At 38.6% G+C, this 144,179-nt stretch overlaps 1 protein-coding gene and 1 non-coding gene across 3 annotated transcripts; one reads left to right on the top strand and one right to left on the bottom strand.

Annotated features, from left to right (window-relative positions):
* Window positions 1–26,849: 26,849 nt before the first annotated feature.
* Window positions 26,850–99,618, top strand: Ino80d (INO80 complex subunit D). 2 transcript variants are annotated; one of them, XM_026394570.2, is made up of 14 exons: window positions 26,850–27,015; window positions 33,492–33,594; window positions 44,656–44,706; window positions 46,063–46,155; window positions 46,260–46,506; window positions 51,773–52,515; window positions 59,282–59,390; window positions 73,113–73,337; window positions 78,295–78,404; window positions 79,825–79,958; window positions 85,846–86,063; window positions 87,211–87,368; window positions 88,417–89,526; window positions 94,893–99,618. In XM_026394570.2, the coding sequence occupies exons 5-14, from the start codon at window positions 46,289–46,291 to the stop codon at window positions 94,904–94,906; spliced, it is 3,039 nt and encodes a 1,012-aa protein (XP_026250355.1). In that variant the 5' UTR covers window positions 26,850–27,015; window positions 33,492–33,594; window positions 44,656–44,706; window positions 46,063–46,155; window positions 46,260–46,288; the 3' UTR covers window positions 94,907–99,618. The 2 variants fall into 2 exon arrangements, with proteins under 2 accessions (XP_026250355.1, XP_026250354.1); XM_026394569.2 differs by lacking the exon at window positions 94,893–99,618 and having other exon boundaries at window positions 88,417–91,472.
* On the bottom strand, window positions 42,870–42,942 carry Trnaa-ggc (transfer RNA alanine (anticodon GGC)). The gene has a single exon. It is a non-coding gene; the product is annotated as a tRNA-Ala (tRNA).
* Window positions 99,619–144,179: the final 44,561 nt, after the last annotated feature.

Here is a 144,179-nt window from a genome sequence, read left to right as displayed (position 1 = left end):
CAGACCCCGTGAGAACTCAACGGGAACTCCACAAAGTAGCAGGCGCCCTATTGCCAGACAGTAAAGGTCTATATACAATTGAATACACAGCTTAATATAACCATCATCATCTCAGTGGCTCGCTGTCATGACCTCTCAACCACTCCCTTTTGGCAAAATGCCATGCGTCATCCTGACTCTCGGCTGTGGCCCTCAATAAGTAGGTCAACAGCTTTTTCATAATTTTTCATCCTCAACCAGGCATGATGGTGCATGCCTGTAATCCCAGCCACTCTGGAGGCTGAGCAGGAGGATTTGGAGTTCAAAGCCAGCTTCAGCAGTGAGACCCTGTCTCTAAATAAAATACAAAATAGGGCTGGGGATATGGCTTGGTGGTTACCTCTGGGTTTAATCCCCAGTACGAGGGGAAAAAAAAATTGTACTTTGTTTGAAATTCCCTGTTGCATGAAATTGTACAAATTCTTGCCAAAAGTATTTGAATTTAATATATATTTCCTTTACCTCTTTGTTTTCAGTCCCTTAGAACTGTGCTGATCTCCAGGGGACATACTCCCTTTTGTATTTTATACTGTATTCTTCAGTGAATGTGTGTAGACTTTATGGGGTTGTTGGTAAGAAGGTCTGAAATGAAAAAGGCATTATATATATGGTAAAGTCCATTTGGGAACCTTGGATTACCATCTAGGCATGTGTTAAATAACTTTTCTGGGTTAAGTGTCACTCAATAAAATTAATTGCTTTTTACAGCATGAAAATCTTCCATGGGTACATATTAGTCCTATAATGCTAAATATTAATGTTATTGTGAGCATAAACATTGAAGATGCTTGCTAGGGAAAAAAAAAAGGGTAAGAGAGCCTGTATAGAAAAAAAATATTAGGGACAATAACTTGGCTGATAGAATCATGACATGAGGCAGTTACCAATTAGAACATCTGGGCTGGGGATGTGGCTCAAGCGGTAGCGCGCTCGCCTGGCATGCGTGCAGCCCGGGTTCGATCCTCAGCACCACATACCAACAAAGATGTTGTGTCTGCCGAGAACTAAAAAATAAATATTAAAAATTCTCTCTCTCTCTCTCTCTCTCTCTCTCTCTCTCTCTCTCTCTCTCTCTCCCCCCCCCCCTTCTCTCACTCTCTCTTTAAAAAAAAAAAAATAGAACATCTACAAAGGCTTAGGGCTAATTCCCCTTAGGTGAAAAAGCCAATATGAACAGACCCTGAAGTTTACAAACGGGATGAATCCAGAGGTGCTCTACCACTGAGATATAACCTCAACATTTTTTTGTTTCAGTTTTAAATAGGGTCTTGTTAAGTTGCCAAGTTGGACTTGAACTTGCAAGTTCTTACCTCATCCCCCCTCCCAAGTCTCTGGAATTACAAGCACGTGCCACCATACCAGGCTGAGAATATCATACTTCTTGACAACAACCAGTACATAATCATTTATTATTGGTTGTTGCTAACTTACTGTATAACATTTCTTGTGAGATCAGATCTTACTCAACTTTGGTAAAGTTACTTAAAAAAAAAAAATATTTTTTTTTGGTTGGGGATTGAACCCAGCCAGAGGTAATTTACCACTGTGCTATGTCCCCAGCCCTTTTTATTTTTAATTTTGAGACAGCATCTTGCCAATTGCTTAATACCTCTCTAACTTTCTTAGGCTGGCCTTGAACCTTCGATCCTCTTGATTTAGCCTCTCAGGTTGCTGGGATTATAGATATGCACCACTGTACCCAGCTGGTTCAAAAAACTGGAAGACTGTTTCTTATCTGTAAGATGAGAATAAAATTTGTAATCATTGTACTATTTCCAACCTCATAGGGTTATTATAGGATTAAATCAGATAAAAATCATAGCCTATTTCCTGAGATAGCAAATCTCAGTGGACAATCATAGGAAAATGTATATTCAAAATGTTGCTGACAGTAAGGAGGTTGCAGTGACCAGCCATGGAAATTCTATATCCTAAAATTAAAAGTCCTCATTTTAATCAAATCAAATGAAAAATTCAATTCCATAGATTGAGGTAAAACCATCCTTTAGATAACCTCCAGCTCATACTTTCCTAAATACATTGCTTTCTTAGGCTCAGGGGAATTTAATGAATTGTCCAAGGTCAACCTAATCAATAAAATGCTACTATTACAGACTACCAAGATTGTGCAAGTAAATTTATTATGTAGAACTCTGTATTTTGATGGGATTTTTAACTAGTTATAGATTTACTGTGTCTGTTGTATTCTTTAACCTTTAGAAGAGATTTGCTTCTTAGAGCAAAAACATAACAGTGCCATCAGAAGAGGAAATACCAGTGATAGAAGGGGTACTTAAAGAGGGTTAGATGTGTATAAATGGGGTCTAGTGGATTCTTTTGCCAACATGAATCATTAGCTAATATAAACAGCTTATTTTTACCAAAATTACCTCATCACTAGTCAAGCTACCAAAGAGAGAACTGTCAAAGGTAGTGGTACCAATGTGCTTTTTAAAGGTTAACTTCAGGGTTTGACTGTGTTCCTTTTCGTAGGATGACCTTGCCCCATTATTCTAAATCAGAAGCATATACTTTCGAGGATTTTCTGGGATAGTATTGAAATCTAAAAGGGACAGTAAGTAGGGTGCATTCCTATAATCCCACCTACTCAGGAGGCAGGAGGATTGCAAGTTCAAGGCCACACTGGACAATTTAGCCAGACCCTGTCTCAAAAAATAAAATGAGGGGCTGGGGATGTGGCTCAAGCGGTAGCACGCTCGTCTGGCATGCGTGCGGCCCGGGTTGGATCCTCAGCACCACATACAAAGATGTTGTGCCCGCTGAAAATTTAAAAATAAATATTAAAAAATTCTCTCTCTCTCCCACTCTCTCTTTAAAAAATAAATAAATAAATAAATAAACAAACAAACAAACAAATAAATAAATAAAATGAGGTGGAGCTATAGTTCAGTAAAGTATGGCTTAATTTCAATCTCTTTTCCCTGTCAAGAAGAATAAAAGCTGGGGCTGGAGATGTGGCTCAAGCAGTAAGGCTCTTGCCTGGCATGGGCAGGGTGCTGGGTTCGATCCTCAGCATCACATAAAATAAAATAAAGATGTTGTGTCCACCGAAAACTGAAAAATAAATATTAAAAAATATTCTCTCTCTCTCTTTAAAAATAAAAAAGAAGAAGAAGAGGGCTGGAGATGTGGCTCAAGCGGTAGCGCGCTCGCCTGGCATGCGTGCGGCCCGGGTTCGATCCTCAGCACCACATACCAACAAAGATGTTGTGTCCGCCGAGAACTAAAAATAATATTTAAAAAAAAAAAAAAAAGAAGAAGAAGAATAAAAGCCACAGCTGGGGATATAGCTCAGTTGGTAGAGTGCTTGCCTTGCATGCACAAGGCCCTGAGTTCAATCCCCAGCACCACAAAAAAAAAAAAAAAGAAAGAAAGAAAGAAAAAGAGGAAAGCCAAAAAAAACCTGCTGGGTGCCATGGCACATGCCTCTAATCTCAGTGGTTCAGGATGCTGAATCAGGAGGATCGAAAGTTCAAAGCCAGCCTCAGCAAATTAGTGAAGCCCTAAACAACTTAGTGAGAACCTGTCTAAAAAAAAAAAAAAAAAAAAAAAAAAAAGTATTGAGAAAAGCCAAAAAATAAAAAAAATACGTGTCTTTGTTCTTTTAGTACTAGAAGTAGGGTTGGGGTTAGGGTTAGTGGGTTAGTGCTCAATGGAAAAGCACTTGCCTAGCATGCTTGAGGTTCTAAGTTCAATATCCAGGACTGAGAAAAAAAAATATGGGAAGTATATCATTACATGGATAAAGTTAAATAATAATAGAATAAGTGCATTCCTGTAGCTTCCCAAATGACAATACACATAAAGTGGAATCATTTGTTTACTTACCAAGAACTAAAGAGTCACACATCTTCATGAAATGGGGCTTGTTTTTTTTTTTTTTTTTAATCTGCAAGCCCAGAGGGAATGGACAAGGGGAAAGCATATCCCTGGGCACCATGTTCCCTTGGGAAATTGGGGTTACTCCTCAGTAACTTACACATGTCCTCTGTGACCTATACCTTCTATATCCTTCTCTTTCCTAGCCAATTGTATGTATCCATCTCTTTCAAATCTTTTGTTCTGTAAGAGATGGGATGGGCTTCTTAATTGCTTTCAAACACCTATGTCTCTAGTGGTTTGCCTCTAATGTTCTTACCTAGTATTTTCCTCTCACATCATTCCCAATCATACATGAAGTGTTTTCTACAGGTTCAAGTCTGTCATTATCTCATGTATTATAAAAATGATTAAACATCTTTCCAAAATTTACTTTTTCTGCACATGTCCCTCATTTGGACATGGCTGTCAAAACACATTGCACTTTGATAAAACTGGAATGATTCTCATCCAAAAATAGAATAGGACAAATATCTTGCAGTGATTTCAGAAATATATCTAATCATTTTGTTGTTGTTGTTTTGTTTTGTTTTTCTTTTTTTTTTTTCTTTTTTTTTTTTTTGGCACCAGGGATTGAATCCAGAGGTGCTTACCCACTGAGCCACATCCCCAGCCCTTTTTATATTTTATATAGAGACAGGTTCTTGCTGAATTGCTTAGGGACTGCTAAGTTGCTGAGGCTGGCTTTGAACTCGTGATCCCCCTGCCTCAGCCTTCTGAGATGCTGGGATCACAGGGATGTGCCACCATACCCTGCCTAATATATTTGGTTTTTGAGAATCCATATTTTATTCCACTGTGAAGTTTTTGATTGGAGTCATTTCTTCAAGTTTGTGTTTTCATCCAATAAGCACTGTACAAGAGAAGCAATTTTCAAAGAAAATGAAAAGTGCCCTAAAAGAGGGAAGAAACCTTTCTGCTAAATGAAATAGCAAAGAGGCCATTAGGAACTTTTATGCAACCTGCTATTAACCTTAACAGCTTTACAATTAAGACTACTAGGTAAGGACTATACCTACTCAGTGTTGTACCTTGGGGAGTATCCAACATGGTTTTAAATGTAAACATTCTGATGTTAACTCTAATTATTGTGCCCAATCCCATTGTTGAATAGAACAAGTGAACAAGTAAACTGACTTCTGGGGATAACAGGTGAATTTTCCCAGGCCCAAAGATATTAATTGAGGCACTGAACAAGAAATTTTACTAAATAGCTCTTTGGTCCAGGAATAAGTCATTCCTTTCTCCTTCTGAGCATTTTCCTCCCAGAATGGAGTTGTTTACCAGTTTACCATGGTAAATCTGTTTACCCTCTGATTCAGCATGGTCACACACAATAAATGGTTAAGAAGTTACTGTTTCTGCAAGTCTCTGATGCAGTATAACATGTACATATTATTGACCAAAAAGATGATAGATGCCGAAGTCTGGCTGGGCACAATTCAGGAGCCACTTATCAAGCAGAAACGAACTTTATTTTTAGAACACTCACACCACACCACAGGAGCTCTTCAGGAATTCCCTCAGAGCCCAACTGCCACCACTGGCTTCCCACAAGCCTCTCAAAGCCCCCCCCCCCACTCCTCCTGCTCTTGAGGCCGATTGGCTGGGTCATGTGGGCGGAGCCAAAAGAGTCCCCCAATGAGCAGCTCTGTGGTCTTAAAGGGCGGGGAAACAGCCCAATGAGCATCACCACAGAGGAGCCAATCAGCTAGCAGCTGGAAGTTTACTGGGGCCCCTTTGGCTGTGGTTCATAGATATTAATTTCCTATCTTTCCCATAAGGACCATAGTTTCTTTCCCTAATCCTTTTTCTCCCCTGTTGCTGGTTACCTTTTTCTCCTCTCCAATTGGTAAGTTCTTTAATCAATTAGAATATCTTTAATTACTGAGATTTGATTAGTAATCAGCTATATTCTTAAATTCTATTAACTGTATCATGCCTTGTATTTTCTTCTGGCAAAACAACCATATTTATTAACTAGTTCATCATATTAATTCTGGGGATTTATGTCAACTTGGTAACCACTCTGATTCCTATATAGCTTTTTACTCCATTATTGACCAGTAACTTTTATTATGCTGTATAATTTATTGGTTGTTTGGGATTTTTTTTTTTTTTTGAGAGAGAGAGAGAGAGAGAGAGAGAGAGGGAATTTTCATATTTATTTTTTAGTTTTCGGCAGACAAACATCTTTGTTTGTATGTGGTGCTGAGGATCCAACACGGGCCGCACGCATGCCAGGCGAGAGCGCTACCACTTGAGCCACATCCCCAGCCCTGTCTTCTATTTCTTTAAATATGGATGGATGACACAAATTTATCAAAATAACTTTCAAGTAATTAGGAATTCAAAGAAATTGGTCATTTATGCTGATGAGCTTACTTTCAAATTATAAACATTTTGAATATATTTTATTTATTATTATTATTATTATTATTATTGGTGTCAAATCATTTTATTGAGAAGGTTGGAGATAAAAGAGTGCAGAAGCGCTGAAATTAATGATTAAATCCGACGTCCTCCGCAAGGCCAAACCCTGCGGCCGCCAAAAAGCTTGAATATACTTTAGATTATGCTTTTTTTCTCTTTGGTGGTCCTTGAGCATGCTAGACAAGCACTCTACCGCTGGCCTACATCCCCAGTCCTCAAAGACATACAAATGTAGATGTAAACTGAAATAATTTTCATCCAACCTATTTATATGATTTTTTTAAAAGTAGGTATGGGAAGCATCTATGAACTTCAGCATGAAACTATTCTAGTCTTGAGTATTCTATGAATGAAACATTTAACAAAGGAAGTTACTGGAAATTTCATTAAATATTTCTTTAATTAGGTATACCTGCTATAATAAAACAACATTATACATTTAAAAAAAAAGAAACATTTAAGCCTTAAATATAGAAGTAAAGCAAACATGAAAACTGTTCTGATTAAGTATGAATAGAATATATATTTAAGAATCTACTACTAAGTAGTCAAATTTATTTACTCAAGGGTTTCCTAAGAAATGGATAATACCTAAATTGATAGCACAATTCTCTACAATTACGGGATAGTGCTTGCCCATGGCAAAATAGACACTAGAATATAGTTCTTCCCTATTTTTTTTTTTTTCTTCTTCTGGTTCTAGGGATTTTTTTTTAAGTTTCTTTTTTCTTTTTTTTTTTTTAGAGAGAGAGCGAGAGAGAATTTTTTAATATTTATTTTTTAGTTTTCGGCGGACACAACATCTTTGTTTGTATGTGGTGCTGAGGACCAAACCTGGGCCACACGCATGCCAGGCGAGCGCACTACCACTTGAGCCACATCCCCAGCCCTGGTTCTAGGGATTGACTAGGGGTGCCTAACACTGAACTATATCCCCAGCTCTTTTAATTTTTTATTTTGAGACAGAGTCTCACTAAGTTACTTAGGGCCTCACCAAGTTGCTTAGGCTGGCCTCAAACTTGGAATCCTCCTACATCCACCTCCCAAGTCACTGGAATTATAGGTGTGTGCTATCACCTGAGGCTTCTCCCTTTTTCCGAAAACTGCTAGGCACTGTATTCTACCTGGGTCATGCCATCAAATTAAAGAAAGATGATTTCAATAGCAATGATAATAAACTGAAGTCTACAATGTCCTAGGCTCTAGTTATGTTCATGTATATTCAATTAGACTTTGATGTAAACCTAAATCTTTGCAGCATTTAGTCTGTTTTTCAAATTTTCATTCATGTGTCAGAGTCCATTGAGATTATAGTTTCTCAGCTATATTCCAAAGTTGGGAAAAATGATTAAACTATGAGCAAGATTTGAAGCAATCATTACATCTAACACTTACTGGGTTGCAACACTATGTGATGATATATACATTGATTTGTGTATTAAGGGAGAAAGCTATGGAATCAATGCCCCAGATTTAAATTCTGGCTTTACCACCTACCAGCTATATTTCTATTACTATTATCTATGAAATGGGAATGTTAGTGCTATAACACTTACCTTAGAGAGGGTTTGGAAGACTAAATAACATGTGCAAAGCATTGGGTAGAAGCAAGTGCTTAGTAAGTTTTAGTTGTTGCTTTCATTATACTAAACATTAAAAAATTGGGGCTGGGGTTGTGGCTCAGTGGTAGCGTGCTTGCCCAGCATGTGTGAGGCATCCTCAGCATTACATAAAAATAAATAAACAAAGGTACTGTGTCTATATACAACTAAAAATATTTAAAAAAACATTAAAAAATTCTCTAGCAATTTCATCTTTATCAAGGAAGAATGAATGTGGATACCAAGAATTATGACTTAGTATGCAACCAATCTACACAGTTCAATAGTAGAAAAGAAAGTATTATATAACTTTTTGCACACAATACTTTCTACCAAACATTTTACTTCTGGCCATTTAAAAATAATAAGAATGGGAAACCCTTTACTTCCCACACAGAAAATATGTAAATTCTTAGATACTTGCAAATGACTTATTCAATAAATATTTATTCATTGAATAAATGAATAAATAAATAAATGCATAGTTATAGCCAAGACTACAAAGAGAATTTGTTTATTTATATATTATTTAGAGAGGTTAAGTTGGCCTCGAACTCCTGGACTCAAGTGATTCTCCTACCTCAGCCTCCAAAGGCTTAGGATGGCTCTGACAATATAATTTTCAACCAACAATGTATGAATTATATAAACTGAGCATTTTAGAGAGCATGTAATCATAATCATTGCTTTTACAACTGGATAAAAATCATCTGTGCAATTGGTGACTACAGATTACTCAACAGGAGTTCTTCATTGTTTCTGGAGGACAAATCAAAATCAGTGTCTTACCAATGGAGGATTAATAACATTTGCTTTTATGAAGGATTTAGACAAATGTGCAACTATAATTAAAAAAAATAACTCACTAGGCTAAGAAGAAAAATTTAAAAAGGGTCATTACTAAAGGACTGTTTTTCTTTGGCCTGATTTATGAGAACTAATTGTCCCAATAGACCAAGATATGTTCATGTGGAAGGCAGAAAAATGGCTCCTAAAGATGTTATGTCTTAATCCCCTGAACTTGATGTTCTACATGGCAAGGGGGATTTTGTAGATATGAGTAAATTAAGGATCTTTGAATAGGGAGATGAGCCTGGATTATCCAGCTGGGCTGTAAATAATCAGAAGGATCCTTATAAATCGAAGCAGGAAGATCAGAGTCAAATGGAGATTGGAAGATTCTATACTGCTGGCTTTGAAGATGGAGAAAAGGACCATAAGCCAAAGAATATGGGTAACTTCTAGAAGCTGGAAAAAACCAAGGGCAGGAGGACTGCAAGTTCAAGATCAGCCTCAGCAACTTAAAGCAAGACTCTGTCTCAAAAAATAAAAAGGCTGGTAATATAGTACAAAAAAAAAAAAAAAGAAAGAAAAAGTGTAATGTGCCTTGAGATTCTTAGCTGAAATACCAAGCTATGTTGCTTACTCTTTGCATTTTAATAATTCTATTTTCCTTAATTTTGGAAGAGTGAGTATGCTTCAAAAGACAATGTGTTGGGCATGGTGGCACATACCTGTAATTTGACAATTCAGGAGGCTGAGGCAGGCAGATCACAGGTTCAAGGTCAGCCTACTAATTTAGTGAGACCCGTAAGGAACATAATAAGACCCTATCTCAAAATAAAAAATAAAAAGGTCTGGAGACTTAGTTCAGTGGTAAAATCATTTGGAACTGGGTTCAATCCCCAGTACCAAATATCCCCTACCCCCCAAAAAAACCCCTAAAACAAAACTCCTAGCATGCTTCAACACTATAATGATTTTGAAACAATAATATGTATTTTAATGAGAATAGTTGTATTAATGGATGCAATCCAGAAATTAAATATGGACAAGTTAGTATATTGTGGAAGCTTTTTGCTTTTGTTGTGTTGACATCTGCATTTATTTCAAAATAAGAAGTTAGTACATATGGTATAATAATTTTGTCTCTGTCCCTGTTTCCTGATATAAGCTCCTAAAACCCTTAAAATTCCCTGAATGTTGAGCTGATATGGGTATCATTTGTTCTAATATTTGGTCTTTGTCCTCTCATAGTTCCTGACATAGAGCTCCTAAATCCCTTGAAATATCCTGAGTGGTGGGAGCATCTTTTTTCCTAATGAAGCAACTCTTCACAGGTCCCTAGAAGCTTCAGGGTGGAGACTGGTCACCAGAAAGACTAAGTCTGGATTAGAAACTAAAACTATAAATTGCAGATCCCCAATCTCCAGGGAGAGGAAGGGGGCTGGAAATTGAGTTAAAAATCAATCATTTATATTGACTAAACTATCAAAAAAAAACTTCCGTTGGGGTTCGGAGAGCTTTCAGGGTAGGGTGGTAGGAGGGTGGTGTGTCCACAGAGGGCATGGAAGCTTTGTGTCCCACATTCCCAAGCCCTCCACCAATGCTTTGCTCTGTTTTTCTTATTTAGCTGTTCCTGTCATAACCCTTGTAGTAAACTAGTGAATGTAAGTAAAAAGTTCTCTTGAGTTCTGTGCACTATTTTAGCAAATTGTCAAACTGGAAGTTGTGAGAACATATCCTGGCTTTGTAATCAAGTCAGACAGAAATATGGGTAACCAGGGGACCTTATACTTGTGACTGGCCTCTTAAGTGAAAGCAGTCTTGTGGGGCTGAGCCCTTAAACCCACAGTCTGATGGTGACTCTGGATGGTTAATGTCAGAATTGGACTGAATTGTAGGACACTCAGTATGTCCAGGGAGTTGGGAGAATTGGTTAATGTGAGAAAAAACACTCCACACCGTTTAGTATCAGAAATTATTGTTATCATCTTTTAATTTTTAATTTATTTGTATTTTTTGGTACTGAGAATTGAACCCAGGGGCACTTTACTACTGTGCTTTATCCCCAGTCTATTTTATTTATTTAAGGTACCAAGGATTGAACTCAGGGGCACTCGACCACTAAGTCACATCCCCAGCCCAATTTTGTATTTTATTAGAGACAGGGTCTCACTGAGTTGATTAGTGCCTCATCATTGCTGAGGCTGGCTTTGAACTCTCAGTTCTCCTGTTTCAGCCTCCCCATCTGCTGGGATTATAGGCATGTGTCATCATGCCCGGCCCCAGACAGGGTCTCGATAAATTCCTTAGGGCCTTGCTAAGTTACTGAGGCCAGCCCCAAACTTGTGATTCTCCTACCTCAGTCTCCCCAGTCACTGAGATTACAGGTATGTGCTATCACACCTGGCTATTTTTGTTATTATTAATTATTATTATTTGTGATGTGGTGATTGAACTCAGGGGCACTTTACCACTGAGCTATATCCCCAGCCCCTTTTATATTTTATTTATTTATTTTAGTTGTAGATGTACACAATACTTTTATTTATTTTTATGTGGTGCTAAGGATTGAACCCAGTGCCTCACACATGCCAGGCAAGCACTCTACTAATGAGCTACAAACCCAGTCCCTTCTATTTTATTTTGACACACGGTCTTGCTGTGTTGAGTGTTGAGTCACTGGGATTATAGGTGTATGCCATCTCACCAGGCAGTGTCAGAAGTTTTGTGAGGAAAAGCAGCTCAGCATGTAAAACCATAAATACATAAAATCCTTTCACAGTGCTTAAATGAATTAACGTTTTTTAAGTTTTGTGAATTTAAAAGGAGAAGCAAAAAGAACCCAGTGAAAATCATATTATTACAACAGTTTGATTCAGAGAAAACAGAAAACTTTCTCCATTTATTTATTTGCAGCTTGAACACTACCACTGATCTCCCCCTTTTTTTTTTTTAATATTTATTTTTTAGTTTTCAGCGGACACAACATCTTTGTTTGTATGTGGTGCTGAGGATCAAACCCTGGCCGCACGCATGCCAGGCGAGCGCGCTACCGCTTGAGCCACATCCCCAGGCCCTGATCTACAGCTCTTTTATTTTTTATTTTGACAAAGTATAGCTACATTCCCCAGGCTGATCTTGAACTTGAGATCCTCCTGCCTTAACCTCTCAAGTAGCTGGGATTACAGGACTGCATCACCACCCTGGGCTAGAAACTCCCTTTTAATGGGGGGGGGGGGGAGACAAATGGTTTGCACAGAGTATTTACATGGGCTTTCTAAGAATGTTATTGTGAGTCTGTATTTCCCCACAATTTAATTTAATTTACTTAATTATTTTTAAGATGGGGTCTCACTGTTTTCCAGGCTATTCTTGAATTCCTGGACTACGTGCATGTGCCATCATGCCTGGCTCTGCAATTTTTTCTTTAGATACATTTCAGATAGAGACACATGATATAGGGACTGAATGATAATTTATGCCATCATTAATGACTACTACATGAAGTACAAAGAGTTTACTATGATAAAATTTAATTAACATAATTCTTTTTTTGTTCCTCAATAGAGACAAAATGGTTACCATCTAGTCCAAGTTTAGCCTAATGGTCTCCTGAGGTTGATGTTAACATCATTCTGGACAGGGCAACAGGAAGCATCTGTGTATCCTACCATGAATGGAGATGATTCATTCTTTCCCCATTCAAGTATAAATTCTATTGGTATTAAATTACCTAATTGCTATTTATATATTTAAATGTTTAGACATACTGTAATAACTTCTCAGTAAACTTAAATGATTTAAACCATGGAAATACTTAATTATTCCCAATTGGTCAACATCGATTCTTTTTTTTTCCTCCATGGTTTAAAGGATACTTACTTGTCATATGAAAGCTATTCTTACAAAATCTTTTGTTCTCATGTTCCACAACCATCTATGGTGACAGCAAAACTCAGGGAACAATGTCAGTCAATTAACAGTTCCCAAAGAGCAGATGGCATAAATGATCATGCCCTACAAAATGGAGAAGGGGAATACACAAAAGATATTTGCTCAAAGATGCTAAAGTTTCCATACAAAAGGCTATAATGGTAACCATTTTTAAATCTCTTGTATATTTGCAGGTGATTCTCTTACATCCTATCTTTTATTTTTGACCTGAGAGAGACTCATGTAAAAATAACTTAAGAGGGGCTGGGATTGTGGCTCAGTGGTAGAGCGCTCGCCTTGCACATGGGAGACCCTGGGTTTGATCCTCAGCACCACATAAAAATATATGAATAAAATAAAGGTATTGTGTCCAACTACAGCTAAAAAATAAATATTTAAAAAATAACTTAAGAGTATGTATTTATGTAAGGTATTTTTAGCAATGAGGAGTATACAAATAAATATGCTAACAGAAAAGTAGAATACTTAACACTGCTTTCAGATTTTTAAACTGTACTATAAAATGACCAATTGGAAAATAATGTTTAAACGTTACTAAAATGATTAGAATTGCACACATATTTTGTTAGCCATTATGGCCTTTTATTTATTTACACATCATATAGGAACCTTGTATATGCCAGGTAAGTCTTTTGCCACTGAGCTATAGATGAACTTTTTTAGTGAAATTAATAAAGTCTACACTTACTCTCTCAGAGATCCTCTCATTTAACCTATCTTAAAAAAGGGATTATACTTCTTAAGAATTCAAAATCTCAAATACTCATTAATTAAAAAAAATTTCTGATGCATACTTTGTGCTCAACCTGTAAAACCATAAATACATAAAATCCTGTTTCTGATGCTAAGTGAATAAAATAGACAAAAACAAAAGTTCTAGCCCTCCTGGAACATCTATATCTTTAAGAAGTATTTTTTTGAGTGGTACTGGGGATTGAACCCAGGGATGCTCTACCACTGAGCTACAAGTTGCTCAGTTGGCCTGGAACTTGCAATCCTCTAGCCTCAGCTTTCCAAGTCACTGGGATTATAGGTATGCACCACAGCACCCAGTAGAAGCTTGTATTTTTAAAGCAGGTCATGAGACTAGGGTTGTAGCTCAGTGGTAGGGCATATGGTTGGCATGTGTGAGGCCCCTGGGTTTAATCTCTGGCACCAAAATAACAACAAATAAATAAATATAAAATTAGGATCTATATAAGAATAAAACAACCCTAAAACAATAATTGTTTCCTTTCTTGTCTGACTTCATCCATGTGAGGGCAGGAGCTGTATTTTTTACCAATATCCTACTACTTGTACACTGTAGATGATTTATAGGTACTTCTTGAATATTTGAACAGCAGAAAATCCTTAAAGTAAGTAAAAATAATGGTTCTTTGTTGCATGTTATATCTGTTTGAACTTTTCTGCTTGGCTTTCAAAGTTCTCTTTTTTTAATATTTATTTTTTAGGTGTAGTTGGACACAATGCCTTTATTTATTTATTTTTATGTGGTGCTGAGGATCGAATCCAGGGCCTCGCATGTGCTAGGTGAGTGCTCTACTGATGAGGCACAACCTCAGCCCCTCAAAATCCTCTTAACTGGGCCCTACCCTACTTTGTCTACTACATTTCCCAGTACACACCTATTCCATTGTGGAGAAGACCTGCTCACTCCTGCTTGGGATCATGCCATTTCCTCTATCCAACATCAATAAAAATTCTATTTTAACAAACTGATCTCTGGTCTTCCATGTATCTGGACTGTGTTAGGGATTTTGGGATATCTGATTTAATACAGGAGTGAATGAGGCCCAGAGTTCTGGGAGCACCCCACTGCACTCAGTTCCTGAATTGGACCTAAAGCCCAGTTTAGTAGCGCCTAGCCTTCTCCAGCAGTCCAAGGAGCCCTGCTCTCCTCACCCTCGCTGTGGCCAGAAACCCTTGCTTATTTTTGTTTACTCTTCCTGGTTCTTCTCTTTGCAACTAGATTATAAATTCCCTGAGCACAACTGTGTAGTACCCAATAAATATTTCACCACTGAAGACTGCATGCACTGGGCCTATAATCTCAGTGGCAGGATTAGGAGTTCAAAGCCAGCCTCAGCAAAGCCATAAACATCTCAGTGATACCCTTGTTTAAATAAAATACAAAAAAGGGCAAGGGTTATGCTTCAGTGGTTAAGTGGCCCTGAGTTCAATCTCCAGTACCAAAAAAAAAAACCCCCAAACCAAAAAAACGCATGGTTTGATTTGAGCCTTTCATTTATTTATTTATTTAGATACTGTGGATTTAATCCAGGTACACTGTGCCACTAAGTCATTTTAAAAATTTTAAATATTACCAGTCATTTTTTATTTTGAAATAGTTCTCCCAAAGTTGTTCAGACTGGCCTCAAACTTGTGATCCTCCTGCCTTAGCCTCCAGGGTCCCTGGGATAACAGGTGTACACCACCAAGTCAACTGTTAAAAAGTTAACCTTTGAGTCCTTCAGTAGTGAGGCTAGTGCAACATGGCTGTGGCATGTTGGAACATGAAGGGCCTGGTAGCAGTAATAACTGGAGTAGCCTCCAGTCTTGGTCTGGTCATTGCAGAATGACTGCTGTGCTTCTGGACATGCTTGACACAGGTGGTGAGGCCCAGACCAAGAAGTTAGGAAAGAGACGCATGTGTGCCCCAATCGATGTGATCTCTAAGAAGGATGTGCAGTCAGCCCTGACTCTAGCAAAAGAGAAGTTTGGCTGTGTGGATGTGGCTGTCCACTGTGCAGGTATTTCAATGGCCATTATTAAGACATACAACTTAAAGAAGGCCCATTCCTTGGAGGAGTTCCAGTAGGTTTTCAATGTGAAGCTTATGGGTACCTTCAATGATCCACCTGGTTGCTGGTGAGATGAGCGAGAATGAACCAGACCAGGGAGATCAATGTGGGGTTATCATCAACACTGCCAACGTGGCTGCCTTTGAGGGCCAGGCAGGACAAGCTGCATATTTTGCTTCCAAAGGGGGCATAGTTGGCATGACATTGCCCATTGCTTGGGATCGGGCTCCAATAGGCATCTGGGTTATGGCCATTGCTCCAGGTTGGGTCTGTTTGGTACCCCATTGCTGACTAGGCTTCCAGAGAAGGTGTCCAACTTCCTGGCCAGTCAGGTACCCTTTCCCAGCCAACTGGGTGACCCTGCCGAGTACGCTCACCTGGTCCAGACCATAATCAAGAACTCATTCCTCAAAGGAGAGGTCATCTGGATGGATGGGGCTGTGCATGCAGCTTTGAAGGGTGACAGCAGGGAAAACGAAGGCTCCTGTGCCTCACCTCCCCCTGGGGTACTACTAACTTTAACTACCAGTCACCCTTTGTGCCTAATAAACTATTTCATTATAAAAATTTTTTATTTTATTTATTTATTTTTGCCTTACAGATTTATTTATTTTTATTATTAGTTGTTCATAACATTACAAAGCTCTTGACATATCATATTTCATACATTTGATTCAAGTGGGTTATGAATTCCCATTTTTACCCCGTATACAGATTGCAGAATCACATTGGTTACACATCCACATTTTTACATACTGCCATACTAGTGTCTGTTGTATTCTGCTGCCTTTCTTATCCTCGATTATCCCCCCATATTATAAAAATTTTTTAAAAAAATTAACCTTTGAAACAAATTCCATCTTTGACAATTTAAAAAATAAGCTCTATATGGTCAGAATTTGCTATGTGAAAACTCTTTTAAAAGAAATACTTCTCTTGAGATTCAAAAGTTGTCTTTCACTTATAGGTAAACAATTTAATGTTCAGTTGGTCTACGTCCTTCACTGACTTTAATCACAACCCCCTTCAGTTTCTTTTTTCATGCACAGAAGTCCTAGTATTTCCAGATTTTCTTTCATTCTTTTGACCACATATCTTCTCTGGCTCCTTTGTGTCTTTGAGGTAGAGTGACCTAAATTGCATAGACAAGCTTTATTTTGATGAGCTACCCTAGCCAGGGTCACATATTCTAGCCTGCTAATTTCCCACAGACATGTTTAGCTTGGCTAGTAGTTGTTAAAAAATAAAGAAGAAAAAAATTTAAATTTTATTTTGGTACGAGGACTTAACCCAGGAGTGCTTTCCTACTGAGCCACATTCCTCGGCCCTATTTATTATTATTATTATTATTTTGAGACAGGGTCTTCCTAAGTTGCTGGTGCTGACCGGAACTTGCAATCCTCCTGTCTTAGCTTCCTCAGTCACTGGAATTATAGGCACATATCACTGCACCCAGCTAAGAAACAATATTTTTAACCCAGTGGTCTCAAGTTCTTCTCAGGTTCTACCATTCCTTTAGACTTACACCAGGCCAGTTTCCTAGACTGTAAAGTCAAGGAGCCCAGAGACTGCCTGTTTTGTTCACTATTAAATACTGAAGCTGCTACAAATTTCATCCTTATGTAGAAGCAGCTTTTCAACTTTTTGTCCCAACCCTGAATGAAAATATACCTGGGCCTGATGGTGCACATTTTTTATGCCAGCAACTCAAGAAACAGGCAGGAGGGTCACAAGTTCAAGGGTTGTCTGAAAATAAAAAATAAAAAGGGCTGGGCATATGGCTCAGATAAGCACCCCTGGGTTCCACCTCAGTATCTGTGTATACACAAAGGCACATATTCTGTTTTAACACTTCAATTACAATGACTTTGGATATTTTCTATCATTCTCCTTTTCTTTCTTGTGGAGGTATGTGTATGTGGTACAAGAGATTGAACCCAGGGCACTCTACCACCATGCTACATACCCAGCCTTTTTTATGTTGAGATAGGGTCTGGCTAAGTTGCCCAGGATGGCCTCAAACTTTTGATCTTTCTGCTTCAACCTCCAGAGTAGTTGGAATTACAGTGATGCACCACTATATCAGACTCTCCCAACTTGTCTTTTTTTTTTTTTTTTTTTTTATACCAGGGATTGAACCCAAGGGTGCTTAACCACTGAGCCATATCCCCAGCCCTTTTTTATATTTTTATTTAGAGATAGGGTCTTGCTGAGTTGCTAAGTGCCTGGCTAACTTGTTGAGGCTGGCTTTGAACTCGTGATCCTCCTACCTCAGCCTCCAGAGTTGTTAGGATTACAGGCATTCACCCCTGAGCTGGCTATCATTCTTCTTCATAATCTGCTAAGCTGATGCTTAAATTCCCACATTTTCTAACATCTATGGCAGAAATAAGGTAAGATCTCTTGCCACAGTATTACCTAGTACCCCTGAATAAGAACCTTGTTTGTTTGGTTGGTTACAGCCAGGTGCTAGGGAAACGCCTAGCAGTGTCTGGTACCTGGAAGAATGAACAAATGCTTGTAGTTTTGTGTTGACTGAGTCTGTTGTTATGTGAAAATAAAAGTTTAATTACATATATCCATATATTTTTAATTTCTATTTTTTTTAAGTGCTGGGAAACACTCAGAGCCTGGACTTCATGCATGCTAGGCAAGTACCTGAATTACTTCCCCAGCCCTCAATCATATTTAAAATTATTCTTAAAAACTAAACTTTAATTTACCGAAGAGCATTAACTTTAAGCAAAAGGAAAAAATCACACAAGTAGTAAATATGTAATAGGATTCTAATTAACTATATAATTCCTTTTAAATACCTTAGAAACTGATCCAAGACCCAGGTGAGGCAGTGGATGCCTGCAATCCCATTACCTGGGAGGCTGAGGCAGAAGGATCACAAGTTTGAGGCCAGACTCGGAAATTAACTGAGACTCAGTCTCAAAATAAAAAAATAAAAAGGGCTGGGGATGATGTAGTTCAGTGGTAGAGCACTCCAGGAGTTCAATTTCAAGTACTTAAAAATTTTTTTTGATTTTACAGTTAGCTACCCGACTTTTCTCAGTTTTCCAATTAAAATCTACTTTGATCTACTTTCTATGAATTCAGTGGAGAGAAAATAAATAGAAATGGACAGTTATGGAGCAGCTGTCATGAATGAGCTAGTATATCATATAGGGTCCTATAAATCACCTTATTCAAACAGTCTGTATTAAGAATGAGGGCATTGAGGTTTGAGAGGCCAGGGAGCCTGCCCCAGTTTTCAAGTAAATATTAGCCCTGGGATTCACATGGTTTCTGATTTACACCTCACACTAATACTGAATGTGCATTTTAAAACAATAAATGAATAGCTGCCCTATAACACAACTGAAAATATTAGACAAGTGTCAAACTTTTACTGTTCCCTTTGTGGTACCACTTTTTAAAGAAGATATTTCATAATTCTTTTGCCTTATTGTCAGATGTCTTTAAATTTCAATACTGAAGATATTGAGATTTAAATGCATTTCTCTGTATAGAATGGTTAATGAAAGGAGTTAAATGGTCATAATATTCTTCTTTTGCGTATTCTGTATGTACTTCCTGTACCCCTTATATTTTCAGACTTTGAATCTGAAGGGCACCAAAATCACAGCTAAACTTAAATTTTTTGTTGCAGACTATAAATTATCTGGGTATTTGAAAAATACATGGAAAAAAATCAGTAAACAGTTTCTGTTTCAATGCATATATTTGGTATGCTAGAATCTTAGTTATCTCCCTTCATCTTTCCTTCTGTTGAATTTGGCTTATGACCATGGTAAGTCCACTGTCTAGGTAATGTTTAAAAACAAAACAAAACAAAAACAAAAGGATACCTCCTGACCTTGAGCAGTACTAACTGTAGGTGTTTGCTGGCAAACAACCAAAAAGAGCAGCTGCTCTTTCCTTAGTACTTGGCTGTGTGCTGGAGACCCTGCCTAGTGCCTTATATCCATTATGCCATCTAGTCCTATTATCTCCATTTTTACCAATCAGGAAAGTGAGAGGTTAAGAAGCTTACAAAGAGTCACACAGCACAAAAATGCTGGAACTATATTTCTAAACTTGATGACCTTGACCTCAGAGATTAAGCTCTTAACCACCACAGCCCCTTACCTATGTGGAAAACAGAAACAAAAACAAACCAATAAAAAAAAAAATCTGAAAAACAATGTAGGACACTAAAGTAAGAATAAGGTCATTGTATACTTGGGATCGCATCAGAAGGCTTCAGGGACAAGGTTTTAAGCAAAGCTTCAAAGCAGAATGGAATTTGAGTTGGCAGAGCCGAGAACAGAGAACATCAAAACAAGAAAAGAAGCATCAAAACAAAAGTGGCCATGGCTTCCTGTATGAGGCAAAAAGAACACCACCTAATAGAGGGATCAGGTTGAGTAGTTTCTTTTCTTTTTTTGGTACCAGGGATAGAGCCCAGGGGAGCATAATCACTGAGCCACATTCAACTCCCTTTCCCCTTTTAAAATTTTATTTTGAAAGCTGGGCAGGGTGGTGCACACCTATAATCTCAGTGGCTCCGGAGGCTGAGACTGGAGAATCTCTTCAAAGCCAGCCTCAGCAAAAGCAAGGCACTAAGCAACTCAGTGAGACCCTGTCTCTAAATAAAATACAAAATAGGGCTGGGCATGTGGCTCTTTTTTTTTTTTTTTTTTTTTTTAATTTTGAGAGACTGTTGCTTACAGGCTCCCTAATTTGCTGAGGCTGGTTTTGAACCCATGATCCTCCTGCCTCAGCCTCCAGTGCTGCTGGGATTATAGGTATGTGCTACCACACCCAGCTAGGTTGAGTAGTTTCTAGTGGAATCTTATCTGCTGTCATCACCACATTTCTTTCTCTTTCTGGTTTTAAGAATGAAACAGGGGTTGGGGTTGTGGCTCAGTGGTAGAGTGCTTGCCTGGCATGTGTGAGTCACTGGGTTTGATTCTTAACACCATTTATTTTATAAATAAAATAAAGGTGCATCAGCAACTAAGATTATATATATTTTAAACAAAATGCAAATACCAATGTTATACGGCACCCAGTTATGCAAAAACCAGAAATTCCAATGTATACAAAAGTAAACAGTAAGATTTTCAATTACTACCACTGCCTTTAAAAACTTTATGTCTTTGATTATCTTCCCTGGGTTTAAATCAAGCTATTTGGACTATGTTGATAGTTACTTCTTATTTTATTGTAATGAGGAGTAACTTACTTCCCCATTCTTACTAGTGAGTTCTGGTTGTCTTTAAGGACATGGGAAAGATGTTACAGCACAGGAAGTTCAAAGTTATTAGTGGGCTTTGATCCAGAAAATCACTGTAAATTAGTTGTTTGGAACCTGGAATTTATTTTCCCATGGAAATAGTGGTTATATTCCCAGAGGGTCCACAAAAGCTTACTTAGCTAAGAATGCAGTAGAAATGAACACTGTCACCTTTGTGCTAACCTCTGCCTATTATCCTGAAGTCTCTATGGATTTCTCTCCTTATTACAATGTTTAACCACCACTTTGGGAACAGCTTTTTTCATTACAAATTATAGAAAATGTTGACTGTCACTTGTAATTCTATCCAAATCCAATCTTTAATCATTCTTTGGGGGTGTTTCTTTTTACCACCCAATACTTAAAACAGAGTTATTTTCCTTTTTTCTAATATCAAGGAGTCAGTATAATGGCCAAAGAGTGCCTATAGCCTAGGCTATAGTGTCACGTTCTCTGCTATAGCTTGATAAGCACTGCCATCAGAGGCCTAGAAGATATATTCTTGACTTTGTGGAGTTTTAAAATAAACAACCTCCCTAACACTCTTCCCAGCTTTCTTGGCTTTTGACATGTAATCATACGATAGTTTCTAGGTCTTATTCATCCTGAGTTTGGTGGTATAATTTAAGAGACTACCTGAATAACGTTCATGCACATTTTGATTATAGTTGAATTGTTACTACAGAAATTTCATTCTCAAATAATCTAAAGCTATGATCTAAATGACTGCCAAATATATAACTTATCTCAGGAATACTTTCTTTCATGTTATAATAACCACAATAAAACAAAAATAGTCTTTGTTTTAGATGGAAACATTACCAAGAAATGTTTCCAAAACAGAAATGCTTTAAAAAAAATTGTGTATGGCCACAATAATAGTGTGGCATTGCAAATTTTTAGGCCATGTACACATCCCACTACTACCTCCTTACTTCTGGGGTATTGCCATGTTGCCCAGACTGGAGTGCAGTGGCTACTCACAGGCATAAGCCCACTAGTGCCCAGCACATGCTAACCTACTGGTGTCCCTGTTCCTAGGAGGTTACCATATTAATGCTGAACCTAGTAAGGACACCCAATTGGCTTTGGTATAGCACATTAAATCCTTGAACTTCTGGGCTCAAGCGACCCTCAACTTCCCCAGTAGCCACCACACCCAGATCCTTGGAATTTTACTTTCCAGGAATTCTTGGTATTATTTTAAAGTCTGCCTGTGCTGGAAAAAAACCCACCTTTAACATTAGGGAAGATTCTTATCATCACAACTACCCTCCAAAAAAACCAACCAAATTTACCTAACATGTCATCAGTTGTGTTTTTTTTTTTTTTTTAAACCATGTGATTCTGTCAGCAAACATTTGCCAACAAAATCATGGCTTTATTGTGTAAAGACAAATTCTACTATATTAACCGTGCATACATCTTTTGCTTTAAATCCTCACAATCTATGAATGAAACCTTTTAAGGATATAAGTGGTATTTTTCTTAATAACTTCACTGTAACAGCCATGATATGGTGGTCAATTTTTATAAAACTAAAATCATTAATATAGAAGGTAGATTGATTAGATTCTGATAGAAAAATATTAAGGTAAAACAGCCCACACCTGTACTAGCTAATCTCAGCAACTGGGAAGATTGGGGCAGGAGGATAGCAAGTTCCAGGCCAGACTCAGCAATTTAGCAAAACCTTGTCTTAAAAATAAAAATGGCTAGCATGGTAGAGCACACCTGTGTTCAATATCCAGTTTAAAAACAAAAACTGGGGCTGGTACTGTGGCTCAGTGGTAGAGTGCTTGCCTAGAATGGGTGGAACCTGGGTTCGGTCCTCAGCACCACATAAAAATAAAGGCATTGTGTTGTGTCCATCTACACCTAAAAAAATAAATATTAAAAAAAAATAAAAACAAAAACTAAGGCAAGTGTAGTCCTATTTCAACTAAAGACCAAACAGCTACTTATGAAATCAAGGCATGATAGAATAAATTAGCTAGTGCTTTACACCAACTAATACATTTTCAGGATCTGGAAGAAATTTTTTCTTAATAATGATGCATTTCTTTTTGACAATAGGTATTGAACCCAGGAGTGCTTTACCACTGAGCTACATACATCCCCAGTTCATTTGCTATTATTATTATTATTTAAATTTTAAGACAGGATCTTGCTAAATTGCCCATGCTGGCTTAGAACTTGCCCTGCCTCAGCCTCCGGAGTTGCTGGGATTATAGGTGTGGTATATGCTACTGCACCTGGCTCACAGTGCATTTCACTGACAAATATTAACCTTTTTGCATTCTTCAAAACAATTGATAGGTTTAGGCACTACACTTCAGAAAGGTGAAATAAGCTACTAGTTAACTAATGAATGAAAGAGGGCTCCAGTAGCAGGTGACTAAAATTGTTTTTGGCAAAGCACAGTGGTCAGGAACCTAGGATTTCTAGACCCATGGCATTTTAGTAGGCACCTTGGAAACTACAGGGCAGAACCTAGAATTTTATTGAGCTAAGAAATTTCACACTCTGACAAATTAGACAACTATCCTGTTTAAAAAAAAAAAATAAAAGGAAAAAAACAGCATAAAACTTTTTGGAGCTCCTGTGGGAATTAAATGATAATACATACATAAAGGTATCTAGCAGGGTTGGAATTGTAGCTCAGTTGAAGTAGAGTGCTCACCTAGCACAGAGCTTGATCCTCAGCACCACATAAAAATAAATAAATAAAATTAAGGTATCGTGTCCATCTACAATTAAAACTACTTTTTAAAAAAGTACCTAGCAAAGTTACCAATGTGAGTCAGCAGGGTGGTGACAGGCAGGTATTTGACTAATTCAAGCTACTAAGGAGGTTGAAGTGGGAGGATCACTTGAGCCCAGGGGTTGGCAACAGAGCAAGACCCCTTTTCAAAAGTTAGCCAAAATTGAGTAGTGAGAATTTTGCTGGAGGAAAAAAAGGTGCTCCTAAATTATGACAGCATTTTTTTTAAGCACTTTTGCTTCTAAGAATTGAGGGTGCCTGAAATGAGTTAACAACGGAAACAAGTGACCAAAATTCACTAATATTGCAAATTCAGTGGGATTCTTCTTAGTTGAGCAGCAATCCCCCAAATTTTGGCTAGTTGGCTAGGATGATGAAAAAATAGTTTATACCCATGTACAAGTCAACCTTTATAAAGAGAAAGCACTGAAATCCTGTGATTATACAAGTACAGTATTAGCCTGATAGACATCATGCAAGCACATGTCTCTTGGGTGACAAAAGGGATTGCATAAAAAGATACAGCCAGCTTAAGGCAAACAAATACATCTGAATTTCTTGAAACACTGAAAACATCATCTATAAAGTTATATCATATATAAGGAAAAACAAGCTTTTAGCAAACATAGTTTTCAAGTTCACTAGAGGTCTAAGTAAAGGGAAATAGTTTCCTTGCAATGACCACTGTGTTTATCTCCAAATGTTAAAAACAAATAAGTAAAGCAAAGTTCACAACTGAGGCTTCAAAGATGTTAAGAACCAGTTAAGTTGGCAGTGACTATGGAGGCAGAGGCAGGAGGACCTAAAGTTCCAAACCAGTCTCAGCAATTTAGCAAGGCCCTGTCTCAAAATAAAAAATAAAAAGGGCTGGGGATGTGGCTCAGTGGTAAAGCACCCTGGTTTCAATCCCCGGTACAATGAACAACTAAATAAATAAATAAACCAGTTAATTTTACTTTTTTTTTCCCTATTAAAGAGGGAGGCAAAAACCACAAAAGTAATTCAGAATATTCAGGTATTATATTCAAATTTAGATGATAAAGATGGGGTTCAGCAAGGCAGAGTGAATACCTGATATGTGCATTAACTGAACTCACCTTAAAGTTATAACAATTTCTGAATTCGGGAGCTTAAAAAATACACATTTTTATATGGAGTCATAAGTTACTTACTACTGATCCAAGGCACTAATACTACAAATTCATCCCATGAGGTTAGCCAACATGTGTCAGAAAAAATATCTTTTAGTACAAAACTCCATTCCTCATTCCTTGTAGAACATACATAAAGACAGTCTGGTCATTTTTCTACCATTCTTCTCTCTCTCCACAAAAATGGAAAAAATCTCCAGTAAGAGTTCTCTTGGAACAGATGCAAATAGGCAATGCCCTTCTATCACTTTTGCACTACCTCAATATTGTTTATTTTTGATCTTATTTACCTACCATGCTTTGTTCATTAAAAAACAAAAACAAAAACAAAACTTCATGACATTCCTTGTAATGTATGAAAACTCATTCATACAGACCCGCAACACAGTGAAAGTTCTGAACTAACATTTCAACTTTAACAAAAATAAACAGATTTCTCAATTCTGTGATACAGGATGCAGACAGCAACACATGTAATACAAAGACCTAAACTTTAAGGACTCTAGATAGATAAAAACGAAATGACCACCTATCATTCTTAATAATTTTCCTTAAGAAACCTAAAGCTGTGTTTAAAAATCTATTTCCAGGTTTACAGTATTCCTCCTTCATGGGCAGACCACAACAGAATTAGGATTATTTCCAGAAACATGGTCAGTTATACACTGGGGTTAGATTTAAACCTCCAGTGATGTCTGCTTTTATTTGCACTGTAAAAAATAAATATTATGCCTTTCTGGACAGTCAATAGGTTTTATTTACATTGCTTTGCGAGGAGGAGACAAAAGACATCTCTTTACAATTGTCTTACAGCAATCTCAGTTTAGAGTACGTGACACAGACATATGTGTATGTATATATATGAAAACACAAACATTTATATATAGAGTAACAAAAATAAATAGACAAAATAACTATGAAGTCTCTTTAAGTACATACAGATTTATAAACTGTCCACCAGACACAGAACTTAAACCTGTAATGGACAAAAATCATTACTGACTTAAAAAAATACGACTTTCACTAACATAGAAAAAAATTAAGATAGAAAAGAGAAAACAATAATCACCGGAAAACCTGTGGTTGTAAAGATTTCTTCCCATCAGAAGATGCAGAAACATTTTCCCCCCTGGAGCAAATGCACACGTTTCTCATGAACCCTCAGTTTCTTCCCTGCTTTCTCCCCCAGGCGCTGGTGTCGACGGCCGGTGTGGACTTTTTTCCAGAGGTGAGAAGTAGAAATGTGTACTTTATCGGGGAGCGAGTGCACTTTTCCCCCTGGCCCCCCTTTGCTCTGCCTCCAAGATGGTAGGAAAGTTGTCGTTTCGGAGGGCAGAGGAGCCACTCTGGTGTTATGTCCTCGCAGTGCCTGTAGTGGTGCTGTAGGAGGCTGCTGCCTCTTCTTGTGCAGCCCCGGCAGCCCTGCCTTCTTGGCTGGAGAGTATATTCAGGGATTTCCCCTTAATAATCACCGACCCTGGGAGCACTTTTTACTTTCCAAAATAAAAATATGATCCTCACCCCTCTTGCTTGACAGGGAAAGGCTCTCACTGAAGCCCAGGGGGGAGCAGTAGCAGCGGCAGCCGAGCTTCCTAGTCCATTGCCAGCGCCTCTCACTCTGATCTGTCAGCCCAGCCGAGGGAAAAGGGGGGAAGGAGGAAAAAAAAAAAAAAAAAAAAAAAAAAAAGCAGCTGAAAGGTAAGCAGAGGCGGCCCCAGGCCCGGCCCACATCCCCGGGCTCCCGTAGGGCGGCGGGCTGGGCCGCGCAGGCAGGGCGGGCGGCGAGCGCGCTTACGTGAGGCCGGGGATTTGCCGGCCCACGCCAGGCCCGGGGCGGAGAATGAAAGGGTGAGTGGGGCCGGCGCTGGGGTGGCGGGGGCCGGGGGCCTACGGGCCTCGGGGTCGCCCGCCGGCGGCGACCGAAGGCTGGCGGACGGGCGGGCGGGGGTCTGGCCGGGGCGGGAGCCGGCCGGGTGGCGAGGCCTGTGCGGGCCGGGGTGGGGGTGTGCGGCGGGAGGGGGGGGGAGCCGGGTAGGCCTCGGGCCGGCGGGCCCCGCGGCGGCCGCGCCCTGCCCCCGCACCCCGGGCCTGCACGCGCCCCCTCAGGTCCCCCGGGGCCTCCAGGCGGGACGGCGGCGCTGCGGGGCGAAATCCGGCGCCGGCCCGAGGCTCTCCCGCGGGGCGGCAGGCCCGGACTGACTGGACAGGGGCTTCAGGGGCGTCAAGGCCTAGGAGTGGAGCATGGGCGCCGGCCCCCCTTCCCCCTGGGTGTCTCACAGACGCCCCCCGGATTCCGGTAACAGTTGAATTTATTTATCCCCCTCCTTCGCGCTCCGGGCGGCAGGCCGGGGCGGGGCGGGCGGCCTGGCGGGCGTGGGGTGGGGTGGAGGGGCGGTGAGAAGTCAGGTGCAGCCGCGGCCCGGAAAGTTTCCTTTTAGGCCCGAATTGGGGTCTGCCCTCTCTTCGGGGAGCCCTGGACCTACCGCCCGGGACCCCCGGGGGCGTGGGGAGAGCACTCGGCTATTTTGAAACTCTTTGCCAGTTCCTGTCCATTGAAGGTACTCCGCCCCTGCACCCCTGGCCCGCGCCCCACCCCACTCCCAGCGAGCCCCGTCGGGCTGCAAACTCCAGCCTGTTCCCCAAGAGCCCTTAGGCTGGGGGAAAGGCCTTCTCTTCCGGTTTGGAAAAGTTTTCAAGGGATTTTTCTTAGCGTTATTAGTTAGTGACCGTGTTTTTTTTAGGGGTGGGAAGGGAGGGAGATTCAGGTGGTGTTTCTTCAGGACAGTCTCTGCCCATCTCCGTATTTAGCCCTTACCCCCCGAACTGGGTTTATTATCAGGTTTACCACCCTTTTCCTTCGTCCCGGACTCCTTTGGGTCCAAAATCCCCTTTTCTGGTCAGCTCCGGCAGAGGGAAATGTGGGGAGCAGCGAGACAGGCAGCGTGAGGGGCAGGACCAGGCAGGATTTCTGGAGCAGCCCCCAGATGCAGGAGCAGCCCTCCTATTTGGTCACTGTCCGGTAAACCAACCCCGGAATGGAACCAAGGGTCCCTGGTTCTCAGGACGCTTGGAAGCTTTCAAGACTGCGAGCAGGAGGGGGAGGTGGGCAGGGCAGCTCCTGAAACAAGGTCTTCCTACAGTTTAAGATCAGTAGTTTATTGATTCTGATAACTGATTAATTTATGCACTATTCTTATATGGCACTCTGGAATCGGAGAAATGGAAGTTTTAAGGAAAACTTGTTACTGCCACATCCTAGAAGGGTCTGTGGAAGAGCCCTCTGGAGTTTTTATTGTTGTTATTTTTTGTTTTTGTTTTTGTTTTTCTGTTTAAACGGATTCAATTTAGTTCTGTTTTGGAGTCGTGAGTTTCTGAGAGGTTTTTATTTTTGTTTTTTGAATGTAGTAAACTGAAGTTTCCAATTCTAGATTTCCCACTTTTCAGGGATAGGAAGTTTCCTGTGGCTACTCTTAACCTCCTTCTGGTTGTTCTTTAGAGTTGATGTTGAAATGTTAATGGTTCCTGACACCCTCCTCCCCAGCCCCCAGTGTGGGCACGTTTGGAAACGTTATTTTTCCTTTCTGTTTGTCTCCCCCCCCCGCCCCCTCCCCCCACTTTTTTTTTTTTTTTTTTTTTGGTGAGCTTGGGGCAGTGTGTTTTTTTGTGTGTGTCTTGCTTGGCAGCAGGTTGGAGACCTCTAGCAGAGGTATTCCACGTTCTGACCACTCAAACCCTACCAACAGTAAAAAGTAATTTGGAGAGCAATGGATATAACCCATGACTTGCTCAGAGCTGACTTCTGTCAGGCACCTGAGACTCCTTGTGATTCTTACCAAGTCTGTCTTTTCCTTTTGTCTGCCTGAAGTAAAACTCATTCTCCACAATGATAGATAACCAACCATTTAGCATTGTGCTTAAGAAAGTCTTGATATTGAAGACTGTATAGGTTTCATACCAAAATGTAAATTAGAATTAATGGTTGTTTTAACTCTGTTGATCAGTTGAAATTTCTTATTAACTTGGACATTTTCATATAAATGTGTACCAAAAATCATTACTTTTATTATAGTTTGACTTTATTTTTAAAGCATACTGGTGGGGGGAAAAATCCTTCTGTGAATTCCTTTTCCCAGAACATTTTTAAAGTTTGAAAGAAATTCTCTTGTTGCCTCACAATTTGATGTTTTTTCATATTCCTAAGCTTTCAAAAACTGTTTGTACAAATACCAAAACTTTGGTACTTTTTCCCACTTGTCCCAAATGCATATTAATTCCCTAATCTAATCACCTCATGGGCTACTTTATTCCTGTAGGAATGGTAGGTTTGACATTTTTAAAAGTTACATTTTATTTGAAATTAATACAGACTTTCAGGGCAAATATTGGATTAGCTTTAAATTGCAAAGGGAATATACCTTTTCACTGTTAAATGTTTTGTTTTAAAAATTGGTGTTTAATTTATAAGTATGAAGTAATCAAATTTTCTTTCCTCAGATTTTATAAACCCATTGTCTATTCCATCCCAAATGTTTTTTTCCCCAGCTAATCATGTTTGCTGCTATTTTTAGAAGAATGAAGATTTTAGTTTAGATGGATTTTAAAAGTTCTGAGTACTCAAAACTTAAAATGTCATTTCAGAAAATTGCTGATCCATTCATTTTTACCTGAGATGATCTCCCAGGGCCAGCAGCTCTCACTACCCAGGTTTGGACCAGTGGTTATAGATAACAAAAGGCTATTTATATCTGAATACAGCTAAAGAGCAATATTCCCAGACATGAACCCCCCCCCCAACCCCCATACCTGGTAACTTGTAAAAAGGTAGGATAATAGAGGAGGCTGTCTTGGAAACTAGAATTATCTGCAGAACAGATACTCCTGTGTAAATACAATGGAGTCACATTGAAGTCCACTTAACTTATGCTAATACAGTTGTGTTTGGCAAATAGTCTCCTTCCCACTATATCAGGTGTGAGTTTGTCAAAGAGGCCCTGACTATAAAAGTTGATTTTAGACAATGCTCTGGATCTTTTGAGAATCTTGGTTAAAAAAAAAAAAAAAAAAACAAGTTAAAATTTTAGGTTTTTTTTTTCCCCCCTCCTTGCACTTAAGGTGATAAGACTACTTTTTTGGGGGGCGGGGGAAGGTGCTGGGGATCAAACCCAGGGCCTTGTGCATACAAGGCAAGCACTCTACCAACTGAGCTAATATGCCCAGCCTGACTACTTGGTTTTTATTCCTTCAAAAAATATGATCTGTTGTTGTTGTTGTTGTTTTGGTACCAGGGATTGAACCCAGGAGTGCACAACCACTCAGCCATATCCCTAACCCATTTTATTTTTGAGATGGGGCCTCACTAAGTTGCTGAGGTTGGCTTTGAACTTTTGATCCTCTTGTCACTGGGATTACAGGTGTGTGCCACCGCGCCCAGCTTGTGATTTGTTTTTAAGATTGATTTTGGGGGAAATTTTATTGTATCATGGCATCTTATAGTCTGACATGTTTGAACTGGGCTTTTGGGTTCTGATCCCAGGTCTTTCACTTGGCAGGTTACTTAATCTTTGGTTTCTTTATCTGGAAATGGAAATAAATTTATTTGACTTAAGCAGTAAGTGAAATAGCCATGTGCTTGGCCCCAGAATAGTTACTGATGGAAGATTGATCCCCCTAGCCCACTTTACCTTTCTGGTAGCACCATCTAAATACTATTTATTTTATTTGTTTACTTATTTTCTGTAATTAAAAATAATACATTCTTATTCTGTGTTTGGAGAATTACTATTCATCCCACTCAGGGGATAACCATTGTTATTATTTTTGAGTACTGGGATCACACTCAGGGACCTGTGTGGGCAAGTGCTCTTACCACTGAGCTACATCCGCAGCCCATCTACTGTTAACATTTTAAGTGTGTTTTCTTTGAGTATATGCATGTATATACATCCACGTAAGCATAGGCTGTTAATCGTAACAGTAATTGTGAGGTTTTATGTTGGTTAGAAGATTGGACTCTAGAGTCACATTGGTCTTGAATCCTAGCTGTGTGAAATTGGGTAATTAAAATTACTATCTCAGTTTCTTCATCCATGAAAGGGGGCAATATAGTGTTTACTTCATAGGGTTGCTGTAAAAAATGAGGATTTACACATCAGTCCTTTAAAATAGTTCCTAGTGGATAAACTTCATGTAATATTTTCCTCTAAAGATTTTTTATATTCTTGTGTGAATTTTTAATGAGTTTTGACTCAATATATGTTAATAATACTAATAAGTATTTGACTACAGAAAGAATATTATAGTTAATTTCTTGGGCCAAGTACATATTCTTGTGCCAGTAAAAAATTGTGCAGTAAACACATGGACAGTTCCAGCAGCTTGCAGTCAGCCTAGCCTCTGCTACCCAATTCTTTCTAGTTGGCAAATGTAAAGGAGTGATAAATGTACCCACTGGCAAAGGAGGAGGTAGGTTTGTTTGACTCTTGGCCTCCTGGAAGATTTGAAGTGACCTGCATGGCCTTGAAGGCCTGAGTACTGTTTGTGGCCTTGGTGGGCTCACTTTAAAGAGTGTTGCCTGAAGAGATGACAGGAATTGGTGAAGTCACTGCTGATTCATTCATCTACCAGATTAGTTTCCTTGTGGTAGCTCTGCCCTTGAGGAGTTTTTAGTCTACTTCGGAAGAAAACTAAGCCAGTATTGAGGAAACCTATTTTTCTCCTCTGGCCTGGGGGCAGGCCTTAAAGTGAGGGCTTTGCAGAGATTTCTTTTCTAAGGGAATGGGAGGAGTTAGGTATTCAAGGAGGTAGGACCTGCTGGTATGAATAAATGCCTAGGGACAAAGGAGCATTCTGTGTTGCAAATTGTGGTTCTGTGTGGCCCTGGAGTAGGGGGAGTGGGGGAGTAAAAGGTGAGGGGAGGGGTCAGCCTGGCCAGGACTTCAGGAGTTTGTATGTTACATAAAGAAGTTCAGATTTCTTATAAATTTAAGGCCTTTGACCAAAGAAGTGATTTACAATCTAGAGGACTCAGGTTGTATAAAGAGTGGCATAGAGGAGAGCATGATTGGAATTAGAACAATGAGGCAGCTACTGAGAAAAGAGTGAAGCTGGCCAGAATTAAGGTGGCAGAGAGATGGAGAGGAGGTGGCAGAGGCAGGTGCAGAAGGTAAGTGGGTTCCAGAGGTTGGCCACATGTGAATGTGGGCATCATCTTCATAGATGCTGAAAAGGTAAAAGCAGATCAGAAATAGATTGGTGTGGTCACTGGTTCTTAAGGAAAGGAAAATGCACTTGGACAGTTTTGTACATTTGTTTGGAAACCTGGGTAGTAACCTCTAGTCTTGTTAGATATGGAGTCAAATGATAATAAAAGCCTATAGGGATGTTTTCTTTGATTTAGACTTTTTATGTTTATGTGTGACTTAATTACTGCAATTTCATTGATGAGGAAGTGGATTTATAAAATTGCTGGGTAACTGTTATCCCTCTTGTATGCATACAAGTTTCAGTGAGCTGCTGACATGAAAATATTGGAAGATTTTATGGAAAAGTTTTAAGTTTTTAATCTTGAAAATTTGGAAGATCTGAAAACACTAGGTCTATTTTTTTTTTTTTTTTAATTGCAACAACTTGTTGGAACTGGCTTGAGTCAGTGCCTTTGGATGAGCAAACTTCTGTAAAGGCTGCTCCTGGCCCACTCCTGTGGCCCCTGTAGGCATTTCTTCTTGCACCCCTTTAAGATGAGATCAGAAGAACCTTGGGGAACATTGGCCTATAAGTGTGGGGCCCAGAGAAGGAAGCCACTGACTGAGCAGCCAGGAAGCAGAGATTTTTCCAAGAAAGAGAAAGTGGCCAACAGTGTCATGCTGTAGAGAGGTCACATAAGCCAGAGATGGAAAAGTGTATGTGGAATTTAGTAACAAAGAGGCCATTCGTTTCAGATTCTTAGAACAAAAGAACTTTGAAGAGTATAGCTACAACTTAGTTTTTCTTCTTTCTTGTCCCTCTTGTGGGGTTTCTGCAACAATAGTGACTATGACAATGGTAGAACTCAGAAAACATTTGTTGTAAAGGATTATTGACGAGAGCTAATACATGTTTAACCAAATCAAACCCTGCTCATTCTGCTAGTATTGCCCATCACAAAATTATTAGTATGTAAAGACTATAGAGGGGCTGTGGTTGTGGCTCAGAGGAAGAGCACTCGCCTAGTATGTGTGAGGCACTGGGTTCAATCCTTAGCACCACATAAAAATAAAATGAAGAAATTGTGCACCTAAAACTAAAGTAAATAAATAAATATTAAAAAGACTCTATAGAGAATATTTTTAATTTTTTGCAGTAATGAGAATTGAACCAGGGCCTGTCCATGCTAGCAATCTTTCTGTCACTGAGCTACATTCTTAGCCCTTATTTTTTTTATTTTTTAATTTTGAGACATAGAAAATATTTTTATATTAGATTTCTAATATGGAATATAGGAAAGAACTCTTGGTGGATTCTGTAAGTCTAGCCCAAATAGGGTGGGAGGGCCTGGTGGAGAATTATACAGTACTATTCAGAAAACCACTAGCAGTTGGAGAGGGCATTTTAGTCCTGCAGATTCTAGATTAAAATGATAATACTAATAAGTTACTACTTACTGCTTCTAATAGTAGTTAACACTAAGTGATTACTATGTACTGGGTACTATGCTAAGCACAGTTTGTGAAGTACCTAATTTAATTCTCCTGAGCAACTGAATGAGGTATATACAATTATAATCTTCCTTTTCAGATGAGAGAATTTACCAGATTTGAGCCCCATCACTGATTCCTACCAGAGCCAATGAGTGATCTCTACTGCTGCATAAACTATCCTTACCTTTCTAATAAATCAGGTAAAGGCCATTGAAATTATTTTAATTTTAAATTCATAATGCAAGCTTATATGAACAATGCAAGAGCAGTCTTTGGCACATAGACATCTGGCAAACATTTATTTTTAAGTAATTCTAATTTAAACTTTAATTATACTGAATATTGCTTTAAGTTTGGGGCAGTAGGCAGTTTTCTCACAGATTTCTTTTTTCCTCTTTTAGTCACATGAGCTGGTAGGTTTTCATCATTCCTCAGTCAAATTTTACTCCTTTTCACATTGAAATGAGAATGTTCGTTTGTTTTTTTTTTTAAAAGTTAATATAGTTGTCTGTTTAGCTACAGTTACATTTTGTGTTCTGTCAAGTTGAATTAAAACTCAATTTTAAAAGTCTTAACATGAAGGAAAAACCTTAAGACTTTTAAGTATGAGACTCTAAATGTGATTTTAACAATAGCTACTCCTTTGGGGATAAGTAAATAGCCTTTTCATCTTCATTAAATATTTTGGAAAGTTAACATCTCAGGATTTTGATTCATGCTAGTTTAAAAAAATCGTAAGATATGTTTTTAGGTTAATGCTCCTTAAAGGTGGTAGAATATAAAATTATAGGTGGCAACTAGAGAAAAATGCTGTGGCAGTGAAATGAACATGCTTCTGAAACAGGAGACTCAAAAGAACAATAATGACACACAGGGAGTCCGAATGGCGGTGACCCAGCAGTAGTCCCAAAGAGAATAATGTTCGCGTTTTGTCAAATTGTTTTGTGGTTGTTATTGGAAGACTGAAAAATCCATTGGCTGCTTGTGCTAAAAGCTTATCTTCCTTTCTCCCTGCTAATATCTTTTTCTCTGTATTTGCAAGAAGAAAGAAACTATGAAAATGAACTGTTTTATTTTACAGTTAAACTCAATATATAGTATCAAGAAGGATTTTTTGGAAAAAGATTCTGCATCTTAACATATTTACTGTTTCTGAATTCTAGTGTACGTGGATGTATTTGCTGTGGAATATTCTTTCTGAGACCTGAATCTCATCTATTTTCAGTAATAGTCATTTCTGCATTTTGGTAATAGATGAATGTATATGTTGCTGTTGCTTTAAAGTTCTTACTTACCTGCATTTTCTCTTTAAGGGAACATAGATCTTTTAAATTCTAAGCTAGTTGTCTCCACAGCTGAAGGTGATAGCTGCTAAAGCTGTTAATAAATTTTGTCTGGTTAAGATTTTCTTCCTATTTTAAGTGATTATCATGTGTTAAAAGTTAAAGCTGTTTTATCCCTCTTTTTATTTTTTGTTTTTTGCAGTGCTGGAGATCCAACCAGTCTCCCACAGCTAGGCAAACACTCTACCACTGAGCCCAGAAAATGTGATAGTATTTAAATCTTAGGACCTATACATGTTTATGTGGACCTTATGTATTTTTTGTTTCCTTTGTTTATTATAGTGAGTATCAAGGAGTGAGGTGATTGTGAACTCCAGCTGTGCAGGCTGGACAGTTGACTATTCAAAAGGAAGATGCAAAGAATGCTATAAAATGGCCATTTTATCGGACTTTAAAAATATCAAAAGAAATGAGGAAAAATTAATCACAGCTACATATAAAAATTAAGGAGAAATTGTTTATAAGATGTTGAAATTAAATATATATATTTTTAATTTTTTTTTTTTTATTTGGTACTGAGTATTGAACTCAGAGGCACTCAACCCCTGAGCCACATCCCCAGCCCTATTTTGTATTTTATTTAGAGACAGGGTCTCACTGAGTTGCTTAGCGCCTTGCTTTTGCTGAGGCTGGCTTTGAACTCGAGATTCTCCTGTCTCATCCTCCCAGAGCCGCTGGGATTACAAGTATGCGCTGCGGTGTCCAGCTTTAAATATGTTTATGAGTGGCATAGAAGTATAGGTAAACTAGGCACAGTGACACTTGCCTGTAATTCCAGTGACTCTGGAGGCTGAGGCAGGAGGATCCCAACTTTTAAGGCCAATCTGGGCAACTTAGCAAGACCCTGTCTCAAAATTAAAAGGGCTGGGGATATAGCTCAGTTGCACAGCATTCTGAGTTCAATTTCCAGTACCAAGAAAAAAAAGGAAGGTTGGGGTGATTAGTGAAAACTTTCACATTTTGTGGGTAAATACTAAAAGAGGGCAGTTGAATGGACTAATGAATTCTTAGAGTTGGAAAGGAGTTGAATAGGTAGACTTTTAATGAGTTTTTACATTTTCAACATTACTTTTTGAATAAATATTGAGTAGCAAATTATATGACATCTATTTGATGAAACATGTTACTTCATAAACATTCTGCAATATTAAAAACATTTTATAACTTTTAGTGTATACTGACTTTGTCATGATATCTGACTATGGCTCCTAGAAATAATTCTGTAGACAAAAGTACCAATTTAGTAGAGGTTTTTTGATTTTTGTTTTTGGTTCTGGGCATTGAACCCAGGTGTGCTTTATCACAGAGCCATATTATTTATTCACTTATTTTTTACTTTTTAAAAAAAATGTATGAGTTCTAATCAGTTGTACATGACAGTAGAAAGGCTTTTCCATTTGTTTTATTTTGAGATAGGATCTTGCTAAGTTGCTAAGGCTACCTCCCAACTTGTGATCCTCCTGCCTCAGCCTCCTGAGTCACTGGAACTACAGGCAGGCACCATTGCTTCTGGCTCAATTTAATGGTTTTTAAGAATTATTTAATGATAAGTGGGTGAATGTCGTGAACTTTGAATACATAATCTGGAATTAAGAATTACTTTTACAAAATCTCTTCATTCAGCATGTACTTATTGAACATCTACTAACTTCTGGGTACCAGGGTAGACCGAGGAATATAATGATGCACAGAAAACTGTTGGTTTTTTTAGGAGTTTTATTTTCTAGGACAGAAGTCAACAGGCAAAGTAGGACTTGGATGGATGTAGAAACGGGGAAATGGAGGCAGTACCTCAGAAGAACATGTAACTAACTCATGTTTCTGGTTGAGCTTTGTGGGGTCTGTCTTCTTAAGGATTATACCAGGGTTGACCATAGGAGGGAGCACTAAGTAGAAGATAAAGAGGGAAGAGGACCATTTATGTGGGCAGATGGAACATTCTGTTTATAAGCTTGGTGAGAGTAGAGGAACCTGAGGTGTCTAGAGCTCTGAATAAAGGTTCCCCAATTATCTGCTCCCTTTCTTTCTTTTTTTTTCTTGTAAAAAATGTGTTCTTTTTAGGTGTACATGACAGTAGAATGTATTTTGATGTATTATACATATATGAAGTATACCTTCTTATGGTTTTACGTGATGTGGAGTTTCATTGGTTGTGTAGTCCTATATGAACATAGAAGTTATGTTCGATTCATTCTATTCTCTTTTCTTTTCCTATCCTCCCTCCATTCCCATCGTCTAATCCAATGAACTTCTTGTTCTGCTGCACCCTTCTTATTTACTGTGTGTTAGCATCCGCATATAGAGAGAACATTCGGCCTTTAGTCTTTTGGGATTGTCTTATTTCACGTAGCATGATAGTCTCCAGTTCCATCCACTTACTGGCAAATGGCATAATTTCATTCTTTTTTATGGCTGAGTAATATTCTGTTGTGTATACATACCACATTTTCTTTATCTGTTGTTGAAGGGCACTAACTATTGGAATTGAGCTGCTATAAACATTGATATGGCCATATATATATATATATATATATATATATATATATTTTTTTTTTTTTTTTTTTTAATTTTATTTTTTTTGCTGGCTTTAAGTCTTTGGGTATATGCCGAGGAGTGTAGCAACTAGGTCAAATGGTGGTTCCATTCCAAGTTTTCCAAGGACTTTCTTTCACTCCCTTTCTTTTTAATGTGTCTCATTTTATAGATTATAATTTTCTAAGGACAAAAAGTATGTCTTGCATTATGGCATTCACAACTATTGAGAAAATGAAAAACTTTTCTTAAGTGTCTAATAAGTAAATACTTTTCGCCTTTAAAGGGAAAATGACACGAATTTAGCAAGTTCTTTAATTTAAAAAAGAATTCAGAATTATGAGAAAGTTTGTAAGTTTTATGATTTTGATTTTACTATGTTATGTTTTACAATGTAGATACATCTGGTTAATGATGGTACAGTACTTACATCTCTTTTTCCTCTCTAAACCAACCACAAAATAATAGAAATAGAATTAGAGAAAAGAAACTCAAATCTGGAATAACTACCATAAGCTCATAATCAGAATATGTGAAAATTAGATGTCCTTAGGTGCAGAGAAAATTAAATCAAGATGCTAAGAAAGAATGATTTCCTCTTTAGAATCAGGTTGGTGAGGGGAGCAGCTTTCTCCCAAGTAGGTGACACACCCTGAGGGCAATAACTTCTTGCTTGGAATGACAAAGTAGGGCATGTATTGGGCTCCCCAAGTGGCCCAGGAGGTGGGGCAGAATTATAAACTGCAGTCCTACCATTTTTGCAAGTTCAAAATGGATGGAGCATAATGGCACAAACCCAGAATGCCAGGGTTTCGAGAGGCTGAGGCAGGAGAACTGCAAGTTCCAAGCCAGCACAGGCAATTTAGCAAGACCTTCTCTCAAAAAAAGGGGTGGGGATGTAGCTCAGAGGTAGTGTCCCTGGGATCAATCCCTAGTAATGCTCCTCCCTGCCCCCCCAAAAAAATTGGGCAGAAATTGTTAGCAAGGAAACTCAACAGCTGCTCATGTTTATCAACTAAAAAGGAATCAAGGCTAAAGAATCATCCCTTCCAAATCTATGGCAAGTGGGTACTTATGGGCTTGGGAAAGTAGTCCAGCAATGAGTTAGAACCTCCAGAGAACAGTGATAAAAAAATTATCAAAAAACCAGGGGCTGGGGACGCAACTCAGTGGTAAGAACCTGCTTGGCATGCTTGACTTGCTTGGCCTTCAGTTCCACCCCCAGGACTGGGGGGGAAATTTTTTCAAAAACAGCAGAGTAGGTGAAAATTGTGATCAAGTAGTTCCAGTGGGAGGAGATGGGGTGGAGTAGTGGTGAGGTATGGCTCCTCTGAAATTAGAATTTAAAGATGAGATTTTAAAGTTCAAGAAAAATAATAACAACTGAAGGAGATAAGAGTGAGCAGATGAAACCAGTGTACAGAATAAAGAGAAAAGCATGGTCATTTATACAAATGAATGTTAACGTTCAAAGCAATGGATAATGGAGGCAAGCTTGAGAAATTTAAGAAATCAAAAAAGAAAAAATTAAAGACTTTAGAGACAATGATAGATAAGGAATATAACATCTAGCATACCAATAATTGATACCATCAAGATGTCAACACAATAAATGAAGGAGGCTGGGCATACACTCCTATAATCGTGGCTATTCAGAAGGTTGAGGCAGAATTGTTGAGTTCATCACCAGGCTGGGTAATTTAGTGAGACGCTGTCTTAAAATAAAAAGTGAAAAGGGATGTGGAAGTAGCTCAGTGTTATAAGTGTTTTGCTAAGCCACATCCCTAGCCCTTTTTATTTTGAGACAGGATCTCACTAAGTGCCCATGGTCTCACTAAATTGCTGAGGTTGGCCTTGGACTTGTGATCCACCTGCCTCAGCCTCCTGAGCTGCTAGGATTACACATGTGCACCACAGTACCTTGTTCAATTAAAATATTTTTAACAATAATTTTCAGCAATAATGCTGATACATACAGTTATCTGTCTGAAATCAAGAAATGTCTTCTAATGGAGAGACTATAAATCTTCCAAGAAAACAGCTATATGGTGGAATATGTAATGAATTAAAATTTACAAACAGTACAAAGAAATATAATGAATTGAGATGAAATATCTGTCATATAAGTAAACTGAAGCAAAAGTCAAATCTAATAAAAGAGTATTTAATAGTTGATAAAGCCAGGTGTGGTCCCAGCAAGGCTAGGAGGTCCCAGATTCAAGGCTAGCCCCGGGAATTTAGTGAGATCCTGTCTCAAACTAAAAAAATAGAAAGGGCTGTGGACTGGGATATAGTTTAGTGGTAGAGTGTACTGGGTTCAATCTCCAGTACAACCCCCCCCCCCCCACAAATAGCCAGGAATAAGGCTGAGGGTGTAGCTCAGTGGTAGAGCATATGTCTAGTATGCATGAGATTCAGGGTTTGATCCCTAGCACTGTAAAAAATAAACAACAACAACAACAAAACAGTAAATCATACTTTAGTGAAATCATACTTTTTCGGCCTGTGGCTCTGTGATGTCTGTCACATCTGCTCAGCTTATGATAACCCCCAAAGCAGCAGACATGGACAGTATTTAAGTGAATGAGCATGGCTGTATTCAGTAAAATTTTATTTACAAAATACCCAGCTCACCATTAAAATTTTTAAGACAAAAAGATAAGGAAAAATAGAAGTTAGATATAGTAGGGGATTTTTGATTCAACTCTTCCAGTCCTTGATAGAATAAGAATAGAGAATAGGTTATGACATAGGATATGACACATGAGGTTAATAACATCATAAATGGTGTAACAAACAACATACCATGAAAACAATGATTTTTTTTTTCACACACCCTTTAGGCCTCCAAAAAAAATTTAGTTAATATAAGAAGCAAAGATATATGTAGATTATGATCCTATTTCTTTTCTAGAATTTAAACAGAAAAGTACAAAAATTTTCCATTTGAAAAAAAAACCCTCTTTTTTTAAGAAGAATATTTTTAGTTGTAGATGGACACAACACCTTTATTTTATTTATTTAGTTTTTTTAAGTGGTGCTGGGGATCAAACCCAGTGCCTCACGCATGCTAAGCAAGCATTCTACCACTGAGCCACAACCCCAGCCCTGAAAAAGACTAACTCTTGGGTCAAAGGAAAAATAAAAAATTAAACCAAATGGTAGAATGTGCTGATAGTCAAAATTCTGTGTATTAATACCTATGGGACATATAGTTAAAGCTGTACTCAAAGGAAAATTCATAGATGTAAATAGAATAATATTAAGCTGGAAAAGAAGGAAAATTCAATCCAAGAAGTAGAATAAAATAATTGGAAGAAAGTGGAAGGATGGTATTAGCAGAGATAAAAGCAGAAATTGAGGAAGTAGATAAATGAGAGTGCTAATAATAATAAATGAGAGTGCTAATAAGATGTTTTTTATTTTTGGTAGACAGTGTTGATAAAAATATTAAGCAGATAAACTAAAGCTCATCATGAACAAAGGGAGAAAACACAAATATCACATTGTATGTGAAGGTGCAGTAGGACATGGATATTTAGAAAATTAAATGTAAAAAGTTTACTCTGCTCAACTGGATACAGATAAATTGAAAACAGAAGAGCACTATTAGGCTCAAGCAACCCAAGGAACATAGATAACTGAAATGCTTTTTACATTCTTAAAGATCAGAAAAAGAGGGATGGAGTTAAGCTCAGTGGTAGAGCTCTGCCTAGCTCTCAGGAGGCCCTGGGTTAGATCCCCAACACAACCTGTGTGTACACGCATGTAGAAAAAAGAACATAGGAAAATTAAAAAAATGTTTTGTAAATTACTTTTTGCACCATTATATTGATACCAATCTGCCAAAACACACAGAAGAAAACTATACCATTCTCAAAATACAAAAATCTTGCTGGGCATAGAGGCACTTGTTTATAATCCCAGCAATTTGGAAGACTGAGGCAAGAGGATCAAAAGTTTGAGGTCAGTCTCAGCAAACTAGTGAGTCCCTAAGCACCTTAGTGAGAATCTGTCTCAAAATAAAAAGGACTGGGAATGTGGCTCAGTGGTTAGCACCCCTGGGTTCAATCCCTGATTACCAAAAAAAAAAAAAAAGATTAATTAAAAGTTAAAAAAAAAAAAAACAAATCCTAGATATTGGTGTCATTCAACAGCACATTAAAAGAATAAATAATATATGATAATCAAGTTGGCTTTTCTTATATTTTTCTTATATGGAGGTGTTAAACACCATAATTTTAAAAGTGTAAACAGGAAATAAGATTTCCCTAGGTGATGAAAAAATTGGTTAAATTAACCATCAACTTTTACTAAGTTGCTTTGGGCCTTGCTGAGTCTGGCTTCAGCATCTTCCTGCCTCTGCCTCCAGAGTCGCTGGGATTACAGGTGTGCGCCACCATATCCAGCTCACCATTAAAATTTTTAAGACAAAAAGATAAGGAAAAATAGAAGTTAAATTATAGTAGGATATTTTTGATTCAACTCTTCCAAATAAAACAAAAACTCAGAAACTTGACAGTATTGGGGGTCTTAACCCAGGGGTGCTTTACCAATGAATTACATTTCTGGTCCCCATCCCCACCCCCCTTTTTTTTATACTGGGGATTGAACTTGGATCACTTAACCTCTGAGCTATATCCCCCTGACTTGCTATTTTTTTATTTTGAGAGTATCTTTTTAAATTGCTGAGGGTCTTGATAATTGACAGAGGCTGGTCTCCATCTTGTGTACATCCTGCCTCAGTCTCCCAAATTGCTGGGATTACAGGTATTTTTCACCATGCCCAGCTCAAAAACCTATTCTTAGTAAGATAGGAATTGTTGGGCTTGGGGATGTAACTCAGCTGGCAGAGTGCTTGCTGTGCATGCACAAGGCCCTGGGTTCAATCCCCAGCACTAGTAAATAAACAAATAAATAATAGGAATTGTGGGTTGCTTTTTTAAAAATATTTTTTTAGTTGTAGATGGACACAATATCTTTATTTATTTTTATGTTGTGCTGAAGATCGAATCCAGAGTCTCACATGTGCGGGACAAGTGCTGTACCGCTGAACCACAACCCCAGCCCCTGTGGTTTACTTTTTTTCTTTTCTTTGGTGCTTGAGATTGACCCAGGGCCTAGCATGTGCTAAGCATACACTTTCCCATGGAACTACAAATATGGAATATGTGTTGTGATGTGATGCAAGTTAGCATTATTTCTAATGAAGCAGTTATTTAAATTTAGGAGTTAACAGTGTTGCTGCCACTGTCATTATTATCATCATCATGATTATTATTTGTTGTACTGGGCATTAAACCCAGTGGTGCTCTATCATTGAGCTACATCTGACTCTTTTATTTTTTTAGTTTGTGACAGAGTCTCACTAATTTCCTGAGGCTCGCCTCAAACTTGTAATTTTTTCTGCCTCAGCCTCCAGAGTACCTGGGATCACAGGTGTGTGACATTATGCACAGCTTTGCTTTTATTGCTTAACATTTTTTCTAGTGGTTCTAGCTAATTGAGTTATGGGAGAATATATGCTTAAAAAACTGGAAAGAAAGGTGAAATCCTCAATTTTTAAATTCTTTTTTTTTAATATCTTTATTTTTATTTTTATGTGGTGCTGGGAATCGAACCCAGTGCCTCACGCATGCCAGGCGGGCGCCCTACCACTGAGCCACATCCCCAGCCTGAAATCCTCAATTTTGATTGCATAACTAGGAAATTTCATAGTAAAATGTAAGCATTGCCTTTCATATCCCTCCATTCTTGCCCTTAGACTTATGTGATTTGTAAAATATTCTTCTACATACCAACACACAGGTTTGTTTCTTTTTAAAAAATTATTTTTTTAGTTGTAGATGATACAATATCTTTATTTTGTTTATTTATTTTTATGTGGTGCCGAGGATTGACCCAGGATCTTATGAGCGCCAGACAAGCACTCTACCACAGAGCTACAATCCCAGCCCTCTTTCTTTCTTTCTTTTTTTTTTTCTATAAAGGTAATCAAACAGATTCTGTAAATGACTTTTTTTAAAAAAGTTTTTTATTTGTTTTAATTAGTTATACATGACAGTAGAGTGAAGCAGGAGGCATCACAATACCAGACCTTAAACTATACTACAGAGCCTTAGTAACAAAAATGGTGTGATATTGGCACCAAAACAGACATGTAGACCAGTATTACAAATAGAAGACAAAGAGACAAACCCACATAAATACAGCTATCTCGTGCTAGACAGAGGCGCCAAAAACATTTAGTAGAGAAAAACTAGCCTATTCAATAAATAGTGCTGGGAAAATTGGAAATCCACATGTAACAAAATGAAACTAAACCCCCATCTCTCACCCTGCACAAAACTCAAAGTGGATCAAAGACTTAGGCAACAGAAACCCTGTGCCTAATAGAAGAAAAAATAGGCCCAAATCTTCACCATGTTGGCTTAGGATTTGACTTCTTTAACAAGTCTTCTAAAGTGCAAGAAGTAAAATCAAGAATCAATAAATGGGACAGCTTCAAACTAAAAAGCTTCTTCTCAGCAAAGGCAACAATCAATAAGTGAAGAGAGCCAGCAGAATGGGAGAAAATGTTTACCACATGCACCTCAGAGCATTAATCTCCAGGATATATAAAGAACTCAGAAAACACCCAAAAACAAAACAACCCAATCAATAAATGGGCTAAGGAACTGTATATAACTTTTTAAGCTTAATTGTACCCAGGGTATTTTTTCACTGAAGTTCATACACACTTACTTGAACTAATTTGTGAAAGACTTTGCCAGGTAGATGAGTAGTTTAAGAGAGTATAAGAATGAAAAATCGTCTGGGTTGCTTTGACATATTTCCTGTCCTAACTATTCAGACCTTTAGGAAAGCTAAATGAATTTGTAGTCCAACTCTTGCATCCCAATAAGGTGGAAAGGAAAAGCTCTAATTTTTGTTTTATATTGATGTTATTAGATTTACTTAGTAATTTGAGTGATTTATTAATATTGCATTTTTTTAAATCTATTAAAGTTATCGAAATGTTTCTTAAGGAGAATACAAATATGCTACCATTATCACTAGTAGGTGAAATTAGTAATATAAGAATTAACATTTATGGGCCGGAGATGTGGCTCAGTAGAGCACTTGCCTATCATGCGTGAGGCACTGGATTCGATCCCTGGCACCACATAAAAATGAAAACAAATAAAATAAAGGTATTGTGTTCATCTACAACTAAAAAAATATTTTTTAAAATGTTTCTTAAAAAAGAATTAACATTTGTGAATAATAACTTAAATTTATCCAGCACTTACCATGTGCTAGGCATGATCCTTACTGTTACATGCTTTGTATCATTTGATCCTTAGAACAACAGTGATAACATCTCCTATTATCCCTATTTTACAGATGAGAAAACTGAGATTCAGAGAGGTTAAATGATTTGATCAAGATAACACAGTAAGTGTTATATTTGGGGCTGGAACGACTGTGTCTTCTCAAGTATTTATGTTTCTTGTCATTTGCTGGTATACGGAATGTTTCATTCAACCTTTTTTCTTTTTTTTTTTTTTTTTTTAAGCACTAAGGGTTGAAACCAGGGCTTTGCACATGATAAGAACATACACTTTACCACTGAGTTGCACCCTAGCTCCATGTTCAGATTCTGAATGAAAGGGTATTTCCCAAGTGTTCCTGTAGCTGGTATCTTAAGCTGTTCCATCAGCTTTGGGAGGATGGGTTGGTCTGCATCAGCTCTCAGAGACACTGACTTTGCAAAATAGGTTTGAGTTTCAGTGTTGTGGACTCCTGTGGGGTTATGTAATAGCTACCCTTTTGGGGGCAGAAGGGTATAGGCAAAGGCAAAGGTCTTTTGGATATAGAAAGGTAGTCAGTATTGTAAAATTCCCTTCCATTTTCTAATGGAATCTCAGAAGGCTTAAGCAATGATTATTATCCTACTTCCAGTAATTAGAAGCACCAGGTGAGGTGGAGTGCTGGATGATATAACTGTGGTTGGATGACTAGGCTTTGTGCTGAAAAAGCTTAGAGTTTAGATGTTATAGTGTGGTGGAGTATTAGAAGGAAAATAACATTTTTTAAAAATTTTACTTTTTATTAGAGCATTATAATTATATGTAGTATTTGGGTTCCTTTTGATAAGATTATCCCCATTCCTCCTCCCTATTTTATATTTTATTTGCTCTATTTTTATGTTTCATAAACATTTATTACAAATTGGCAAATATTTTGTCAACATAAGAAAAAAGGTAGGGACTGGCTGTGGCTCCATGGTAGCGTGCTTACCCAGCATGTGAGAGGCACTGGGTTCGATCCTCAGCACCACATAAAAATAAACAAATAAAATAAAGATACTGTGTCTATCTACAACTAAAAATTAAAAAAAAAAATAAGAAGAAAGAAAAAGAAAAGAAAAAATGTAGAATTTCTGAGAGAGGTTTTAGGTCTATAGTTTATTCCATTGGCCCAGTAAAGGGATTTGGTTTTCTAAAAATACAAGTACATAAACACCTGTAAAAAGACCTGTACTGGTGACAGTTCATTTGGTGGAGGAGTTCTGCTTTAAGGTATTTGCAAAACTTAACCTGAGTAAATGTTGTTTAGTTCCATTTTGAGAGATAGGATAGCATATTTTATAATGTCTTTTTTTTCTCCTATTTGACCGCATTAATGAGATGTTGGAGTACAAGGAAGAATCCATTACATTAGGAAGGGTGATAGTGGCATATTTTATAACCTGGATGAACTAGCTTTGCTTATTTCTACTTGTTAACTAGGCTTTTGATGTTTTTATAGACAGTCTGCTTCATCTCGATTCAGCAGCGTTCCAAACTGTGGTATCCTTGGGGTTTTCTTAACATTGCTATGGTGCAGAAGATTTAAAATCAGGTATGGCTGTGAGGCCAAAGTTCCTCAGTGAAATTCTCAATTTAAATCTACCTTGTGCTCTCTGATTGATCATTTGGGTTTCTTTTTTTGTGGTGGCCCTTTAGCTGATGTTCACAAGGAATAGAGTCACGTGATGTATGAAGGGAAACATATACACTTCTCTGAGGTTGACAATAAGCCCTTGTGCTCGTATAGCCCCAAACTGTGCAAGCAGCGGCGTCTCAACGGCTACGCTTTCTGTATCAGACACGTTCTGGAGGACAAGACTGCCCCCTTCAAGCAATGTGAATATGTGGCCAAGTACAACAGCCAGCGCTGCACCAACCCCATCCCCAAATCAGAGGATCGTAGGTAAGCAGTCAGTCCTTGATCTCAAGGGTAAGCTTGCCTCCTTGCTGTCTTCTCTTTTTTCCTTTCTCCCTCTTTCAGTGTGGTGAATTTAAATGTTGAGTTCTGGGGGAATCCAAGTAAACTTGGGAATACTTCTTAAAAGATTGAAATTTCTTTTAAACAGAGTAGTAAGTTTGAGGGATATGTGCAAGTGCAAGTGTTTTCTATTTTTATTCATTTCATAGACTTGTAGGATTTTGTTTTTAAATTATTTCCCCCTGAAAATTGCTGCTTGGCTTCTTGGTACTAGTTTACTTGGTTTGTGTCCTTATAAAGTATTCCCATCTTTTCTACTTAGTTTTATCCATCTGTCTAGAGAAAGAAACTATAGGAAATAACTGTTATAATTTATAATAATTTGGGTGTTTTTAAATATATGCATGAAAGATAGTGAAGGATATGTTAATTAAATATATGTAATTAAATCCTAATTAAGGGTTGGGGTTGTGGCTCAGCGGTAGAGCATTTGCTTAGCTATGTAAAGCCCTGGGTTCTATCCTCAGCACCAACTGCAACTAAAAACTAAATATTTAAAAAAAAAAATCCTAATTAAAAGAGGTTTTAAAATAGTATTCAAAATATTCAGAAGATTTACTTCCTAAACAGACTACTAAGTTTTGGCATTGTCTTATATATAATTTTGACTTTTTTTGGTCCAAAAGGGTTCCAAATACATTTTGTTTACCATAATTTAGACACTTTTTGCTTTATGGGTAGGCTAAAGTGTGGAAGTTATTTTGAAAGGAGTTAAGACCCATTGTCTTTCATAGTCTTAAGAAAGTTTATGCTTTCAGATATAATCTCTTCTTCATGTATCTTTTTCTTTAGTTCTCCAGAAACCATTCTTATCATTGTGGAACATGACACAGGGATGTATACTTGTTTTCCCGAAGTTTTAGATAGTTATCTTTAGGTATAAGAGTTGAAACTTTTACTTCCGTCTTAGATCATGCGTGCACACCCATACACCCACACACCCTCACACTCTCACCCACAATTGTATACATAAGCAAATGCTACCAGTATACATTAGTTGAAAAAGAGAGACATGTGTTTTTTTATGTCATAGTAAATACTGTTTTTTAATTTTTTCGTGTGAAATAATTTATGTTGGTAGAGATCCGACCAAAATGAGAATATATATAATGTGGTGATTTGGGAGTACCCTACTAGAATTTCTAATGAGCATTAAGGCTTCAAATAACAATACCTGAAAGTTAGAAACAGCTGCTTAGTGAGGCAAGAAATAAAATTTTAATCTCAGGTGAGAAAGGGACCTGTATATTAGAATAAACATATCTATCTAGTGGGTTTTAGCTCACTGAAAATAATAATTTCTTACCCCTGCTCTCTTTTAACAGCCCAATTTGTAAGCTTGGAGTAATTTCTTTACTTCAAGCTCCATTGTAAATACATTTCTATAATTTTGTCATAAATTCAGTTTATCACAGTTGCAATTGTCAGCCTTGGATTTCTTTTGGTGTTTTTTGTTTTTTTTTTTCCCTATTTGTGCTAAAGCAAGTATTATCTTGATAGTTAACAGTAAGCCTGAAGAAAGAGTCCTGAATTTCTTTAAAATTTTAATTCTCTGAAGTATTTGTCTTCAAAGTAATTTCTTCTTTTGAGGAAAGGATAAGGGAAAGAAGTTTTTGTGTTTCTGTGTTAAGAGAAGCTATGCAAGAAATAACAAGTTATACTTATTTTTTTCAAAATTGTTTTATGACCATATCAATGAAAATTATAGGAATTTTTTTTGTTTCAGCACTAGGGATTTTTTTTTTTTTTAAGCACTGGGGAATTGAACCCAGGGCTTTGTGCATGCTAGGCAAGTACTCTTCCACAGGTACATCTCCAGCCCTCGGTATTTTTGTTGCTTGTAGGGTTGCCTGAAAATAAATTAAAGTGAAGTCAAAAGAGGTAATGTTATTATTTTTTTTTTCAGTTGTAATGCACACAATACCTTTGTTTTGTTTGTTTATTTTTTTATGTGGTGCTGAGGATAGAACCCAGTGCCTCACACGTGCTAGGAAAACACTCTACCACTGAGCCACAACTCCACCCCAAAAGAGGTGATATTCTTGTTACCTCAAGAAATCCAGGTTGAATTCATGTATTAATATGTTTAAACCTATATATGTTTAAATATATATATATATTTAAATTTATTTTTAATAGCTTAATTAAGATGTGATTCACATACCATACAGTTCATTCATTTAAAGGGTACTAGTCAGTATTTTTTACTACGACATAAGACTACACAGCTATCATCATAATCTAATTTTAGAACATATTTATTATCCCCAAAGAAACCCTGACTCCATTAGCAGTCATTTCCAGGTGGTGGTTCTTTTAGACTGAAAATTTAAATCTATATACTTATTTTAAATGTTGTCCCCATAACTAAGTTACTATAGTCTAGTTATAAAGAATTTTTCCACTTAAAAGAAGCAGAGTTTTAAAAAAATATATATATATGTTTATACTTTTATTTTCTTTCTTTATTTTTATGTGGTGCTGAGGATCGAACCCATGCTAGGCAAGCACTCTACTGCTGAGCCACAACCCCAGCCCCAAGAAGCAGAGTCCAGACTATTTGTTGTGGGTGGTGGTGTTGTCCCAGTATCTAGAATTAAGGGTGAAGAGGGAAGGCTGCCTCTGTCAATGAGCCTCATTCTAGTCAGTAGCACAGAGCAGCCTCATTTACCAGCTGGGGTTGTCCACATATAAATGAGCAGAGAAGTTTGATTTCTGAACTAAAAAAACAAAAACCATAAAAACTACATCATTGTTCCTCCCTAAAAAGCTAATAAGCCTTTTGTTAATTATAGAATTGAGTTGAAAACAACAAAAACCATTTACTCTCTTAAATTATAATTATTAGTGCTTATTAATTATGCCAAATTATACAAAATTTGGTATGACATTCTTTAATATTTTTTAGTTGTTGATGAACCTTATTTTATTCATTTATTTACATGTGGTGCTGAGAATCAAACCCAATGCCTCTCACAGGTGAGGCAAGCGCTCTACCACTGAGCCACAACCCCAGCCCCTGGATGACATTCTTATATATACATATAATATATTAAATCATGTCATTTTCCCTGTTTGCTCTTTTACCCTTTCCCGCTGGTCCCCTTCTCCTCTGTCTCCCAATTAAATTTTTTTTAGGTATATATTTTTTAATTGTAGATGGACTCAGTACCTTTATTTTATTTATTTATTTTTATGTGGTGCTGGGGCTTGAACCCAGTGCCTCACACATGCTAGGCAAGTGCTTTGCCACTGAGCTACAGCCCCAAACCCCTATTTAAATTTTTTTTTTGGTACCAGGTATTGAACCCAGGGGCACTTAACCACAGAACCATACCACCCCCACCCCCCCGCCTTTTTTTTTTTTTTTTTAAGTATTTTATTTAGAGACAGGGTCTCACTGAGTTACTTAGGGCCTTGCTAAGTTGGTAAAGCTGGCTTTGAACTGGGAATCCTCCTGCCTCAGCCTCCTGAGCCACTGGGATTACAGGCATGCTTCACTGTACCTACCTGCGCCCCTTCCCCACTGTTTAAGTTTTACTAAATTGTTTTATTGTTTTTCACTTTTTGGTTAATGTAGTTTTCCTAATATTCCTTTCCTTGCTGGCTACAGCCTTTTTCTTTCTTTCTTTCTTTCTTTCTTTCTTTTTTTTTTTAATAACGAGGAGTGCATTACCACTGATCCGTATCCCCAGCTCTTTTTATTTTTTATTTAGAGACAGGATCTCACTAAGTAACTGAGGCTGGCTTTGAACTTGGATCTTCTTGCCTCCTCCCAAATCTCTGGGATTACAGGTGTGCACTACCATGCCTGGCTGCTGGCTACAGCTTTCTGAATCTCTTTTATTTAAGGTATATGTGGTACCTAGCACAAATCTACTAGTTGAACTTGGAGGTATCATCTGTATTTCAAAAGAATAGGTTCCATTTTCAAATAACTTGAAGATTTCATGCTTGGTCAAAGAGGACAACCTTGGTCAAAGATACACAAGTAGATGTAGTCTCCTGCTAGAACCTCCAAGCAAGCTCTCAGATAACTTGGAGAAACACTGCCAGACGGGTACACATCCGTTTTGGAACTTCTTAGTGCATATTATACAAAATGTTTTGAGAAAAATTTCAGAAGAAACAAGCAACAACAAAATCAATGTCTAGTTTTGTTTAAGCCAGCAATTTTCAAATTTTCTTAAGTATGGAATACTGTTTTTATGTATACTAAGTAAATATACTGAGTAAATATTCATAAGTGAAACTGGATGAATAATGTGAGTTTAGAGGTGAAATATTCTATTGATTAAAAGCCTCCATGAGTTTTTAGAGTGATTAATTGGTGTATCATGTCTTCTGCTTTCTCATTATGTAACAGGACTCTATCCTTTCCTAATATATATATTTTTAATTTTATGTTTTATTCTTTTAATGTCTTAAAAATGACATTTACGTTGCAAAGATAGCCTGCTCATTGTTGAAGACGAATGAGACATGAGCTTTGATTTTAGTTCAAGTCTCAAATATGTCACTTTCCAAATGGAAAATGGTTTGGGCAAGTTCATGAAGCTTAGTTTCCTAATCTGTATGAAGTGCATTATATTCGTGCCTACTGATATTAGAGGAGATAGTCCAAGTTCTTATATATTTTTTATTGAGAAACTCATTCCACCTACAATTCCATTAACCAGTTTTTTTCTCTTATTTTATTCTGTTCTCATGTTATTCTCTCTCTGTCTCTCTCTGTATAAAGCCACAGTGAACCCTTAAACCCTTCATATTCTTGAGAGTTATGACATAAGCATCTGGATGCTTCTCTATGAATCTCCTAAAGTAAATACTTAAATGGTATTGGAATATATATTTTTCTCCATAAAAGAATTTTAAATGATCCTTCAGACTCTGAATGAAGAACAACAAATCATGTGATAAGCAGTGGTCTAGTTTTATCAGGGCCCTCACTAGATGACTGACTTGCCTCTCTCTGGCCAACTCTACTCATATTCAGTTTGCATATTTGCCTCAGCAGAATCAAGCAGACTTTGAGGAATGCTTGAGAGTTGTGGAAGTTATGTATTAAATCAATGAAGACCAAGAGTTACTATAGTCATGAAATTTTTAACCTATAGGATTCACATTGTATAATATGTAATTTTTATATTCTTCATATGTTTCATGCACATTTTCCCATATACTTTTAAAGGTACTGCAACAGCCACTTGCAGGTACTTGGCTTTATCCCGAAAAAAGAGAGGAAGAAAAAGAATGATCCTATAGATGAGGTGAAAGTCAGGCACCAGATGGATACCATGGCCTTTAGCTTGACAGTGCCCACACTGGCCTTGAAGATGCCCAACGGACTGGATGGAATGTCCCTCTCTCCACCTGGGGCAAGGGTCCCTCTCCACTACCTGGAAACTGAGTTGGAAGACCCATTTGCTTTCAACGAGGAAGATGATGATCTGAAGAAAGGGGCAACTGTGAGAAAGAAGTTGCAGAGTAAATTGGCCCAGAATCGGCAGCGCCAGAGAGAGACAGAGATTTTAAAAGTTCGACAAGAGCACTTTAGTCCCCCTCCTGCACCTTCCCAGCAGCAGCCTCCGCAGCAGCACTCCCACCTGTCACCTTTATCCACTTTAAAACCTCCAGCGCCGCCGCAGGGTTCTGTCTGCAAGTCACCTCAACCTCAGAACACCAGCCTACCAATGCAGGGAGTGGCCCCCACCACACACACTATAGCACAAGCAAGGCAGTTGTCTCACAAGAGGCCTCTGCCCTTCCTGCCATCCAGTAGGGCTCCCGTCGTGGACCCCCCCAGGACTGACCGGGTCCTTATGAAAGCCACAGCCTTCTCTCCACACTTCTCTTGTATAAGTCAGCTGCAGAGACTGGTGAAACTGTGCACACAAAAACATCAGTTGGATACTGATCTGTTTCCCCACTTAGGTGAGTTTTTGGTTTTACCATATCATATATGTATAGATAAACACATTCTGTCACAGCTACCACATAAGTGATAGGGCTAGAATACCTACCTGTACAGAGTGATGCTCTGGATGCTTCTTTTTAAGCTTGAGGAGATGAGTGTTTCTGTGTTGCCCAGGCTGGCCTCAAACTCCTGGGCCCAAGTGCTCCTCTGCCTCAACCTCCCGAGTTGCTGGGATTATCAGAACTCTCTGTGTCTTATTGTAGGATTTTAGAATAACAATAGCATTGCTAATATTTGCCAATAGCAGGGGGAAAAAAACCCACAAAGCTTCATTTAAAAAAAAATTCACAAGACAATACCTGTGTATGGTTGGAAAGTGAGAGAAAATACAGATAAAACGTCTTTTTCTAATTTAAAGGTTTTTTTGTATTTACTATTAATAGTTGGGTTTATTTGTTTTGTTTTTGATTATTTAAACCTTATTGAATGTGATATGAACTATTATTCTAACTTCAGGAAAAATTCTTTTGCATGATGTGGGTAGCAGTAAAAATATGAACAAAGGACATAAATAGAAGAACAAATATTAATGGTCAATAAACAAACAAAAATCCCCATTGGAGGCAGGGTAATATAAATTAAAACAATGAATTACCAGATTGACAAAAATTATACTTAATGTTGCTAAGGGTATTGTGTCATACTTTTTTTTTGGTACTGGGGATTGAATCCAGGGGCATTTTACCACTGAGCCATATTCCCAGCCCCTTTATTTATTTATTTATTTATTTATTTATATTTTTTTGTTGTTGTTTTTGATAGACCTTTATTTATTTTACATGGTGCTGAGAATCAAACCCAGTGCCTCACACACGCCAGGCAAGTGCGCTACCGCTGAGCCACAGCCCCAGCCCTTATTTTTTATTTTGAGACAGGGTCTTGCTAAATTGCTAAATTTCTGAGGCTGGCTTTTAACTTGCAATCCTCCTACCTCAGCCTCCCAAGTCATTGGGATTACAGGCATGTGCCGCTGCACCCTGCCTGTATCTCATACTTTGTTGATGAGTAATGTAGAATACCTTTAAAAATATATATTGGGGCTGGGATTGTGGCTCAGCGGTAGAGTGCTCGCCTAGCACAGGCAGGACCCGGGTTCGACCCTCAGCACCACATAAAAATAAAGGCGTTGTGTTGTGTCCATCTACACCTAAAAAATAAATATTAAAAAAAATATACACACACAATTATTGATAGCCAACAAATTCCCTTTTGGGACTTGTATTAGTTAGCTTTTCATCACTGTGACCACAGTACCTGACAAGAAAAATTTACAGGAGGAAAAGTTTATTTTGGGGTCAGGGATTCAGAGGTTCAGTTCATGGTCAGCTAACTATTGCTCTGGGCCTGAAATGAGGCAGAGCATCATGGCAGAAAGGGCATGGTAGAGGAAAGCTGTCACTACATGCTAGCCAGGAAGCAGAGAGGGAGAGCTAGGGACTAGATATAGTTCCCAAGGGCATGCCCCACTGACCTACATGCTAAAGCAGTGCCCCATTGGCCTATAGTTACTACCCAGTAATCCATTCAAATCATTATTGCATCAAATGGATTAATCCACTAATGAGGTTATAGCTTTCAAAATCCTGTCTTCACCTCTTAACATTGCTACATTTCCTAACGTGAGCTTTTCAGGGGACAATTCATATTCAGACCATCACTGGTCTCTACTCTATGAATAACATGTCCTATCTAATAATCTCTGTGTGAAAATGGTTTTTTTATTACAGCTTTGCTTACAACATTAAAAATCTGTAAATATCTTGAGTAACTGACAGGAAACCTTGATAAATTATTGTACACACAAGTGTTAAATAAGCAGCTATTTAAAAGAATTGAATGAAATGTGTATGTTTTGACCAGGATGTGCCCAGGATTTATCAGGTGGAAAAAAAATCAAGAGGTGTTCTTTGTTACTCTGTTCATGTGCTTTGTTTATTTTTACAAAAACAAAGGACATCATTATATTTATTGATTAAGTATGTGGATAGATATTTGCCTATTTGGTGTTTCCATAGATAGGAAAAAGTGTAAAAGGATATATACTTCTGGGCTGTTAACATTGGCTCTTACAGGGAGACTGGAATTGGGCAGGATGTGTTTTATGGGAAAGGGGAGTGGTAGCTTTTCTTGTGTAGCTTATATTGTTTCACATATTGTTAACACTGTGTTAGCCAGGGGTGGTGGCACAGGTCTGTAATCCTAGTGGCTCAGGAGGCTGAGGAAGGAGGATCACAAGTTCAAAGCCAGCCTCAGCAACTTAGTGAGACCCTGTCTCAAAATCAAAGTACAAAAAGTGCTGGGATGTGGCTCAATGGTTAAGCACCTCTGGGCTCACTCCCTGGTAACAAACAAACAAATAAAAAACACCAACTTTTCGTAATTAAAAATACTTAATAAAACTCTTAGCTGGGTGTGGTGGCACCCACCTGTAATCTCAACGACTCGGAAAGTTGTTACAGGAGGATGGCAAATTCCAGGCCAGCCTGCCTTAGCAACTTACCAAGGCCTTAAGCAACTTAGCAAGACCCTGTCTCAAAAAATAAAAAGGGCTGGAGATGTGGCTCAGCGGTAAAGCACTTTCTGGGTTCAAGCCCCAGGACCGCTCCCCCTCCCACATAACACACCAAAAAACAACTTTTAAAATATAGATAAGCCAAAAGAACAAATTAAAATACCTCAAACCCTACCTAATATCCATTGATTAATACTTTCTCAAATGTATAAATTTGTTCCTACTATACATGCTGATTTATAACTTTTAAAAAATTTTATGGAATTTCAAGTTAATTTTTTATATGAAATAACTTTTCATAGCTGAATTCTATGTTCAATTTTAAGTCATTTCCAGTTTATATCATTATACTCTTGTAGAGCCTTGCCCCAAAATAATTACTGTTACATCTTTAATTTTTTTCTTCAAATAGATTCTTAGAAGTGGAATTTATATTTTTATAAAAACGTTTTTTGGTGAATTACATATATAGCTTAATGGTACAGTGCATACTTAGCATATATGAGCCCCTAGGATCAATCCCTAGCACCAAAAACAAAGTTTTTGATATGTGTTGCTAAATTTTCCTTGAATTACTTTGTCATTTTACTCTTCTTTCAGTAGTACATTTGAATTAGTATGTCTACATCTTTATCAGCCCTGGATCTTATTATTTTTGCCTTTGCAAATTTAATAGAAAATCTGCTTTAATTTTCACATCTTAGATCAGTATTTCTCAAGTTTGGGCCTTTAGACGCTTTTACACTTAAAAAATTATTGAGGACAACTGGGCATGGTGGTGCACACCTGCAACCCCATCAACTCAGGAGATTGAGGCAAGAGGCCAGTCTTAGCAACTTAGGGATGTCCTGTCTCAAAAAAAATAAAAAGAACTAGGGATGTAGCTCAGTCCCTGTGGGTTCAAGCCCCAGTAGCTTAAAAATAAATAAGTAAATTGAAGGCACCATAAAAGTTTTGTATGTGTTATTTCTATTGATACTTACTATGTTAGTTGAAATGGAAAAGTTTAAAAATATTAATGTTTCGTTCAAAAATAACAAAATAAATTCGCCATATAATATGGTGAATAACTTCCAAAACAAAACAAATATAACAAGATAGAGTGTTATTTTGCATTGTTATGCATATGTTAATGTCTGATTTACTAGAAGGAAGGTGGATTCTCATGCCTGTTTCTATATTTAATATGTCATGTCATGATATATGGTTTTAGGAAAATATGGTCTGACTTTTACGTAGATGGAAAAGTTGGAGTACTTTAATAGCCTTTTTAAAGTAATTGTGGACATTGTCCTTTGATTCTTCCCTGAAATTTGATAAGTGGTAGTTGCAATGTGGAATCTGAAACTGTATACAGGAATTTTTCTTATTGTTACATTAAAATCCTTTGGTTTAGGGCTGGGGCTGTAGCTCAGTGGAAAGGCCACTTAGCATGTGTGAGGCACTGGGTTCAATCCTTAGTATCAGGTAAGAATTAACAAATGGAATAAAGGCATTCTGTCCATCTACAATTACAAAAAAATTTAAAAATTGGTTTAGCCAGGCATGGTGGCGCTTGCCTGTAATCCCAGCAGCTCAGGAGGCTGAGGTGGGAGTATCATGAGTTCAAAGCCAGCTTCAGCAACTTCCAGACATAAAGCAACTCAATGAGACTCAGTCTGTATTATCCACTACATTTTATTTATTTTTAAAATACATTTCTTTTATTTATTTATTTTTATGTGGTGCTGAAGATCGAACCCAGTGCTTCACATGTGCCAAGCAAGCGCTCTACCACTGAGCCACAACCCCAGCCCCTCGTCCACTACATTTTAATTTATGATTTCATTCATTTGTGGATGTTGAAAATTCTTCAGCTTTTGAAACTGGAATTTTATGTTGGGGGCTATCAATTTTGAATGAACTTACAAAAAAAATTCAACCTTTTTTTTTTTTTTTTGAGAGAGAGAGAGAGAATCTTAATATTTATTTTTTAGTTCTCGGCGGACACAACATCTTTGTTGGTATGTGGTGCTGAGGATCGAACCCAGGTCACACGCATGCCAGGCAAGCGCGATACCACTTGAGCCACATTCCCCAGCCCAATTCAACCTTTTTTTTAAAAAACTGTTTTTTAGTTGTAAATGGACACGATGGACTTTTGTTTAATTTATTTTTTAATGTGGTGCTGAGTATGGAACCCAGTGCCTCACAGGTGGTAGGTAAGTACTCTACCATTAAGCTACAACCACAGCCCCCAAATTCAGCCTTTTTATTTTATTTTATTTTATTTTATTTTAAAGTCATTTACAGCAAAGTTTATTTTAGAGAAATTGTAATGTACTCTTAGAACCAAACATAGTCTTTGTTTATGTCAGCAAAGAGTGCTTAAAGAAAAATTTAGTCTTCTAATTAGCTTTTATAGTTCTGTCTGGTCTGGTCATATCAGTTAGTTAATATTAAAACTGGCGATAACCTAAGATCAAAGGTTTGCTGTATTGGATAGTTAATTTCTCAGCAGGAAAAACACAACTTAGGTTTTGACTTTTTCAGAGGAAGTGTGGGTGTCTTAGAAAATATCATTACTTCTATCAACAAAAGATAGATCATATTCTGTTTTGTTTTTGTTTTTGGTACTGGAGATTGAACCGGATACTTAACCTCTGAGCCACATTTTCAGCCCATTTTATTTTGAAACAGGGTCTTGCTAAATTTCTTAAGGTTTGTTAAGTTGCTAAGGCTAAACTCCAACTTTAAGTCCTCCTGATTCAGCCTTCATATTCTGTTTTTTTAAAGGTGTCTTAAGTATCACTTTGAAAGACCTCACTGAAGTTGGTGTTATCATCACTTAATTGTTTCTTTTTCTTTTTTTCCCTACAAATTTTGATTCTTGCACTTAGTAGTAAGTACTCACATTTTAAGGTGACCTGACACCATAAAGGGTCATCTTGGAACTAGATTTGAAGTTTCTTTTACTAGTGGCAATATGTAATTTAATTTTAAGCATTTATAATTTGCATTTCAATTATCCATTTCTTAATTTCTCTATTTGGCACATGTAAACTCATTTAAACTATGAAAGAAGTTCATGAAATCCTTTTAAATATAACTGTCTAATGAGAATGCTCTTTTGATTTTTGAGGTTCTCATGTAGGAAGACATAAAATCAAGATGTCTAATAACTTTCATAGTGGCATGAGTATATTGAAATTGCATGATCCTTGGGGCTGGGGATGTGGCTCAAGCGGTAGCGTGCTCGCCTGGCATGCGTGCGGCCCGGGTTCGATCCTCCAGCACCACATACAAACAAAGATGTTGTGTCCGCCAATAACTAAAAAATAAATAAATATTAAAAAAAAAAAAAAAGAAATTGCATGATCCCACACACTCTGTTATTCTTTAGGCTATGCAACATCTATTTATCAAGACTTCTTCAAAATATAAACTTTTAAAAGGGGAAAACCTTTATGTCAGAAGCTAATAGTTATCCTGTCATTAAAAATTATAGCATTTAACAAAACAGTTAAGCATCATTGATACCATGTTTCTACATTTTATCTCCTCTAAACTTGTTTTAGCAAATGAAGCACAAAATGTGGCAGCTCTTGTTTAAAGGAATTGAAAGAAGGCCCAAACTTCATTTAATTGAACATCGGTATCCCACCTTTTGCTTTTCCCATGGGAGTGCCCTGCCTAATCTTTGGAACCCTTTCCTTTCCTCCACATGTATTGGGGGAAAGATGGAGTGTGTCTGCCTTTGACAGTTTATTCCAAGGCCTTTCTTTGTTGATGGTGACTCCATTACCACCTTTTGACTTTTTTCTTGCTAGAACATTACATACATAGGACTTCTTCTCTTAACCCTCTTGAATGTTTTTCTGATACTGTTTTAGTGTAGGATATTTTGATACTTAAAAATTTTACCTTTTATGTGTCCTGAACTCTATATCTTTGCTTCTGTTGTGTCTACTCCATTAGTAAAGAGCCTGTTAAAAGTCCGTCCTTAATATAGCATAGCCTTTTTGTTATAATGTCATTTTTTCAAAACCTGAGCATATATCATATATTTATTATTAATGCCTTTGTAGTGATAGAAATACTGGAGGCATTTGTTCAACATTATGATAATACTTGCTGGTGTTGGCTTATGTATTTTGGATACCTATTTTTTAAATTAAATTTTTAGTCAAAGTAAATTTTTTTCTAACTTGAATATCCTCTGTCTGCTCCAGGGTTGGACTGGTCCGAAGAAAGCGGAGAGGAACTGGAGGACTCAGAACAGGCTTCACCATACCAGGTTGCATGGTCTATCCGAGAAACCCTCAGATACGAAAGACACACGTAAGCCTTCCTTTTTGTTTTTATTTTAATTCTTTAAGCACCATTGTAGCAGATAGATTTTGTACTAATATTTTTCTCTTATTGGATCTAGTTTTGATATAATGGAGGTAAAGTAGTTTCCATTTGGAAAGAAATGTACCATATTATTTGAGCAAAGCTAATCTTAAGTTTTCTTGGTGAATTTAGAATTTGTAATAGAGTTTAGAATTGGAAGGGACCTTGGAGATTTCTTCCTTTTTTTTTTTTTTTTTTTTTAATTGGTACTGGGGATTGAACCCAGGGGAGCTCTACTACTGAGCTATGTCCTTGGTCCTTTTTTATTTTATTTTATTTTATTTTTTTGAGACAGGGTCTAAGTTGCCAAGGCCAGATTTGAACTTGGGATTTTCCCTCTCAGCTTCCTGACTAGCTAGGATTACAGATGTGCTCCCCCATGACCACCGGGCCTTAGAGATTATCTGATGCAATTGCTTCATTTTACAGAAGAGGAAAGCAAGCCTAAACAGGTTAAGAGCTTGTCATATCATTAGGAAGGCTACTTGGAATCCTCCTGTCTTGCTTCTCCACATCTTCTTTGGCTATTTCTCCATAGAAGCTAGAAATAGTGCTTTTTGCTTCATTTGTGTCTTTGCAATTTTAATTCATTCTTTAATATTTCTGCTGTGCTAAAAATTTGTTTAATCTTCTTAGGAGCTTTTTGTACCTACTCTATAAGAAATCTTGTTTTAATATACTTAAACCCTCTTGAGTACATTAGTAAGAAAGCATTTGTGTAAGATCCGTAGAAGATTAATGCATGTGTTCTTCAGTAATAGATGGTGCGAGAACATTTCAGGTGATTGCTTTAGCAATATAGGGATTCACTTGGTGCCACATCACAGTACCAAGAGAAATCCATGTCCATAGGGCCAGAAGATGACTCACTGACTAGAATAATGATTTAAACTGTTGTAGTTCAAATAGACACCCAACAAGATAGAGACCAGCTCTCTGCCCCAGACTGACTCCTAGATGTTCGTAATATCATTTTATGTACATCTAATTTAGGTTATGGTTCTTGAATTTGTAGGATTAAAAAGGTGGTTTGTTAGTTCACCCAGAGATGATGAGGCTTAGAAAACTGATTATTAGAGACTGATCTATAAGCCAAAACTACATGGGAGGCAAATTATAATCAAAAGCTTATTTGGCCATGGAATTAAAGCAAAAAGAGTTGGTTGGATTTTATTAACAGACAGTGTCACTAAGTTACAAGAGCATCATGTGTTCTTTTCTACTCTTAGGATTTACTTCCCAAATTCTTGTCCCTGCTTTACTTACATGCTAGACAGTATTGGAGAATGCTACCACTGTAGCATTCACTCACTCTGACGTTTATTTTATATGTCATTCATGACTGTTACCTTATCATTATATTCTTTCTTTCAGCCATAGTACAATAGAATCAATTGAGTTTAAGCTTTCCTAGTTACAGACATGTTTCATATCAACTTGACTTGGGATATTTTGGGGTAATTTTACAAACTGCTGTGAATTAACATAAATCCTTAGCAGTATGCCTGGCATATGGGAAATAGTAGTTATTCCTAATTTTATTCTACTTCAACACTGGTATTGGGTATATTTGGTATTGATTAGAGTAATGTATATTCCACTTCTGCCTTCTGTATCCCCTCATCCTCCCAGTTCTGGGAATTGAACGCAGGGTGCTTTGCCACTGAACAACATCTCCAGCCTTTTTTTTTTTTTTTAAAGAGAGAGAGAGGATTTTTTAATATTTATTTTTCAGTTTTCGGCAGACACAACAGCTTTATTTTATTTTTATGTGGTACTGAGGATTGAACCCAGCGCCCCACGCATGCCAGGCGAGCGCGTTACCGCTTGAGCCACATCCCCAACCCTCCAGCCCTTTTTTAAACTTTGAGACAGGTTCTTACTAAGTTGTCCAGACTGCTCTTGAACTTGAGAGCCTCCTGCATCAGCCTCTTGAAATAGCTAGGATTACAGGCCTCACCTTGCTTCTACCTTCTATTCTTGAATAGTTATCAAAATACTTTTTTTCCCTTCTAAAAAAATTTTTGGACAGGGTCTCACTAGGTTGCTGAGGGTAGTCCCCAGTTGGTGTCCTACTACCTCAGCCTCAGAGTAGCTGAGATTAAAGGCATGTATCACTGTGCCAGTCCAAAATACTTCTTTTGTTATTTTAGGCTTCTGACCATCCTCAGTTTTCTTCATCTCCAAAGCAGTTTACTCTTGGTCATTTTTGCTAACTTGCTTCTTCCACTTTTACTACCATGGTTCCCTTCTTTCTTGGTTATTCTTTTCTTTCAGATAATTTCTTTTCTTTTTACAGGCAATTATCTTTACTTCCCACCAGCTGTAATTTTCATCTCTTCTTCATTCTTTTCATTCATTCATGTACTCTTCAGTTTATATCTGTTAAGCTCTTTTACTCCAGCTGGGGGCACTGTGTTTTTTCTTTTGTGTGAAACTGAGATCACATTGGTTTATCATCCTTTCTATGCCAACAGCTGCATGTCTGTGTCTGTCTACCTCTTTTCCCTCTCACAAGAAACCCTTTCCTGTGTTTTAAATTATCCAAGGAACTTTTTATTCCTTTATTTTTTTTTGTTACAACCACCTGTGCTTTGTTGTACCTTGTGTGAGTATAGGTAATTATCCTTATGTAATCTATCCGTTATATCTTTTAGGAGTTTTTGCCATTTTAAATTTCTAAGGGAATTCTTTTGAGTTTTTGGAAAAAAGACTGACGTCTGATTATCACATTTCTGCCTAAAGAGCCTTTCTCATGAATTATTTGTTAAACTATGATTATACTAAAAGTAATTTTTAGAACAAGGCTCAGTTTTGTTTTGGCAAAGTTTTCTTGGTTATTTTAGTTGTAGATGCACATGCCTCTGTATGATCTTTCAGACTTTGTTCTCAATATCAGAAATAATTACCTTAAATATATTATTATTAGTGTAATTTTTACTTTTTTTTTTTTTTGGTACTATCGATAGAGCCCAGGGATATCCCCAGCTGTTTTTATTTTTTATTTTGAGAAAGGGTCTCAACTAAGTTGCGTAGGCTCTCACCAAGTTGCTGGGGCTAGTCTTAAACTTAATCTTTCTGCCTCTGCCTCCCAAGTCACTGAAGTTATTGGCATGTGGCGCTATTCCCAGATTGTAACTGTTGTAAAGGAACAGTAGTTACTGCCAGGAGCTGTTCATCTTTGCATTTCCAAAATGGTGTCTTTTCATTTAAAAAAAAAAAATCTCTATTTAATAAACCGTAATTGGCTTTTCCTTACGGTGAGTACACTTGTCACTTGCATAAGAAATCATGGCTATGTCGTGGTCATGAAGATATTCTCTCATTATCTTCTAAAATCTTGATTGTTCTATTGAAAATCCTTCTGGAATCTAATTTTGCATATTTTGTATATGGTATGAAATGTGGGATTAACAATGTCTTCCTTCCTCCTTTCCTACCAGTTTGTGCATCCAGGCTGGGGATTAACCCTAGAGTCCCCTGGAGGAAGCACATGTTCTGTCACTGAGCTGCCCCCTAGCCTTAATAGTTTGTTTGTGTGTGTGTATGTGTGTGTGTGTGTGTTTTATTTGGAGTGTTTAGACCATTTAAATTCAACTTGATTATTGATACTGGATTTATTTATTTATTTATTGTTTTCTCCTTTTTAAAAATTTATATATAACAGTGGAATGCATTACAAATCTTATTACATATATAGAGCTCAATTTTTCATATCTCTGGTTGTATACATAGTATACTCACACCAATTCATGTCCTCATACATGTGCTTTGGATAATAATCATCATCACATTCAACCATCATTAATTACCCCATGCCCCCTCCCTTCCCCTCCCACCCCTCTGCCCTATCTAGAGTTTGTCTATTCTTCCCACCCTCGCCCTCCCTATCCCACTGTGAATCAGCTTCCTTGTGTCAAAGAAAACATTTCAGCATTTGGGTTTTGGGGATTGGCTAACTTAGCATTATCTTCTCTAACTCCATCCATTTACCTGCAAATGCCATGGTTTTATTCTTTTTTATTGCTGAGTAATATTCCATTGTGTGTATATGCCACATTTTTTTTATCCATTTATCTATTGAAGGGCATCTAGGTTGGTTCCACAATTTAGCTATTATGAATTGTGCTGCTATAAACATTGATATGGCTGTGTCCCTGTAGTATGCTGTTTTTAAGTCCTTTGGGTGTAGACTGAGGAGAAGGATAGCTGGGTCAAATGGTGATTTCATCCTCAGTTTTCTAAGAAACCTCCGTACTGCTTTCCATATTGGCTGCACCAATGTGAGTCCCACCAGCAGTGTTGATATTGGATTTAAATCTAGTATCTTTTATTTGTTTCTCTTTTGTTCCATCTATTATTTGTTCTTTTCATTGATTTTTTTTTTTTTTTTTTTTGTACTGGGGATTGAACCCAGGGACACTTTACCACTGAACCACATCCCCAGCCCTTGTTTATTTTTTTAGAGACAGGAGCTTGTGAGTTGCTTAGGGCCATGCTAAATTTCTGAGGCTGTCTTTGAACTTAAATCCTCCTGCCTCAGCCTCCCAAGCTGCTGGGATCACACACACAGTGTATCACCACACCTGGCTGCACTGACTTTTTTTTTATAATTCCATTTTATCTTCTTCCTTGGCTTATTAATTGTACTTCTTTGATGTGTTTTTTAAAAGCTTATATTGTGCATCTTTAATTACTACAGTCTACCTTCAGGTGTTATAGCTCATGAATAAGAATTATATAACGGTATACTTTTAAAAATGTTATCATTACTGCATTGTAGTTACACATAATAGTGGGATTCATTTTGCTTATAATTGTATATTTTGATTCTACCCTTTTAAGTTATCTACTCTGAGAATCTCTGCTTTTGATTCAGCAATTTGATTGGTTTAGGCAATTTAAACATATTTTTTATTTAAAAAACTGTTTTGAGACAAGAGTCACATTAAGTTGTACAGTCTGGCCTTGCACTTGTGGTTTTTTTCTCTGGCCTCCCTAGTATCTGAGATATAGGTATGTCCCACCATGTCCATATTGGCCATTTAAATTTAATGTGCTTATTGATATTAATGTGTTTAATGTTAATTTTTTAGTGCTTGATACAATTCACCAGTGAAAGCGTCTGGTCCCGGGCATTTCTTTGTGGGAAGTTTTTTCTTTACTAATTTCAGTTTCTTATTATAGGTATATTCAGATTTAAAATTTTTTGTTGTTCTTCTTTCTTTTCCCCACTATGGTACAGGGCATTGAACCCAGGGCCTCACCCATGGTAGGCAAGTGCTCTACTATTAGGCTACATCCCTAGCCCCAATTTCTAAATTCAGAAGCTTATGGCTCTAGAAATTTGTTCTAAATAATTTTTATTATCTAGGGCCTTACACGTGCAAGCACTCCCACTGAGTTATATATGTAGATATCTACATACAATTTTTTTTCTTCTTTTGAGATGGTTCTCTGTTGCCTAGGTTGGCTTCGAACCCTTGATTCTCCTTTTTCAGCCTCCCTCATAGCTAGAATTACAAGTGTGTAACACCCATGTCTAATCCTTGGAGGGTGAATGTTACTTTTTTGAATTGGCATCTTCTTTTTAAATGTAAGTGATTGATTGTAGCTACAAATTTCTTTCAAGTTCATCAATAAGTTATGGTATCTGTGCTTCATTTTTACTTATCTAAAAATATTTTCTTATTTTCTTTGTGATTTGTTTTGACCTGTTGATTATTTAGGACAGAAGTATTTTTTTTTTTAACTTTTTTTTTTTATTGTTGGTAGTTCAAAACATTACACAGTTCTTAATATATCATATTTCACAGTTTGATTCAAGTGGGTTATGAACTCCCATTTTTACCCCGTATACAGATTGCTGTATCACATCAGTTACACTTCCATTGATTTACATATTGCCATTCTAGTGTCTGATGTATTCAGCTGTCTATCCTATTCTCTACTATCCCCCCTCCCCTCCCCTCCCCTCCCCTCCCCTCCCCTCCCCTCCCCTCCCCTCCCCTCCCCTCCCCTCCCCTCCCCTCCCCTCCCCTCCCCTCTTCTCTCTCCACCCTCTCTACTGCAAATCATTTCTTCCACTTGTATTATTCTTCTCTTACCCCTCCTTTCCTCTTATATGTAATTTTGTATAACCCTGAGGATCAACTTCCATTTTCATGCAATTTCCCTTCTCTCTCCCTTTCCCTCCCACCTCTCATCCCTGCATGCAGTTTCAAAATTCTCAAATTTTATTGTTATTGAATTTCTCATTTTAAATGTTGCAAAGTATACAACTTAGTGGCACTTAGAGTAACCTTTACCATATCTTGTTCCAAAACATGTTCATCATCCCAAAAGGAAACCTCACACCTTTGAAGCAAGCTGTTGCTCTGCTCTCTCTTTTCCTCCTTCTCTCAGTCAACTACAAATCTTTTTTCTTTCTCTGTAAACTTATCTATTCTGGGGATTCATATAAATGGAGTTATATAATATGTGGCCTTTGTTGTTAGAAAACACACTTTGTATAATTTCAGTCCTTTTAAAATTATTGAGACTTATCTTAAGTCATCTTTAAAATGATCTAACATAGCAGACTTTCCATGTTGTACTTGAGAAGGGCGCATATTCTGCTGTTGTTGAGTGGAGAGTTTTTATACGTCTTATTTTAGATATAGTTGGTTTATAGTTTTGCAAAATTTTATTTCCTTGATGATTTTCTATTATAATGAGTGGAGTATTGAAGTCCCCATGTTATTGTGGAATTATTGATTTTTCCCTTCAGTTCTGTCAGTTTTTATTTTGGGACTCCATTAGTTACATGTGTGTTTATAATACTGTGTTTTCCTTATGTGCTGATACTTTAATCATTTTAAAAATAAACTTTTTTGTTTTGAAGTATATTTTGTTTTATGATAATATGGCTATTCTGGCTCTTTTTATGGTTACTATTTCACATATATTCTTTTCCATCTCTTTGTTTTCAGCCTGTTTTTTTCTTTGAATTGTAAAATATACATTCTTCTCAAGCTTACGCCATATAGGTACTTAATTTCACAAGAATTTTTTTTTTTTAAGAGAGAGTGAGAGACAGAGAAGAGAGAGAGAGAGAGAGAGAGAGAGAGAGAATTTTTTAATCTTTATTTTTTAGTTCTCGGCGGGCACAACATCTTTGTTTGTATGTGGTGCTGAGGATTGAACCCGGGCTGCACGCATGCCAGGCGAGCGCGCTACCACTTGAGCCACATCCCCAGCCCCTCACAAGAAGTCTTAACCATAACCATTTTCTAAAGTGTTTGTACCATTTTATACTCCCATTAGTAATGTATGTGAATTCTTATTGCTCAATATCCTCTCCAACATTTGGTGGTGTCAGTCTTTTTAAAGTTTTATGTATTTGTCTTTTTAAATTTTTTTCTGTTGCTATAACAGAATACCTGAAATTGTATGATTTTTCAATGCATACAGGTTTTTTGGATTTTAGTTCTGGGAAGCTGGTGGTGGCATCTGCTTGGCTTTAGTGAGGTCCTTGTGCTGCATCATAATGTAGTTGAAAATTAAAAGAGCAAGTAGGCTCTTGTAGGGGAGACCAAACACAAGGCTGATCTTGCTTTGCAACAGCCCACTTTCCAAGTAACTAATCCAATTTAGCAAAAATTAATCCACCCTTGTGAGAAGGGCATTAATCCCCCTTAACTACATAGTCACCTCTTATTTGCTTCACATCCCAGCACCTTGGCTTTGGGGATCAAGTTCCAACACAAAAATGTGGGGAACACTTTCAAGCTCTTACTACTTTTTTTTTTTTTCCTCTCTCTTTTTTTGCAGTGCTGTGGATCAAACCCAGAGCCTCATGATGCCAGGCAAGCATCCCACCACTGAATTATGCCCCTCACCCTTAGAATACTAAGGGTGAGGGGCGTAATTATAATACTATTCTATGAGATATGAAATGAGATATCTCATTGTCACTGTCATTTTATTTTGCATTTCCCCAATAACTGATGATTTTTTACCATTTCATGTACTTATTGGACATTCAAAAATCATTTTGGGGGAAGTATATTTTCAAGCCTCTTGGTAGTGCCGGGGATCAAACCCAGGGCCTTGTGGTTAATAGGCAAGCATTCTATCACATTCTACCACATCCCCAGCCCTGCCTCCTTCTTAACGTATTTTTTTGGATATATTTTGGATATTTCTTTTTGTTATATATATGGTTGAGATTGTTTTCCCTTAGTCTGCTACTTGCCTTTTTATTTTTTAATGGTATCTTTTGATTAGTACCAGTTTTTAATATTAAATAAGTCAAGTTTATTACATTTCTTTTTTTTTTTATGGTTAGTACATTTTGCATACCATTTTTAAATGTTTATGACCATTCAAGATTTTCTCCTCTGTTGTATTTAAGAACTTCATAGTTCTATCTTTAGCATAAAAATTTAGATATATGGCCTGTCTTACTTATTTTCATATGGTGGTATGGTTGGAGTCAAGATTCATTCTTTTATGGGTATCTAGTTATTTTAGCATATTTGATGAAAATATCTTCATTTTTTTATTCATGTTTTTTGGTACTTTTTTGTGAAATAATGGACCATATATTGGTGTATTAACCTGGTTTAAAAAATTTTTTTTTTTAGTTATACATGGACACAATATCTTTATTTTGTTTATTTATTTTTATGTGGTGCTGAGGATCGAACCCAGGGTCTCTCACATGCTAGGTGAGCGCTCTACCACTGAGCCACAACCCCAGCCCTGTTTAGGTCACTTCTATGCTTAATATCTTAATTAATGTGGTTCTAGAATAAGTCTAGAAATTCAGTGACTTGAATTATACAATTTTGTCCTTTTTCACAGTTATTTTGACTATTTTAGATACTTGCAATCCTATAGGAATTCTTGAATGAAATTGTCATTTTTTATAAAATTGTAATTGTGGTTTTTATCATAAATCAATTTGAAGAGAATTGATGTTTTAACAGTGTTATATCTTCCAATCCATGAATGTGGGATACCACTTTAGGTCACTTAAAATCTTTATTGTTAATGTTTGATTTTGGTTATCAAGATTTATAAAATTTATTACTTACCTTGCAAACAATCATGTCATTTATAAATATGGACAATTTCACTTTCACCCTTCTGATCTTTAAGCCTTTTATTGCTACTTCTGGCCTTATTGTACTAAGATCTTCAACAAAGTGTTGAATAGAAGTAGTGAAGATAGATATGATTGCTTGCCACTTGTTTGTTTATTTATTTATTTGCGCTGGGGAATGAACCCAGGTCTTTGAGCAGTGCCAGGCAGCCCGGGCTCTCTTCCACTGACTTACAAAACCAGCCCTTTAAAAAAAATATTTTTTTTTTCAAGGTCTTGCTAAGTGTTTGATGATAGCCTTCAGCTTGTGATCTTCCTGACTCAGCCTCCAGAGTGGTTGGGATTACAAGTGTTTGCCACCAGGCTTCATGCCTTGTTTTCTTTATTTGGAGCAAAGTATTTATGTATTTTTGACTTAAATTTTTTGATTTTTAGGATTTCCATTTATTTTCAATCTTGTTTTGCCATTCCTATTTTTCTTTTATATTTCTTTCTTCATAAAATTCATACTTTAAACATCTCATACATAACAGTTTTATATTCATAATTCCAACCTTTGATGCCCTTGTAAATCTCATTTGTTGTTTTTTCTTTTTGTCATGCAGGATGGCTTATATCTTCTTTGGCATGATAATTTTTGATTTGGTAGGTCCTGGCCTTATGGATTCTCAGTCAAGTTCAGCCACTTGATCTTGTAGGGATGAGAGTTGATATCAGCATGCACTTTCAAAGAAGCCCATTTCAAACCCTCTTTTCACCTTACCTACAAGTTTAGCTTTAGTTCTGAACTTTTTCTGTTTATGATTTCTTCATTTTTTTGATCAAGCACTTCCTTTCAGAGCAACAATGCATCCATAAAGCACCTAGTATATAGGTGCTTTAGAGTGGCAAGTTCCTAACTGCCATAAGTGTTCCATTCTTCCATTGTTTCACCTGTTATCTATATGAATGACTCAGATCTTTTTCTCATGTCTGACCATTGTTTTTTCTTAAATTCAAAAACAAGTTCTTTTGAGATAGGTTCTTGCTGTTACATAGGCTTGTCTTGAACCTCTGGGTTCTAGTGATCCGCATGCCAAGTCTCCCAGGTATATCTAACTTTTCTTTTGAGTTTGAACTACCTGTTGGATATTTCTCAACAAATATTCTGTTAATACCTTAAATTCAGCATTTCTACAGTTAAATTCATTATTTTATTTACTATATATTTTTCTTACCAGCTTCTCTTTTTGATTCCCATTTTTTTTTTTTTTTTTTTAATCAGCAATGTTACCATTTTGCTGCTGTTGTCTTAATAAAGTTAATTTTGTTTGGAGAATTTTCTGTCAATTCTTGTGATTATGGATAAGCCCAGAGTCTCAGAATGTCAAGTTTGGAATTTGTTGGTTTGTATTTGGTTTTTACTGATAATGTTTCAATATTAATAATAACTGTACTTATATTGTGACTTTACAGATATAATTTCTTTTCATTTTCTTCACATTTGGAGATAAGCAGGCCAGCTATGTCTCTCATAGATGAGAAAAGTTCACTGAGGGGAAACTGGCCTCTCTCTTCCCAGTTCACTCACTGCTCTTCTTAGCAACCAGGCTTGCCATATTAATGTCATATTAATGTCAGAGATCTAAGAAATGGGAAGCATCTTGGAGATGCTGGCAATGGTCTGTGGACCTGTGTCAGTATACAAACTGTTTGTTACTGGTGTGTGACAAGATAAGTATGGAAATTATGAGTAAGCTTTTGAAGCTTCTTTGTAATCTCATAACATGCCTCAACATCTAGTGCATCTTTCCACAATGAACCGGAGGGGCACTGATTTAGCTCGTCCTTCCTCAAGTAATAGTGTCTTTGAAATAACTGTTGTGTTGAGTGATGATCTACCTAAGCTTTGCCTTCCCTGGAAGACCCCTATCAGCCCTTTCTTTTTCTTTCTTTTTTACCAATTGCCCTTCCATTCTCTTTTATGCAGATTCATAGTCATTAAGTCACCCTTAAGTTTCCTATTCTTCATATCCAGTTGCCAAATTAAGTTAATTCTTTTCTGATAATGGCCCTTATGTGTATTTTTCTTTCCGTTATCTGTCTTGTCTCTTATTTTCATCATTCCCCAGTCTTTGAGTTGTTTGTTGTTGACTCTGAAATTTGTGCTTTTTACCTCAGTGGACTGATGGTGTAGCTTAGTCATAGAGCACTTGCCAAGCATGTGTAAGGCCCTTATCCCCAGCACCCCAAAGTTCCTTTTTTCCTTTTATCTGAAATGGGATTCATTTTCTTCTCCAAATCTGCTCTTGATCCAGTTCCTTATTTCATAAATGGTACCATTGTCCTTCCCTAGCCCTGATGGGAACAGCTGTCTTCCTTTCCCAGTTTGTCTTTTCTGCTCACATATTACCACTCACATTCTCCATGCTGCTGCCCTTATTATCTCTTACCTGGAGTTTGCTAATAGTTTTCTAATTGCTCTCTTCTTTTTCTTCTTCTGCTTATTCTGTATCTGCTAGCACTGTAATCTTTCTCATGCACATCTCTATTATATTGATACCCATTTTTTTAAAATTTACATAGATTCTTCATTGTCTGTGAAATAAAGGTTAAACTCTTTCATCTGGCATTTAGATTTATAAAATTTTACCAACCATCACTTCCCAGCACGTCCTATATCTTAGCCAAACCAAGCTCCTTAGTACTACAGTTTTCAGTTGTCTCTGTACCGTGGCTTAAAGTGTTTATCCTTATTGATGAGCCTTTTTTCCTTTTCTCCACATCTTCAACTTCTACCCTGTCTTCAAGATCCAGCTCTGTTGTTATCTCTTCTTCAGGGCCTTTCCTGCAGCACTCTTTCTTGTGAACTTTTGTAGCACATTATCTATATTTCTCATGGATTTAACTGTTATTTATCTTGTATTAAAGGTGTTTGTAGCACTTACCGGCCCTACCTGAACCCCAAATATAGATCTGCTGAGATTCTGGGGAACAATTTTAAATAAAAGATTCTTGGGCCTGCCCCATGGAGATTCTGGTTTAGTTAATCAGTGTAGGTCTTGGGAATCTGAAGTTTTAAGATGCTCCTAGGATTTTCTAATTTGTTTTCAAATATTTGAATTGTTGATCTGTGTGCCTTGCTGTTTGCATCATCACTTTTAGCCTCTTGAGTTATTTAACTTTGGAATGTGTTATCTTGTCTGAATTACATTGCAGGCTCTTCTTCAAAACTTTATTTTCTCTTCTATAGTACTCAACCTAATAGACACACAATAAATGTTGAATAAGTGATAAGATTGAAGTAAAATCTTCAGTTTATCTATCTGCAGTAGAAGTTGTAGTGAAGAGGACATGCTTCAAGGAAAGACTCCTAACAGAAGTTTGAAGAATAGCCTGTTACATGTCATTCTGGGGGAAAAAAAAAAGGATAATACCACTTTAAACAAGAGAAACCAAGCAATGATTTACAGATTAGTAAGATAATATATAGTCTATGGCGTCACATGTATGGCATTTATGTTAAGATAGAAGAGAAATAAAATAACAGGTTAGTCTTTAGGTCTTGTGCATTATTCCTAACAATAAATAAAGTGAACCGTTTAACTTTGCTGATGGTAGACAATGTTAACTAATCATAGCACTGTTTCTTATTAAGCCTAGATATGCTCAGCGTCCTTTCCAAATAATACTTCAGTAGGGATCACCTTTCAATCACATTAGTGTATGATGAGAAAATGTGTGTTTTGTCCCTGGTGTATGAAATGCCATTTAGGATACCTGTAGTTAAAACTGTAGAATTAATGTGATCCCTACAATCAAAGTACTTTTTTTTTTTTTTGCACGGTACTATGGATTGAACTTAGTTAAGAGCACTGAGCTACAATCCCAGCCTTTTTTTGTTGTTGTTACTGGTGATTGAACCCAAGGCCTTGTGCGTGCGAGGCAAGCACTTTACCAACTGCACTATATATCTCCCCAGGCCCCGATTCCTAGCCTTTTTATTCTGAGACAAGGTGACTGGCTAAGTTGACAAGGCTGGACTCAAACTTGGAATCCTTTTACTTAAACCTCTCAAGTTACTGGGATTGCAGGTGTGCATCAGGATGCCTGGCCTCAGAATTCTTTAAGTACTTGGCAAGAAAAGGTAGTTAAAAACCAGAATGTCTTAAAAGGGCAGTTCCTAGGTAATATACTATTAGAATTCACTGCTCTATTTCTGATATGACTGATCTATCTTTTATTGAGTTGTGCAGTCATTTATTCAGTTTTTAGTAAGAAAAGGTAAAGAAGTGGTTTTCTCCGTGAGTCCCTATTCATTTAAAATTCAGAAAGTCCCGGGCATTACGTGTCTAATGATGACATGCTAAGAAGGGTAAGCGTCTTTTAAAGCCCTGGATTGTCTCTGCTGCCTTGTGTTGAGTTGAAATATTATTTTCAGTTCTATTGAAATCTCATGCTCTAATTTTCTTAACCACTTACTCACTTGCCACCAAGGTTTTAACCCTGTTCATCAGCCCCCCTTCCTTATTCTCATTTCCCCTTTCTAAAATGAGCTTAATGTGTAATTGGTTTTTTACTTCTCTCCTTGCACTTTCCAGGCCAGATGACGATGATGCGGAGAGTAGGAGCTCCAGGGTGACCCAACTTTGCACTTACTTTCAGCAGAAATACAAGCACCTCTGCCGCCTGGAAAGGGCAGAATCTCGTCAAAAGAAATGCCGTCATACATTTAGGAAAGCATTGCTGCAGGCAGCCAGTAAAGAACCGGAATGTACTGGTCAATTAATACAAGAACTTCGGAGAGCAGCATGCACTCGAACCAGGTTAGAGCCACACAGAGCCACTTGTTCTAAGGAACTTGTCTCAGTTTGTATTTTGTTTTCTGTATTTTTGGAGAGGGTGGTTAAGGCACAATGACCATTTAAACCTAAAATATTTGAGACTGCATTTTGGTTTTGTTGTTCCAGAAAAAAGCACCACACAAGTGACAGAATAGTACTGCCATGAACTGATACGATAATAAAAGCATTACTGAAGTTTTGGCTGGAATTTAATTACAGTTTATTTTTAGAAGGTTGAGAATATTATCTATTTTAGTGCTAAAAAATTTCATGTTATTTGAAAGTAATATAGTTTTTTTAGTAACAAAAGAAAAATGTGTTTTATTAAAAGGACATGTTTTTTTTGCTTGTATTATTTAAGATTTTTCTTTTCCATGTATTTCATGTAACTACCCCACCTTGTATGTGTTCAGTTTTCTTTCATTCATTCACTCTTTGTTGTTGTTGTTGTTTATTTTTATTTTTTATTTTTTTTATAAAATACTTATTTATTTTTATGTGGTGCTGAGGATCCAACCCAGCGCCTTGCACATGCTAGGCGAGAGTTCTACCGCTGAGCCCCAACCCCAGCCCAAGATGTTTTTTCTTTTCTTTTTTTTTTTTTTTAAAGAGAGAGGGAGAAGGGGAGAGAAAGAGCGAGAGAATTTTTTTAATATTTATTTTTTAGTTATTGGCGGACACAACATCTTTGTATGTGGTGCTGAGGATCGAACCCGGGCCACACGCATGCCAGGCGAGCGCCACATCCCCAGCCCAGTGTTTATTTTTTTATATGGTGCTAATGATTGAACTCAGTCCCTCACACATTTGAGGCAAGTTACTCTACCACTGAGCTACAACTCCAGCCCTCACTCATTATGTTTTAGTGGTACTGGGAATTGAACCCAGGGGTGCTCCACCATTGAGCTACATCCTCAGATCGTTCCTACTTTTTATTTTGAGACAGGGTCTCACTAAGTTGCCCAAGTTGGCCTCAAACTTGTGATCCTTCTGTCTTAATCTCCTGAGTATGCTTTGCCCAACATGTTCAACATATTTTATTACATTGTATTTCTTTAGGGGGAAGAAACAGCTCTTCTGTTTGTAATGCAGATGCTTGTTTATTGAGCAAAATTTGGAAAAATACAGAAAAAAGAAGGGGGAAATCTCCATAGCTCCATTGATATAACTGAATAAGCACTGTAAACATTATTCTTCTTTTCCACTCTTCTCTTTTCTTTTCTTTTTTTTTTTTTTTTAATTGTTACCAGGAATTGAACCCAGGGGTGTTTAACCACTGAGCCACATCCTTTTTTTAATGTTTATTTTGAGACAGGTTCTTGATAAGTTGCTGAGGCTGGTTTTGAACTTGTGGTCCTCCTGCCTCAGCCTCCTGAGCTACTGGTATTATAGGCATGTGCCACTGCACCTAGTTGTCATTGTTGTTCAATCCTCAGTACCACATAAAAATAAAAATAAATAAATAAACAAAGGTATTGTCCTGTCTACAACTAAAAATTTATTTTAAAAAAGGATTGTTTTAAAGTCTAGGAGACCTAAGTCTTTATTGAGTTTACTATTTCACACTTCTCAGTGTTAAATTTTCAGATGACAACATTGAGTATATATGTGTAGAAAAAGATTAGGGGTTTGTATATTGAAATGTCTCTAACTGGTGGGTTATTGATAAAGTGAAGAAAAAATATTCTAATTTTTTAATAGTATTTATGAGTTACTTGAATAAATCTCTCATGCTAGACAGTAATTTCCATGAGTGCAGGATGTAGGTCCATTTAGTTCTTGTATCTCCAGTGTTGTTCAAAGAATGAATATTATTGAATATATGAAGGTTTGTTTATTTGTTAAAACAATTCACTCAGTTTGACAGAGATTGTAAAATAATGATATCAAATGTTTTAGATGGTATATTGCTCTCAAGTGTATAATTTCAAGAAAGTGTAGCTATATGCAGCATAATACAATTTACATATAAATATTATATACATCAAGTCACATATTGTTATGATATTGTCAGAGATGTAAGAGTTTGCACATTAAGATTGGGACAATTTGGTATTTATGTGGAAGACTATTTTATCTATGTCCATCTCCCTCCCTCCTTCCCTCCCTCCCTCCCTTTCTTCCTTCATTCCATCCTTCCTTCTGCTGGAGTTCAAAACCAAGGAACTTGTACTTGCTAGGCAAGTACTCTACCACTGAGCTACACTGTCAGCTTTTTCTATGATTATTAACTGGTTGTTTTCAGAACATCCTCCAAACTGACTTTAGTGATATGGGAAGAAAATGATAAATGTCACCAAATAATAAAATAACACACCAAGATGGATTCTATTACTATTTTAAAATTTATTCGATATCATTTCATTATGTCACCCTTGATTAATGAAAAGTTTATTGCCCATTGCAGTAAATTACTGATGATCATATAGCAATGTGTCATAGTTGTTCTTTGGTTATTGCTTATTACTGGTACATTGTATTTTAGGTTCACAAAAATTAGTTTTAGTTACATGATATTCTCTATTTATTTGATAATTTTGGTATCAAAGTCCTAGTTCCACAGAAGACATTTAGATAAATATTTTATAAACTGAAACTTTAATGATTGCCTTCTAATATGTATCTTATAAAATATAGTTTGTATATAAGCTGAATAATATTAAGGTGTTAATCTAACAGCTTTTTCATTCTTTTTGGTAAGCAGACTAAGCCACTGAAATAGCCTGAAGTACATAGACCTGTATTTGACTCTGGTGGTGTATAGTCCTACACTGACTAGTGTTGTTGGTGTCTTGTGTTTGTATGGCATTGTTTATGTGGGAGCATGATTATTTATTAGGGATACTATAGAGCATGCAAAAAGGAAACTTGTAGATATTTTTATATTAAAAACATCAAAATGTTTTAGTAATTCTCTTTGCTTTGTTGGGATTATTTGAATAATAAAATATATCTAACATCATTTTAACCTTAATCTATCCATGGGGATATTGAAATTCTGAGTTCAGATTCATTTTAAGAGATCGATAAATTGGAACATGAGGTGATTGAAAAAACTGAAACAGATGATTTCTTTGAAAGTTTAGAAAGAAAATGAGGGAATATGTTGTATAGTAGGGGTGGTAGATAGGTAAATAATTTGTGTGTTCAATGAAAATTATCCCTTCAGTATAGAGAGGTACCTTCTATTTAAATAAAGAGAAAGAGAATTTGGGCTTAGCTGCCAGAAATATTTATTTTAAATTATGTATCTTTTTTACAGGACTAAAGTTAATAATGTAAACACCTTTTGGGGGGCAGTATATAAAACTATTAGGAATAAATGGTTTACTTCTGAAATGACCCCCCTCTTCTTCATCCTTGTAATCTTGATAAATCTTGTAGAACTCTTAATTAAAGCAAGTTCTATGGCAGGGCTTGATTATCTATTTCCATTAACTGTTTCTACAATTATAATAGAAGTATTCTTTTATTTGGACATTATGTAAATTCACAGTTTAGATTCTGTATGACTTTATCTACTTAGTATAGATCATTTTATTGGGATCCTTACAGATACTAGAAACAACGCAGGATTTCTTTGATTTTCATGCCTGATTTGTGACTCAGTTTATTAAGATTTTCCCTTCATATTCAGGCATGTGTAAAGGCCTAACAATTTGTGATGTTTTGTAGAATTATTATTTTTGGAACCATATGTATACATTGCCGGTTCATAAAGTCTAAAAGTAAGTTAAATATATTAAATATTAAATGAAAAAAGTGGAAACAGCATTTAAGTATTGAAACCCGGAGTTACACATAATGCAAAATTTTAAAATTTGTCCAAAATGAGTATGTTTTAGGGCTTGAGAGTAGCTCAGTCACTTCTGCATCTTAGTGTTCCCTTTGCTATATATATTAGAGCAAGTTAATTTTTATTTTTGGGGTTTTGGTATTGAGGATTAAAAGGGGCTTTACCCTGAGCTGCTTCCCTAGTCCTTTTAATTTAATTAATTAATTATTTAAAAAATTGCTACCAGGGATTGAACTACTGAATTACATTCCCACCCCTTTTTATTTTTTATTTTAAGACAAGGTCTCACTAAGTTGCTGAGGCTGGCCTTGAGCTTTCGATCCTCCCACCTCTGCCTCCCAATCCAGTGGGATTATAGGTGTGCACCACTGTGCCTGGCTATGATCAAGGGTTTTTTTGTTTTGTTTTGTTTTGCATATTTATCATTTAGTAGCATAAGGTGACCACATCCTAGTAATGATAATGATAACAGTGACTAACAACCATCTTCACAACTCACCTGCCAGCTGAGGGGACCTTGTTGTCCTTGTGAGGAAGTTGTTTCTTAACAGAGGCTTATTAACTGTCACACAGCTAGTAAGAGGTAGAGATGAAATTGGGAACAGGGTCTGATTCTAGTCTCATGTTCTTCATCACTTTTCTCCATTACCTTTTTGAAAAGTAAAATGTATCAAATATCATTTAAAAAACAAAAACAGGGGCCAGCTGCAGATGGCTATAATCCCAGTGGCTCAGGAGGCTGAGGCAGGAGGATTGCAAGTTCAGAGCCAGTTTCAACAGAATCGAGGTGCTAATAAGCAACTCAGTGAGACGGTGTCTCTAAATAAAATAGAAAATAGGGATGGGGAGGTGGCTTACTGGCCAAGTGTCCCTGAGTTCAATCCCCTGTACCAAAAAACAAAAAGACCATATATTTGAAAACTATTGTGATAAAACTTTTTGCTTTGAATATCAGTAGACTTGGGAAATAACGTATTTGGTATTTATAGTACTTGCTTTAACTCATATTTGCAAGTTAATGACTGTGGGTATTATAGATAGTTATAATGTGGATATTACAGAGTACCGACATAATATAGAAAAACTGCCTTAGATTCTTAAGCGTGTGCTTTAAAAACTAATTTTGTATTTTTTCTTCCTCAGTATAAGCCGGACCAAGTTGAGGGAGGTGGAACCAGCAGCATGCAGTGGAACCATGAAGGGGGAGCAGTGCACTAACAAAGCCCTTCCATTCACCAGACATTGTTTCCAACGTATCCTTCTAACTTGATCAAGTGTGCATGGAAAAGTTTTAACTCACTTGGAGCTGTGTACCTTTTTTCCCCTGGTTACGGGGGATTGAACCCAGAGTCTCCTGCATTTTTAGACAGGTGCTCTGCTGCAGATGATTACTGTGCTTCATTTTTAAATCAAGTGAATGACTTTTGAAATAGTAACTATTTAATTTTTGAAATTATTAAGTGACTTCTAATTTTTCTAAAATCTTACAATTTTTTTTCTGCTTATATTAGTTCAGCCCCCCCCCACCCCGCCCCCAACACACACACATTTTATTCTCATGACACTGAGCTGGGAAAGGTAGGAATCACAAGTGCATAAAATTGCACTATTCTTATCTTTTAGACAAAATTGAGATTCAGTTTCTAATTGTCTTAAGTTCAGAATCTGGATCAAAGTCAAGAGGACCAAATAACAACAAAATAAGCCAAATAGGATCTCCTAGTGGCTAACACGTAATTATATGTTATTAATAGAATTCTGATCCTACAGGTGGTTCCAGGTAGCTTATAAGGAGTAACTATATAATAATTATTGATGGAAAAATTAAATCAAAGTTTTAGTTTTTAGTCTTCCAAGATAGTTACACAGCTTTACAGTGTGCCTGATGCTATAAGGTTAATTTGCTGTTTTGGAGAATAATTTGAAAGGAAATAAGTTAACATATCACTGACTAGGAAAAAAGGTCTCTTAGGATTATATACTTAAGGAAAAAAATTTTCAGGGAGCTTTAGACTGTAGATAAAATCTTATTAGCTCTTTTATTAAATATTTAGAACTGAGTAGCTTTTTGGGGGGCGGTATTGGGGAGTGAATCCAGGGGCACTTAACCACTGAGCCACATCCCTTGCCCTTTTTTGTTTTCTGTTTAGAGACAGGGTCTCACTGAGTTTCTTAGTGCCTTGCTTTTGCTGAAGCTGGTTTTGAACTCTTGATCTTCCTGCCTCATAATACTCCCAAGCCAGTGAGCTTATAGGTGTGCACCCCCACTCCCAGCTATTTTTATTCTTGATAAATATCATAAGCAGAAAGTTTTTTCTTTTAAAATAAGTTTATTTAAAAAAATAGTTGTTACAGTGGAAATTTTAGGAGTGAAATGTGTTAAGAAGATGGTCCTTCTCCAAATAACATAAAGTGGTTCAGAATGGCCATAAAAGAGACTTACACTAGGAGCTTATTAGCAAAATGGCTTCCTTCAGAAGTATCTCCTATAAATAATGATGGTCAATCCAACTATTAACATTTTACCATATCAGTATTTGGATTTGTACTTTAGGGTTTTACAGATAATAAAATTCATATTTATTAAACATAAGTAAGGGAAGCAGTGAATTATATAGATATTGAAAAATTAGCGTTTAAGAGTATTTTATTCCTAACTTTAAAAAAACGCAGATATCCTCTTGAACCGCTCTCAGCAGCTCTTCTCCAGTTGCACCGCCAAGTTTGCAGATGGACAGCAATGCTCTGTGCCAGTTTTTGACATTACACACCAGACACCTCTGTGTGAAGAACATGCCAAAAAAATGGTAAACTCATATTTTATTTTCTGTGACATAGCCTTTCAAACTTTTGATGACTATCTACAGTAGAAAATACTTTGTGACCTAATACAAACTATGTGTATATATAAATCACTGACACAAGTTTTGTAAACAGTATTTTTCACCACCTGAAATTTTCTATTCTCTGACCAAAAGATTTTAAGAATGCTAAACATGACTCATTGAATTAATTTCAGACCCTCATTTTTAGAAACACTGTTTTACAAGATTCTTGGTGTGGGTTGAGCATTCCCTAATTCAAAAATGTAAAATTCAAAAGGTTTTAAAATTCAGAGCCTTTTGAGTGCTGGAATGATTTTCAAAAATTTCAGATTTTGGAGTCTTTAAATTTTGGTTTCTGGATTAAGGATGTTTATCTATTAAATTTTATGCATATACTCCGAAGTCTGAAACACTTTTGCTCCTTAAGTTTTTGGATAAGTGATATTAAACCTGCAGCTACTTAGATGAGTTCATTTTGTTTATTATCTACCCCTATTCTATACCTCTCTTTTCTTTTTTTTTTAATATATACAAATATATTTTTAGTTGTAGATGGACACAATACCTTTATTTTATTTATTTGTTTTTATGTGGTGCTGAGAAACGAACCCAGTGCCTCACAAGTGCTAGGCAAGCGTTTTTCCACTGAGTTATAACCCCACTATACCTCTCTTTTCTTTAAGGTATATTTTCTTACACATAGCAGATTTCCCAAACTCTTTCTTTGCCCTTTTTTCTTTAGGTTTTTGCTTTCTTATATACAGTTCTGTAAATGTCTTGAATATTTGCTAAGATTTTGACCAAATGCCAAGACTATGTATAATTTGGTTTAATTTAGTTATTGCTTTGGTTAATGCTAGTCCCAGTTGATTCAGAATAATTTTGAGAACAGATAAGTTTGAATTTATGGAATTTTTGAATTCTGCATTAAAGTTCATTTTTTGCCTGGGGATGTAGCTCAGTAGTAGTGCACTTGCCTATAAAGTGCAAGGCCATGGGTTTGATTCCCCAACAACACAAAAACAAAACAAAAAAAGTTCACTGATGTTATTTTCACCCATCAGATAGTTACTTCACGAGATTGTGCTAGGTTACCTTATGTACCAAAAAGTTGAGAAAGACACTTCCGGCTGTCTGTAAGCACTTTCTGTTTTCATGGACATGTGGCCTGTGACCCTGTCTTTGCCACTAACTAAATGCATAACTAGGGACTGATGATTGAACCTTTCTGTACCTTGGGTTCCCTGATTGTAATTTACTGGCCTCATCAAGAACCTTATTTGTTTTGGGGTTCTTTTATGGATTGTATGTTTTGAAAATTTTAGATACTAACCTGTATACACAAATGTTGGATTTTTCCCCCTTTTTAATTAAAAATATTTAAAATTTGGGCATTTTTGTTTGTGTCTTCAGGGTACATCATGGGTAAAGAATAATTTCTGTATGCTTTTGGAACCACTTTTGTGGACTTTCATTGATGATTTTGCAGACTTTTGGTAACAGGAGCCCTGCAACTTTAAAACCACTGAAGAAGTTGCCAGCTTGAATTTTAAAGTTGTTTGATTCTAGAGTACTTAGATAGATAGATAGATAGATAGATAGATAGATAGATAGATAGATAGATAGTTGTATATGGACAGCATGCCTTAATTTTATGTTTATTTTTATGTGGTGTTGAGGATCAAACCCAATGCCTCACATGTGCTAGGCACGCATTCTACCCATTCTACTGCTGGGCTACAACCCCAGCCCCTGTCGAAGCTTTTTTTTTTTTTTTTTTTTTTAATGTACAGGGGATTGAACTCAGGAGCACTTGGCCACTGAGCCACATCCCCAGCCCTATTTTGTATCTTATTTAGAGACAGGGGTCTCACTGTGTTGCTTAGTAACTCATTTTTGCTGAGGCTGGCTTTGAACTCGTGATCCTCCTGCCTCAGACTCCCAAGATGCTGGGATTACAGGTGCCTGTTACCATACCCAGCCTCCCTCTAGAGGCTTTTAAGACTAGGAAAGTATTGTTAAGTAGGGAAACTTATATTATTTGTATATTGATTATTATGTGAAGGCTTTTGAAGAAATTCAAAGCACTTTATTCTTTTCAGCTAGTTGAACATTCTTCCTTAGGCAAATTCAATAAAGCAAACCTAAAGTGGAATTAGTATGATATGAATTACTCAGAAAATAATGAATATTTTATATTGTGACAAAGTAAAAATAAATATTAATCAGGTTTTGAAAAAGTTTTTACAAATTTTTGAAACTGATTTTCTCTCTGAAGGCTGTTACAAAATCTGACACTGGTTTTAGCTACTTTTGTTCTGGGTCAAAAATTACTTCATTGCCCCTATGAGAGACTTATTCTGGGTTAGACAAGAACTGTGTGAAATCTCTTGGCGCTGCTTTTGTGTTATATCTTCAATCCAAACACATTTTACCAACTTGACTGTTAGTGTCTTAGCCTAAGCTGCCACTGTCTTTGCTTTGATTATTGTTATAGTCAGCATCCTAAGTGATCTCCTTTTGCCATACTCACCCCTCTATAAACACACACACACACACACACACACACACACACACACACACACACACACACACACGTATACCCGTGAATTAAGTGAACTGTGAATTTAATTCGAAGAAAGTAGAAAACATCCACAGAAGCTACTCTGGCTATTATTCTGACAAGTGGATACAGTTGTGTGACCATCACCATGATCAAGGATAGTCTCATCACTTCTTCAAATTCTCTTGTAGTGAATCCTTTACTCCATCTTCATTTATCTATTTTTCAGTTTCTATAATTTTTATATTTTCTAGAATGTTATCAGTGGAATCATAAGTATGGGCCTTTAAAGCAGGCTTTTTAAAACATCTGATCATCTTAGTCCCATGATTAAACTCTTCTAATGACTTCCTATCACTGTCTAGAGTCAAATCCAAAATTCTCACCAATGTCTCTGAGGCACTTTGTGATCTGGGCCTCACTTCTTCAGCTTCATCTCCTCCCCTTGTCTAATTCCAGCAGTGCTGACTTTCTGGCTGTTTTTGATATTCTACATATGCTCCCTCTTGGGGGCTTTGCACTTGGTTTTCTCTTTTCCTGGGATGTTCTTTTCTCAGGTTTGTGCGTGGCTTACTTCTTTATTTCATTCAAGTTTCTGATCACATATCTCATCAGAAAAGTTTTCTACTTCCCTGCTACCCTGTCAGTTTTTTAATCCACCCCCCTTCTCTGTCTCTCTCTCTCTCTCTTTTTTTTTTTCTTTTTTTTGGTACTAGGGATTGAACCCAGGGGTGCTTAACCACCAAGCCACATCCCCAGTTCAAATTTTATATTTTATTAGAGACAGGGCCTCGCTGAGTTGCTTAGGACCTCACTAGGTTGCTGCAGCTAGTTTTGAACTCTAGATCCTCCTGCCTTAGCTTCCCAAGTTGTTGGGATTACAGGCGTGTGCCACCTTTTTATTGTCCTTTCCAACATTTATTTGCCTTACATTATTTTGTTCATTGTCTGTATCCTCCTATAATTGCGAAAACTTCACAAGAGCAGAAACATTTTTGTTCATTGCATTTTCTTATGTGGGAATGTTGAATAAATTAATGGTTAGGCATATGGCTGGGAAGGGTGAAGATTCGGAAGTAAATTCAACCACTGAGGTGAAACAACCATTGGCAGGAGAAGCTTAGACCATAAGAGGTACAGATTGGTAGGCAGAAAAGATGTTCCAACAGGTTGGTCACACCTCAGTTGGTAAGTTAGAAAGTGCTTGGCCTGGCATACAAAAAGACACGGAAAGTTGCAAGTGAATAGTATTCCAGTACTCACTAAAGCTAGGCAAATGAATCATTGGCATTGGGAAATCCTCTGCTCTAGCTCTCTGAAAGAACTAAGTGGGAATGGCCAATAGTAAGAGCAAAACAAGAAGTTGCCAATGATTCAATATTTTTATTTTACTTAGAATTTTATGTCATTCCTGGTCTTAGCTACATTATTTGATGTGTGAAAGTCAGTATTTTGCTATTATGTATCATCATCCACTTTGTGGTTATTTCCCTTTCTCACTTAGAGTTGTAGTAAGTTAAGTTCTTCAGTAGTGAATATTTGCTTCTCTAACAATTTTATACTCCTATTCTTTGTGTCTTTCTGCATACATAAAAATTTTTTGTCCACAAGTTATACTAGCAGTGCATATACTAATTCAAGTAATGCCAGCACAAAGAAGTATAACTGATGTTGAATATATAAAGGCAGGACCAACTGTAACGAACATTACCTGGTTGGCATATCATGTAAGATACTAACATTTACACTTTCCTATTACAGAGAGATTAAAATATGCATTTTGAATTGATAAAATGTGATGTTAGTTTTGGTGACTGTAAGAAAGTACCAAAGATAAAGTAGCTTGTAATCAATATTTATTTCTCAGTTCTGGATGGTGCAGGCATGGTTGGGTTCTGGTCAGGTTCTTTTTTGGATTGTACCCTGCCAACCTCATTGTTGCTTTCTGAGGTCTCACATATTAAGGCCCTAATTCCATACATGGGGGCTCCACCTTCGTGATTGAAATCCCACCTCCTAAAACCATCACATTGGGGGATTAGGATTCAACATCAGTTTGGGGATGAAACAGACTTTTAGACTGTATCAGATGGTGGGCAGATGATAGAGTTGATGTTATTGACTGAAGAAAGCTAGTTATATCATCACTCTCTCTTTTGTCCTTGTAGGCTCTTACCCCCTTGCCTACTTACTTAATTTCAGCAGTTTTATGTACCTGTGTCCTCAGTGTCCGTTCTCTCTGTCTCCCTGCCTGTGTAAATTATTTTAAAGGTCTTGACTGAGTCATGGATTTCCAGGTCTGTGTCTTCATCCCCTTTATTCCTGTGCGCCGGTAGTTTTCCCATAGCTCTCTAGACATCTATGTATCTCACCTCATCAGGGGAGCTATCATCCTATCTAGGGGCTGGAGGTGTAACTCAGAAGAGCTTAAGGCCCTGGGTTCTTATCCCCAGTAATGGGGGAAGAAAAAACCAAAACGCTACAATGCCTGTTAAATAAAAGTTTAAAATCTTTAACAGGAAATTCAAAGAAATATGTACTCTTATTCCAAAATTCTTACAGCTTGCTTTTGTGTTTCATCTATGAGCATACCTAGTTATATACTGTACTTTTTCTCTTGTTTGTGCTATTTCCTTTAGGCAAGAATGATCTTTTCTATTACCCCACAATTTAAAATCTACTTACCTTTTAATCTCACAAACCAAAAATAATTAATTTTTCTTTTGTATACCTGTGGGAGCTGTTTACCTTATCATTATTTAATGTTCTCTGTACTGTATTTATATAGATTTTTATCTGTTTTCACATACAAGAGTAAGTTCACATTAAACACAAAATTTGTCTTATGTTATAGTACTTCCCATAATGTCTTTAAATGTGGGATGACCTGAATATATGTTGAATTGATATGAATTGAATAATTACATAGGTATAAGTTTATTTTAGGCATTATATAGAATATTAAGAACTTCAGGCTTTTTGAAGATGATTGTTAAAGTTTTTCCAGATAGTCTCAATTGTTTAAATACTAAATTTGTTTTAACTGCCACTTGGGAATATCACAAATTTTACATGATATTGCCATACGTGTATACATTATATGATGTTTGAATCAGGTTAAATTATCTTTATGGTAAAACTTCTAGAGTCATTATTCTAGTTTTTTGAGCTGCACAGAATATTATTGTTATCTGTACTCACCCTACTGTAGAGTAGCACACCAGGAGAGAGGGTGAGGTAGGGTTGATCAGTGAGTAGCCCTCAGTTTAAAAAAAAATAATGATTTTTTTTTTGTTTATTCCAAAGGATAATTTCTTGAGAGGAGATAACTCCCGTAAAGTTCAGCACCAGCAGCAGAGGAAACCCAGGAAAAAAACCAAGCCTCCTGCACTTACCAAAAAACATAAGAAGAAGAGAAGGCGTGGACCTCGTCGACCCCAAAAGCCCATCCCCCCAGCAGTCCCCCAAGGGAACCTCAGCATGCCCACCAGCGTCTCACTGCCAGTGGAGGCCTCTCAGATCCGGTGAGTAGTGGTCAGGACTTATTTTTCCTATTTCCTGAATGTTCTCAGAACATCTGTCTGTGTGAATATCAGAATGTCAGCACTAAACTACAGAGCCATCCAGTGTGTCAGTCTGTACTTCTGTCTAGTCAAGTGCTTTACCATTGAGCTACGGCCCCGGCCCCAGCCCCAGCCTCAGCTTAGCCATTTTGAGGAATATATTTTACTAATTCTGTCTGAGTTTGGAGTGCACATTTTATCAGTATCAAAGCTTTAGATTATAGCAAAGAGAACAGATGCTGAAATTGCGAATTTAATTATACACTCAGAAATTGTTTTTTGGTCTTTTTTTTTTTTTTTTTTGGAACTGGAGATTGAACCCAGGACTCAGAATGTGAAGTAAACGCTTTTCCACTGAGCTACATCCCAGCCCAATACTCAGATTTTTTTTTAACAGAAATTCCATATAATAAGAAATATTTCATCAGAATTACGACATATTATTAATTTTGGGCATTTTGACAGGATAACTAGAGCTTCTGTTTCATTTTATTACATTTCAGTTTTACCTGTTTCTCTTTTGTGGTACTGTGGGTTAAACACGATGGCTCATGCTTGCTTGGCAGGCACTCTACCATGCAGTTACATCCCTAGCTCTTGTTTGTAAAATTTTATTTTTCATAGGTCTTGCTAAGTTGCCCAAGCTGACACTGAACTTGCAATCCTCCTTACTGGCTAGAATTATAGGTATGGGTCACCATGCCCAGCGTTTTACTTCATTTTTAAAATTATGACTCTGACCAAATTTGAAATTCTACTACAAAATATTAAGACATACTTGATACCCAATTGTGATCCATTCTACTAATCTGAAGTAAAAATATAGCTAGTAATAATTCTCTTATCTCAATTATGGGTAAAGATTAAAGAAATATGTGATGGTATATGACAAGGTATATCTTTTTGCAATGTATCTACTTTGATTTCCTTCTCACAAAGTAAGTAAGGAGACAGTTTATATTAGGATTTCCCATGTTTGCATTGAATATATATGTATTAAAAAAAAAGTGTAGACGTTAGCATCTTCTTATGTGGGGTAAACTTGAATTGTTGACATTGGTATGAAGGTGAAGGGGGAGTGCTGGCACCAAATGCCCTGTCTTCCTAGGAGCCCATCCACGCCCGAGCTGAGTGCTGATGAGTTGCCGGATGACATTGCCAACGAGATCACCGACATTCCACATGATTTGGAATTGAACCAGGAGGACTTTTCAGACGTCCTGCCACGGTTACCTGATGACTTACAAGATTTTGATTTTTTTGAAGGTATGGTCAGTGTTTTAATTAAAGAAACTGACTTAAAAAAATGAGTTTGTAAGAAGAGAAATAGTTTTGAGATGTGTCTGAAATTTTCCTCAAGTAAAATATTTTTTCACTCTATAGACAGAAAATATAACACTGCCAAAGTTTTCACTCCTTTTCAGAAGTGGAGAGTAGGTAATTTTGTTTAACCATATTTTAGATTTAGTAGATTGATATTGATAGCTAGATTTATAACTTTGTTTCTTTAAAATGAGTAATTTTACTTAATTTTTTGAACACAGACATTTAAATCACAAGTTTATTGAAGTCTTTTAGAACTTTCCCAGTTTTAATATCCCACCTTGTAATTCAATTAAAGTGAACTTTTCTAAAACAAAGTTTGCTTAATCCCATCAACTCCCCAGTGCTTTCAGGGGAAAACTTTTATGCTATTAAGATATTTTTTTCCCCACTAAAAATTGAATATTTTCATGGTGATAAATCAAGTTCCTAACAATAAGATTTTTTAAATTGATAGTGAAATCAAAGTATGTCCATGTGCTTCCATTTAATGAAAATCAATTAGAAATGGAAAAAGAATGAGGGAGAAGGATTAGGTAAACACCCCCAAAATGAACTGAGTGTTTAGTGTTGTGCTGAAATGTATGCATGAGCTTCTGTGTTCTGGTCTTCTGTCTGCCCTCAAGCTGGAAGAAGCTGGCATAGACAAGGCAAGGAACAGTAGCTCTATGCAGCCTGTGTTTTCTATAATAATATAATAAATATAATTTTAGATAAAAACATGTACAACCAAATGGTTATAAGATTTTTAAATTGGTAACACTTAGAGTTCCTGAGAATTGAACATCTGATAAGATGGCCTTTGAGATTCAAGTTCTTCGGGCAGCTGATCTTTCAGACCCATCCTGCAGATTAATAGTTTACTTTTAACTTCCAGTGCAGTTCTTAGAAGCTTCCCTTTTCAAGAAGGACTTTCTTTGAATAATTTAAATGTATGAATGCTGTGGTATAGATGAGACCTACTTATTCTCAATGCCTTTTGTTGACTCAGGAAAGAACGGAGACCTCCTCCCGACGACCGAAGAGGCTGAGGAGCTTGAACGGGCCCTGCAGGCCGTAACTTCTCTCGAGTGCCTGAGTACCATTGGGGTACTTACCCAGTCAGACGGTGTACCAGTCCAGGAGTTGTCAGATAGAGGAATAGGGGTGTTCTCCACAGGTACTGGAGCTTCAGGAATCCAGTCCTTGAGCCGAGAAGTAAACACGGACCTAGGGGAGCTATTGAATGGGCGAATAGTACATGATAATTTTTCTAGTCTAGAGCTGGACGAGAACCTGCTCCGTTCTGCTACCTTGTCTAACCCACCTACACCCCTGGCAGGGCAGATCCAGGGGCAGTTCTCTGCCCCAGCCAACGTTGGCCTTACTTCTGCCACTCTGATCAGCCAGAGTGCACTTGGGGAGAGAGCCTTCCCAGGACAGTTTCATGGACTTCATGATGGCAGCCATGCCTCCCAGAGGCCACATCCTGCCCAGCTGCTGAGCAAGGCAGACGACCTAATCACCTCACGACAGCAATACAGCAGTGATCATTCACACTCCTCGCCCCATGGAAGCCATTATGATAGTGAGCACGTGCCGTCTCCCTACAGTGACCATATCACCTCTCCCCACACGACATCTTACTCTGGTGATAATATGGCAGCTACCTTTTCAGCAGAGATGCCCATCATGGCGCAGCACTTGCTCCCAACCCAACTTGAGGTGCCACTTGGAGGAGTGGTAAACCCTAGAACTCACTGGGGTAATCTCCCTGTCAACCTTGGAGATCCCTCTCCATTTAGCAACCTTCTCGGCGCAGATGGACATCTTCTTTCCACTTCCCTATCCACGCCACCCACCACTTCGAACTCAGAGACCACACAGCCTGCCTTCGCCACCGTGACCCCCAGCAGCTCCAGTGTGCTTCCGGGGTTACCGCAGACCAGCTTCAGTGGCATGGGGCCTTCTGCTGAACTAATGGCCTCCACCTCTCCCAAGCAGCAACTCCCTCAGTTCAGCGCAGCCTTCGGCCACCAGCTGAGTTCTCACAGTGGCATTCCTAAGGACCTGCAGCCCAGCCACAGCTCTATAGCCCCTCCTACAGGCTTCACAGTAACAGGTGCCACAGCTACAAGTACCAATAACGCATCTTCTCCCTTTCCCTCCCCTAACTGAGCGTGTCTGTGTGTTTGCAGGCAGGTGGGGAACCCGGTGTTTTCTATCTTTGTTTCCTCTTTAGCACCCCTTCCCCCTTTTCCTAAAGAAGACTTAAAAATAGCAGATGGGAATTAGAGGGGCACCCCCTTCCCAGCTCAACAGGTGGCCAGGCAGTGGACCTTGCTGCAGTGTTCACATGTGCTCCTTAGCACTGGTGCTCATTCCCTCCTGGCAGGTCCACTCGGCCCCTGTGATTTCCTTGGTGGTTCAGCACATTGACTGGATAGGATTGGTTTTTAGCAGCAAGTCCTAGAAGTGGAAGATACCTCAGATTACCAGTGCCCTTTACTATTTCCTAGTATTCAGATCAGTGCTTTCCATTCTATAGCCAGGTTTTTACATAGGTGGTTCTAGATAGAATGATCCTATTAAGTGAGTTCCTGTGTAGGAGATAACTGGTGGTGTATAGAGGCAGGTTAAGGCTCTGACTCCGCACCAGCTGCCAAACACCACCCAGAGGCCAGGATGCCATTCCTAATTGTGATCATGGTTAACTAAAAAGAAAAAAAAAATGTTTTTTGACCACCTGTGAGTGTGTGTGCACCCATGTGTGTGTTTTGTGCAGTGCAGGAAGTAGCTGTCCCATTGGGTTGTTAATTTTTTTTTTTAACCCCTGTAATGAGTATAAGGCTTTTTTCTCCTTTGTACATCTCACATCCTAGTAAGGTTGGTCATTCTGTCCCACTGAGTTAACTGAAGTTTCTTGAATAGGGAGGGGGGTGATCTGCCCATGTGAATAGCACAACCCTTTTCTGCTAAATGTTAGCCCATAAAGAAGTGAGACACCAAAAGCTGAATTCACATTAGTGATGGGGGCAGGGTGGGGGTGGTTGTCAAGCAAGACTTGCCTGGAGTGACTGTGGGGTTGCTGAGGCCATTTTGCCTTTTCAGACCTGCACTTGTTTTTAACCCCTCACTCATGGGACACTTTTGCAAGATGTCATTGAAGAAAATATCTTGATGTGAAAAAGCAGGATAGGTCAGATAGATTTGAAAGATGAAATCTGTGAACTTCTTGATCCATCTTTTGCTTTTGACTTTTTCATGTTTACAGTAGTGATTCTTTGGTAAGATTTGTAAAATGTTGAAGACACTTGTAGAATCAGTGTACCAGTTGTGAAGTGATGTGTAATAACTGAAGGATACACATTTTAAAATTTCTTTCAAAGCAGAATATGGAGATCAGACATACATTTTACCTGCATTTGGTACTTTTAAAATAATTTAAGAATCTAGGTTTAAGTAAATTTGGTAAAAGTTTTGGGAAATTCTTTTTAAGTATCAGGATTTTAGGGTAAAAAAATCATGTTGGATAGTTTAGTACGTTGGTGACTATGAAATAAATATGTGAGATTTCTTCTTGCCTGCCTTCCCTGCCCTCTGCCCCAGAGAAGGGTGGAGCTAGATTTTAAAGCATCTCTACTCCAATTTTGCTGAGAAGTTTCACTGTCCCTTAAGATACATTGGCTATTTATACCTGAGTCCAGCCTAATTTACATATATATTTTTTAAAAGATGAGCAGAGAGAACATATCTATTAGTGAAGTGGTACAATAATTCATTTATCAGGGAATATTTGATCTTAATTCCTTTCTAATAGGTAAAAGTTTGGACATATTTTCCTATTTCCTATATGTATTCTCTTTATGCCATGCTAGTTCTAACCAGGCCCTTCTTTTGGAAGCTTTTCTTTTTAAAGGAATGATGGTGATCAGCAGGCATTATGCAGATACCACGTGCCTGGGATTATGGAGGGGAAATGTCACATGACTGTATGGAATCATGATATGCCCTATTTTGTATTTATTGAAGTTTCTTTGGGGGCCAAAAATATGTATGTAATATATTTACTTTTTTTTAAAATCATGTTAATTGATTGGAAGATTTATTTTTAATAGCTTTGCCTTTTTTGAAGATTGAAAAATTTCTAAATTATAAGTTATGTCTCAAAGCAAAATTATATTTGGTATCACCATAAATTTCTATTCTGAGTGGTGAGAACACATAATTTGCATATTTCTCACCTGTGAACCTGTGTCAGTGAGCTTTTTTACTTTAGTGCACTGTAATGAAATATTAGTAGTTACCTCTGCTCAAGTATCATTTAGTTTGCTGTGCTATTTTCACATCCCATTGTCATCATCATTAGGTAACACTGAATTCCCATCAATTTCATTTTGTCTGCATTGTGTACTATCTAAAGGTTGTAGTGCAGTAGCATATAGACTTTTTATTAGCCCTTCTTGACAGCAAAGGGCAGGTCATGGGTAGGTAATTTGAACTATTTCTGGCTATTTGTCCCTCGTATTAGCTGCTTAAAAATCTTCAGTTATCAAAACTGAGTTTGCAGTAAGTTGCACATTTTATTGTTTGCAATTTTCTGTTTTATGTGCATTTAAAAGCCCTTCTCTGCTTTCTAGTTGGGAGGCATGAAAATGATCAGGAATGTTGCCAGTTACAGCTTCACACCAAAAACATTGAGGAAATTCACTTTAGATGCCCACCATGATAGCTGAGGAAAGGGCACTTTTAGAAAGTACCAGTGTAGGGTTGAATAATTAGCAAAAACAAACTTTTCCTCTTTTCATCTACTTCAAAACAAATATCCAAGCTTACAATTTGCTTTGCTGTTTCTTGTGAAGAGAGAAGAACATCTATAAGCCCAGAGATATCCATTATGTTTTGTTCTAGTTTTCAGAGCAGTTCTAGTCCTATTATTAGTAGGCTTGCTATTAATATGCAAAAAAAAGAAATGAAGTGTCTTTTAAAATTGGTGTCTTTTAAAATAACATTTGTGTTATCATAAGGCAATACTGGAATCAAAAACAAGTTTTATATAAGGTCCTATTTAGGTAGAAACTAGCTTTTATTCTAGTATTCAACGTATGAGATACGGTGGCAGAAGATTCACTCTGTTTCTGCAGTTCTTTGGGACCATTTATAAAGGCCAGTTAGCTTGTGTTACTGTGATTTAATTTTCAAAGTTGCTGCAGTTAATGGATGTGTTCTGTGCTCTGAGGATCTGATACTTATGACTGTGATCTATAGCATCTGAAGAAAAGACGGGCTTTCTCTCCTTTAACTGTTAATATTATTTTAATAAAAGTACTTAAGACGTTGTTTTTTCCTGTGTAAAAATGGCTTAGCAATGTTCATATCTCCGTAGGTTATGTAGCTAGTCAACAATTCAGGACAGTGAATAGCAATTATACTTTACCCACCAAGTGACAGACTATGCAATGGAAAATTTTTCTAATTATTGTCACATAGCTTACACAGCAAAGGATTATTTTCTCTAGTAAACCTACCATGTGTAATATGCCTACTTTATAAATGACTTCCTGAGCAATTTCATGTTGGCAGGCAGTGTGTGCTGTGTCTAGTGTCCCTCTATGAGAAGATTATAATGTAATGAGAAGCAAATAGGTAGGTATGGAGATAAAGTTGGAAAGTGACTTTTTATTTTATTTTCATTAAAATTGGTGTTATTGTCTTTAGTGGCTTGAGATTAAAGAAAGCTAATACTTTATCTTTGCCAAATACTATTTATAAGATTTATTTCTTAAAGAAGCCCAATCTCTCAGCTGAAGTTAGAGATCACCATTTTCTTGACTAACACTAAAACTTTTCCTTATCAGGGCTTGTCCTCAAAACATGATTACAATCCACAGTGGCAAAGGCAGTTCTTGGATCAGGAAGGAAACTGTGTCCAAGCTACACACAGGTGCCCCTGTCCATCCCAGGTTCATCCTATATGGAAGAAGTTACATTTCCATTGACCTATAGCATGGAATTTTTATAAATTGGCATTAGAATTTGAGCACACAGGTCTAAATCCCTTTCTGTTGGTTTGCTGATCCTGCCTGGGATCCCTTCTGTGCCCTACACCATGGGAGGCTAGTGATGGTTGATCAGCTTCATCAGCAATATCTGTATGAGGTTATTCCTTCTTTTAAAAAATTTAGTTCAAAATGTTGTGGATTGGTATCTCAAAAAGATGAGGATATTAACACTAAACTAATTATTTAAGCGTTTTAAAATTCATTAAAAATTTTTACGTGTCTAGTTTTCAGTTTCTTCATCCTTTTTTTTAAAAATTCTATTAAATTCTGTTCTTAATCTGTCATATAGAGAATGATTGAATAGAATGGTCTGCTAAATGGTCAACAGAACTCTCCAGCTTAATGAGGCAATTTAGAGGATTTCTTGGAAAAAAATTTAATCATACTTCATTTGTATCTGTTTTATCACCAAAACCTACATTGTTCTAAAGATTTTTTTTCCTGACAGAAAGTATATTTCTAGGGGGATATATACATATATACCCATATGTATGTGTATACATGTATATACACATGGTGTATGCAGATATACACATGTGTATATATTAATTCAAGAATAAACATCTAGGACTGGGGTTGTAGCTCAGTGGTAGAGTGTTTACCTTGCAAGTATGAGGCACTGGGTTCGGTCCTCAGCACCACATAAAAATAAATTATAAAGAATAACAAATAGGCAAATATCGTGTCCGTCTACAATTAAATTTTTTAATTTTCCCCCTCAATAAATTGAAAATGACTGAATCTTCACTAACGTTCTATACAAAAGTGAAACAATTTGATGATTTCTTAATATCTTGGCCTTTATAAGCTTTCCTATATCATATTATAGAGTGAGCCAAAATCATATTTCGTAAATTAAAGTAAAATTTTAAATACCTGTGAAAAACATGTATTGATAATCTGCTAAGCATTTTCCATTGACCAGTGGTTAGAATGGAAAACATAAGCATATATGAATAGTTGTGTCTCTTTGATAACCAGCATTAATTAAAGCTGCAATGTGGTTTAAACTTAGGAAGCCTTTTTTTCACTCCAATTGTTTTTTTGTTATCTTTTCTCTCTGTGCTTTGATACAGGATTAAGAAAAGAAGTGTCATTTCAGACAGAGAGCAAATTTGGTGTGACTTTCTTTACTCCAAGTTCCTGAGTATCAGGAATGTCTGGGTAGTTTGAAGAGCAGAGTTTTGGGTGATCTAAAGCTTAGTGTGACACAGTCCCATTAGAGAAAAATATGAACTCCTAGTAAGCAGTATTGGGCAGCACAGCTTTCCTTCTTCCCTTCTGCCTGCTTGCCTCTGCCCATCCCCGGTACTAAAGTATGCACGTGCACACATACTCTGTACTGATCTTGGCCGAAGAGTAATAGAATCCTCTTCTTTCACTTTTTTGTTGTTGTTGTTGTTTTTGTTTGTTTGTTTTTCTTAAGCTGGGGACCACTGAAGTAAGCTCTATATGCACCCAAAGTTCCCCATGGAAAAGTTTTCAACACGCAGTGCAGAAGGCTCCAATGCAGCTAAATGTCACGCCTTTGCTTTTACTTGGGGAATAGACTGATTTGCCCTGAAATGACTCCAACCTGCATCGTTAAGGTACAGTTGGCTCCAACGGATTAGTGTTGAAATGAAGAAAAGCTTGACACTTGCTGACATTGTTTCATCTGTTTGGAAGGGTTGAATCAGTTCCTCTCAACAGTGGCAGTTCTTTTCACTGTATAGTATTGAGTATGTCTCAGGGATTCCTTGTGGAAATTAGGGCAGTTTTTAAAAATAAGAAAACAATTTTAAAAGAAACTAAAGGTGACTCATCATTGAAGAGAGAGCAAGAAAGAGAAAACATTTTGGTTTAGTAGCCCACGGTGTCTCGCCTAGGACTTCTTTCCTTTCTACTTCAGGCTCTCATCTCAGCTTCAGCATACAGAATCCTTTCCCATCATGCACAGCTTTAAAACTTTTATTTAAAAATTTCCTTCCCCCATGAGCTTTCAGAATACTTATTGTAGATTTTAAGAGAAAAGGTATATTAATTTATGCTATTAACATCACCTCATAAATTATAAGTTTTATACTAAAGCTGTATTGAGTGTAATGAATTATGTTGCCTATGTGTTTAATAGCTAAAAAAAAAAATTATATATGAGCTTTTTTTTTTTTTCTTTTGACAAACTAGTAAGCACCTTTTTACACTGGATTTCTGCCGTGTCAAGGTGTATAGCTATCCTTTGCTACCTTGCAGATATATAAAATAAAAAGGATATCCTGGGGCCTCAAAATGTAGAACACCTTTAGACCATTTATTATTGTTCATAGAACTGTTGAGAATCATGTTCTTTAGTAAATGATCTGTGGTTTACACTTAAGATGGCTAGAAGCTTAGTTACAGGGTAAATAGAAATACATAGATCAAGTAAAACTCCAACTACTGTAGCTGGAATTTGTAAACTAAGTTTTTAAGACCTCTTTTATTTCCTATGGATTTATTCTTTAATTTACAGTTTATTCTGTAAGTTGGGAAGTAAAATAGAGAAAATAAGTCTAGATGTTCTCAGTGTCTTATTCAGGAACTTTTTTATCCCTCCTCACTAAGGAATTCCCACTGTGACTTAAAAATAGAATTAAATTACTTGTGTGCATGTATATGTTTTTACACACATGCAAAAATATTCATTGGGGCACGTGTGTGAGAGAGATGAATGTGTGCTAATGTACAAATAGAGAAAGGTAACCGAATGTATTGTAGAAATATGATTTATTTAGTTGAGGATGTTAAGAGTTAACTTTCTCATTGTCTCTGTTGTATAAATATACCAAATTCTTCATTATGTTATATTATGTTAAAAGGCAAGCTCTGATATCATGTACGTTTTATTTTAACTTTTGGATTAACTTATGTTTTTTTAAGTGACATGAGAAACAGCAGATTCTAAGACCAGCCTCTCATTTTTTAACATAAAAGCAAGAGAGGGAGAGACAGATAGACAGACCCAGACAGGATCTGTGTTTATCTATTGGGGTGATGGGACCAGAGATCTGTTGAACCTCTTTTATGTTAATAATAGTTTTCCTTAATATTCTGAGTAATAAAATATTATTGATCATTGACGTTAAAAATTAAGGCCTTTTATAAAGAATTTTTTTGAAGGGGAGTTGTTGGGATCATTTCACCATTCATATTTCAAAGCTGGGGTGATTTCAGTTATTTCCAAAGCATTTTTAAAAAATTTATTCAGTTGTACCATTAATTAGGAAGTTAGAGAGCCCCATCTTTTTGCTGTAGGAAAAATTATGCTACCCTTGACTTTTACCTGATTGGTGTGGAATTAAAAAACATTCCTTTGAGTTTTAGTTATCATTTTACTCTTTACTAGAGTATCTGGTGATATAAAATAGTCAAAATTAGAGTTATTAAGTGTCCCAGTCATATTTACTTTTAATATTAAAAAATCATGTGCTTTGAGATATGTCAAAACAACTTCTGATACCGCATCCGCATTTGTAGTCCTCCTTGAAGCTTCATTGACTTCCTCTTGGATACAGTTAAGACCTAGGAAAGCTTTATATGTTGTTCTTTTACAGTTGTATCGTTATTTTTGTAGCATCTCCCAGTTCCATTCGCTCTTGCTTTTGGATTTTAAAAATCTGCATTTCTTGTACATATGCATGCAAATGAAAGAAGGGAGTTTGTATTGGTGCCATTTCTCCCTTCAGTTGCTGGTTAATGGAATTTGCTAGAATAAATTCCCCCTGATTGAAGGGTAAAGACAGACCCTTTTGTGTATATCTGTACAGAGATGTGTATATGGGATGTGGTGGCACTTTGCTGAATGTGAATTTGCCTTGTCAATGGAAAGACTGAAAAGTATTATGTTTATTTATACATTTGTATAAATCTATATATACACGTATGTATATGTGTGTGTATAGATAAAGCTATATACATATATTTCCCTAAAAAAAAAAGTGTGTGTATAATAGGTAACAGCCTTTGTTAAGCAGGATTATACATCTACAGAAAATTCTGGATTATTCTGTAAGCCAGAGGAGGTAACCTTCTAGAGTACATCATCTGAGCATACTAAAATGCAAGTCCTTTGGATTGTAGTCTTAAGGCTGTCAGAAATGATGTCTAACTATTTTTACTCACAGTTCCACTCTCTTTATCGTCCCTACCTTCTGCTAGTTAATCTCTCATGAGTGAAAAGCAAAATCACACATCATTTTTTTCCTCTATAATTATGTCCTTTCAAGCTAGAAGCATTTGACTTAAACATATTTCATTAACTTCTCAGTTGTTTCTTTTAAAGATATTTATTTCTGAATTTTCCCAGAAGATAGAAGTATTTTCTACAGTACTCTTGAGAATTGGTAGTCATCTTTGTCTCAAAAACAGGAAAAAAAAAAAAAGGCAACATTCAAACAAAACTAATTTAGAAAGTTTTACCTAGATAATTTCTGGTTATTTAACTTACTTTGAAAAAAACACATAAGTATTTTGATTTACTGTCAGCAAATAGTTTGATTTACTTTGTGATTGAATTATAAATTTACCATTTGCATTTTAAAGGAAAGCATACAAAATCACATGTAAGCCTCTTGAATTCTGTAACTCATTTTACTCATGTTGAAACTGCTTTAATTAATTCTGCCATATTTCCTTTTGACTTATCTCACAGTGTGACATTCTGTTTTAACTTTGCTGCAGCTCTCTAGAAAACTCGCATCCCTATATTGTGCCTTTAAATCTCTTATGCACACACAGACAAAAGTGTATATATACATGTTGGAGCATGTGTACATACACTTTGTTAATACTCACACAGTATGTGGGAGTGGACGTATAGATATTCAAAGGCAATGAAATGTTGCTCTCTAGATATATATGTATATAAATAGTGTTGATATAACTGTATATACACATGTATATGTATGAGTTTTAAATGGCAATCTTTTACATTTAGCAAAATGCTGCCCCTACTGGAATATTGTCGCTGCAATGGCAGTTGTATGTATGATTTTAAATACATTATCAAAAATTATTTAAAGAACATTTAAAAGTCTCATCTAAAGACATCCACACATTATTTATTTATCTTCCTTTTCCTTGTATTGTTATGTTTGTTTAACTGAAAGGGAGACCGTTTTAAAAAATGCCATCTATCCCATGAAAGACAAGATTCACTTGAAGAACTTTGTGCATTTTTTCCTCTCTGAGATGGAGATGTACCACAGCACAGCCTGTTTGTTTCAGTTATAAAACAATCCTAATATTTCCATTAGTGTGTGTCATCCACTATCTTCTAGATCAACTTAATTCACCAGTTTGCCTCTTCCTTTCATTAATAAATGATGATCATTGAGATCATTTTGCCTGGAGGGAAGTTAACTACTCTCTCGCTGCAGGGAAATATATCACCTAGTTGTTATTCTGCCTTGTTCAAAATTCAGCTTTGAAAGAAGACAGCTCTCTCTCTGGAAGCTGTCTTAAGCACATTTTGCATTTATTTAGTTAAAGGTCTTCCCAATCATTTTCTTAAAAAAAAACAAAACAAAACAAAGAACTCAAAGTTGCATGTGTTTGTCATTTAATTTTTATTCCCCACAGCTTCAGGTAGTTTTCATTAGTAGATCAGCTTGACACACTGAATGCAAGAACATAAAGGAAAAAAAATTAGCTGTTGAATATTATTTTATTTCCTGATGAGTTGGTAGCAGATTACATCTCAAGAATATGTAGAGAGAGGAAGGTAGATGGACAATCCTAAACTGTAAGATGTTAGAGGGGGTAAAAATGGAGTATGGGAACCCCAGAAGACTAAATGGAGAGGTTGGGGTTGGAATGATTTTACAGAGTATCTTAGCTGGAACTTGATATCAGAAGCAGCCTTTAACAAAAAGCCTCTTGGCACTAACTACAGTACTGAAGCCGAAGTTGAAACCAAGTTGCAGTGGGAAATCAAAGGTGAGGTGGCTGATTAGAAACCAGTGAATGACAGGTTGGACAGTTTTAAAATCTCTTCTAACAAAGTAACTGCACGGTAGCAAGGACTAGCAGTTCTCTAAGCCCTTCTTTTTCAGTGTTCTCATTCACCTTGGCACACAAGTATGTTTAATATGCCATACATTAAAAATATGTAGAAAACAAAACAAAAAAAAAAAGCTGCTTAAAGGGAATTTACGAACCAAGAATCTTCTCCTCTGTGTTTGAGTTAATGGTGTGGCTACAAGCTTGGTCATATGCACAAAAATTGGGAGCCACTCATTTCTGCAGACCGCAGAAGGAAGACAGGAGGTGGTAGGTTTTGGTGGGGCCTGTGTGGGTTAGAAAGGCATGTCTGTGGCATAGAGGGTAGTGTTGCTGGCAGAGAACACATTTTGGGAGATGATGGGTTTGGGGTTTGTAATTTCCCTTTAAACAAGAAGAGATGGCTCACATTTTCCATATATATCTCAATGAATGTACTGTATTACTGTTTTAAAAATTTGATGAAATAATAATGGATTGGTCTCCTTTTGTTATCTGGTCCTTGTTTAATTTGTTTAAGGGTTTTTGTATACAAAAGTTTACATTTTTATGTATATTTTTCTTGTGTAAAAACTGATGTAATATGTGTATAAAACACTGTATGTATTATCTGTATATAGTGTGACAAAATGATTTTTCTTTCTTTCTTTTGGATGTATTAATAAATCTTGCTGTGAAGTACCCTTGGTTTTAGTATAATTTTCTTAGCCTGGATGTTGATGAAGCTGCTAATCTAAGGAAGGTTTTTTTTTTTTTTTAATTCCCCTTTGTTATTAAATGTATTTTTCAATTCTTAAGTTTTAGCAGCAACTCTTGGGAGATATATTCATGGTCTTTAGGGTCAGACTGACGGTGATTTAAAATAGTAATAGCTGTCTATCAATTAAATTTTATCCAAGGTGATTTATAATTATGGTATCCAACCTTGAAGTTCAACCAGAAGTTGCATTTGAAATTGTTATCTGCTGTAATGGAGGTCTTACAAACCAGTTTCTATTTAACTTCCTCAGAAGCCCCTTATCTCTTCATGAACACAAAAATTTCATGCTATGTAACCAAAGTTAAAAAAAAAAAAAAAAACGGGCTGTGGGTGTGGCGCAGTAGTAGAGTGCTTGCCTAGCATGTTCAAGGTCCTGGGTTGATCCCCAGCATTGCGAAACAAAAAAACACATTTTTTTTTTTTTTTTGCTGTACTGGGGAGTGAACCTGGGAGAACTTTACCATTGAGTACATCCCCAGCCTATTTATTCACTTTAAAATTTATTTGTTTACTTTCACAGTGCTGGGATTGAACCCAGGGCCTTTAGCATGCATGGCAGATGTTCTACCACTGAGCTGCATCCTTAGCCTGTATTTTTTGTTTGAGACAGGGACTAATTGAGTTGCCCAGGCTGGCCTGGAATTTGCTATTGACCTCAGCCTCCCAAATAAATGGTATTACAGGCTTGCACCCCTGTGACCCCTGAAATACTCATTTCTTTAAAGCATTGCCAAGGGCCTGCCTTATTTCACTGTGGAATTGAATTGGTTATTTTTTTTGTAGATTGGAATTTTTTATTTCCTATACTATCTTATTTGCTGAGGGAAGATTTAGTGTAAACTGTTTTGCAGTACACATAAAGGTTAGGACAAAATTCCCAAATTAGTAACCACCTAACCAAATGCTCCATTTATTGAGTTGCACTATTTGTGTTTGGGGGTTGATAGGTATGGGTGTGGCATTTGGATTTGTTTTCATTTTCTTTGGTCTCTAATCCAGGCATGTTTGAGATGGATTCTAAAATCTTACTTCCCTTCCATTAAAGAAATGTACTTTTTTTTTTTTTTCTTGTGTGAGCCTGGGGATCAAACTGTGGCCTTGGCTCACACTAGAGAAGTGTTCTACAGCACTGAGCTACATCCCCAACCTAAGAAATGAACATTTTGAGACTAGAAGCATATCTCCACAGTTATAGTAAAACAGCTAACATTAACAAAAGTATGTCCATCCGTTTCTCTTTTGGAACTGACAAGGTCTGGAGAATTATGCTCAAAATTGATCTGTTTGTATCTTCAATTATATGGTAGTTGATTTTAAATTTCTGTTATTTTCTACTTAAGGATGCTTTTCTAAATATTCATGCAAACTCTTGATATTTAGCTGGCTAAATTCTTGTTTTTTAAAAAGATAGGCTTGCCTCCTATGGCTACTATCAGTACAATTTTTTTTTTTTTTTTTTTTTTTTTTTTTTGTGGACCTCAGGATTGAACACAGGTTTGTTCTACCACCAAGGTACATCCCAGCTCTTATTTTTTATTTTGAGACAGGGTTTCCCTAAGTTTCCCAGCCTGGCCACGAACTTGCCATCCTGCTGGGATTACAGGTAGGTGCCACAGCACCCAGTTTGACACAACATCTTTAAAGGTGTGATTTTGAGATTCCATGGATTGCCATGTAATGGCAAAAATTAGAGAATATATTTTTATTAATGTATTCTTTAGCTCATCTCTACCTCTTTGATCTTCCCTTTGCTTCATTTAGATGAACAATAATTCTTTCAAGGGCTGGGGATGTAGCTCAATGGTACAGCACTTAAATCAGCATGCACAGGGGTCTGGGTTCAGTCCCCCATACTGCCAAAAAAGAAAAGCACGTGTTGTTTAAAATCCTTATTTGCATTAATTTGTACCTCAGCAATATGTGGTTCTGAACAGTAAAGTGATATTTTGTCCCTTTCATGGTACTGTTCTGAAAAATTCCTTGTTAACATGATGTGACAATAGTCAGTTATTTTCCTTCTTTGAAAATCCCTGAGATGGAGAGGGATGCCTAATGTTGGCACTCTGAAATTTCTGTCAGTAGTATGCTATTGCTATTTCTATTCCATTTTCCCAATCTTCTGTCTTTCCGGTCTTACATTTTAAACACTTTATATTTTTGAGCATTTGTGTTGGGAACAGTGAGACACATGGGAATGAGTCACAGTTGGAGTCTACATACAAAGACTTTGCTATGCAGTGGGAGAGAAAAGATGCATTAAAGTCCATAAGCTGCAGAACTAGTTAGGTGCTCAGAGGAGTGACAGTGCTGCCCCTGTCGGGAGGTGGCTGCCAACCAAAAGACTGGGGAAAATTTCTGGAGAAGTGTCGGAACGGAGCATTCGAAGTTGGACTTTCAGAAATGGAGAACAGGATCCGCAAGCAGAGGACGGCATAAGCAGTCAGGATACCTCGGGGCTGTGGGGAGAAGAGGATGGGAGAGAGCCCGCAGAGCTCGTGGGGGGCCAGGAGCGGCCATCCTGTGATTCAGGATGACTGACCTGGCATCACAACTTAGGAAGCTGAGTTCCCATTGCATTGGGACAAGTTAGGATAGGTAAATGAGGAAGTCAAACGTATTTAGTAAAAATGTAAAGGAAAGGAGACTTCAAAAGGACTTGAAAATAGACTGATATTAGATGTCAGGGGGGAGGGAGAGGAGATATTAGAAGAATTTTCATCCCTGGATTTCTGGAAGAATGGCAGTTTTAGCGACAGAGGTGGGCAGCAGTAACTCCAGGCAGTGCGTTGCAGCTATACAAAGTTTGGGTTGGCAGCAGGGCCCACGTGCAGATGGCCAACTTGAGGGCTCATAAGAAAGACCCAATGGGCTGGAATTGTGGCTCAGCGGAGCACTTGCCTACCATGTGTGAGGTACTGGGTTCGATTCTCAGCACCACATATAAATAAATGAATAAAATAAAGGTCCATCAATGTCTAAAAAATATTAAAAAAAAAAAAAAGACCCAAGCTGAAGATACAAGAGGGGGAGTTACCGGCATAGAATGGAACCTTGAAGTTGGCTGTAAATAATCAAGGAAGAAAGATAAGGACAGCTGTTTGGAGAGCCACTCTGTTATCCATTTTTACTTTATTTTGTTTTTAACAGGACTTAAAAGGGAGCTCAAATGATTTGTTCAGTCTTCCAGCTAGTAGACTGTACATCTGCTGTTCAGAGTGTACTGTTTCCCTGGCCTACCAGCACTCCCCTAGGAAGGATGACATGGAGGAAATCTACCCCTCCCCCAACCCTTGCCTAGGGAGGACCTAGGGAGCACTGCCTGCTCCCCACTCTCCATCGCCATGACCTCCTGCTTGACACCTCTAGACTGTGCTCCAGCATCCACATCCTTAACTCCTGAAACCCTAACCCTAAGCACAGCATGCCCACTCCATGGGTGCACATTAAATATTACTGAATGGAGGGTGTACCCTGAAGAAGTGGGTGAATAGAAGGAGGGCAGAGTTGAAGAGACAGAGATCTGGTGACAGGTAGAAGAGTAGGAGCTGGTGAAGACTCTGTACTCCGGGGAAAGACTTCCTTGGTTCTCAACTTGATTCTGTTATTCATAAGTTGTGTGATCCCAGGCAGGCCATTTCACTTTCTCTGATGTGTTGTCCTCATCTGCAAAACACATTGGGAGTGCTTCATGACACAAGCACATGAAAAGCACTTAGAACAGCACATGGTAAATTTTAGTTTGTGTTTTTTTTTTATAATGAGGGAAAGATTGATGACGAATAACATCAAGTAAATGTAAGTAAATATCTGAGGAAGTGACCAAGGGGACAGAGGTTAGCAGTACAGGAGGGAGCTTGGGCAAGAAGTTACTGATTTTTAAAATCCAAGAGGTTATAGGGTAGCAGTCACATGGACTTATTTTACCCAATCAAGTTCCAAAACGTTTTAGGATGTATTCAGTTCCTGAAATTCTGTTAACTTATATATAAATTTTCCTTTGCTTTATATTTTCCAAAAATTCTCCTACCTTTTTCTTACAAAATACAAAGCATCATATAATGGAACAAAATCTATCAATGGGGAACCACCATTTGACTCAGCTATCCCACTCCTTGGTTTATATTCAAAGGACTTAAAATCAGCATACTTAAAATCACTACAGTGAGTGACACAGCCACATCAATGTTTATAGCAGCTCGATTCATAGTAGGTAAACTATGGAACCAACCTAGGTGCCCTTCAACAGATGAATGAACAAAGAAAATGTGATAAAGTAAATATATGCCATGGAATATTTACTCAGCTTTAAAGAAAAATGAAATTATGGCATTTGTAGGTAAATGGATGGAACTAGAGAACATCATGCCAAGTGAAATAAGCCAGTCTCAGAAAATCAAAGGCCACTTGTTTTCTCTAAAAAGCAGATGCTGATCCATACTGGGGTTGGGGGGAGAATGAAGGAACTTTGGATTGTGCAGAGGGGAGTGAGAAGAGGGTTGGGATTGTGGGGATGGGAAGGATGGTATATATATATGTGTATACATATATACCCTATATATATGTATGATTACATTACTATTGTGACTCAGCACCAGGCACAGCCAGAGGAATGAGAAGTTGTGCTCCATTTGTGTACACTGTGTCAAAATGCCTTCTAGGGCTGGGGCTGTGACTCAGTGGTGGAGTGCTTGCCTAGCACAAATGAGGCATTGGATTAGATCCCCAGCACCACATAAAAACAAAACAAAATAAACACACAAAATAAAGCTATTGTGTCCATCTACAACTAAGAATATTTTTTAAAAAATGCATTCTACTGTCACATAACTAATTAGAACAAAGAAAGAAAAAAAGAAAGAGAGAAAGAGAAAAATCTATCATTGGATCCTGATTTGAAGAATATCTTTTGGGTTAAAAATTACATAAGATGAATTCTAGTTAGGGAAGAAGGGTGGGAGGGAAAGGGAGAGGGCAGGTGATTAGCAAGGGTGGTGGAATATGATGGACATCGCTATTCAAAGTATATGTATGAAGACTCAAATTGGTGTCAACATACTTTATATACAAAGATATGAAAAATTGTGCTCTATATGTGTAATAAGAATTGTAATGCATTCTGCTGTCGTGGATTTAAAAAATAAAATCAATTAAAAAATTACATAAGAAAATAAAAATGACTAATTAGTTATCAGGAGATCCTCTATCAAAAGCTGCACTTATTGCCAGGTGTGGTGGCACATGTCTTTAATCCCAGAGGCTCGGAAGGCTGAGACAGGAGGATTGCGAGTTCAAAGCCATCCTCAACAAAAGTGAGGCACTTAGCAACTCAGTAGATACAAAGAAATAAAATACAAAATAGGCCTGGGAATGTGGCTCAGTGGTCAGGTGCCCCTGAGTGCAATCCCCGGCACTACCTCTCCCTCAAAAAAAAAGATGCGCACACCTCTAGTTCCAATGACTCAGGAGGCTGAGGCAGGAGGAATGCAAGTTTGAGGCCAGCCTCAGCAATTTAGTGACACCATGTCTCAAATAAAAAAGGGACTGGGAATGTACTCAGTGGTAAAGCATCCCTGGGCAGTTCAATCCCCAGTACCAAAAAATAAAATAAAATAAAATCATGGGGCTGGGGTTGTGGCTCAGTGGTAGAGCACTTGCCTAGCATGTATGAAGCACTGGGCTGGATCCCCGGCACCACATAAAAATAAACAAATAAAGGTATTGTGTCCATCTACAACTAAAAAAATTAAAAAATAAAATAAAATCTTATTGCTTAAGATAATGGCCTAAAGCATATAATGGAACCTGAATAAACTGTCACTCACTACAATGCTAGCAAAAGCCAAATAGTACATCCAACTCCCTTGGGTGGGAGAAGACAAGGAACCTTCAAATATATCTTGAGATACTCAAAATTGGTGATCTTGTCTAAAACACTCATTTGTCAGTTTATGCTTGATTCTCAGCATTTCATTGATCTGTGACCTGTTTCCCCTCAAAAGTCTACTCAGAATATTAGTTAAGAATGTGCATCCAAGCCAGGTGAGGTGGCTCATGCATATAATCCCAGCTACTCAGGAGGCTGAGGCAGGTGGATCACAAGTTTGAGGCCAATCTCAGCATCTGAGTGAGACCCTGCCTCAAAGTAAGATGAAGAGGGCTAGGGATGTGGCTTAGTAGTAAAATTCGTGTTTACCAAGTACAAGGGCATGGATTGGGTCCCCAGTACTGCAAAAAAAAAAAAATGCATCCAGTGTCTTTTTTGTTTTTAATTTTATGTACTGCTGGAATAACACTGCCCAAATTGTGTTTGAATTTTGATATTAAAGTATAACATGTTTGCAGCTATTACCTACATTTATCTCTCAAAATAATACGAAGCTTGGAGCTCTAATTTACTTGTGTTATTATCATTTGTTTCTCTTATCATATTCTTGCTTAATTAACAGGCTACTTTAGAAAATAAAGTGATTGCTGAAAAATTGATAGTAAATCTGATTTATATGAATTAGTCATGCTTTCTTATTGTCATAAGTTACCAAATTCGAGATGCTTTCTTTGGGGAAATATTTTTTTCTAAGACCAAATAATAATGTTCCTAGAAAATTCAAGAAAACATTAAAATCATGTATTCTTTTTTTAATGTTTATTTTTTAGTTTTAGGTGGACACAATATCTTTATTTTACATTTATGTGGTGCTGAGGATGGAACCCAGTGCCTCATGCATGCCAGGCAAGCGCTCTACCCCTGAGCCACAACCCCAGCCCTAAAATCGTGTATTCTTAGATATCTAATCAAATGATGTTTAAAATAAGTTGCTAAGAACAGAAGCTATTCTGGATACTATTAAGCTAGTCTGTTAGGGAAAAAAAAATGATTCTTAAAGGCAGAATTTTATTGTTGGAACAGTGGAAATCTCAGTCTTGCTTTGGGACAATTTTTAACTGGTGTGATATTTGTAAACCCAAACATGTATAAATAAACAGCCTTCTAGAATAGCACTGGGCAAAAGTTCAAATTGTTTCAGCACACCAGAGGGTTTGGGAGAATAACCTTATCTTTCTGGGCCTTGGTTTCCTCATCTGTAATTAAGAGAATTTGGCAGATCCATCATTGCTAAACTTTGCTCTGTGAACATGCTCAAGGCCCCTGAAAGTGGCAGGTGGTATTAGGATGTGGTGGGGTGCGACAATCTGTGAGGCTCCACGTGCCCTTTTCCCTTTTAATGGGCTTTGTTTCCACAATGAGTTGTGAAGCTAAAGATTTAAAATGTCTGGGTGCAACAGTAGCGCATCTGACTCCAGATCAGAAGATTGTGTGTTCAAATGAAAAATGACTAAAAATCAGGGGCTTCCACAGTGGTGCATGCCTATAATCCTAGCGGTTTGGGAGGCTGAGGCAGGAGGATCACCGAGTTCAAAGCTAGCCTCAGCGAAAGTGAGGTGCTAAGCAACTCAGTGAGACCCCGTCTCTAAATAAAATACAAAACAGGGCTGGAGATATGGCTCAGTGGTCAGGTGCCCCTGAGTTCAATCCTGGGTGCCCACCCCCGACCCAAAACAAACAAACAAAAAGAGACTGAGAATCAAAAGTTGTAAAATCCTTCCAATTTCAGAAGTCTAATTCTAACTTTTGTTTTTGTTTTGAAAATAGTATTCATATTTTGAAATATAGACTGCTAAGTAAACAGCTGTTTTGGATCCACTGGTTTTTTTTTTTTCTTCTCCTAAATCATACTTTCTCCTCTTAGTTTTGTAGCACCTTAGGGATCAGGATGATCAGAATTCTAACAAGGTATGTTAGGGAGTGCCAAGCTGTTACCTTACTTAAATGTTCACTTTCCAAATGCACATTTAAGTAAGGTAACAGTTTTGTTGGTTTATTTGTTTAGTTCAGTTTATTTATTTATTTATTTATTCATTCATTCATTCTAATTTGTTACATATGACTGCAGAATGCATTACATTTCATTTTACACATATAGAACACAATTTTCCTATCTCTGGTTGTACACAAAATATAGTCTGGAATGTGACAGTTTTTTTTTTTTAATTTTTTTTTTAATATTTATTTTTTAGTTCTCGGCGGACACAACATCTTTGGAATGTGACAGTTTTTAACTGTACTTTTAAACTTTGTTAGCGCCTCAAATTTCTTTGTTTTGAAAAGCTTACACCCCCTGCTTGCAGTTTTGTTGGTCTCAGGCAGTGTTTCCCTGTCTGTGAGTTAGGACGCTCTGGCCTCTATTAGGTGCTATGGGCTTTTCGTCAGCCCCTAGGCTGTGGCAGATTCCTGCCTCCGTGAACCAATACTCCCTATGTGACCTCTTTCCTTTGTCGACTAGTGACTCAGCCTCCTGATCAGAGACTGGTTTCTACATGTCATTCCTTCCTGTCTTACATAATGTTTCCCAAGAGACCCTTGGAGTCCACCACGGTGTAGGGGCATAGCTACCCCATGACACCCTAGTGACCTGGATAAATCCCCACTTAGGTTCACAGGCAAGGCTTAACTGAACTGATCTGTCTTGGCAGAATGTCCTGTGATTATCCCAGAACACAGTAGTCTGTGAGGAGATGCTGTCAGGCCATTTCCCACTCCCCGCACATCCAGGGCTCTCAACCACTGAACCACATCCCCAGCTCTATTTTGTAGTTTATTTAGAGACAGGGTCTCACTGAGTTCCTTAGTGCCTCTCCATTGCTGAGGCTGGTTTTATTTATTTATTTATTTTTTAAAAAATTTATTTACTTTTTAGTTATTGGCAGACACCACATCTTTGTTGGTATGTGGTGCTGGAGGATCGAACCCGGGCCGCACGCATGCCAGGCGAGCGCGCTACCGCCTGAGCCACATCCCCAGCCCTGAGGCTGGTTTTAAACTCACAATCCTCCTGTCTCAGCCTCCTGAGCTGCTGGGATTACAGGCGTGTGCCATAGTACCCAGAAGAAACACTTTTTACTTATCTGAAATCTATAAATTCTAGCTATGTGTGTACCGTCTGTATTTGGAGAACACATTTGGAGAACTGGTCAGCCAGTTTTTCAGTGCTTCCTGACTTTTTTGTGGTACTGGAGATTGAACCCAGGGCCTCATGCATACAAAGCAAGTGCTCTACTACTGAGCCACCTCCCCAGCCCTTTTTTTTTTTTTTTTTTAATCTGAGACAGGATCTCACTAAGTTGCAGAAGCTGGCCTGCCTCAGCCTCTCGAGTAGCTGGCATTACAGGCTGTGACACACACCTGGCTTCTTGGTGACTTCTGATGAGTTCTGAGGCCCTGTTCTACCTTTAGAATCCAGCCGAGGTTCGAAAACTGTTCAGCTGCAGCACGAGGCCTTGGCTCCTCAGCTAGAGTGTCCTATCATCCTCCTTGTCATGGGCCCCTCTCAGCATTACACTGTGGAGCAATGGCCAGGAGGAGTTGGCACGTTGCTTATTTTTCTTTTGCTGCCTATATAAGTAATAAACTGAATCTAACAGGGCTTGTTTCTCCTTTGGCCAAATCTGCCAGCTTTGCTTGACATGTGCCAATTACATCTGTTCCTACCATTTGCCTAATTCTTTTCCTAGTATGCTGTAGAAAAGTCGAGAACCAACTAGAATGGAGAACGCGTTCCCAGAAGGTACTTACAGGCACCTTCTCTGGGCAGCCATTCCTGTCTATTGGATCTTACTCATCATTTCTGTGCAGTGTTTTCTTTGGAGCAAACTTACAATCCAGTCACTGGTTGCCATCAGGAAAATGTTCAGATCAGTTTGAGAACCATTAAGAATGTTTGTGGAATAATAGCCTTGGAGCCTATGTTCATTAATTATTCAAGGACTAATTATCTGCTGTTTATTATCCCAGCTCCTAGGTCTCCAACTCCTCCTCTGGCTGCTTGTCTTCTGGAGGTTTCATGCTGTGTAAGCACATGTACCTCAGGGAGTAGGGAGGGAAGACGTCCCCCACTGAGGTCAGTTCACAAGCTGAAACTCAAGAATGTAGAGGAGGAGGCTTTTTCAGGGACCCGTGGCCCTTAGTTATTCTAGCAGTGCTGATGCTGCCTCTACTACTACTTCTTAGTTTTTAAATTTTGACTTATTTATTTTTGGTACCAGGACTTGAATACAGGGGCGCTTAACTACTGAGCCACATCCCCAGCCCTTTTTAAAAAATTTTATTTAGAGACAAGACAACTCTTGCTGAGTTGCTTAGGAGTTCACTAAATTGCTGAGGCTGGCTTTGAACTTTCAATCTTCCTGCCTCCGCCTCCTGAGCTGGCGGGATTACAGGTGTTCACCACTGTGCCCAGCTTATCACTACTTTTTAAAATAGTGTACAATCTTCCTTCCTTCCTTCCTTCCTTCCTTCCTTCCTTCCTTCCTTCCTTCCTTCCTTCCTTCCTTCCTTCCTTGTCTCAGTACTGGGGATTGAACCCAGACCTACAATATTTTAAAACAAATTTATCACTATATTGAAGTGTAGAATATCAGAGTTGGAAAGATAATTTATTTTTTATTTCTTCCCGGGCTCTGGGGACTAAACCCAGGGCCTGAGAGTTGGTAGGCAGGTGCTCTATCACTGACTGCACCCCGAGTCCTAGAACCATCCTTCACAGGTGAAGTCCCCCACCTCACCTACCCTGTCTTTCAAGTAGACCATCCCATTTTTGCATATCTCTATTAAGAACATTTTTTTTTTGGTGGTACTGGGAAATGAACTCAGGGACACTCAACCACTGAACGACATCCTCAGTTCTATTTTTTAGTTTATTTAGAGACAGAGTCTCACTGAGTTTCTTAGTGCCTCTCCATTGCTGAGGCTGGTTTTGAACTCACAATCCTCCTGTCTCAGCCTCCTGAACTGCTGGGATTACAGGCGTGCGCTACCGTACCTAGAAGAAACACTTTACTTAGCTGAAATCTATAAATTCTAGCCATGTGTGTACCGTCTGCATTTGGAAAACACACATTAAATATAAGTTCTCTTCCCCCACAATAAAGACCTGGGTTCTGCCACTAACTTGTTTGGAGACACTGTTTAACAAGTCTCTCAACTTCCTTGGGCTTTTATTTCTTTCTCTATAAAAGGAAGAAGTTGAATGACAGTATGTAAAGTAACTTCTAGAGGCTCTGGGTTCAATCCCTAGTCTCGAAAAAAAAGAACAGTAAAAATGTTATCTGATCATGAGTGAGTTCTTATGATGGGTTTATTGCCCTTATAAAAGAGGCCCATGGGTGCTTGCTTACCCTTTCCACCACATAAGTACCATCTGTGAACCAAAAAATGAGTTGTCACCAGACACTGAATATGCCAGCCTCTCTTTTCCTTCTTTCCTTCTTTCTTTTCATTATAGTGGGGATTGAAACCAGGAACCCTCTACCACTGAGCTATCATCCAGTTCTTTATAATTTTTCATTTTGAGACAGGATCTTGCTAAATTATGGATCTTGCTAAATTATACTAATTTATGGATCTTGCTAAATTAACTGTGATTCTCCTCCCTCAGTCTCTGGAGTAACTGGGATCACAGGCTTATACCACCACACCTGTCTGCAAGCCTTTTGATCTTGGACTTCCCATTCTCCAGAATTGTGAGAAGTAAATTTCTGTACCTAAGTTATCCAGGTTATAGAATTTGTTACAGCAGCCTGCATGGTCTGAGACATACTGTACTGCTCCAGTAATTCTCCCTTCTCTTCTGTATCATGTTTCTTTACCTAAAGGATCCTTTTCATGCACATGCAAGCATACCATTATGCTTCACATTTTTAAAAACAAATATAAAACTTTCCATTGATTCTTCTCCTCTAGCTCTTACCCCAGTTTTCTTCTCTTTAGAGCCAAGCCCCTTGAAAGAATTGTTTGTATTTTCTGTCGCTGTTTCCTCACCTCCTGTTCTCTCTTGACCCCCTCCTATGAGGCTTTCACTTCCTACTGCTGCTCTGGGACTTGACAAGGTCACCTACACCTCTCTGTGGCTAAGTCTCAAGGTCAGCCCTTGGACCTCACTCTAGCAGCAGCACTCCATGAACTCCATCTTGAATTGCTCCTCACTTCTCTTTTATGATGACAGATTCTCTTAGTCTTTTCTTCCATCTCACCAGCGGCTTCTTGGTTTCTCTCTCTGGAGCTTCCCTTGCTCCCCAACATGTAACACTGAATGCTTCAGGGCTCAGACTTTGTGACTCTTCCTTCCCCATTCACAGCCTTGTGGCCTTCACCCATGGATGGCTCTAAGAACCATTGGTAGCTCCTGACTTACATCTCTATCCAGTATTTTGACTCTTGTCTTCACACACATGGATCTGTCTTCTTGACATCTCCACTTGGTTATCCAAGAGGTTTTCAATTAAATGTTCAAAGCCAAGCTTCAGCCTCATGCCTGATGACTGCACAGTCTTCCCTATCTCAGTGAACACCAGTATGACCATTGTACCACCATCCTAATTCTCTGGTCTAAAATCTTAGTGTTTATCCTTTAATCATCTCCTTCTTTCATACCCCATGTCTAGTTCATCAGCTCTACTCTCATCAGATACTCTGAACACTAACGACTGGTTGATTCTGATTAACCACCTCCACTGGGTCCCACAGTGGTCCAAGCCACTGTCATCTCTCACTTGGATTACCACAGTGGCTGCTTGGTCACCTTGCTTTTGCCCCTACCCCAGCTCAGTCCATCCTCAGCACAGTAGTCAGTGATTCTGTTAAAACTAAGTCAGGCCCTGTGAGTCCTCTACTCAGGAGCAAGCATGATCTTCCTGACGTCCAGTGCTACAGGAGATGTGGTCTTTGTTTCTTCTCTGAACTTTCCTCTTTCCCCTGCACTGAGTCCATTCCAGCCTTGCTGGTCTCTGTGATATTTCTTAAATATGGGCCATGCTCCTGCTTTGGCATCTTTTACTTATTCTCCCTTGCTTTGGTATGCTCTTTCCTATGACAACTGGATATGGATTGCAATTCCCAGTGAAGCTTTCCCTGATGATTTTATCTAAAACTCCAAACTTTCTCAATACTTGCTGCCCTTTTCTCCCTTATCACTTGTCATTGCTAATATGCTATACATTTTACATTTACATATTGGTGCTGGGTTTGAACCCAGGGCTTTGAGCATAATGAGCCAGTGCTCTACCAGGGAGCTACATCTCTAACTGCTTATTTCTTTCTTTCTTTTTTTAAATATATATTTATTTTTTAGCTGTAGTTGGACACAATACCTTTATTTTATTTATTTATATGTGGTGCTGAGGATCAGACCCAGGGCCTCATATGTTCTAGGCGAGCACTGTACTGCTGAGCCACAACCCCAGCCCTATTTCTTTCTTTTTAAAAAATATATTTCCATAGTTGTAGATGGACAGCCTGCCTTTATTTGATTTATTTTTTTTATGTGGTGCTAAGGATCCAACCCAGTGCCTCACACATGCTAGGCAAGCGCTCTGCCACAGCTGCAGCCCCAGCCCTTATTTCTTTTTAAATGTCTATTTCCTCATGGGAATCTAAGTTCCAGGAGAGCAGGGGTTTTGTCTGTGTTGTTCACTGCTGTCTTCCCAGTACCTACAACAGTGCCTGGCTTGTAATAGAGGCTCATTCATTTAATGAATAAATAAATGAATAATGAATGGATGACTTCTCATCATTTCTTATCTGTTATGGACACTGGTTACAATTTATATGGATTTATAAAAATTTATTTAACTATATTATACAAGTACCACTTGTTCTTATAGAAGGATTAGAAAATGTAGTTAAGCAAAAGACAAAATACCTATAATGCCTTTTACCCATATTCAACCTCTGTGCCATTTTAGTCTATATTCTTCTAGAGTTTTCTCTTTGCATTGCTCTACTTATATATTTTAAAAAATGGGATTCATACATATATGAATTTATATATAGCCTAACTTTTAACAATTTAACATGGTGACAATATTTCATTGTCAATAAATCTCTCCACCATACATACAGATATATAGATATAGATGGATATAGATATATACACATATAATTTTTTTTTTTTGGTACCAGGGATTGAACCCAGGGGCTTTAACTTCTGAGCCACATCCCCAGCACACACCCTCTCCCTTGAGAGAGGGTGTCACTGAGTTGCTTAGGGCTTCTATAAGTTGCTGAGGCTGGCTTTGAACTCATGAACCTCCTGCCTCAGCCTCCCTAGTTTCTAGGATTACAGGTGTGTGCCACTATACCTGACTAATTTTTTCTCAGTACTGGAACACTGGAGATTGAACCTGGTGGCATTCTACCACTGAGCTATATCTCCAGTCCTTTTTATTTTTTGTTTTGAGACCAGGTCTCATTATGTTGCCAGGGCTGGCCTTGATCTAGAGCTCCTCCTTTCTCAGCCCCTTGAGTCACAGAATTACAGGTATGCTCAGCATGGCTTCACTTTTGATACTAAATTCAGGCCACAGAAATAGTGAGTTTGGCTGTGAACTGAGGGTCTGGAGCATGGAACTGAAATGCACCATATTGGTAAAATATAGGCCAGATTTCAAATCTTAGTATGAAAAAAAATTGTAAAATACCTCATGAATAAATTTCTACATTGATTTCATATTGAAATAACATTTAGAACTATTGGATTAAATTTTAAAAATTTAAATTAATTTTACCCATTTATTTTTACTTTTTAATTTAAAATTATAAGTGCTGCTTGCATTTTTGCCTTGCTTGATGTTTCTATGTATAAGTGCTGTGCTGGAACTTTGTGATTTTTTTTTTTTTCCTAGTGGTGGGATTGAACCCAGGTTTTTCGCTTGTGCTCTACCCCTGAGCTACAGCCCAGACCTTTTTCAGTCTTATTTTGGGGCAGGGTCTTGCTAAGTTGCCTGGGCTGGCCTTGAACTTGGGATCTTCTTGTGTATCTAGGATTACAGGCATGAGCAACGTGTGTTCTCTGAGCCTGCAGCTGCAGCAGCCTTTCCTGAAACACAGAATCTCAGAGGTTAACATGCAGATTCTGCTCTGCATTTTAACCAACTTCCCACAAAACCAACTTCGGATTTGAGTTGGCGAAGGCCTCAGTAGAGGACTTCCTGGAGATTTAGCCATTCCAGCGGCTAACAAGAACACGTTCTATCATGGCCACTGCCCAGAGGCATGCTAAACAAAACGTAGAGGGTTTTCAAAATGTTGAAACTTTATTTCCCCTCTATCTCCCACTACTGTTTGCTTTGAGTTGAACTTTCAGAAGGAGGCTGGGGTCCCAGAGCATTGAGCACGTTGGGTTGGGCACTGGGAGCTGGGGAGAAAAGGGTAAGTCACAGGAGACAGGGAAGCTTCGAGGAAGAAGACAAAGTCCTTGTTTGTGCACTCCAGTTAATGGTTAACTTTATGTGGAAAACGAAGCGGTTGAAACTGTGGACTTTAGTTTCTGGCTCTTCTCAACAATCATGTGAACTTGGTTTAATTGCCCTCCTGTCTTGGAGAATTGCAGACGTTAGGAATAGATTGGGCTCTGTATACCCAAGCCTCAAGAACTAGGGGATCAGTCACACAGAGAAAGATCTGGACTTTTCATTGGTGGCCTGATTTTCTCTGGATAAGTAGATAAGTCATTAGCTGCAGAGAACAGCAGTAAAATATCCCACCTATAAATTATAGATTCATGTTTTGGAAATAGTAATGAATAAATGACTCAAGTAGAATGTTTAACAGCTTTATGGAGCTATATTTTGCATGCCGTAAAATTCATCCACTTTAAGTGCACAATTTGAGTAGAATTTTTATTATAACCAAGTAGAAAAGTAATGATGCTTTCTCCGTCCTCTCATATTAGGTTGAAATTGTGGATGTTTAACTGTTTCCTGGCCTACAGTGTGATTCGGCCTTCACTTAAAAGGCTGTTTTTCAACATTCTTTCAGAACAGAAAAATATTTACCCAGAGAATTTTTCAGCTAATGAGATGTCATTCCATATTTCTTATCTCCCTTTAGAGTAAATTATAGTAGAAGATACGTTACACAAATCTATATTTGATCATTCTATTTTTTCAACTGACTCTTCAAAATGGATTTTTCACCGAATAAACAAACCTAATCAACCTTTTCTGACAAAGATATCTGTCAATATTTTTTAAAAAATTGAGACCTGAAGGAGAAGTAAACATAGTATTTTACTGTGTATAAAAATTATAACTTTTATAAGGAAAATATACAGGCAATAAATACCAGAAATGCAAATGGAGAAATGAATGATAAACATAAGGAAGCAGACTCATGCTTGGACATGCCCAACAAGCATTTCAAACTGAAAATGAAATGTGACTAACACTTTTTAAAATCTCCTATGCTTGATTTCTTCATAACATAACTGAGAAATACATACTTGATGGATACAAACACTCATTTAATTTATATCTGTGTATGTATTCTCTTCTGGGTTAGATAGAAATGCCTTGTTCTGCCTTTATTTCTTGACAGGACTTTTAGTCTCACTTTCATAAGCTACAAGGCAACAGAAAAACTCAAAGGAAAGGTTAGTGATGTTGAGCCTCCTGTGATTCAATGTCTGCCGGATATTTGGTCAGCATGCCGGAAGTACTGTGAAGTTCTGAATCCCCTTAGACTTCCTGTCACTGTCTAGATGTCACTGTGGGTCTCCTGCCCTTCTTCTTCTTCTTTTGTTCTTCCTGTACTAGGGATTGAACCCAAGGGCACTCTGTGACTGAGCTACTTTCCCAGTCCTTTTCATTTTTGATTTTGAGACAGGGTCTCACTAAGTTGCTGTGGCTGGCCTCAAATATGTGATCCTCCTACCTTAGCCTCCTGAGCTACTGGGATTACAAGTGTGCACCACTGTGCCTGGCTTCACCTGCCCTTTCTGATCCATCACTCATTGTTCCTTTCTTATTCCTTATTCTTGCAAAGTAAGTTTGGGCAGATCTGCAGCCCACAGACCAGTACCTGTGTCAGGTATGCAGATTAGGTGAACCACACAGGTGTACACCAAATTAAGGGAGTACTAAGCAAGTGCTAAGGAAGGAGTACTGAAAGAACTTTTTGACTCAAGCGTGCAGTATGTAGGAAAAAAATTAAAAAGCTTTAAAAATAGTTATCAGAAATAGTTTTTTTTTTTTCAAGAAAGTAGATGAAAGAACACTTCAACATCTTGCGGGGGGAACCCCTAATATGTGTGAATCTGGCCTCAGCGGAGGAGCTCTGGAACTGGGGGCCGAAGGACTGCTCATTTTCACTCAGGTCAAATGTTCTATTCCTTCCAGAACTGCTCTCTCCTTCAGAGAACTGCCTTGAACGAAGAATTGTTGCTTTATAAATTTCTCACGGTTCACTCTTTGGAGCTAATCTTAGGTGGAAGAGGAGGAAACCTCAGAGGACCATTGCCCACAGAGAATTCGCAGATTCTGAAGATTCGCCTTTCACAGATCCTCAAGATTAGGTTCCATTCCTCATCACTCCAGCTGAGGGGACTTCTTACTACTGCATGTCGACTGGTCTGAGCCACAGAGATTTACACTGTGGCTCTGGTGAACCTTGCCCCCAGAGTCCCTTCTGGGCTTCACTGCCATTGAACTCACTAATGGTTTGTGGAATTCCTGCTCAAAGCTTCCCCAGGCCATTCGTACCCAATAAGGCAGATCTTGCTGCATCTTTAGCCTTAATGGCTGTATCATGCATCCAAATAGGAGGCTTTCCCCTTGGTTTTTGAAAAGAATACACATTTTCAATAAAACATTATTCTCTTCAGGTGTAACCCAAGAAGAGCTACATCACTCCTCTTTGACCAATAGAAGTGCAAATGGAAGATTCTGTTCAGAAGTAACTCTCCATTTTCTTTTCTTTGAACACTCCTTTACTTTCTCTCCTCCCTGCCTCTTCCCCACCATTGCCTCACTAGTAGTTAAACCCAACTGGTCACCGACACCTGCAGACACACATGTAGAGACACACATGTGCGTGTGCATGCTTGTTTTGGAAGTATGCATGTGCTTGCCATCTCACCTTTGGCTTTGGCACACAAAGGCGGGAGATCTGAGAAGAAGGTGGAATCCTCTCTGGAGACCCTGCACCTGTTCTTACCTTGACATAGGCGAATGTCCACCTGCGGTGCCCCACAGGGCACAGCTTGACTTCTGGGTTCTTTAATATGCCTGGAGGATGTTTTGATTATTAATAGAAAGAATCTGATTATTGATAGAAAGAACTCGTGGCTGGTAGGAAGAGCCGGGGAAGGTTCGGTTTCTCATTTCAGGTTTATTTGGGGCAGGTTGGTGTTTTCCTTTAATTGGTAATACATTTTCATTTTATCACTTGAAGCCACCATTCAGGACTAACCCATTTGAATTTCATTTCAGTAGTTGAGGCAGCTCTAAGGGTTTTCTTCAATTTCTATTCTCGGTTTCTCTCTGGACCAAGGTGCTTTGAATCTCATCGACTGCTCCTGCTGTTCTTCAGGTGTCGGGGCCTCCTTGTGTCTCAACTTTCCTCATCAGCTTGAAAATACTCTCGGGTAGAATGTCTCATCCCCAGATTACTGACCCTTTTCTTTGTGCCTTCCCGGCTTTCTTTCCTCTTCCCTCCATAGCCTGAGTAATTTCTCTTTCCCCACCTGCTCCTTCCAACTTGACTTTGGAGTCTGGGAGTTTGAGAATCTTTTTTTTTTTTCCTTCTTTTTTTTTTTTTTTTTTTTGGTGCCAAGGATTGAACTCAAGGGCACTTAACCACTGAGCCACACCCCAAGCCCTTTTTAAACTTTTGAGACAGGATCTCACTAGGTTGCTCACAGCCTTGCTACGTTGCGGAGGCTGGCTTTGAACCTGCGATCCTCTTGCCTCAGCCTCCCAAGCCGCTGGGATTACAGGCATGAGCTACCACACCAGGCTAGTGTGAGATTCTTCACAGACTAATCAAGGCCTTATGCAAGATTTTTATCCTCAACTCTCTTTCTATTTCTAATATATAATGCAAGGTATGTATATGTATATACAAACACACATTCATATAAATGAATATTTTATCTATTTGTGTGTGTGTGTGTGTGAGTGAATCTATCTCTAGCTTCTTTGAAAAAAAAAAAAAAACCTCTATTAAGGCAAATTTTGGGCTAAGCTGGACAGTGGCTGTCCCCCTTAGGTAACATGCTGTTCCCAGCCCATGCCATTATTTTGGTTTTCAATTACTGGTTTATCTGAGTAATCCTGATGACTCTTGCAGTCTGGCTGTTCCTGACTCTGCTGCCCTGCAGTCTTGAATTTCTGAGTGTAGAATGAGCAGGCCCGGAGATGGGAGCCACCCCACTGAGGAGCACCGCATTTGTCAAGCCTCATTCTCCCCAAGTTGTCTCATTCTGTCTTGGACCTTTCCTTGCACTGCACCTTCTCCTTGTTCTGTTCATTCTCAGTTCTTTGGCAGAGAAGTCACTCTTCCCAAGGCCCAGTGTCAGCGATGCCTCCCACCCACCTTGGGGCCTTCTTCGGTTCTTCCATAGCACTCAGGGTAAGGCCCTTGGATTGGTGGCTCTATTGCACACTGAGCTCAGTTCTTCACGCACCTGCCTTTCCTGGTTTCTCCAAGGCAGGGGCCCCCTCTAAATCACCATAAGAGTCCATCCTCCTTCTTCCTCTCTAGTCATCCATCCCAGAACAGGCTTTCTGGGATCCATCTAAGGGCTGGGTAGATGTTGGTTGAATTGAATTGAACTCTTTAAGGAAATTCAATTTTCCATTTTCATCTTACCTACTGAGAAGCCAATGTACAAAGAAGAGTGCTTGTTCAAGGTCACAGAGCTCCACGAGAAGAGAAGCAAGTCAAACCCGACTTGCCAACTCATTGCTCTCACAATACTTGGCACATCTTAGGAGTTCCATAAACAGTGAATGCAAGAAACAATGAATGAGGTATTTACAGCTAAGGTGGGAACCCAGTCTCCTCCTCATCCCTCCTCTAACAAGAATGATGTACATGAAGTCAAATGGAATTCTTCTTCATTGTATGTGAATTGGCGTTCTCGAGAATGTCCTTGCTTTTCCCACCAAATAATTAGAGTGGTGTGTTCTGTACTCAAAGAAAGGTTGTTTATTCTCATTCCTGGTCATGGGACCTTCTTGTATGATTCAGATCCAGCATCTTTCTGTGTCTGGCCCATCCCACGTGGAGGGATGGAAAGAGGTGGATAAAAATCTCTGGTAATGAAGTAGTAGATAGCTGTGTCTTTTCTAGACAGTGTGATACAGAAATCTGCAACCTTTGCTTCTTAGACCTCTATTCAGAGAAATCATCGTATCCATCTTGTCTGATTCAACCGTGCTCTCCAAAAATGAGCACAGTTTGTATTCAAATGCTATTCAAAGAGAAAGGTTCGCACACACTGGTGAATGGCAGGTACCCCTGGTCTGTTTTTACCTATAGTTCCACCTCACAATTGGATGGTAAGTAAACATGAGAGAGAAATATTGAAGTTGAAATTATTAGGCAAAAAAGAGAATCATCATTATAAAAATTATTTTAATGTCCTCCTTTTCTATAAATGGAGCTTCCAATTTAGTGTATACCATATGGCAGGTTGGCCTTGGCTAACCAGGTATTTTTCATGTCTTTAGATAGTTCCAGGAGGATTTTACTTCCTGTACTGGATTGGATTGTGCCCTAATAAATTCATCCCACTGAATTGTTGTGTTGTAGTTCTAAACCAAAGTACCTCAGAATGTGATCTTATTTGGAAATAAGGGCAATAAGATGCAATTAAGACGAGGTCATTCAGGAGTAGGGTGTGCCTCTAGTCCAGTATGATTGATAACTTTATAGAAGGGGGAAATTTGGACATAGGATAGACATGCACACAGGGAGGTGTTAAAGAAAAAAACAAACTACTCAATGCCACTTGCTTAAATATCAAAGTATGGTACAGAAGACTTTCAAGGGAGGACCATCACAAGAGATTTAGGGACCTACTGCAATGGGGTCTCACAGTGGGAGAAAGAAATTGGGCTCAACTCAAAATATAGAATGGACAAGTGGAAATTTTAGCCAGAGATCAGAGTGGGGAAGAGGATGGATAATTACTAGGGGGAAACCTTAGGGGCAGGGGAGATTCTGGCTAAACTGATATGATAGATTTTCTGGTGAAGACAGGCCAGGGTGATCAGATGACCACCTGGGCGATGGCAGAGGTGGAGGAACTTAGTCAGATATTGAAGATGATCAGATTCTCTGGGAGTTTTTGCTAACCTAATTGAGCAGGGTTTGTGCTAAAACTGGGTTTTACCAGGAAGCACACAGATAGGCTCAGGAGAAAATTCCAGGCCTGACAAAAGTTTGTACAAGCAGCGAATCTTTCGCAGAGAACACCAGGAAGATGAAACTTGAAACAGAGCAAGGAATGGCAACGTGCCCACGGCCACTACCAGGAGCCAGGTGAGGGTGTGGGACAGATCCCCGCTCGCGGCCAACAGAGTGAATGGACTCTGCCGGCACCTTGATCTTGGCCTCCAGAACTGTGAAATAGTCGATTTCTGTTGGTGGTACTTCGTGATGGCATCCCTAGAACACGAACACGTTTCCCTTTTCACCTTCTATCTCAGACAGACTAGCTTGCCACTTTGAGGTGCTGACCCCAATCCTGACAGGTGGTTTCACGAGGGAAAGAAAATTCTCTTTTCTCCGTTCCCAGTTTGGTTTTCTTTGCTGGCAGCAGAGTCAGGTTAGGTTGTGGGCACTTGAGCTGGACTTAAGAAAAAAGTTTGGTTTATTTATTTATTTATTTATTTATTTATAGTTAGTAACATATTAATTGTACAAATTGGTAAGACTCAGCAAATTGCTCATGGCTACCCACCCTTCTTCTTGTCCCCCTCTTTTCTTCTAACTCCCTTAATAGTCCTCATCTACTTTCAGGTCTTTCCTTCTTTTATTTTGTGGTGCTGGGATTGAACTGGAGGCCTTGTGTATGCTTGGTAAGTGCTCCACACCAACCCACCTCACAGCCCGCACCAGCTTGCTTGCTTGCTTGCTTCCTTCCTTCCTTCCTTTCTTTCTCCCCCACATACCTCTATCTCCCCCATATATGAGGGAAAACATGCAATACTTACCTTTCTGTTTCTAGCTAGTTTAACATGATGGTTCTCCAGTTCCATCCATTTTCCTGTAAACGACATGATTCCATTCTTCTTTATGGCCACATAATACTCCATTGTGTATACATGCCACATTTTCTTTCTTCGTTCATCGGTTGATAGGCACCTCCACTGATTCCCTATCTTGATCATTGTGAATACTGCCTCAATAAACAGGGATATATGGTATCTCTTTTGTATGTGCACTTATTTCCTTTGGTTGTATACCCAGGAGTGGGATTGCTGGATTACCTGGTAGTTCTAGTTTTAGTTTTTTTGAGAAAACTCCATATTGTTTTCCATAGTGACTGTACCAATTTACAATCTCACCAACAGTGTAGAAGGGCTTCTTTTTCTCCACATCCTCATCAGTGTTTGTTATTATTATTATTTTTGGTAATAGCCATTCTGACTGAGGTGAGATGTAAACTCATTGTAGTTTTGATTTGCATTTCCCTGATGACTAAAGGTAGTATTTCTTTATGTATTCATTGGTGATTTGTATTTCTTCTTCTGAGAAGTGTCTATCCAGATCATTTGCCCATTTCTGACTGGATTACCTGTTCTTTTGTTCTTTATATTCTGGATATTAATCCTTGGTCAGGAGAATAGTTGGTAGAATAGTTCTGTGATTGTTCTTCACTCTCTTGATTGTTTCCTTTGCTGTGCAAAAACTTTCTCAATTGATGTAATCCATTTGTCTATTCTTGTTTCTGTTTCTGGTGCTTTTGGAGTCCTGTCCAGGAACTCATTGCTTGTTCCAGTATCCTGATGTGCGTACCCTGTGCTTTCCTCTAGTAGTTTCAGAATTTTAGGTCTTTCATTTAGGCCTTTGATGCACTTGAGTTGATTTTTGTACAGGGTGAGAGATAGGGGTTTAATTTCATCTTCTGCATGTGGATAAGATATCAATTTTTCCCAGCACCATTTATTGAAGAGGCTACCCTTTCTCTAATGTATATTTTTGGCACTTTTGTCAAAAATCAGTTGGCTAAAGATGTATGGATTCACTTCTCTTCTATCCTGTTCCCTTGCTCCAGGTGTCTGTTTTAATGTCAATACCGTGCTGTTTTTGTTACTACAATTACCTGAGTCTTGGCACCATCTAGTTATTTGCCTTCTGTATGCTTCGATTGCCCTATCCATGTAAACTAGGGGTACCGAAGTCCCCACTCCATAAGGTCATTGTGTGACTTAGTTGAAATAAATAATAAAGCACTTAGAGTGGGCTTAGCATATCGCAAGTGCTCATTAAATGTTAGCTGCTATTCTTCTACTGCAGGTGTTTTCAGTGGGATCGCTTTACATGTTTCTTCCCTAGTCTTCCTGTTACTTTTTTTTAAGATAGAGAGAGAGAGAGGGGAGAGAGAGAGAGAGAGAGAGAGAGAGAGAGAGAGAGAGAGAGAATTTTTTTTTAATATTTATTTTTTAGTTTCCAGCGGACACAACATCTTTGTTTGTACATGGTGCTGAGGATCGAACCGCACGCATGCCAGGCGAGTGCGCTATTGCTTGAGCCACATCCCCAGCCCTTCCTGTTACTTTTGAACCTTTCCTTTTGGGCCTCTGTGGGCATAATCCTTCATGTAACCCATCTGTTGAGTGAACTTGGGAGACAAGTGATATAGTTTATCTAAAATAAGGATCCTTAAAAATCTGGTTGTCCAATTGGCAGCTTCTGCATCAGCACCACCTGACAACTTAAAAGTCAGACACTGAGCTGGGTACAAGGCACTTCAGGGGGCCCAGGCACCTGTGTTTTCACTTGGTGAGACCACTGATACAGGGTGCCGATCCTATTTCTTTAACCAATGCCTTCCCCAGATGTGCTTTCCTTTATTCCTGCATCCCATTTCTCCAGGGCTGCTAGATTGCATCTTCTCACAAAACAGAAGGCAGGGAGGTGGGTGAGGGGGAGGGGAGGTACACTGTTCATACCTCTGTGTCAGTGCTGCCCCATTGGGTCTGAAAAAAGAATACCTTTCTCTTCAGAGACTGCAGAATAAGCCTCTCTTTCTTTCTTTCCTACTAGGGAGGTTATCTCCCATTCTGTTCCAGAACCAAGTCTCAGTCTGTCCAGTGCCTGGGATAGGGCTGCTGTCAGGTAAACCCTCAGTAACATTTACTGACACAAGGAAGGAATGGCAATTCATGGAGCATGACCAGGTAACTTGGTACAAACGCCATCTACTGAGGCAAGTGAGGATGGCTGTGGGATTTACATCACTGTCTTCAGTTGTTGCAGAGTCAAGGTGGGGGGAGTCTTGGCTCATCTCTCTCTGCCTGGTAACACATCCCAATGCCCTCTCCCTGGTCCTCAGTGTTACCGAATCCAGGTTTGGAAGCTCATCTCATGGAAAAACTAGGGCCCCAGGGACAAGGGTTGGGGAGAAAGAAAGGCTTTGTTCAGTGTCCCAAGAAAGGAGAAGTGGGAGCTCTTCTCAAATCAACTCCTCAATTCCAGGGAGTTAGGGATTACAGATGTATAGAATAGGAGTAACGAGGGAAAGGGATTGGCTAATGAAGAGGAGGAATATTCAAATCCTTTCTGGGAATAGATAAAAAATCTTCCAGGAGCTTGGGGACCACCTCTTTTTGCTCTTTTCATGGTCTGGAGTTTCTGCCATGCTGCTGATAGCAGGGAGGAGCGTGGCTACGCAAGTCTAGGTCGAGTTAACCCTGCACTGTAATTCTGCACAAAACATTTCTCACACATTCAACATGTCTACATACAGAGCCAAATAGAAATCTAAGCCCAAAGTTAAGGAAGCAGAAGAGACAGACACAATGTGAAGGCAGAGAAACCAAGGCTCTTCATCCCATAGCAGTCTCCCGTCGGACATCTGCAGGCCCAAGTGAAGACTCAGTGTTTTCAGCAAAAGCAGCCTTCAAGTCCCCCCCCCCCAAAGTAACCTAGGCAACCGTTATCAGCACAACCCACACATCAGAGGTGTTATCTACAGCAAGCTAGTGGGAGGCCAATAATGTATTGTCCAGCTGTGTGACCTCCAAAATTGGTGATTTCTAAGTCAACCAAGGGCAAGTGACACGAGAGGGCTAATTGAGATTCTTCCTTGGTGACAGTAGCATTCTTTTCCTTTGGGTGTGAGGTCCCTTGGGGTCCTGGCATGCCTCGTTGGCCTGTGACTTTTTTTTTTCTTCTTCACATTATGTCCTGCTCTGTTTTTACCTTAAATACCATGGGGTCTTTTCCCAGTCTGTGTCTTGGTTCCATCCTGAAGTGGGTGGCTACACTGGTATGTCAGGGAGTATGACAGAGAGCTTTGGGAATTCAGTATGTGGTCGGCAGGCTGGGCTCTCCACTCTGCCTTCACCTTCTGGGCCTGGCTGAAGAACCTCACCTGTTACCTAGCTCCATGTCTTCCTCCCTGGGTGTGGTGGGTGGCACATGCCATCCAGTGACTGGAGAGGCTGAGGCAGGAAGATCGCAAGTTCAAGGCCAACCTTAGGCAACATAGCAAGATCCTGTCTCAAAATAAAAAGTAAGAAGGACTGAGGCTGTAGCTCAGTGGTAGAGCACCCTGAGTTCAATCCCCAGTACTGAGGAAAAAAAAAAGGTAAAAAGAGAGAGAGAACCATGAAAACTTAACAAATTATAATTTCAATAGCCACCCACTCCTCATCTGTTGACTTTTACTGTACACAAACAATGACAAAACCTAATGGAACACCTTGCCCTAGCATACTACCAGATCTTTTTGCTGTGATATCTTGATTGCATGCAACATCCATTCATTCCAACAAAGGTCATGCTGATAACTTGAACTTGCTGTGCAATTCCCTTAATACCAGGGAAGTAACGCTTCTTTATTTTTAGCACTGGACATCACTTGTCAAATTGTTTTTCTCACTAGCTTTGTATATAGATTTTGTTTCCCTACCATCTCCAACTTCCGGTGGGAAAGAAGACTTCAAGGAAAAGCATATCGTGCGGAACATCGTTTCTTATGAGATCACATCTGTGCCTGCCCAGGAGAGGTGGCGCTCGGTGGCGTGTGTTGATCTCACTTGGGAAGGGTTCACGGGGGTTCTTGCAAATGGACCTGTCTGTAAATGGTCTCCACTCCTGCCTACAGCACATCCCATCAGCCGAGTATTTATAGCTAATAGAGCTTTATTGTAGCCAAAGCAGAGGACAGCTCTTCTCTGTGTCTCATTTGAATAATTGTATCACAGGTTCTAGCACATGGCTTGTCAACCTCAGCACCGTTAACATTCTGGATTGGATCATTCTTTACTGGTGTGTGTCGATGACGTGTGGGAAAGCTGCTCTGAGCGTTGTAGGAATTGGAGCCGTGGGCCTGGCCTCTGCCCACTTGATTCCTATGGCATCTCACCCTCCAGTCCCCAATTAAAACACAAAAATGTTTCCAAACATAGTTAACTATCTCTGAGGGCAGTAGGCGAAGGGGGAAATGGTGGCAAAGTCTCTCTGCGCAACACCATTCTGATACAAGGAACCTTGAAATCCAGCCGTCTCCTGGCCTTCAGAAGCCCTCTGTGCCAGCTCCTCGGTGGTGGTGGTGGTGGAATCAGTGAATGGTGAACGAACATTTTCAGTGTGTTCCACTTTAACTTTTCCTTGGTTGACTTTACTGGCTGCTGCTTGCTCACAGCCAAATTCTACTTTCCGGGAAATTGTCAAGCATCTCTCTCACCTCTCTGCTGGCAGAGTGGCCTCAGAGCTGTGGGTGGAGAAGGGAACTGGATCTAGAATGGACCGAAAGGTACAAGGACCAGTCACCACATCACCTGGGGAGCATGTTGCAGGTGCAGATCTGTGTCCCCCAGGTCTGGCCAGGTGGGATGAGCACCTGCTTCAAGCTCTGGGGCAGTGAGGAGCCCTATGTGGCCACACATATATACACCTGGTAGAAAATAGCCCAGTGCAGAAAGATGACTATTTAAACTTCATATCCATTGTGTGTTTATCACATATTGGCTAACTAAGAAAGTTAAAAAAAATCACTTTCTGATTTTTTTTATAGTTTTATATTTTGAATTATATAAGGGGTGGGAACTATAACATTTCTAGTGGATCACTTCTGATTCTCTAGAAAGGTCCTGAGTTTGAGTGGGTGAGGCCTGGGGTTTTGCATTTTAAGTAACTTCCCAGGTATTTCTTACACATTTACCAATGTTTTGGGGTTATCACTGAACATAAAGGATCGTAAATATGTTCTCTATTTTTATTGGGAAACTTTGCATTAAAATGTATTATATTTTTATTGTAGAAAATTTGGAAAATGTGAAAAAAGAAGGAGGCAGAATAATGTCCAGAATCTTACTGCCTGACACTGCCACATCTTCTTAAACATCTCTTTCCAGCCGGACACGGTGGCAGGAGAACTGAGAGTGAAAAGCTAGCCTCAGCAAAAGTGAGGTGTTAAGCAACCAGTGAGGCCCTGTCTGTAAATAAAATACACAATAGGGCTGGGGACATGGCTCAGTGGTCAAATGCTCCCGAGTTTGATCCCCGGTACACTCCCAAAAAACAAAACAAAAAAATCTCTTTCCTTTTAATATATTTCTTTTCCTTTAAAAATGTATTTTAAAAAATAAAAACCACACATACACATATAGTTGAAAGATTCATGAATACCAAAAGCCTTATATAGAAAAGTATTCATCTTTTTCCTGTTCATTCTGCTTCCCAGAAGCTCTGGTTTAGAATATTATGGTTGTTTTATCTGTATTAAGCTTGTAACATTATTATACATTTTGTTATCTATTTTGGACATGTCTCTCTGCTTTTTCATTGTGATTGAAGATTTAGCTTATTTATTTATTTTTACTGGTGATTGGACCCAGGGGCGCTAAATCACTGAGCTACATCCCCAGCCCTTTTTATTTTTTGAGACAGGCTCTTGCTAAGTTGCTTAGGGTCTCCCTAAGTTGCTGAGGTTGGCTTTGAACTTGCGATCCTCCTGCCTTAGCTTCTTCTTCTTTTTTTTTTTTTTTTTTAAGATAGAGTGAGAGAGGAGAGAGAGAGAGAATTTTTAATATTTTATTTTTTAGTTTTTGGCCGACACAACATCTCTGTATGTGGTGCTGAGGATCGAACCTGGGCCACACGCATGCCAGGCGAGCGCGCTACCGCTTGAGCCACATCCCCAGCCCCTGCCTTAGCTTCTTGAGCCTTTGGGATTGTAAGTATCACTGTGCCCAGCAGTTTAGCTCCTTTTTTTTTTACCACTCTTCCCCACCTTGTCTTTCTCTTTCTGATCTTTTCACCATGGGGGTTAAGTGTTAGTCATAAGTTCTTAGTACTAGGTCAAATTGTACAATGTTTTGCTTTTTCTGAAGTTAATAACTTTGTGAATTTTTAAATTTTTGTCATTTTCTATGGACCTACCAGTTGTGAAAGTTGTCAGAATCAGCACAGAGAGCTCACTGAGCATGTGCAAGGCCCTGGGTTCAATCTCCAGTCACCAGTCCTGAAGGAAGGAAAAAGAAAACAGTAACAATAAAACGAGTTGTCAGAATCAAAATGAGGTCACTATGTTAAACTCTGACAAAAAAAATAATGAAGCCAAAGTTATGAAGGAGGGAATCTCATATACATAAACTTGATAAAAAGAACTATCACAAAGACTCTGCCAGGGCCACAGCTTTGCACAGAAAAGACTTGTGCAGGAATATCTGCTCAACTGCCAGTTCAACCTTGGATTTACTCCACCCTTGCTATTAATCCTTGTAGCCAAGGGTTATCATTCTAAACAACTTCTGTAATCCTCCATATTTTGCCTTTAAAAACTTCCCACTGCCCCAAATGCCTTGAATATGCACACAGTTTACTAAGGAAGCCATACTCCCATTGCAATATCCATTCTTGAATAAATTTGCTTTGGAAAAAAAAATCTGTTTTTTAGTTTGACCTACCATTCAAAAAGACTTTTCTCTTTTAAATACTTCAACAGGTCTTTTCAATAAGATCTGTTGTAATGGCTTGTAATACTTGTAATGCCTTCCAAATATTCAAGAAAAATCACACAACCCATTGGTCCTTTGCTGCCCTTGAGATACCCTGCCCCCACACTTTGAGTTCCGTATCTGTTGGGATCCAGGGTTCTCCAGCTTGGTGTATGCCCATCTTCCTGAATTTATTCTCACTGCTCATCTATATTCCATTTTTTCTTCTTCTTTTGCAGGGCTGGGGAGCAAACCTAGGACCTTGTGCATGCTAGGTAGGAACTCTAGTCCACCCTATTTGTTCTTGTCTGCCCAGATCCTTCTAATCTACTACCTTCTAATTTTTGTCACATGGATGCTATGTATCTCTCTGAGAATGTTAATTAACATTTGTGGAGTTTTATTTTGTTCCTTGCATTGATTACTTCCCCTCCTATTTTTGCTGATTTTCTTAGTCACCAAATACTTATTGAGTTCCTTTAGTGTGCCAAGCATTATTCTTAATGTTGGGGATACATGTGGTGCTAAACAAGATAAAGTTCCCTGCACTTAAAAATATTATATTCTAGCAAGGGAGGATAGTAAATGAATGATTTTATTAAGGATATGAGTAAAAATAAAACAGAATGAGTGCTATTTTTTTGCAGGGGGAAGTTATCAGGGATTGAACTCAGGGGCTTGGCCACTGAGCCACATCCCCAGCTTTATTTTGTATTTTATTTAGAGACAGGTTCTCACTGAGTTGCTTAGGGCTGAGGCTGAGGCTGAGGCTGGCTTTGAACTCATAATCTTCCTGTCTCAGCTGCTGGGATTACAGGCATGCGCCACTGCACCCGGTGAGTGTACTGATTTTTGTAAGGTGTTCAGGAAGATATCTCTGTCTGAGTTGTCTTGAGAATTTGTCTGGAGGTTCTAGCAGGAGAGTGTAGCTACTAGGATACCTTTCACCAAAGAATGGTTTTCCTCTATGGGGAAGGCCATCCTCTTGGATGGAGCATGCAGCTTTAGGAAGGATGCATATGGAGCAGTGAGGGAGGAAGAGGACCCTTGCCTAGCCAGCCAGATCAACAGAATCAACCCTGGTGATCCATGGCGTGACCGAGTGACAGATGTCGCAGCCAGATCATCCTCACATCCCTGTGTTTTCTTTATTCCCCTGCCTACTCCTTGAGCTGGGATGATTCAAAGGCTACGATTAGCTAGGTCTGTGGATGAGAGCACCTGTACGTAGCTGCTTCACATGGGTTAGGCTTCCTTACAGGGCAGCTGGCATTCAAGAATGTTCTGAGCACAAGTTTTCCAAGAACCAAGGAAGAACTGTAGGATTTCTATGGGTTAGAGGGAAGTTATTAAGGCTGACCCAGATTCAACTGGGGGAGGAAATGGATTACATTTTGGGGGCAGGTACTGGTGATTGAACTAGGGGTTCTTTACACTGAACTGCACACCCAGCTCTTTTTATGTTTTTAGTTTAAGACTAAAAACTTAGGATAGTATAATTGAGCTACCAACAAGACTTATATAGAAAATGCTTCTTTAAATTTTTTTTTTAAGACAGGTCTCACTAGGTTGCTGAGGCTGGCCTCAAAATCGAAATCATCCTGCCTCAGTCTTCCAAGTTGCTGGGAATATAGGCATGCCCCACTATGCCTGGACTACATTTTTTGATGGAATAGTATCAAAGTCACATTGCAGAAAACACAAATGGGTGAAAGTATTTTGGCTATCTTTGGAAAACACCATTTGTCTCAGTTTGTAACTTCCTTCATTTTGTTATGCTGGTATTTTTCATCTGCTTTGTCTTCAAACATTGTTTGAAGTTGAGTGCCTCTGGCTGTTCCTTCTCTCATTCTTTTTGGTTCTTAGGAGTTAATACCCTTTTATTATTCTTTCACAGCCTCCTTAGGTTTGAGGAGGAGAAGGGAATAAGTGTGTGCCATCCTTGGCTGTATTTGGGGGGTAGTTCAGATGAATGATCTTGGATAATCTACAGTGCAAGGTTGTAGAAAATTGGGTATTGGAACAATAACAGAGCTTAGAAACACCTGCAGTAAAATATTGTTTTCTCTCTACCCTTTTTGGTTTTGGTTTATATATGAAGAAATTAAGACACAAGAAGTTACAAAAATCACCCAGCTAGCTGTAGAACAGAGAATGCATTTGCACTTAAACTTGTGTTTTATAAATTCTTTGGATTATACATTTAAAAATCCATCAACCAATAATTTTTTTTTTAAATCCCAAGAATAAGAACAACAACAAAAACTATTGGGGGAAAAAAGCCAATCTACTCAGAGGTCAAAGAAATTTGGGAGCTGCTGAGTTAAGCAGTTAAACTACTTTCTGTACTTCAGGTCTTAAATATGCTGAAGTGCAGTTTGACTCTCCAAGGAAGGAGAAATGAAAGATGTGCTTGCAAAGCAAGGGGGGCTTGATTTTCCAAACTCCCATGGCCACTTTTGCATGGTGACTCATATAGACTGTAATTATTTAAATATGTTCGCAAGTGGCTCTCAGAGTGACCTGGTCATGCTTCCCTTCTTCATCTTTTAATGGTTTCACCAACAGAGAGAGAGAGATGCATAGCATGGAGGGGTGTCCAGTTTTTTTTTTTAATGATCAAAGAGGTTTGCATATTTAATACCTGCTGTTTTTATGTACTTCTCTTTGGTAACCAGACAGGCTCATTTAAGTAAGCAATTTAAGAGCCTTTCATTCATGCCTGTGAGGCTTAATGAAGAAGACTCTTCAAAACTGGTTTATTTTTTTCAGGATTTCTACTTTCACTGCTCATGGACAAAACTGTTTTGTTAATGGTTACTGGACTCTAACCTGTGACTCATCTATGTTTTCCACCTTTGGACTGATCATTCAGGGTAATTTCACTTTTGGCCACCAGATGGCAGGGCACTGCCACACTTCTATCCTTGGACTTGGTCTGAGGTAGGCTGTGCACTGAAAGCCAGAAGAGTAGCGGCCTTTGGGATGCAGTTGTGTTTTTTGAAAACTGTGACATTAGTTTTTTTCTATCTTGTTTTAATGATTTCTGGATTTAGTTCTGACTATGTTGATACTTAGGATAGTATAATTGAGCCACCAACAAGACTTATATAGAAAATGCTTCTTTAAAAATTTTTTTAAGATTTGTTTTAATTAGTTATACATGACAGTAGAATGCACTTTGATGCATCATGTATAATGGAGTATATCTTCTCATTCTTCTGGTTATACGTGATGTAGAATTCTTTTTCTAATATTTATGTTTTAGTTGTAGTTGGTCACAATACCTTCATTTTTTTTAATGTGGTGATGAGGATCAAACCCAGGGCTTCACATGTTCTAGGCGAGCGTTCTACCACTGAGTCACAACCCCAGCCCCTAGAATTATTTTTTAAAATAACTTATTAGCAGTTGCTATTTAGTTGCTGGTTATTTCAGGGTCCGTTTTCTGATTGCATAGTAAGGACTTTTTAATTGAAAGAATAAGTGAACGTGTTTGTCAAATTTTAAAGCTCCTTCAATCCCGAATGCTCATTTGGATACTATGCTAAGTTCTGAAGCACCAGAAAACACCTGTATTTCTTTTATTTGGATCTTGAGAACAAGGGTATTACTAAGGATCTGTATGAATGGGGGATATTTTCAGGTTTTCTGTGTTTTGGTGAGGGGCTAGTGGGGATTGAACTCATGCTGCAGTCTGGCTGGGCACAATTCAGGAGCCACTTGTCAAAAGAAACTAACTTTATTTTTAGAATTACAAACGCCAAACAAAACAGCTCCTCAGGAAAAAACCCTCAGAGCCCAACTGCCACCACCAGCTTCCACAAGCCTCTCACCCACCACACCAGCCTCTCCACCTCCCACAATCCTCCTGCTCTTGAGGCCGATTGGCTGGGTTGTTGGGCGGAGCCAAAGAAGTCCCCCAATGAGCAGCTCCGTGGAGGAGCCAATCAGCTAGATGTTGCTGGGGCTGCTGTGAGCCAATCATCAGCTGGCAGTCTGAAGGGCAGGGAAACAGCCCAATGAACATCACCGCAGAGGAGCCAATCAGCTAGATGTTGCTGGGGCCGCTGTGAGCCAATCATCAGCTGGCAGTCTGAAGTTTGCTGGGGCCCCTTTGGCTGTGGCTCTCAACAAACTCAGGGGCACCTGATCACTGAGCCACAACCCAGCCCTATTTTGTATTTTATTTAGAGACAGGGTCTCACTGAGCTGCTTAGTGCCTTGATTTTGCTGAGGCTGGCTTTAACTTGCAATCCTCCTGCCTCAGCCTCCCATGCCACTGGGATTATGGGCAGGTACCACTGCACCTGGCTAGTTTCAGCTTTTCTCATCAAGACAAGACTATCTGTGTCAAATGAGGTGAGTCTGAAGATGCAAGCAAGATTCATGGGAGCCCCCCTGAGGAAAGGGAGAGGTGCTGGCACAGGGAACGGAGTCTTCCCCTGAGGAGGCAGGGAATTCCAGAGAGGCCTAGAACCCTTTAAAATAAGAAAAAGTCAAATAATACATCTGCATTGGGTTTGCAAGACATTCACCCGAAACTCATTCTTGAGGACTGGAAATGGAAGGATGAGGGAAATTGAAAGGAAACCTCATTTCCTTTCCTTACTACCTCTAGCCTTGTTCCCAGCACAGAGGGTTCTGTCCTCTTTCTCTCTCCACCCACATCTGGAGAGTCTGGGATACTCTCCTGCATTAAGTGCTCTGCCATGCCTCTGGATGGCAGAGGGTGAGATGAGTGGCTGCTGGCCATCTCATGCCAGATCCTGTCTAACAGCCCGTGAAGAGGCATCAACACGTAAGAACCCCTGGCCTAACCTCCCAGAGGCAGTCCATCAGGAATGCAGATTCCGGGAAAAAAACAGGACAGCCAGAGTGTGCACATTGCCATGGGTCTATGTGGCCAGAAGTGGTGGCTCCCTGCCAGGATGGTGCCCAACTTGCCCTTGGCTACTTCTCTTCAGCTTACTCAATTCAGTTCACCAGGAAGGCTCTGGAACCTAGTGCATCCTCTTTCTGGGAGTCTTGAAGTTTCCATTACTCCCAGGGCAATGAAGAAGTCACCTCCCATGTCCAGGGCTGCCCGGGAGTGTGTTCTCCACAGGAAGGCGGCAGTCAGGGGCCAAGGGCTCATGAGGGGGGTCTCATTTAGTCTGAGCTGTGAATTAGACATTGGAAGGATGGATGAGGTGCCCTCTCCCAATAATTCTAAGTTTCTGCTGTGTTTTGAGACCCTTGAGTTGTCAAGGCCAGGAAAGTGAAAAGCATTAGGATTATTTATTGTCACAATTGCCATCTGTCTGGTTCTGTGCTGACACCCAAGGTCCCTCATCCATCTCTATGAGCCTCAAACAGATTACCACTGCTTAAGAAAAGAACTGCTCTCATGAAAGATTCATAAAAAGACACAACTCCTGGGGACCACCTCCTTGGTATCTAATTCCAACGAGGGGACTGACAAAGCAAGGTGTCCTGGAGCATGTGGGGGTGAGGCTGAACTTGAGCGTACTTCCTCTGAAAGGTGGGCCTTTTCTTTTCAGAAGGGATTGTCTTGGAGGAGACGTGCCAGCTTTGTCTTCTGACACCTTGTCTCGTCCTGCGAGGCACATCGGTTCTGCTTCTCCCAACATCAGAGAATGTTTTAAAGCCTGGCTGAAAAGAATCATAATAAAAATCTATAAGCACCAGGCTTTTATGTATCTCACTCTTATTGAATTCCTTTTAGTAGAAAAGCAGCCTATTTTGTGGCGTTCAGGACAATGTCCGTCCACTGATAGAATAACTGAGTGACAGCTGAGAGGCTGCGGCAGATAAGGGAGAGAACCGGCCTCGCTGGGTGGAGGTGGAGATGTTATTGCTTTCTGATTTCCTTTTTTGTGTTTGTGTTTTTCTATAGGTTGGAGTGGTTTTCTGATATAACTGAAGGGTATCTACTAACATTTATCTTTTTTATTTTTCCCATCCCTTCAGGTTAATAATCAAATGAATAGCAAAAAAATGAATATATATATAACCAAGCGAGTCTATAACATGGAGACAGATTTGTTCAGCTGCTTTTGGGTAAAACCTTTATATTTTCTTATAGTTTTCCTCAGACACACAAACCGGGGATCAAATTGCAAATGCCGGTTAGCTCGTAACTTATGTGAGGTTTTATTGGCTGTCCTATCTCACAGGAGATTTTATACCAGACTTGGAGTTGCTCATCCTGCTCTTCTCCAGGGCTTTCTCCACGAGGGCTGTCACGGTGCTAGGAGGTGCTCTCCTGCTCTACACGGCGCTGGTGACCAGTAGGGCAGCCTTTGCTTGTGCTGTCTGAGTCACCGTGTAGGTCAATGTGCAGTGTCCATTCAGGCCGGCAGAGCTGTGTGCCTCATCCCACCACAGAGGAACAGGAGCAAGTGATGGGGTAGCTGGGGTGGGCCAGGAGCACTGCACATGTCGGCAGGACCCTGGTGTGTCCCCCGAAGTTCCCAACCCTGATGATGGTATTTTATCTTCTTTTGCACGTCTGGCCTCCTGCCTGTGAGTTCTCCCAGGCTGGGCTAGTCTGTCTGTTTCGGGCAGTGGCTCCCCCAGAATGTAGTTTGCAATCTGAGAGGAAGTGGGTCATCCCAGCAGCTGGCAGATACGGAAAATGTAGAGTAAACTTGCCAGACAGTGAAAAAAAAACGGAAAATGTAGAGTAAACTTGCCAGACAGTGATTCTGGACCTGTTCTCAGTTAGCCTGATTTGAGTGGCCCATTTTACAGATGGAGAAAAAGAATCAGGGCTTTCCTTGAGGTCATAGAATTTACATTTTTTTTTTTTTTTGTACCAGGGATTCAACACAGGGTGCTTAACCACTGAGCCATATCCTCAGCCCTTTTTATTATATTTTAAAATTTGGAGACAGAGTCTGGTTAGGTTGCTGACTCTGGCCTTGAACTTGTGATATGCCTGCCTTAGTCTCCCAAGTTGCTGGTGTTATAGCTATATACCCCTGCACCCTCCATTTTTTTTTTTAAATACTGGGTCTAGAGCCCAGGGGCGTCTTATCACTGAGCTGCATCCCCAGTCCTATTTACTTATTTATTTATAGTTTGAGACAGAGTCTGGCTCCTGAGGGGCTCACTGAATGGCTGAGGCTGGCCTCAAGTTCATGATCCTCCTGTCTCAGCCTCTGGAGTGGCTGGGATTTCAGGGGTGCACCATGATGCTGGCTCAGTTTATGCATCTTTTAAACAGAGCCTGGGCTTGCCTCAGCAGTCACACGTGAGGGGGCTCTGGAAACTATGATGGTGTGCGTCTTCCCCAGTGACAGAGCTTTATATCCTTGGCTGCTCTCAGGCAAGAGTTTGCCTGTTTGTGCCTGGGGCCCTTTTGGGGCTGACTTCTGACTCCCCTGCTGAAAGGGCCGGCTGATCACGGTCATGACCCTGGTCTTTCCCCCCCTCTTTCTCCTTCCCTGCACTGGTGTCTGTGGTCTTTCACCCTCATCCAGAGGGCACGATAGCAATGTGAAGGTGCTCAGCTTTGGGGTCCTGGACTCCATTCTTCACTCTCAGTATGATGTGTGTCAAATAGTCTCTCTGGGATCTCCCTAAATTTGATATTTTGGTACAACCTGTTTCTACTGCTGAAAAAAAATACACGTCTTCTACATTAGTTCATTATCCTTTAGGGAATTGCGTGTTCTCAATTATCCTGACAACTCAGAAGCTCACAGCCCTAGATTTTCTGTTTAAGTCTCCATCTAGATTAAAAAAAAAAAAAAATCCTCCAGCAGGTCGGTACAACGGCTCCTTTGTCTTTCTCCTTCCCTGCACCTTGTAACTTTTTAGGATGCAGTGTTGTCTTTCCCACCAGAACTAGAATTTGTTCAAATAGGCCCCGCTGGATTCTTCACTTTGCCTAAGACGACCTCCAGCCCTCTTCAGTGAAAGACGATACAATGAATGGCAGAGAGAGACCAAGGCCAAGGAATGTGACTTTCTGACTCTTTAAGTCTTGATTTAATTGAATGCTGTAGACTTCAAATCTTGCACCCCCCAGGATGAAAAAATATATATTGCTTATAATACTCTTTAACTAGGGCCAAAATACTACTTAACTGTTTCATCCGTAGGATGAAATTATGCCTTAAATATGGTATTAACACACACTGAACAACAAAACAGGCAAGAGTCTTACACACATTTCCTAACGCCCTCAGAGAGGAGGTGGAAGCTTCTCCAGAGAGGGGAGTTTATCCAAGGTCATCTGATAAGGGCAGCCTTATCTAGTGGCTGCAGTGTATTACCAGGAAGGTCCTGAATGTGAATTGGCCTTGACCAAAGGGAAGTCAGCAAACATATGGACACAACCAAAGACTTAAAAAGGGCTTGCTCTTTCTGGCTCCCCGGCCGCCATCTTGAGAACAAGACTATGCCAGAGAGGAGAGACATAGGCCACACAGCTGAGCTGTCCCCATTTAGCAGGTCTAAATGAGCTGAGCCCCAGTTGGACCCCAAATGTGTAAGTGAATCCAGATGAGATCTGTGAACCTTGTAAGTGTGTGGGAATTAAGTGTTTGTTGTTGTTTATCTCTGAATTTTTGTGGCTGGTTGTTTTGTGGCATGTGGTCCTATCATGGGATGAATGCTTATGGCCCTCCCTCATATTCATAGTTAAAATCCTAACACCCCCAAAGTGATGGTATTTGGAGGTGAGGCCTTGGAGGTTATCTTGGTTGGTCAAGGTCAAGTGGGTGAGCCCTGGTCTGATGGGATTAGTGCCTTTAGATGGAGAGATTTGGGAGAATTCACTTTCTTCAACATCAGTGGAGGCCATGCGAGTAGTCAGGGATAAACTGATTGTCTACAAGTAAGGAAGATAGACCCTCATCAGAAACTACCATGTGACAAGCTGATCTTGGACTTCCAGACTCCAGAATTGTGAAAAATAAATTTTCATGGATTAAGCCTCACCGTCTGTGGTATTTTGTTATAGCATCCTGAGAAGACTGATCTAGGTCACAATAGAGAACTCATGTAGTCGCTGGGTGAAAAAGGTCCCAGACAACTCACTTGAGTCTTGTGCTTTTTACACATTTTATGTATCTCCTTTAACCCTTTTTATGAATGCAGATATGAAAGTTGGCAAATTCTCTCTTCTTCTTCCAGGTTCTTCATTTGGTTCTCTTATACCAGGGAAATCATAACCAAGAGATTATTAATTGTGAGCTTTTATGAGGTACTGTTTCAGAGCCCTGAAGTGGCATCTAGAAGTCTCCAGTCATTGCCCCAAACCTGAAGGCCTAAATACTCCATCTTGCCTTTCAGACTAGAATCCTTTTCACCTGCCATCACCTTGGATTATAGGAACAACAGGTCTCATACATGACCATCTTGTGAGGAGTCAAAACTACTCCTTACCCAACTTTCTTATTGCTAACAAGGCCCAACCTGACCCTCTTGAGATAATGATCATTCAGACCGTGGCCTGGCCAAGATTACCAGCGTGCAAGCCCCTGACCCTTGCCATATGACCCCAAGGCTGTTATTAGTTCCTCAGAGAGACAAATTGTCAGTCCCAGGGCTGCTGCTTTTCTCCCTACTGTGGCCACACTAAAAAGAAATTCCTTTCCTGTTTTCACATGGTTTGTCTCCTCAGCTGACCTTTTGGAATGGTGGCTGGATCTGGTTCACTGGGACCTGCAGAGTTAAGCCTCTGGCCTGGGACTCCAGTTCTGCCCCATCCTTGTTCCTGAGCTCCGGCCTGAGGCTGGCTTGATCACACCAGCCTGACGCTTGTGTGCTGGGTCACCTGCTTTCTGATGACCGCTCTTATTGCCAGGTGAAACACATTCTCCCAAACTTCTTTACATCTCACTTTCAACTCAGGACCATTCCCCTCTCCCCCTTTTCTTTGTCCATTTAAAATGAGCTTGATAGAAAGGGAAGAGAGTGTGATGTAGTCACAGTCCAGGTTGAGCATCCCATAATGGGAAATACTTGGGACTAGAGGGGCTTTGGGTTTTGGATTTTTTTTTTTCAGTTTTGGGAATATTTGCATATATTTTACTAGTTGTGCATCCTAGTCCGAACATTCCAAATCCTGAATGCAACAAAGTGTGACTATTTTGTGTTCAAAAACTTTGAGATTTTGGGCATTTCAGAATTTGGATTTTTATATTTTCTGACCTATTTCTCTAGTAGGTAGACACACTTTTTTTTTGAGCAATTTTATTTAAAAAGAACTAAAACTAATGCTGGAAAATGGAAATAATTTGATAGAAACTGGTTGAGATGATCAGAACAAAGGACTTCCTGAGTAGCTAACTTTAAATTTCAGGCATTGGGCTGGAGATGTAGGTTATGGGTAGAGCACTTGCCTAGCAGTGCAGAACCCTGGGTTTGATTCCAGCACCTCAGAAACAAACAATAAAAACTTTAGTCACTGAATTATTATTTTTCGTGTTATAGGCTTAGGATTCATAAAAAGGAATAAGAGGATATGGTCCCTGAATTCTGACAAAGAGATTCACCTTATTGATCGAAAAATACTAACCTTATTTATAACCAATTTGAAAAAGAATTAAGTTCCATTTTGTACTATTAAAATTATGCATATAGGGCTGGGGATGTAGTTCAGTGATAGAAAATTTGCCTAGTGTAGGTGAGGCCCTGAGTCTTATCCACAGCACAACAACAACAACAAAAAAAAAAAACGATTACGCCTATAAATGTGTACAATTAGAGAATTGTGTAATTACATTTGTTTCACGATTCAATGTATTTTAAGTGATGATTTCTAAAAAAGTATATATATTTTAAAATATTAAAATGTGGTAAGTGGAATTGAAGAGTAAGGGAATTAAATAGTACGCCCACGGTGTCAAAGGCTACTTGAGATTTTGTACTCGGGGTGTAGCTGGAAGGCCAGGGTGACCAATTCCAGAATACCAGAAAGGAAAAGTGGAAGATCGAAAGCTTGTTATTATTATCTGTGGAATGTATTTCTGTCACCGCTTCCCCAAAAGGAGTGAAAATGGTTTATTTCATTTTCTCTTTGGATTTTGCAGAGATGGTGAACCCAAAGAAACAAGTGGTTGAAAATAAAGGTGAGGTTTGGAGGCCGTGAAGGGCATTTGGGTGCCTTTGGCACACGTGGGTGATCCTGAGCCATTCTGTGCTATTCAGATTCTCAGATCAAAGAGCTTTCATCTACCCCAGTCCTTTAATCGCCTCCACCTCCCACCATGAAGGGGAAGGGGTGGGACCTTCCCTGAGACAGGGTGGGAAGGGGTCTCCTGGAAGCCACAGAAAAATGTCAACAGAAAACCCTTTCATGCATTCAGCCCACTTGAGTAAGAACTGCTGGGCTCCACCGTGGATGAACCTGACCTTAGACTCGGGAGCAGAGCAGCAGCTGTCCAAGCAGGAGCATCTAAGCCTGCCCGTGAAATTTGTGCATCTCCTCAAACATAAGAAACAATACCACGATTTAGTCACACAGGGAATCCATTAGGCTTGGCAATTTAATTTCTACTTCCTTGAGATCTTTTCTGGAGGGGTTGGGGGCAGGGGTGTCCTCCTACTTGGGGTAATAGATCTGATTAGATTCCCCAGGGATTCCTGACTTCTTCTTTGGGCGATTTGAAGAATGTGATTTTTTTTTTTTTTTAAATGTCAGTCTTGTCTGAAAGAAAATAGGTTATGAGCTTTGATCACTTCTCATTTCAGATTAACACTGCCATGCTCGAGGTTGGAGATCTGTCAAATGGGGCAGCAGAAAATATGGTTATCTCCGAACAGGGAAAGTGCAGATTAACAAATTTCATATTCAATAATACTTATTGAGCGTTTGCTTTGCTAAACCGAAAATTCTCCCTTCCGAGTCAGTGAGTGTTCAAAGCTTCACAGAATAAATCTGTATTAAATGAAAAATAAATCAATTGTCACGGTCGTATAGCCCAGAAAATTTGCAGCCCAAGTAAGACAGAGAAAAGTGACCCCCACCTTCCTCTTTCCCTCTCGCCCCCCACCCCACCCCCATCACTTCGCACCTATCAGCAAATCTCCTGGCTACATGAAAGTCATTCCGCCCAGGATTATGTGGGTTTATATGAAAACGGGTGGTAGGAGCTCCTGCTTAGCTTTGTTCTATCAGGAAGGCTTCTGATTCTGGGTGCTAGCATGGGAGGCTCTGTTTCCTCTCCAGCCACTGCCTGAGCTGCCTTTCTTGCCCAAATCTCAGCCATATACTTGGAAACACAGGGCAATCAAACAGTAGTCTTTATTTTTTCAAGTGCTTTAAGTAATTCCATTTAAAGCTTAAAAGAAGAGGTCTCAGGGAATTCTTGACAGCACCAATCTCATCCACATTTCAAAGGGGAAAAAAAGATGATTTCCTATTCTACTGTTGGGGGGGTGGCATTTTATTTTAATAACCAAAACAAAAGACAAAACAAACAAAAAGAAAAAAAAAAACATCTGTCTTACTGAAGAACTGAAGGATCTTCCTAGCAAGGATCACAAGGTGTGGGAAGTAGGACATTGGCTTAAGGGCTGGACAGGCTGCCTATGACCAAGAATGACACCACAGGGAAATACAGGATTTTTTTTTTTTTAATTTTCCCAGTGGAACTTTAGGAATTTTGCTCTCGGAGTGCCCTGCTAGCTCTACAGTTATGAAAGTGGCACTGTTTCTATATTCAATAGCTAAACGGTAGCTAATTCTGTCAGGAAGTTGGTGCTAGTTTTAGTCTGTTTTCTGTTGCTATAAGACAATACCCCAAACTGGATAATTTATAAAGAACAGATATTTATGTTGCTCATGGTTCTGGAGGTTGGGAAGTCAGAGGGCATGGAGCAGTTTCAGGTGAGGGCTTTTGCATAGTCGTAACATGGCAGAAAAGAGGAAGAAAAAGTGGGTGCATGTGGAAGAGACATAAATAGATGACAACCTGCTCTCTTAGTAATTAATCCAGGCAAGAAAGGCCTTAATTCTTTGCTGAGAGCCATAGCCAAGTAGGACACATGGCATTTTTGCCAGAGGGAATGTTTGAGAAAGGTGACCCTGCTCAAAGACCAGGGCGGATCCGAGTTTACTGTGGTTCCAGGCTTAGGGTGTGGATCCTGCTGGGATTAGGGCATGCAGTTTCACAACCTATGCCCAGCAACTGCGGATAAGAGAGCTTCCCCATCCCCAGCATATAAATACCCCTATGTAAACAATAAAAATTTGCAGCTTGATCAGAACTCCTGTCTTGCTGTCATCCCTCGTGTCTCTTGTCCCTTCATTCCTCCCCGCCTAGGTTCGCTGCCCTCGTTGATGTCCTGCCGGTCCGGACAATTCTTCTTAAGGATTTCAACATGAATTCTGGAGGGGACAAATCATACTCAAACCAGAGCAGAGCCAGTTCAAGTTTCTGTCAGGGAGCTGAGTCCTGCACAGGCCTCAAAGCCCCAGATACTTTCTTTATGGATCTCTTCTAAAGGGGTATCTGGAAGGATGTTCCAATATCACAGAATTTGAGGGTTTTTCCCCTCTGAGTCTTAGCTCTTTCCTTTTGAAATTCATGGATCCTACAATACTTCATTAACTTGAGTCATAGGATACTCTTTGGACTAGAAAAATTGGGCCTGAGAATCTTAATTATCTCTATCTATCTATCTATCTATCTATCTATCTATCTCTCTATCTCTCTATCTATCTCTCTATTATCTATCTATCTCTCTATCTATCTATTATCTATCTGTTATCTATCTATCTATTATATATCTCTCTATCTCTCTATTATCTATCTATTATCTATCTATCTATCTATTATCTATCTATCTCTCTATCTATTATCTATCTATCTATTATCTATCTATCTATCTATCTATCTATCTATCTATCTATCTATCTATCTATCTATCTATCTATCTTTGTGGTGCTGGAGATGGAACCCTGTGCTTTGTGGATGCTAGGCAAGTGCTCTACCTCTGAGCCACATCCCTAGCCCTTAATTCTTATCTTGCCATCATGACTTGTGTTTCAGTCAACTTTTTCATTGTTGTTGTAAGGGTCCGGGGAAGCGTCGGAGGAAGAGACCACAAGAGACTGGCTTCATGCAATAAGCAGGAGGGAGTTTATTGAGGATCCAATTCAGTGCGCTGAGGCCCCAGGCAGGCTCGCTCAAAAAGCGAGAGCAGCCCAGAGCCCAGAGCAGAGGTCAAGCAGAGCTTAAGTACACTTTTTGGGAAGGGCGGGGGCTTTGAATACATCAGAACAAATCATCATGAGGCACGGGAAAATTGAACAACAACTCTGAGACATGATTAGTACATTCATTGGCGGGAACAGATTGGACTAGGGTGATTGGTCACTCCTAAGCGGGGTACACATTCACACTGATTGGTTTTAGGGCCTAAATAACTACGTGACAAACTACACAGAGTCCCAGGTTATTAGACAACCAGGGAGTCAGTGGGAATATTTACTGGGCAGTTCCAATATTGTCCTAACAGCTACAGGGATTACAGGTTTTGGGGGTAGCAGAGGAATTTTATTAATACCTGGTCCTTCACTTTTTAACTCAGGCCCTGCAGCTTGGAAACTTTACATTGCCCGGTCTTTTACACTTTAACTTTTACACTTTAACTTCAATTTCTTTTACTCTTACAGTTGTGACCAAAATGTTACAAGAATAATTAGAGGAGGGAAAGTTTATTTTGGGGCTCACGGTTTCAGAGGTCTTAGTTCATCAAAGGCTGACTCCATTCCTTGGGGCTCGAGGTGAGGCAGAACATCATGGGGGAGTGTGTGGTGAAGGAAAGTAGCACAAGGCACCTCACCGGAAGGAGGGGGTGGGACAGGGAGCCGGGAAGGGCCAAGCTCACTTTTCACAAAATAGACACCCAAAAAGGCATGTCCTGGCAACCTACCTGTCTATAGTCACAACAAGTTAATCC

The sequence above is a fragment of the Urocitellus parryii genome, chromosome 1 (genome assembly GCF_045843805.1).
Source record: "Urocitellus parryii isolate mUroPar1 chromosome 1, mUroPar1.hap1, whole genome shotgun sequence".
NCBI lineage: Eukaryota > Metazoa > Chordata > Mammalia > Rodentia > Sciuridae > Urocitellus > Urocitellus parryii.
This window is presented reverse-complemented; position numbering and strand designations above follow the sequence as displayed.

What these genes read in the sequence shown, in the direction of transcription:
- Ino80d (XM_026394569.2), top strand. Translation starts at nt 46,289, where the DNA reads ATGTATGAAGGGAAACATATACACTTCTCTGAGGTTGACAATAAGCCC. An exon ending in AAGAACATGCCAAAAAAATG is followed by an intron (nt 79,959 to 85,845) that starts GTAAACTCATAT and finishes TTTATTCCAAAG; the next exon opens with GATAATTTCTTGAGAGGAGA. An exon ending in AGATTTTGATTTTTTTGAAG is followed by an intron (nt 87,369 to 88,416) that starts GTATGGTCAGTG and finishes TTGTTGACTCAG; the next exon opens with GAAAGAACGGAGACCTCCTC.